Genomic DNA, 122,134 nt, shown 5'->3' with positions numbered 1-122,134 from the left:
TTATGAGCTATGCAGTAGATAAGGACATACTTTTACAATAATGTATATAATTTAGTCCATCAAAAGGTCAAAATTGTCTAAAGTGTCCTTACTGTAAAATTATAGGCTGTTTAATTGATTTTATTTTAATTTTATACAAAACAGAGAAAAGCGGAAAATGAGGCTTAAAGGTCACCTATTATGCAAAAACCACTTGTTCATGTCTTTGATACATCAACATGTGTCCCCTCTGTGAAAAGAGATTCTGAACATTTCAGGAGAAAAGATTCTCACTCTTTTTGTCCTGATCTATTTATATAAAAACCTGTCTGAAAATGAACTGATCAGATTTTGGCCACTTTATGATGTCATAACGATTATTTGGCTTGTGTAACCATTAGCCAATCAGCAACCAAGGTTGTTTCAGATGAAAGACTTCAACAATGAATGATTAATGACCAATGTTTCAGCAGTACCCCGCAGCATCGTGTCTTACAGACTTCTTGCATTCTCGCTAATAAGCACAAACCCATGAGGCATAAAATGAAACAAACTGCAAAGCAAGATCAACATGGATATTCAAGCTTCCAGGAGTTATTTCATAACGAAGTGGTTCAATTTACTTTCTTGGTGAACTAATTTTCTCTCCGTCTGCGTTACCTTGAGTTAGTGATTAACCATTTTCCCAGAACGACTTTCAACCATCCACAAGAGAGGGCATTCATCATATGTTCATTTATTTTTTTATTTCATATCTCCCACAACCTCCGGTCTCGTGTGACCTGGAAATCGATTGAGGTCTTCCAAGATTAAATTAATTTCTCTTCTCTTAATGCAGCTTGGAGGAGCGGGGAGGAGATTGTGGACACAAGCAGGGCGAGTAATATGTTTGAATCAATATCAAGATATTATGAGAGTGAGATGCACTGTAAATCTATAGTTTACTGCAATGATACAATTGAAATGTTTAAATTGTAATAGCATTCATCATAATTTGTGTTTGTGTATAATTCATTTCTATTACATTTTCATTTCTATAAATAATTAATTTAAAAAAGGAGAAAATAGCATAATATGATATCTATTTATACAAAAACATCGGAGAACCCAAGTTCCGACCTGGTACCGCATGTCACCCACTCTGTCCAAGGCCGGATTAACCATATGGGCAACCTAGGCAAGTGCCCAGGGGCCCTTGAGCAAAGAGGCCCCTCAGTGACAGGATGAAAAAAAAGAAAAATTATTATTATTATTATTTTTTTTTTCGGGCACAACCTCACTCATCATACTTTGTTTTAAATGACACTCACTCTTCGCCATAAATAACACAGCTTTTCTATAGGGTCAAATTGATATATTTTCTAAACCGTCTCTGTACTGTAGGTCTCACTCAAGCCCCCAGGAAGTGCGCCGGACTCTGATGAGAATATTCGTTGTGGCCAAACGGCAGTACTACACCTCCATTAGGTTGCTAGGCCCTGAAACACTTTTTCCCATTGACTTACATTGGGAAAGAGTGGTCTGAAAATCGTTGGATAATTTTACCCAAAACTACCCCGTATGAACGTTTGTATAAACATTCGGTCCTCAAGTGACTGAGAGTTATTTTCCTCAGCATTATGAAAGCGCATCTAACCCACGGGACCGCGCTGCCGGCACGTTCATGTTACGTGTTCAGTACTACATGCGTTTTACCTTTACCCATGGATGCACAATAAGAACGGACCCATATCGCCTTACTGCCAGTGAGCCCACGGAGCTGTAATAATGGGTATATTGCACATGTTTGCTGTAATTCAATTTAAAAAAGTTACACATTTTACAAAATACACATCCTGTAACAGTTTGGAGGATTTAGCAACCTGGTATATTACACAGTTTTAGCGGCATATATATATATATATATATACAAACACATCGTTGGTATTTAACAAAAAGGGGTGTTATAGTTTGTGTTGTAGTGTGTGATATTGGTATTTATGGAAACATTTTACACCTTTCCTTCAAGTATTATACGTTTTTGTTACTTGTGGGGTACTTAACATGAATAGTCACAGTTACTATCCTTTTACTCCATCACATTTCAAAGAGAAATAGGCTATTGCTATTTTAACTCCACCACAGTCAGTAATCCATCATCAGCTTTACTTTTTAGATAAGATTTAACTCACAACTGATCATAACAGGCTTCAAAATACATACATTTTTATATATTACCAAGTGGCTTCATGTACAACCCACACAAGTATCATGTTAAATTAAGCTCTGTTGCTTGGATATCACTCGATCGTGTTATCAGCGTAATATAAAAGTACATAGCGATTGATGTGTAACTTAGCATAATTACTAGCTAGCCGCTAGCTGCTAACTGCCGCGGCCGCCTCGTTAATATCAAATCCATCATCACAAATCCAGTACCATGCTGTCATGAACGTGCGGTGCTGTTACGTGTACGCAAATTAACGTGCTTAATGTGAACAAGCCTTTTGGGGGGCGTGGTTAAAGTTGCGCATGCTCTATGAGCGCACATACGGGTACTTCTCAGACATGACGGGTAATCTGTGACGTTTCGCTCTCTCAAAAGTTGGCCCATTTTATCTTCATGCGCCAATGAACAGCTCTCATAGGAACCACACCATTTTACTACATATTTTAGTTTTGTAACTCTCAATGTTTGTAACTAATAACTAATTTGTACTTGTACAGCCAGCCAGTCATATTTTGGCATTAAGTGGGGTGCTGTTCTGAGGTTTTGAGTGATATTACCTCGGTATTCCTGAGCCATACACTCTCTTGGGATCTTATCCATTGTATCTTTGTCTTGTGATTTTTTTACTAAAAGGGCAAAAGGCTAGACCTACTTTGGTTGAACTATGTGGCTGCGTCCCTGCTTTTGACAAATACAGTAGGTGTGCGATTTGACATGCCAGATTGACTGAAAATTCTAAATATTGGTCATGTTGGTATGATTGGATAGGCGTGGTGTTACTTGTTGGGGTTGGGGGGGGGGGGGGGCATGAGCGCTCAGTGCCCAGGGTCCCCTGGAGCTACTAATCCGGCCTTGCCTCTGTCTCACACTTTCAACAATTATATCTCCAATAAAAGCAAAACATATTTATAATATTAATTAACAGAGGTGGAAGAAGTATTGATATTGTAGATACAGGTCTTTAAGTAGCAATATCACAGTTCAAGTAAAAGTACTGCATTAAAAATGTTTCTTGAGTAAAAGTACTTAAAGGGGACCTTTCATGCAAAATGCACTTTTTTATGTCTTTTATACATAAATATGTGTCCCCGGTGCGTCTGGGAACTCACGCAGCGTCAGAAAATAAAACCCTTTCTCTTTTCCTCTGTACCTAAATCTTTTAAAAATGGGGGTAAAACGAGCGGATACAGATTTGCTGCCGATATGAAGTCAAATCTGTGGCGGACCCACAGCACTATCAGAAACAATGCCTGACGTGTTTTGGACGTAATCTCGTCTTTGTTTACATTAGCAAGCCTCGCTAATACTCAGAGCTAACCTGTACTGTGTAGAGCACATGTGTTTAAAAAGTAGGAAATAAAAAAAGGTACTCACCTTTTGATAACCCCGCAAGAGAAAAAGCATTTGAGCTCCATACTGTTTCAGAAATAATCCTTGATGTGGTTTGGAACATGATAGCGTTTTATCACAGCAGAATTTAACTTTATCTCCGGTAGAATTCTGATCAGGGATTAGCTCCACCTCCTCTTTTTTTTTTTCAAGCTAAGGACCCAAAATCCGCGTTTCTCTAACAGGGCCGCAAAAGAGGGGTATGAGCAGTATGAGGCATGGCTACAATGGGTGAACTGTTTGGTATTTTAAGCAAAAAAACTTCACAGACATGTTTTGTATAGGTATGGCCCTACAATATATTTTTCCAATATAGCATAATAGCTCCACTTTAAGTATCCCCATTAAAATGACCAAAGGTAAAAAAAAACAAAGATATTTTGCACAATGTTGTATTTCAGAATAATTTGCAGTTCATTTCAATATGAATTCATCATTCTGCCCTGAGATTCATCCTTGTTACACTCATGAGTTCACTCGAGGCGACTGATTCTTAATGGCAAAGTAACTTGATGAACACCTTTCTTTTCATCCATAAATCCTTTCCTGGAAATCTAGCATGTGTTATAATATCTGTGATGGACTGAACCACAGGACCATCCCAAATTCCCTCCACTAGACGTCCTACTGTATGTCTCAAGTCTGCATGTTTATTCTCAAATGGAAAAAGCTTTTTGGTTTGTGCACCAAACTACACAGGGAGAAATCAAGAAGATGATCTAAAGCCCCTTCACCTCCATATGCAAGTGTCCTCTTACGATTTGTTTAGCAAATGAAGGATCATTTAGTGGTTAAAATAAAGGTTTGAATGAACATTATTATCGTTGATGCATTTAGTGGTCCATTAAATGTTCAGATGGTAAAGGTGGGGTAGATTTCAGTATCTTAATTGTTGTGGTGTAGAAGTAAAAAAAAGCAATAAAATACTAAAAGTATCTCTAAAACTACATAACTTAAGTAAATGCCCTTACTTAATTTAGTCCTCCGTGCTAATGAATATTTAACATCAATAACTGGTCCATGTGTGCAGCTCATGTTCAGTGCACTTGTCAGGGGAGAGTGAATTATTCACAAGTTTCAGAGGATAAGACGTTGTTTACTCCTTTCACACGAATGGTGTCCTTTCCCTTAAAGGTTACACACACACACACACACACACACACACACACACACACACACACACACACACACACACACACACACACACACACACACACACACACACACACACACACACACACACACACACACACACACACACACACACACACACACACACACACACACACACACACACACACACACACACACACACACACACACACACACACAATAGATCCTGTGCAAACACCTTTTTTTTCACCTCTGAAAGCTCACTGGCATGTTTCCCCATCATCTGCAGATTCAAAGGCCGCTCACAGTCTCCATACAGTCTCAACACCACCGCTGGTGTCTGTTGGCCAAAACTGATCATCTCTGCCTCTCAGGAAGATGAAGAATAACCACTTTCTTTTCCACCTGGATCGAGTTGATCCCAGTATCAGTATGCATGCACCTTTTCTGCATTGAAGTAGTTTGTAATTGCGTGCTGATTACTAATTGGGTGTCAGGGAGATCTGTAAATAACAAATACAAAAAAACTAATTTGCATTCGAGCAAAGGCACAAACAAACAAAGGCAAACAGACATGGCCACCTATTGAGCTAATCAACGACACTAAGTTGAACTGAACTAATTTAATCATCACCAGAGTTAAAACCACTTTCAATTTATCTTTCAATACCTCCCACTGTATAAACCAATCAATGCAAATTCTGAAGCAAAAACATGTTTAACATCAGGCGAGGACCATCATGTTGCCAGTCGAAACTTCAAACTCGCATCATTATACACAGAGAGAAACAGCATGGCACAAACAAAGCTCTGCAAGGGTAGTCTTTTCTCAAAATAACTAAACTGTAATGGGAATGGAAGTGAGGAGGAATAGTAAGGCAGAGCAGAACGGTGCCTTCTCCACCTGTGTCGATGAGGATCCTGTAAAATGCCGAGATAGTTTACGCATGAAAATTGTTATGTTTTTTTAGTGTGTAGGTTTCTTTTTAAACATAGGCTACTTCGCAGTTTGTCTTTCATTTAATAAATGTAATAAAATGGCAAAAGGAGTAGGTTTAACGTTTTTTCACACACAGCTACAATGTTCGGAAGCAGGGAAAACTACCCCTTTATCCGGGTAAATAATTGTACTAGTTTTCTAATAAGACACATCCTGCAGTCCTTACTGTATCTGTTGTACAAACAACGTTTCTATGAGAGGCACAACGTTGAGCAACACTTAAACAACGCTCAGTTTTTCATAATCTAAGAGTTTCCAACAACACCGCAATCAAATATGAGGAACAAATGAACTTTTGGATAAAGGCTAAATAAAAGTTATCCCAAGACAAAACTCTGTAATAAAGGGGGAAAAGACCCCCCAAAAAAGCCAGACTATTTCCATAATTTACAATTCAGATCAGTACTCAACTGATATGTGTTACTATAAGATTACTCATGTAAAATGAATGAATCTTAATTGTAAATGAAACGAAGATGCAGCCGCAATTGGTTTATGATTGGAATGTGGTCCCAGTGAACCTGAAGTAATGCGTTGCAGCTGTAATAAATGTATCTATAAATAATATGCAATAGATATTTGGAGCATGCTATGACATATGAATAATTCATTGACTAATGGATACATGCTATTTATAGGTGTTCGTATACAGCGCCTCATATGTTCATACGCTGATTAAAGTGCTGCCTGCTTTTCTAATCCAAAAAATATAATTAGGAACACTTTGCCTCCTGCCTTCAATAATTGTGTTTACCCAATAGTTTGTAATCACAGTGAAAGCATTCAATGTTCTCATGTTTCTCAATACAGTAAGATCCAAACGTTTTTAATTAGTAAAAGTATGGGAGGACACATACAACCATTATAAGATCTGAAGGATTGTCAGAGTTTAAAAATGGTTCATACTAATTATGCTAGGTTAACCCTTTCATGCATGAATTATGAAAACCTTATACCACCTTATATCAGAAGCTGTTCATTATCTCACAGTTGCCAACAAATATTAAATTGATTCAACAATAATAACGAAATGAAAAGAATTGACACACATTTTATAATTAAATAAACATGCTTTTCAAGATCTTTTGCAACCACATCTTATTGCGTCGACTTTTTGATTCAATTACAGTTAAAAGTTTGAGATTATTGGCACATTATGGTTTAACTTCACCAATTAAATTAAAACAGTTATTTTAAAGCAAATTCACTTATAAACCAAAGGTAACATTCACCGCGTCAATAAAAAGCACATTCAACTACTTTTGTGTATTTATACAGTAATATTTCATTTGTTGTTGTTATGTTTGATAAGCAGGACGTATATTTAAATCTAAAAGCTTCGTTGTGAATGAAGTAGCAGTGAGTATGTGCGCCCCCTAGAGGCCATGAGCTCATGCATGTTCACAGGGATAGTTGCCCAAGTGGCAGAGCGACAACAATTTTAGTAATACACAAAGGAGAAATCGCTGAATTGTATGTGATGTATTAGATTTGTCTGTAGGAAACAAATTTCCTCTGGGTATCAAAGTCAGTTAAAAAAAAAGCTATAGCACCCGCGTGAAATGATGATATAGAGAGATGCAAAAAAAATGCACGCACTGACACGCCTGACAAATATAAAGTAAACACAGAGGCAGGGCCCACGGCTCCATTATTCATCCTATTACTCTGTTTCCCCCAGCTGTCTGCTTGCTGCGGATAATAAGGAAGCCAAGCAATTTTCTCACGGCGTTATTAGTGCTTCCTGAATTCAAAGTACATTCTGCTTTTCAGTCTAACCTTTACAACCTATAAAAGGGCTCTAACTTAGAGCATTGATGAGCTGGATACACTTTATAAACAGGACCTTGCCAATGAGACTATGCTCAAAGTCAAAGTTAAATTATTTCCGGGAAATGTGCAGAAGGATTCAAGATTACTAACCTTTTCAGGGTTCTTTTCCCATTAATCATCGAAACGCTTCACATTTCCCTGCTTATTACACAGCTATAAACCAACAAGTTAACTCACAATATTGATTTCAAATTGATTGAATTGACTCTGCTAAGACAAAATAGTCCAATCCTGCAACGTAATTTAAATGATGGCAGCACTGATTAAGGTTTTCTTCATAGTAACTGTCCAAGGCTGTATACATTTGTTTTCCATTAACCAGTCTTTAAACGCTCCAAGAGCCCATATGGTGTTCCCATTAGTGTTTCCTTCCTCTCTGTGTACGTTTGCTGATTTCTCTGTCGTCTAGCTCTGTTTGTCTTTTAACCTTTTTCCTTTTGTCTGCACTATTTAACTTGTTTTTGTTCTCTTTTGTTATTTTTAACTGGGGACAGTTCAGCTGCAATGATGTATTAGAGCAGGGGTGTCAAACTCAAATACAAAGTGGGCCAAAATTCAAAAATCGGTACTAGTCGAGGGCCAGACGGGTTCAATGTTTATTGAAGGAACTTATTAAACATATTAAACCTGGAACTAACAAAGCTTAAATTATTGCCTATAAAGACAACATTAAACATTAAATAATCAGTTGCATTAATTTCTTATGGCTCTATCTGCAGCTTTTCCAGAGTCATTTGTTATGATTACATTTTTCCAACAGCTTCAAAAAAACGATTTCCCTCAAAGAGAAAACCAAACATGCCCTGTTGTCGCAAGAAAGAAAGTGCAGAAGGAAACATCCATTGAAATTCAGCTTGCTGCTCTTTGATGCTAGTTCAAGCCAGATACTTGGCATCTCATCTTGGATGCAAGTTCATCGATGTTTGGGCTCAGGCTCTGAGCTGAGGAACCCTCAGGATTGAGTGAAGGTGTGTGTGCAATATACCGGCGGGCCAGATCTAATAGCAATTAAAAATTATCCTACGGGCCGAAATGAAATCCACCAAGGGCCTGCTTTGGCCCCCGGGCCTTGAGTTTGACACATGTGTGTTAGAGTATCAAATGGAAAGCTAACAGGTGACGTCAAAGAGACCTGACTTCTTTCTGCGGGTTGATATTACTGCACATCATCCCTTGTTCAGAGCGTCCTTAGTGACAGACTGCTATCAAGAAAGAACAGACTCCTGAACTTCCAAACTGACCAATCAGAATTGAGTATTCAACCAAGCCGTGTTATAATCTTGTATAACTTCCATGTGCTATGCTCTGTGTACAATGGACTCAAAGAAAAGTGATTTGACAAAAAGGTTATCACGTGCATAGCCGATGCTCTATTGATCGAGTAGAACTCCATTATTTGTTCCATGTGAGTGTGCTGTTAAGTGGGAGGTGATGAGCCTGTGGGAAGCAGCAGGGTTTCTGGATGATACTTTGTCCTGCCAACGCCATCTGCACTGTTGGAACAGCTCTCCCTTTTTAAGCAGTCGCTACATCTGTTGGCGAATTCTCTCACACTGTTTACACAAATCAAATCATGTGTGTGTGTGTGTTCCTCTTCTATTTCTGTAATGACAGTTTTCAAATTAACACTATTAAGGTTAGGACATCTGTGGGACATATGAGGAGAATATGACGGGTTCTCACTTTGAGGAAAAGACTTGGATTCATGGTTGAACTTAGATTTATGATTAGGGCTGAGGCTAGGCTTGTAGTGCTGAGCCAAATTTAAATAAATTAAGTATTGCTTAATGAACCAAGGACACCAGCAGTTGCATGTGCTGATGTTGCACATGTTGAACTGCCTGCAGTGCTTAAATTAGACCTTCAAAGGCCAGTTTACAACATCTTCTGCATGTAGCTATGAATTATTTGTAAAGATATTTCACTGAATTAAAAAATAATCCTTCTCATCTATTAGAAAGACTTCTCATCTGTTGTTAAGGTAATTGAAATTTCATTAATTTCACTTAAACAATTTGATCTCCTGATTTTACATCCATTATTTAGGGGTTTTCTATATATATTTAATGTAATTCTTCAGTTGCATTTCATCAGCAGTCTACACATATGCCTCAGCTGTAGATTTCTGATTTATAGTTGGATATACTGTAGGTATAAGGCACCACCTCAAGCCTAGATAAACATTTTGGCCACAAGCTCCACACAAATATTTCCTAAGTTAGCTGTATCAACATCCTTTTATCTACCGGTACTTCCTAGTACAAATCAACGGCGGGTACGCAAGTTATTTTCAAACTGTTGTTACATCCTAGTAACTTTTACTTTGCAAGTCTCTATACTGAATAACATACGACTGTGCTCCAATGGTTGTGTTTACATCCTTACATTCACCGGGATAGAGCGGCAATAGAAGCAATTATAATGTTTGCAATGGAGAAAGCTTTAAAAGACAAGGGGAGGGAAAAGATTACCAAGCTTATTTTCTACTTCCTTTTTGTTGTCTTCACTCAAACTATCTAAACCTGCATCTGAAACATAAAGGAGAAAACACAATCCATAGCTGGTGTACCCCAACGTGTTGTTACATTTCTGAAGTGTCACATGTAGGCTCTAAAGCTACGCTATAACACCTGAATGCAATATGAATCCACCTTAACTGCTGAAGATGTAGAAGTGTTACAAATGTGTGCCAGTAGTAGTACTGCAGCCAATATAACAGCAGTGGAGTTCTACTTGTGATTTAATTTGCATTAAGTGCTTACAATCTGCACGCCTGTTCCCGCCACCAAGCGCGTTTGGTTCACGGTGTAGAGAAAAAAAAGAGTCCTGTTTGTGAAAATGAACACATTGCATACTCTAGACTTCAAGGCTGAAGTTTATTTTTCTCTCCTCTCGAAGTAAAAAGGCTTATCTAGGGAGATAAACCATTTAGCAGATGAGCTCACAGCTAGAACTGGTACGCCGTGGTTTGGTGGTCCTGAGCCATATCAGGACACCATTTGGTCCATGGTTCACCCTGCTGGGTAATAATACTATTCACTCTGCTGCTCCCGTGCCCTCGCCATCTGGGGATTTAATGAGCCCAGAACGTCCTTGTAGATGCCAACCAATCGCAGAGCTCGCACCCAGTCCTCCTGGTTAGTCCAACTCCAAGGGAGCAGAGGAACGTGTACAGCGAGATGTATAGTGTTGGGACAATACTGAATGTACTCTTCCAATATCAGAGTAGCACATTATAACAAAGGCCCTACGTAGCTGTGTACATAACAGGATTTATGATTACCTAGAAGAGCGTCAGGACTGTTTTAGGCATATGATAGCTATGTGATTAACATGATGATTCAGCCTCTATGCCATAGAGCAGTGGTTCCCAACCTGGAACCACTTTCTTTACATATAATTGTAAAGCAATACATGATTGTCACTAAAAGCCTTGTCTATACATTACAATAAAATATAAAATATTATTGATGAATTAATTTGAATACAAATTCAAGTTAGTAGCTATTATAGGCATAAAAAGAAAGAAATATATAATTCTTTCTTTAAAAGAAATGTTTCTTCTGCCCGTAAAGTGTCCAAACCAGGCTTGTCTGGATAAGCGCATTTCTAAAACATAGTCATTGTCCATACCGGTTTCAGTTGGATTATTTGTCACAGTTGCTCCGATCAGATCGGTCTCCTCCATTTTGTAGATTGTTTACGACTTTTGAATCCACATAAACACATCGGCAAAATCCGGCTTACTTTGAGCATGTAATAATAATAATAATAAATGGGATTTATATAACGCTTTTCTAGACCCAAAGACGCTTTACATTATGAGTCAGGTCGACAAACAAAACAAGAACAAAAACACAAACAAAAACAAAAAACAAAACAAAAACAGAAAAGCAGTCAGGAGGATGTTGGTTCAGAGGGGGGAGGGGCGGGTTTAAGGATAAGCAGAGTTGAAGAGGTGAAGCTCCGGAGTTTGGCCTTGGGGATTGAGAGCAAACCGGCTGAGGTGGATCTGAGGGACCAGGGTGGTTGGTAGAGGATGAGGAGGTCAGTGAGGTAGGGGGGGGCCAGATGGTGGAGGGCTTTATAGGTGAGGACCAGGAGTTTGTAGTGAATGCGGTGTGAGACGGGAAGCCAGGGGATTTCTTTGAGGACCGGGGTGATGTGTTTTAAACAGTTTAATCCCTTTGTGAATTGTTTCCACTTGCGCTGTCCTTTAATTTCTTCATACAGCGGGAATCCAAATGAATGAATTACCGCTGTTGCGCCCCCCCCCACCTTGTGTGTGTGTTTGTGGGGGGGGGGGGGGGGTGCAACTTCCAACAGGAGTCATTTGTGGGGGGCTCTTGGGAAAAAAGGTTGGGAACCCCTGCCATAGAGGCTGAATCATCATGTTAATCACATAGCTAGGAGATAGCAGAGAAAATCAGCGACGTAAAACGCCGTGTGGGTCATAAGAAGGCACGTAAACGGTTACGTCATGACGCAAACGATGACGCAATAATTCACCTTTGAACCTAATTCACCTGTGAACCTGCATCTGTAACAATGAGTGGACCAAAGAAAAGAAAAGTCGACAATGTTAATGAGGAGTGGACAGTTAAATATTTTTTCACCGAAGTGCGATATAAGGCTGAATGTCTTATTTGCCAAGAAACCGTTAGTTTTCAAAAAATACAATATCACCCGCCACTTTTCCACCATCTTCTACTGGCCTGGCCCGTCTGTCAAATTTTAAAACTCACAGTGGCCTCCCAGCCAAAATGTTTGCCCACCCCTGCTCTATGGAGATAGACATATGACAAGCATGATCATTTCTGACGTGGGTCTTAGCTAATCTAAACTAAACATTGTATACTGCTTTGAGCCGGTATCCCTCCATCTTGTGACTGTGTGAACCCTCTCTTGTATATAAGCATGTGAAGGACACTGTTCTGGCACCTATAGTTGTCCCATATGCTCTGTATGTGATGACTACTTCCATTCTTGCAAGGATAATAAATACATGTATCCTGATATTGAAGCTCAAGCCGGTGACGAGTGATATTTTAGACATAGAGAAGCCCTGCATGAGCCGACTACTACTGAAGCATTACACTCTCAGTCAAACCTATACACACTCTGCATGCTCTCCATGTATCTGTACATCATCAATCTGATAGTTACCACCGCATAATTGCTTCAAAATTGAGGAAGAAGTCCAATGCTACAGAGAGCGCTCCAACATAACTGAGGAGCTTAGCAGCGTTGCACTATCTTAGTTAAACATCTGCAATTAGCAAGCCACACTGTTCCACTTTTCATTAACCTCTAAAACATCTCAGGCGTCTACTTCCAAACTCTCAGTAATGACGTGGAAGTTTGTTTTCCTCTAAAGTTTGATTTCCACAAAGACTCCATGCAAGGGTTGAGGCGGGGGGGGGGGGGTGGGGGTGGGAGGGGTGAACTACTTTGTCTTGAGGCAAAAACCAAAAATCAATACTGTGTGTAGCTCATGTTGTGCCCTGCTTTGAGTGGTGTCGTCTTCACATAGCAGCGGTCCCATCTGCAGAGCGCACTGATGGTGGTGAAATCCTCCCTGTGATGGGGGGACTTAAAAGAGACACAGCTCTCCCAAAAGGTCTGAGAGGGACTCTGTCAGAGCCCTCTTGTGATATTCTTAAGGCTTGGAGAACCAAAAAGGATTTCAAGTTGTATTTATTTAGCATTCTAAAAATACATTAAAGGGGATGTCTTCTGTTATTTTGTGTGGTTCTTATGTCATTCCAAGATATATTTTTTTACAAATGTTTCGATCTCTTTGGCAAAAACATAGGTTGATTGTCAAAACAAGAAATTGTTTGATGTTTTATTGTTATGTTATTATTCACTTGGGAGATATTTTTGTATTATTTAATTACACATCCTTTCAGCATCTGGGCATCCGGGTGAAGTGGCTCAGGAGGGTTAATAACCAGAATAAAATGATGCAAGTATAACTTTGATATTGCATTATTATTGCGATTGGTGAACTGAAATGACTGAGCTCTTGTGTTCAACATATTTTCAGGCGATAAACATGTTTTCTCCTCGCGGGTACAATGCTGATCAAATTAAATAAAAACAAGAAAAATGTTGGTGCCAATACAAAGGAACTAAATCCCCTATCCAATTTTAAACAGAGGGGAGCTTTGACATGTTTTTAATCAAATTATAGACCATCTGGTGCTGCCTTCTAATTTATTTATGCTGATGCTAGAATACATTTGATCCAACATTGGTTTTATCGGATATCAACACATTTTAATGACCGATTTTTTAAAGTCCATCCAAAACATAATTACAGGACTCAGTGGAACGGGGAAGGAACACAACACACTCTTGTGTAAAGAACAGGAGAGCCAATACAGAAAACCCTCATCTTAACTGGCTCCAAGTGTCCATATCTAAGAAGACACAATAAGGCAACTATCTTTTATGCATTCAGACACTATTTGAGGTGTGTGGCGCAGTGGATAGAGCCTTGGTGTTGGGATCACAGGTTCAAACCCCACTATAGTCAGCATGTCGTTGTGTCCCTGAGACACTTCACCCCAAAATGCTCCTGTGGGGATTGTCCACAGTATTGAGTATGTATGTCCCTTTGGATAAAAGAGTCTAACATGTAATAATGTAATATCTCTATACGGTTGATGCAACTCGCTCTTTGTATTGTTTTTTGTATTTGTTCTGCTTCTTTTAGCCATGGAGAAACTGGGCACACGTATGCAGTAAATAATCAAAGACCTTTTTGCGAATGTGCGAAACAATAGCATAGCCAAACCGGAACTAATTAGCCATTTTCTCCAGGCTTTGTCTTTACTGACACCACACAGATAAAAGTGACTTTGGAGTCGTGTATTTGACCATGCAGACATTGTCAACATAATTTAATGACTTCCTCATTGGCTACGCAAAGGGCTTGCTTATTGATGTCTCTATTTTATATGCCTTTGATTTGGTTTTTCGCTTTGTGAGACTTTGGCACTTATGCCCCGCAGTTGGAAATAGCTAATGAGGATTTTTGTTTGTGCCTGCTGCTTTTTTTTTTACCTTCTTTTACCACCACATCACTGGCAGACATTCTTGTTCGCCTCCTCTTTCTCAGCTCACATAATGTGCCCTTCAGGAGACCCTAAAATTGTGCCACACAAGCTGCACAGAGGTGATCTTCTCTGTCTGCGCCTCTTCCAGCTGAGACTGTAATTAACTTGCACTGATTGAGCCATCAAGCCCACTCGACGTGTGCTCCCGCTCATTTAAATCCCACTGACGAAGCAACGTGAAATTCAAGGCGTGCTGCTGTTTGCTTGATGATGGTTTACTTCTTCCTTTCTTTCAAGTCCTACTGTGTTTTTATTTCATACGATTGTGCGTAAATTCCACCGAAAGTGACTGAGAAAGACTACATTAGGATTAAACAAAGGCTGACACAAACACTCAAACTAACATGGTTTAATCCAGAGGGCTTTAACAGCAGTAATTCAGAGTTCTCTCTCAAAGCCTCATAGGCCCGGGCTCAGTGTTAGACACACCACTCAGTCAACATGGCTGTCCCCATTTGGCCAAATTATTAGAGATCAAAAAAGATTCTTCAAAAGCCTTGTGACTTAGTTTTACAACTCCAGCCAGCGGGTTTGTCTTAGGGTCAGACGGGGATTGTTAGAAGTGTTTTCTAGGCCAATTATGCAAATAAAAAAAGCTGTATTTATTGCTCTGTAGGGGCTCACTGATCGTATCAATTTGATTCAGAAAGTTTATATTTAGTTGATGGAGTTTCACAGGGGTTTCAGATCTTGACAGTTTTTATTTAAAGCAGTCACACTGGCTTAACTCTTTAACGCAGCGTCCACACGGCAGCGTGCGTTGAAGCTTGCCGGTGGGCGTGTCTGAAACTCGACCAACAACCAATCACATGAATCTCCCGCCCTGGACACACAAGCACGCAGTTTGATTGGCTAGAGCTTGTACTGGCATATGATTTGATTGGCTGACGCTTCCGCCGAAGCTTCAAAAGTTGAACATTGCTCAACTTTTGAAGCGAGCAACGCGAGCAAAGCAAAGGAACAGAACCACAATGCAGTTCGGCAAAGCGTGACGTCAAGTGAATGGGAAGAAGCGTTGAAGCTTCAACGCAAGGCGCCGTGTGGACGGGCCTTAAGAGAGGCATGCATTTCTTTTTAACGGGAGATTATCAGCACTGTCTGAGATGTCCACTTTGTTTTATTTAAAAAATAGAAATCACATATGCAATCATTCACAGAAGGAACTAGCATAACTGGACTTTAATAAAAATGTCTCATGTGGCTGATATCAACATTATGACCTGATACTAAAGAAACACATTTCTTCAATTCACTAAACACACAGCCATCAGGACAACTCTTCTACAGTTGAAGAATGTGGGAAAAGAACTATGAATGACTTGGTATTCAAGAGGACACATAGTGTAAGAAACAGATACAATCCTGACTCACTACTGTCTGTGTCCCTTAGCTGTTCTTCGAAGTTTATGTCAGACATGTTTTTATCCAAGTCAACATTTCCTTTCACTGTGCAGCACTGCTATGCTGAAGTTAAATGTAAATGCACAGACTGCATATCTGACACAGAGCACACATTGAAGGTACAGATATTGTTCCGTGTGCTCATGAGACTCATGACAGGAGAAGCTTAAGATTCTGGGCATTGTTTTGGAAACAGCCCGGAATGAAATTAGGAGAGACAGCAGTGAAATGAATCCTGGTTGGTCTCTCGCTTCAGCTAATCGGATAACAACAAAAGGCAGCAGAGCATAGGGGCATCTGTCAGCGGGAAGTTACGTTCTGAAACTGCGGGAGAGGAGCAAAGAAAGGGAGCGGGTTCACAGCAAATATATTTGATTGGGGATGAGAGAGTGCCAGAGTTTCCTTGGAGGACCGTGCATCTAATTGCTTTTGTTATGGATGCACCAGCAGGTGTCAGCAAAGCAAATGCTAACTAGGACACACGCCAAAAAGCCTCTTACATGAATGATTCACCCTGACTAAGATAATACGTTAGGCAAAACTGGAGAATGTGAAGAAAGAGTCAGAGTGCAAGCTACTGATGAAGCAGAAGGAGCTCTATCATCTCCCTCCCAGCTCCACGCACAGACCCCGAGAGGAACAAGCTTACCACTTATCACAATCCGAGACGATAATGTCTTTTGCATTTTCCTCAAGTTATATGATCTGATGATTTGGTGTATTGTGTATCTGAAAAACAAAACGAATGACACATTTGACCGCGTCGGCAGGACTAACTGCCTCTCAGATATCTAACAGCAGGGGATCTGAATCTGATTTTGATATCGCATCATACAGAGATGACAGACACAGCCAGCAGTTTGAACGTGACATTGACTCAGCCTCATGGTCTGAACTACTGGAAAATAAACATGTCAATCATTGTATATAGAATTCAACTGTCTGCAACTCGATTTAGTAAGGGCTCTTGATGAGGTTTACAGTCATCATGACATTTTAAACGTTTAGCTGTTTAGATGTCGGTATTTTTCAAGTTAAAATGTCTTCATATTTTCCTCATCATAAAAAGGGAACATTGATAAAAGTCATTAAAGGGTTACATTTATTTGACAACTCCATCAGCTGATAGTCATCTGAGATGAGGGAAAGCTAGACAACAGATACTTCACTGACATTCTCTGGTTTTCCAACACAAGGCTCACTTTGAACATAATGTTTTTACACAGTCTGAACCATCACTGAGAACTGAAACATGAATCTGTTGACTGTTTGGTGACTCTGTGAAAAAGCAGAACGTATCCATTTACGTATGATTTGAATAGGGTGTGATCCGGCATGCTCAAAGACATTCATGCCGTTTTAATCAAAAATAACTGTTTATAGATTGTGTGACCATGAATGAGTGATACTAAGGTACATCGTATCCAGTAGAGCACAACACACAGATAACTAAGTAGCTATGAATTCACGTTTTTGTCTCACGGCCCGTCTACACTACAGGCATCGAAAAATGCTTTCAACGCTTCGCCCATTCACTTGAATGGGGTGAAGTAGAAGATTTTTAATCTTCGCCGAACTGCATTGTGGGGAGCATGGCATGGCTTTGCAAGCATCACGAGCATCTATCGGCATCAGAAGTTGAACAATGTTCAACTTTTGAGGCTCGATGCTTGGCATCAGCCAATCAAATCCAGTTTATGCAAATCCCGCCAGTGCAAGCGCAGCCAATCAAACCGCGTGCAAGCTGGGAGAGCCAGACCGCAGTTCATTTCCTCATATTCCAAAAGAGATATTACGGTAGCAAATCACCCGGTTCTTTACGACCAGAACTATTTACCGGGATGCAAACCGGAGGAACCAGAAATGGAGGGAGGTGGCAGAGACAGTGGGTGAAACTGGTAGGTTTTTCGCCTGTTTGGAGAGTTTATATCCAGTTTATTTCGTTTTAACATTGCTATTGCTTTGTAGGTCGGGGGCGGGAGATTCATGTGATTGGTTGTTGGTCGCGTTGCTTGCAAAAAATCGCCAAGCTTCAGACACGCCCAGCTTCAAGATTTTTTTATAGCTGTAGTGTAGACGGGCCGTGACGTGTTTGGCATTTAGCTAGAAAGCTGCTTTGACCGATACTCAAAGTGACTAATGAAGTGTAGTAAGTGTTACAAAATTGGCTTTAAAAGAGGCTTGTTCCGCCAAAATAAAAAATAAACGTTCAGTTAATTGGACAATATGGAAATATTACAAGTTCTGTATATGTTAACAGAAATCTAGTCAAAAAACTGTGATTTTCACGGCTATATACTGAATGAGTTACTTCAGTATTCCAGAATGACGGCTCTGTAATACCGCCTGACAAAAATTCTCCTTTGACAAGTTAACACCCGATGGTTCCTTCTGCCATCAATGTTGTAGAGCCTAATGGACTAATTCAAAGAAGCTCCTGTTGATGCACAAAGTGGTAATTATGGATAGTTTGGCACGAAGATGGAGTCTGGCGGACGTGACGGATGGATTGGCAGCCGTCTCCAGTGTAGTGTCAAATCTATTTGCATCCCAATATGCCCTGAGTGCTGCTTTTAGCCAACAGCTGTCTGTCTCGTGTCGGCGAGATGCTAAAATCTCTATTTCACTGCCACTTTTTCTGTCTTTTTCACAGTCTCGCTCCCAAAATGAAAGAAGATGAGAGTATGACTGACACAAGTAGCAAAGCATGTACACATAAAAGCAATAAAATACTGAAGGAGTAAAGATTTTGGCTCTCACTTGATCAATTTATGCCCCAACTTGTTGCTTACATCTCTATCTTGCTCAGTTTTGATGCCTTCATTTCCGGCAAATGTCGTTTTCTTTCTTCTTCATGGCCAACAGATTGCTAAGAGCATTTCAAATCATTGTCAGCGCTGACCTTTCCTTTGAAAATTGGGCCGCAGGCAGGACATATATTGTTAGAGTGTGTGGGTGTGCATGTGTTTCAGCGAGTATTTATGTGTGCATAGGAGCAAGATCCATCTCCACAAATTAAAAATAACATTGTTATCAGAAGGCCACGGTCATTACCCTTCATTTCTCCAGAAGAAAAAAAACAAGCGAGTTTACAAAAATCTATTTGCAAAAGGTCACACCAGACAGTCCAACACTTTCATTTTCATTTTGTACCGCCCTTCGATCTCTCTCTTTCTCTCTCTCTCTCTGTCTCAGTCTCTGTCTCTCTCTCTCTGTGTCTCTCTCTCTCGGTCTTCCTCCTGAGCATTTCTCATCAGACGAACAGAGCCTGTCTTTGCTCTCTAAAGCAGCCGTAGCGAGCAGCTATCAGCCTGTCACATCTTATCTGAGTTTTCGCCTTCGCACCAGGGAGAAGAGACGGAGCTCCAGAGGAATCATAGCTCTGTGTATTCTCAACCATTAAATAATAATAATAATAATAATAAAACAAGTTCTGTCCTGACAACCTGTTTCCACCCTTTCCAAGTATTTCCAATATATTTTGGTCGCTGAAGTAGACGCATTTGTCACAGGGCCGTAGAGTATTTCTGGGTCCCATGAGGAGAGAAAGCTGTATCTGGCTGAGTTTGGATCCAGACACTCAAATGCCTTCAGATGGCAGCCCTCAATCAGTCAGCTCACACTGAAATGCCAGTTGTAATTGTTTGTTTTACAAAACAGCTGCGGATAACACTGACAGAGATCGCAAAAATCCCCTTGGAATTATGTTCAATGTCGCATATTTCGATGAAGCTATTTGTCAGACGTAGCCTTCTAAATTGGTACATTCAAACCAAAATGCATATTTTACGAGTACTGGGCGAAAATGTCCATAAACAACGTCTGATTTTCTATTTTCACTGTTTGAGTGCTGAAGCGACTGTGCAGTGCCTTTTCAAACTTAATACATGAGGAGAAGGTAAAACGTAATTGTAAAACCATCAGAACCTGTTTGCCCCCCAATTTGGTGAATCACGTGAGGACAATGACATAAAATGTGTTTTATTCATGATGCTCTGCATGTTTTGCTTCTGACAAAATATCCATAAAAAAAAAAAGTCCTCTGTGGAAGCCGTGGTGCTGTAAAAAAAACGACCAATCATCTGAGCCGGCCCGGCTAAAATAACTGGATGGCCTACCTGCCTGTCAGCCTTCCATCTGTGCTCAAACTTATCTCGTGCCCTCATTGGTCATGTGCGCGTCCGTGTGTGTTGGAGGAGGGGCTTTGTAAGGAAGTGGCAGATTTGTTCCGGCTGTGTATTTTCAAATTCTAGCGCACTCGAGCTGGTTTCTCCAAAATGACCTACCCCACCTTTAAGTGTTTGATAATGAATCTAAACATAGATGTCTGTGGCAGTCAATGCGTTATTTTCCAACCTCAAAACCCTCAAATAATGATACCCTCTCCCTGTAACGCAGATGTGATTGCTTTGCAGAGATTAGAGAGTGAGTTCTGCTTTTAAACAGGAGCAGGAGAAGTGACAAAGATCACAGTGACATGTCTTTGAGATTCAGAAATGGGAAGAGACATTCCTGCTAACTTCTGAGGCTAGAAGGATATTTAGCAACCGAAAAGGGGTTTGAAGGCTGTGTGAAGAGTGGCAGATAACCTCGAGTAAGGCATTTCATATTTTGTATTGACTTTGAGCCCTGGTGGAAGATGAAGTCCAAATTGACATAGAAATGTTTAGCATTTAGCAGAAACACCGAGTGACTTATCGTACTATGTGCAAAATCAGGGCTTTTCAGAGCAACTTTGAACACACATGTAATGCCGAGGTCACCCAGGAAAGCAAGACATGAATATTCAAGTAATAGATCAAAAATATTGAAGTATGATAAACTCAATTATCCAAAACCTTGGCAGTAAAAAGGAACTACAAAATAAACATACTTTTAAAAGCCGATAATCAGCATGAAAAGCTCCGTCCTTCACCGTTTCCAGAAGGTTAATGAAATAGCGTCGTATTTAGAGTCTTCTAATCAGAATTGTGAAGTGGGGGAAATGGAGACAGATACTGTAAATCTGTGAGTCTCATTTATTTCTCTCAATCTCTCACTCTCTTACAGTAATTAGCTAATTAAGAATTATCTTTCGACTAAAATGTGTGATGAACAGCAAAAATAACATCCTTTATCTTACCCAGTTGCTCTGGATGGGCAGTCTACCTCTTTCACCTTTATCTGTCGGTCTTCAAAGCTTGTTTTATTTTGAGGTATTTTTGCCTTTATTAGACAGATGATGGGCGTGGGGGTTTGACATGCACCTCAAATTCCTCCTAGCATTCTCCTTTCTGTCTGTCTGCTTGCATTTTCGCTGAGCATCATATTTGATATCAAACGCTCTAAATGAACTCTTTCCTAATTAATGAGACCCTCAATGGAAACATCAAACCTTCATAATTAAGACATTTATTTATGATTGAAAATTAAACATCTCTGTGGCCTCAAAATGTTGAGTTGGCGTCAAACGGAGAGAGAAAGAAACTGATTAAATGTTTACAACCATCCTGCCTGCTACTAGTTTCCTCTATGAGAGTGATAAGAGCTTGATTATCCTAGATTCATTAATGGGGGGGAATTAAAAATGTGTAGCACTCAGGAGAGCGCTTACCTGCAGATTATACCTTTCTATAACTTGTTGCAGGATAATTTGTCCTGCCTTCGCTTGATTTATTTAAGTTTCACAAAAAAGGTCAGAATTTAATGTTAGATACTTGAGTTACTTGCATTCAAGGGCAAATCTAAAATTCTATGTTGAGTTTTTATATTTCTTCAGGAAACAGATCATTTACTATGAACATTTCTCAGATTTCCGGATCTGAAAATAAAACCCAAGGACACCCTTTACAGGTTTGCCTCCCACAGATCGCTGCTGGAGGTCATGGATATATGTCTTTCTTCTCTTCAAAGTGAACTGCTGGTGACTCCTCTGCTAATGTGTGCTCGGAGTCTCTCTTCTCACAAGTGAATTCATCAAATCTTTCTAGAAGGGCAAAACAGAGTGTAGGGGTGAGAGGGGGGAGGGGGAGGCGTATAGCCTACATACAGAGGAAAACCTGTGTGTGTGTGTGTGTGTGTGTGTGTGTGTGTGTGTGTGTGTGTGTGTGTGTGTGTGTGTGTGTGTGTGTGTGTGTGTGTGTGTGTGTCAGAATAGGCCTAAAGTGTTTTCTAGATGATAAAATCAAAATGTACAGTAAAAGATTGTGTTTTTCTGCTGAACCAATGAGAATCCGTGGATGTTCAGTGAATAAAACATTTAATTTTTTTATATTATTTGTAGAATTCATGAATATGTCCTCAGCACTCCCATGGCTGCACTGATCATGTGAGACCAAATAAGGCTTTTAACTCATATATAAATAAAGTGGCCATACCGCATTAATTCATAATCAGCCAGGGATCTCAAACAAGCCAGATAACAAAAAACAGCTAGCTTAATAAGCTAATGTTCACTTGTATTAATTATTTCTTTACCACTATTACAGATTCACCATTGCTTATTTCCATGCATTTGCTTTAGTGTATCCCCATTGTAACACACTGAGCTATACTTCTGATAACACTGGTGCTATGTACTCATGAAGCACACTTGTTTTAGCAAGATCGTTGCTATGTGCAAAACATTCATATTTGCATAGCTGTATTAACACTAACATGAACAGAACTGCGTGTCTGACCCTATGTGCATCTCAGTCTCTCTCTTTATTCCAATTTAAACAAGAGGCCAATGTCACTGGTTCAGAAAGAAACACTTTAATTTAACCATCTTCTCTCCCCAGCCAATCGGAACCTTTTGTTCTACTATTTATCTTTCTTTTCATTTCATTTCATTTCAGCGTTGACTGATTTTGAAGGGTGGCGTTATGTGCTGTGGCTTAAAGTCTGCCATGCTGTCAGAATGGGTAAGCAGCTTTCTAAATGTGAGCGAAACCCACGGGAGTATAGCCACACACAAAATGTCACTTCCATGCAGAATAATCCTAGTGCTGAACGGCTTAGTGAGTGTAGTTTAATTGAGGGTAGGATGCTCTGCAAATAAGGACATGGAAGCTTTCTTTGAAACAACAAAAAGTTGAAATGAGGACTCACAGGGCTGTTGTTGGGGGGAGGGGAGGGGGGCAAACCACAGTCTGAAAACCTGGGAGAAGTTGTTTGGTAAACTCTAACAAACTACCCACAATCATAAAGCTGACGTTGTGGAAAAAAGGACTTTGTCGTACAACTCAACCTTAGTGTCGTACCATTTGTTTCGGTCACAGTGGTAAACCTAGCTTGGAGATGGAAAATAGAAAAGGAAGGCACTGTAACAGTAAATTCATTGCATGCGAGTAACTTCCCATTGAATTCACTTCTTCCCTATTTAAAAATGTATGATGGTAAAAAATGTTAGATGGACTGAAATATTGTTTACATTCTAGGCATGTCACGTCATGCTGTTATTCACACTGATCTGCAATGAGATAGCAAGGTCTTGAGCACAGATCATGTTGATGGTTTCCTGCAACTGTAGGAATGTTTGCTTAGCGTGTCTTAACCTTGTACAGATTCAGTCGTCACAATGGTAAACTACGCTTTTACTAAGGGGTAAGAATGTTGGTTTTTTTCCATTCTAAATAAATTCTTGATTCAATAAACGGAAAAGAGGGCACAATTATCCCTCAGACTTAGAATCATACTCTTAATGCTGAGTGCTAGACTATTCTCTCGAGCTTTTAGTTCAATGATCTGAAATGAAAAATATAACATTTTAGCTGATCTTCATGAAGGCCAATGTCTGATCAAACAAAAAAAGAAAATATGTGGGAGTATGAAGCATTTTTTCTATTTGAAAAAAGGAGACTAACCATTTAAAGCTTTTCAGTCTTCTATTGCTTGATTTATGAGACAAATGCACGATATACTAATCCCTAACACTGTATGATTGTAATGGCATTATTGACTCTACAAGTTGAACTCTAACAGCGCCTCTAAGTAGGCTCAAGTCCCGCCTCCCCTTCAACAAGGCAGCACAAGACATTCTCAATTCCACCTCTGAGGACCTCTCCGGAGATGCATGGTTGGCGGCTGCTTGGAGGCAGGAGTGGGAGCTATCCGGGCCGTCCCGCATCCATCGCTACATCTGGGACCCAGGAGATGGCGCCATAGGAGGAGACGACCTACCACGCCGGCAATGGACCACACTAAACCGTCTACGAACTGGGGTCGGTCGCTTCAAAACATCAATGAAGAAGTGGGGCCTGGCAGACAGTGCTGCATGCGAGTGCGGTGACCCTGAACAGACTGCCGAACATATAATAACCACCTGCCCTTTATATAGAGCACCCTCGGAAGCCAGCCTCTTCGACGTAGGACCAGTGATTCGGGCATGGCTACACAACACCTCTGACGTTACACGAAAGAAGAAGTAAGGAGGTAAAAAGATTATTTTATTATATAAAACACTAGAGTCAATTGTTTTGCATATTTTGTAATATTTCCCAGGGTTTGTTCAGAATCATTTATAGATTTGCCGTATTCTTATTGGAATAGGTCACTGGATACAGCAGATAAATATCCAGCAACACAACAACCGAAAACATTGACTCTTGAGAAAGAGAAAAAGCTGACGGTGTGAGTCACGAAGTCCTCTCTGAAAGTGCAATAATGCGGACTTGTGTTTTCAAGGAAACCTCATTCCTTTTGGAGGGCACATTTATGACACCTTTATAATTCAATTCCCAAGGTGAGGCGTAGATCTGTAAAACATTACACAGGCTATAAGCTAGAAGCAGATTTGTTCCTTCAAATTGTCAAATGTTTTGATTTGTGGATCCTTAGAGATAGCCAGAGGGGACTTCCATTCATTTAAGCATTATTCTGTTGAGAAGTATTCTGTCTTTTGTCCACGGATGAAACGTCCAATATGTCTGCTTCTCTGGGAAGAATGATGGATAGTGGATGTCAACCACAGGATAACGCATGAGGTCTACGGTAAACTCTCCCACTAGCCTAGTCTGTTACCTCATCCAGAGCTCTGCAAGGTGGCTGGCTGCTGCACATCCACATCACTCACTATTGTTGAGTTACAAATTACACAGTTGGCATTTCAAATCCCTACAGCTGAGTTCATTGGACACTGGCTGCCTGAAAAATCAATGATTTATGTGGGGCTTTAACTGATTAAAAGTTGGCTCTAGCACGGACACATAGATCTTTGTTTATATTCAACTGATCCAGAGCGATTTAACAAGGAGTAAACAAGTGTTGGTCTCATTTTAATTGGAAATAGTGCCATAAACATAACTTCAAGTTGACAAGACACACGCAAAGACTGATATTGGAATCTATTAAGCCAGTGAGAAGTATTATTCAAGAAAAGTTTCACCACAATAACAATTCAGCCACTGTCACAATTCTCCTTGACTGATTTTAAAGAATACATTAATTGAAATGAGTCACTTAGACTATCATCATGCCAATGTAAGCACACAGTTCAACTACAGGGCCTTCTGTAGTGTGTCAACGTTGAAAAGACTGATACTCTGACAGCTGTGTAAAGATTTACTTTTAAACACATGATGATAACATTATATTGACCACCCAATAGTCTCTTTTACTGAATAATGCTTGAAGGCATCAACATGAAACTAACAGATACCTCAATCCAATCATGTTAGTTCCTTTATTTAGCTGCCATCTGGTTACTGGATCTCTGATTTCAAGTGAGATTTGTTTTTGACAGTGTATGCGTTATCTAGGGTAAAGGGTGCGTCCCCTGGATCCCCGGCTAAGATCTATATATTCCAAATATATGTTCGATAATTCACAAGACGGTTACTGTAGAGAGAGGACCACCCCCACTTGGTCAGTATTGTTTCTTCTACAATTCCTAGTGTGTAGTTTTTGTTACTAACAGTTATCCTCAAGTTGCTTCAGACCTGCTATTCCTCTCCTATCCACTAGCTGCCACTGGTGAGTTTCTCCTGCTTGTAGTCACCTGTTAAAGAGGGTAACGAACAGCTGTTGCCTCAGTGTTGCAGCTTTAATTTGGCTTGTTTATATAACCATCAACCTGCCTTTTGATAACTCTTTCTGGCTTGCTTTGCCATTTGAATGAAAGTCTTCAATAGAACAAACGGGCCTATTGTTCACCTTTGATAATGGAAGATGACACGATTGTTGCGCTGGCAAGAAATCAAACACAGGACTTGAGCAAGTCCTCTGAGAACTCTGAACTGATGCAATAAAGCCGTCTTGTTATTGAATGGACAGGAGGTATTAATCGATCCTCAAGAGGCTCAGTTATTCGCCATGCACTGGGCAGAGTGCTCCTTCAGCTTCTCCTTTCATCTATGTCATCTTGTTACAACAAAATATTGAGCGATTTTGGCAGGCCAAGCACAGCAAGTCAGGGTCTCGTCAAGTCATTGTTTTTTGGCAGCACATAGTGACACAACACTTGTCTATGCTCTGAACTCATCGCGACCTCCTTGAGACCAGTTTAACAACATTTTGCAGTGACTGATAAACACCGATGTACCAATGCTGTTGCATGAATGTGTTCTTTCCACCTTACTAACGTGATAAGATCCATGTCTCATCTGGGAGTGAATTTTGTTATTTTGTTCTCAATCTGTAGATCGCAGTTAAACCCGAGTGATCTCCAGAAGACAAACGGGGACAGTGGAGCCGCAAAAGGATATTTCTGCTATCCAAAACAAATTGAAACACTTCATCAAATGTTTGGCCTTTTTTCTTGTGATATGGGCATATTAGGTCTTCGAACTACAGTAAGAAGCTAGAGAATTGCCCATCCAAACATAATAATAATAATAATAATAATAATAATAATAGCTTGGATTTATATAGCGCCTTTCATGAGCCCCAAGGTCGCTTTACAAAGAAGAACAGGGGCAAAACAAATTTAAACATCTTCTCAAAATCGAAGGGTGTATAGAGCCTCCTTCCATGTTAGATTGATCATTGAGGAAATAAAATAAAAATAAAAATATTTTGTGGACTGCTCCCAACTTGTAGATATCCTGGTCTACAACTGGTGATGAGGTGACAGCAGACTTGTGTTGGTTTTATGCGGACACAAGCCAAAATGGTTTGGAGCCAAAGGTTTCGGTATATATAAACTTGACTTCCATCAGCAATTATTTACTAATCAAACTAATTTAAATGTTCAATGTTTTTTTTGTTTATTTCCTAACCTTTAATTACAGAGCCAGTGTGGAAAAGTCTCACTACAGGGTACGGTGATCAGGTGTGTGAGGATGTGTGGTTGCATTTATTATAGGAACAATTCATCTGAAACACACATCAACAGTCCCATGTTGGAGTCGTATGACCTTTCACTTTCATCATTGCATTCCCTCCTCATCCGAGTCAGTTTCCCCTTCTGACTCGCTGTCCTCACAAACACCTCCGCCCCCAGCTACACTTATAATGATCTGGTGCTAATTGATGGGTTTGGATAATGCCATGGCATAAGGCCAGGCATGCACAACACAAATCACATTACTGATCAGACCAAGGTTTTAGCCTCCAGACAGATTGTAAATGAGTTTCACTTTTTTTTTTAATCATTCTTCATTAATGAATGAAAGGGCATATCTCACAACACCGTTATGTTGTCATTAGTGAGTGCGTTGTTTAGAATAACCACATGGTTTGCCCTATACTTGTTCAGATACAAACCTTCTTGCCTCATTATAAATGGCACCTCACCTCTGTGTTACGGTTCATTGAATTCGTTTTCGATTTCACCTGAAATGTCTCAAATGATCCATGAACGCTGAAGACGCTGTATGTATTAAAATGGACATGTGCAAAAGCAATAATAATGCATTTAATTAGATTTGTGTTATAGGTAATGGTTCTGTTATGCTGCGCTTTTATTAATAGCATATCAATAGATCTATGTTGTCAAGAATTCACCTTGATTCAAATCCTCTCTTGTCTTTATTGAAGTGATCTGTTTACTTGTCTGTGTAGGGCAGCAGGTGTGTTTTCAGCCGTTATCTTTAGAACCATATGTGTATCTTGTTCTCATTCTGCCTGTCTATAAACTAAGCAGCTCGTCTGTTTGTTCTCTCTGTTTGCCTACTTGTCTGTTTGTGACCCATCAGCCGCTCGGTGATATCTTTCTTTAAACACTGCGTGAAACACACCTTTTCTTTGTTGCTACAACGAAGACTCATCTGTCAGGATTTCATGAACATTATATCTATTGACTTGAGGGACAGTTGATGGAGAGTGATGGTTGTTAGTGGAGGAGGTAGCAGGGGTAGACAGGACTCATGTCAGGATGGAGAGGCTTTGTGATTACCATCCTACCCTCCAACCAATCAGTGTGAAGAGCAAGTCCCAGATTCAAACTCAAACTAAATTGGACTCTGCTGCAATGTAACATTTCTGTACTCAAAGCCCTTTGACACCGATTGACAAAGGTTGCAAAGGATTTTCTACGATCAACGGCTGGACAATATACTGACATTATTTCAATATTGTGGCAAGAGACAAGATATCATCTTGCATTTTGGATATTGTAATAAAGAAGTGTCTTTTCCTGGTTTTAAGGACTGCATTACGCTAAAGATATGTAATTATTACAATACAAGAATGTTATAGATCTAACTGGATAGCTATTCATACCATTTGCGATAACCAACTCAGCATTATATCCTCATTATTAATAATATTTCAACAACAATTGTTTTGTGTAATCATGTTGGAAAAGCGCCAATAGTCAACCACACAATACAGTTAATTATTCATATATCATGGTATTTGATCAGAGGTATCAAGATATTTGGTGTTCTCCTTAAAGCCCTAACTGCCAGATTTTAATTTGATCCTTTTCCTCTTGATACAAATGGGGGTTTTTAGGGGTACTGTACTTGTGAGTACAGAACAATAGGGTGATATGCATGATGAGTTGTAAAAAACCCAACAGGAATCGCAAAAATGGGAAAGATTGACTTTGCAAATGTTTCTGCTGCACCAGATTTCAGATATGAGTTCTGGTTTCTCCTGAACCTGAGACGTGACGCTGCCCAGTGGAACCCGTGTTTACTGAATGAGATCAAAGGTGTCTCTCAGCCTTTGTGACTCGAACAGGCTGGCGAGGTGAGAGATGCAAGATACATCTGATTTGCTGCGACAGCGGAAAGGATGATTCATTGATGATGTTCTTGAAGTGCAAGAGCCCACAGAAGTACCCATCACATCTCCTCAGGTTGTGTCCAACCACATCAAAGCCTTTCCTCCTCTCAGGGATGTCACCAGCTCATTTGGTGACAGAGAGAAAATAAAGGATCTCTAACAATAAAATTCAGTGTAGAAACAAGGTGCCATACTGGAGATAGTCTCAAACGGTGCAGCAAAGCAGAGATTAAATACATTTCTGTGTGTTTTTGCTCGCAACCCAAGTTAACTTGTTTGGGTTTCATGTGCTGGTTTGGCAGGTTTTGGGTTGGTGCCATTTTAATAATCAAGACTGCCTTTAGAGGGAGTCATACTTACAGTAATAATTACTCAATGAATGCCTATCTGGATATTCATGAATTTGAAATCAAATCGACTTATTCCACAACAAATGTGTGAAATTCAGAAAACACACAATCATTGGCTAGTTAAAAGAAACCATAAAGCAGACTATTAAAGTATCAATTTCTTTCTCACAAGTTTAGCCATTTGAAGACCAAGCATACTCGCATACTCAACATCCCATGGCAAAAAGAGTTCAACATGTTCCATTTAAAGCCAATGTGATCTCTAAGCTTTATAGGCGAGGCAAGGTCTTTATTATTTTTCAGCCAGGTGGCATGTTTTAATGTCGCTGTGTACATACTAGTGTAGTCAAACAACATTCTAATTAAAATCAACCTTCATAGCAAATCACTGACAGGATGTTGTTTCTTATGATAAGGTGTCGCTGACCATGACCCACTTAGAACAGAGATAGACAGATTGTGTACACAAGGATCAGTGCATCCAATATTAGGGAAAGACAGAGATCAATAAGGACTTAAATGAGATCAGTGTCTTTGCTTTGGTGGAACAAATCAATCAGTGCTTTACATGTTATTATTGCAGAGGCAATTTGAGAGCAGACTGCCTTTGAGAGACATATTTAACCAGAACATCGTCCACATTTACGCTTCTGCAAGACGGTAAAAACACTTTGGTTGAACTGTCAAACTGAGAAGTTAAACTGAGAAATCGTTGCGAAACAAGCCTGTGGGGATAATCCCAATCAAGTCATAATTTTCCTATCTTATCTCACACAGCCTTTTTTTTAATACCAATCCAAGGCAACTGTAATGCAGATACCATTTTCTGAATAAACATTGCACAATTGGGCGGCAGGTTTCTCAAACAAAACAAATGGGACAGGTGAAAACTCACCAGACAGGTTATTGTCGGTGAAAATAAGACTTTGAACTACTTCAAGGCTACAGAGGCACAGCATATTTTAATAGCATTATTTCATTTACTCATGGGATAGTCACAGAGTTCTGGGCTAAACCAATTGAACATTAAATGTAGTCATTAACATTTGAGGGATTTGCTTCAAATTCCAAAACTATGTGCAATAAGTGAGCTGGTAGGTCTAATTCACTTTACGGTGTGTGTGTGTGTGTGTGTGTGTGTGTGTGTGTGTGTGTGTGTGTGTGTGTGTGTGTGTGTGTGTGTGTGTGTGTGTGTGTGTGTGTGTGTGTGTGTGTGTGTGTGTGTGTGTGTGTGTGTGTGTGTGTGTGCGTGTGCGTGTGCGTGTGTAAAACGATGTCTAAAATAGATTGTTGTTTTATAAATGTGTTTTGTGACTGGCCAAGTATAATAGATTCCCCATCATTACGAAGAGTTTACTGAATGAATCACCTTATCACGACGTCAATGCAACCAATGCATTTTTCTTACAGCTGTGAAGTCTTCCAACATGACTCAGTTGTAAATAAAAAAACGTTGCACAATAGGTGTACAGCGCAACAGCTCTGGGTGTATGCTACTGTATTTAGAAAATTAAATAAAACAGTCATCATTGTTCAAATTCTTTCTAGGCCAGGACACAATGTCTTAGATGAGAATCATCAGGAAGTCATTCTTTCAGGCGTCCAATGAAGTCACTTGACTCAATAGATATACCGGAAAATGTGTTCATTGCCTCAAACCTGTATAACCAATACTGTTCTGTCTCCTATTATTAGTGTGTATTCTTTGCAATGTTGTGGTTGTACAAACAATTATGTTTTGTTTTTGTTACTTTAAATCTGTTGGCTTCTTTCTGCTTCGATGATAATATTAGGTATCAAAAGTACAGTACAATCTTTACAGTAAAATATTAACTTCATATTCTAGAGCTGTGTTTCACTTATGCTCCAGTGGAACATTGCACATTTGTTTCGACATAAAGCGATGAGTTTAAAACTAGTAAATCTGCTGATTCTGAATATGGAAAATAGTATGTAATGCTACCCTCTCAGATTTAAATTGGAAAGGCACCAACAAATCCACCTCAATCATTATTCGAACTGTTACTACAGTACAGCAGGCAAGCATGCACCTGCAAGCTATACTTTATTTTGTGATTCTAACTGAAATGAGATTATCCTTAACTCCAACAAAACACAGAAACAAGGTTGAGCTAGTAAAAAAGAAATGGAAGAATACCAGCTTCTAGCTTTCACCAAACTTTGGGTGTTTCTCAATGTCGAGGACGCTTGCTTGGTAACACATGTCTTCCGAGTCACTTGCTTCAGAAGCGAGGCAAGAATCCTTCCTAGCCTCGGAAAGCCAAGAATTGTGGAACAGGCTAGCAGGTGTGCGTCATATATGCGAGTCCCCGCCTTAAATGGAGCGCGATTTCCGCCAAAGATTTGGAAATTGGTCCGTGCGCAAAGCATTGTGGTGATTTTAAGACCGCGGAGTCTAGACATGTGCAGCCTCGAAATTTCTCACTACGAAGTACGCCGGCCTCGGTAGAATTCCAAGTATGCCGGACATTGGAACAGTCCATCGGTGGCACTCGATGACGTAGTATGCTTGAAATAGTGGCTCTGGAGCAGCCTTCCTCGACATTGAGAAACACCCCCTGTTTGACTCCGCAACTGATACCCATCAGGCTTTCTGTTTGTTTGTTTGTTTGTGTGTACAAAAGCCAATTAATAATAACTGAACAAACTGAAATGAAGTCTGCATATGAGGTTCACATCAGGGCAAAACAAAGCATTTCCCCCCAGTGCGTTTTTAATTATTACTCTCTTGCAACAGGAACATTATTTAATGGCCTATTCATACATTTATTATTTTAGCTGTTAGTTTGCTCCTCACTAAAACGTTGTGATAACATTAGCCGATATCAGGTTGTTTATGATTTATGTACACAATGGTTTTTCAACCATATATACACACGTTAGCCCCCAATGTGTGTATAAGCATGTTCTTTCACTTTCTTTATTTTGCAGTTGAGTCATTTCCTGTAATCTCTAGACACTACGAATAACCTGAAAGACGAGAGAGAGAGAGAGAGAGAGAGAGAGAGAGAGAGAGAGAGAGAGAGAGAGAGAGAGAGAGAGAGAGACACTCAAGGTGGAGGGGGGAGGAGGAGGAGGAGGAGGAGGAGGAGGAGGAGGAGGAGGAGGAGGAGGAGGAGAGAAGAAAAAGGGAAGTATAGAGAGAGAATAAAAGTAGGCGGAACATAAAGTATGCAGAAGAACAGGAACAAAGCAATAACATATTCCAAAGTACACCTGCAGCGCACACCTGAGTAAAGCCACTCCTTTCCCAGAGAGTATCAGAGATGGTTGTGAGGCGGAGGCCAGATAAACAAAGCAAACTCCTTCACAGCTTTAAGATTCTACAGCCCTTCTGACAGCCACTCTGGTTTTGTTTTGAGGGATTTTGGAGAGTTTTATTTTGGATTTAGTCTCTTTTTTTGTCGTGTGGAATTTATGTTACTTTTGCTAAGACTCGCAACTTAGCGGCGGGAGTTTCAGAGTAGGACTTTGTTTGTTTTTTTCCCGTGGCCCAGATACCAAATGAAGATGTGGTCTCTGAATGTCATCTTCCTGCTTCTGTTCTGCTATGGTGAGTACAGTATAGCACTTACAAATGTATTTTTTGATTGAGCAAATTGTCATTACAAAGTAGTTCTTCTGGGAAAAATAAGCTATACCAACAATACAATCACGCCTATGATAAGGGGACTTTTTAAATAATAAATGCTATTTCATTTTAGAAGCAGTCTAGCGTAATATTGACAATGTAATTTTGCAGCTTATAAAAATGCAAATTTTAAATTGACTCCTCTGTATGTCATTCTCAACTTGTCTCTCTTATAATAAACTACATGGGCTATAACATTAAGATGTAACAAGCCCTGGTTTGGTAAATCACACGCGCCTTGTATATGAATTTTCATCATGGAAATGTGGTCCTTGTATGAATAACTCAAGCTTTAAAATACAGGCTGGGTTCCTGCATCCCTTTCCTGTATGGCAACACGAAAGAGTATCAAATAACAGCGTTTTTCAGTTTCAGCCACAAGCAGAAACAAAGTCCATCTTTCATAATCTCCCTGTGGTCCCGGATATTTCTAGTGTATGTGTGCTGTATCGCTTTACTCTAAAAGGTCCTAACAAAGAACCTCAGATATTGGGAGACAGAAATGGCTGAGGATGCTGTTTTTTTTTGTAACTGTATGTGCTGGGAACATTTGAGCTTGTTACAGAATAGTGTCGGTCCCCTCAGGATTTGTATTTATAAAAATTATGAATATTTTTGAAATTGAAAACCAGACTTAATGAGAACAAGCTTGGAACCAACATCCGCCATAAAATACTTTTCTCATGTGCAATATTTTTTCCCAACAGCTTCTCTTTTAAATTGCGATGGAAGAGTGCATTTTGTCTCCAAGAACTTTTACAACATACTGCACTGGGACCCTGTCTTCCCCGGGGAAAAGGTCCTCTATAGCGTGCAGTACTGGAGGTAAGACCTGGGATGAAGGATGAGATTGTACTCCTATACTTCCCATTGCCCTCCATGTGACTCTGTGAAGAGATCAATAAAGAGTGGGGGGTCAGGGCAGGAAACTGTGATGCAGGGGTAATCACTCTGTTAGCCCTTAGTTATAGTGGCAATGTCAAGGTACTGTCAAATGAGCATGTTGTAGACAATGGTGCTCACTTCATTTGAGGTTATATATTTACACATGGGACAAGTCATTGTTGGTTCTGGTCTTTCCATGGGAATTGAACTATTTTAAATCTAGGAATTGTATCCATGTAAAATCAAGTAAAAAGGTGCATTTCTTTGCTTTCTTTTCCAGAATTGTTACCTGCTATGTCTTCTAGAAATGGTGTATTGGCTTAATGAATGTGTTGCTGAAAAACTGAAGCGCACTATGCTGCTAGGTTTTAACTTCAGTAGCAATAGATTAGACGTAATGCTAAAGAAGAGCAATATGTGTCTTTCTTTCCTTTTTAGACTCAGCTTCTACAACTGTGAGTGTGATTGCATGTAATTACACATGACGCAGTCTCCCAGAAAAATGTCAAACGCCACACCTATCGTATTATTTTCTTTTGTCCCTTCCACGGTCACGGAATGCTTTAGCTGGACTTTAAGCATCAACCCAGCTGCACAGGAAAATGCTGCTCACTCAATATCATTTCCTGGTTGCTAAAAAATGCTGTACTTTTTTCCGTGTGTTACATAATCATATGGTTGATTAAATGACACACAGCACATTTAAGTTATTTGTTCTCGGTTTGATACCAGTTAACCTAAAGTGTTACACTGCCCTGCTCATTCAGTTTTTAAATCATATTTTACTCCACTTATTTTACAGTGATAAAGACAATCAGCCATTCCAGATAAAGAAGGAGTGTCAGAACATTACTGATCGGTTCTGTGACCTGACTGCGGAGACCCCATCAGTCTATGACGTTCAATACCGGGCTAAGGTGTTCTCCAATGGTAGCGTACGAGGCAGCCATAAGTTTAAACCGATAGCAGAAAGTAAGAATCTCCACGCTCGATCATGCATTTCTTGCTTTTGTCAAAGCCAGATGTATTCTACTGCAACCGAAATGTATTTATCTTTCTTTGCCTCCACAGCTATTCTTGGTCCACCAATCTTGTTTAAACACACAACCGTGTCATCCTTGCACGTTAACGTCACCCTGCCCTTGGGGCCAAATGGAAACTCAGTCGAGGACATAATCATCAAAAGCAAAAAAGGACCTGAAGAAGTTCAAATCCATTATACCTTAGACATCATCAAGCCAAAGTGGGCTGCACAGGTAGGTCTCCATTCATAAAATAAACTGTTCAGAAATTCCTTCAGCCATCATATAATCATACAAGCCATCACATATAAGATAATTACAGGCCGATTGTATGTTACATATTAGTAGAAATGCTATCTAACATACATTCACAAACATACCAATTAATGATTTTTGTATGAGACAATCCTAATCATCTATAGACTTACAGTAAGATCATTTAAAGTATTTGGTCTTCAAGCTGTGATGTAGAATGACTTTTATCCATCCCCAAGGTTTACCTGTTGTTTTAAAGCTTTGGTACGCAATTCATTTTAGAAGCATTTATGTCATATGTGTTAAAATGTTAACATCGCAACAACAATCAATAAATCAAATCCCTTATCTGTGGCAGTCGCAGGCCAGGAGTAAACCCCTCCTATCATTTCATTCTGCCCGTATGAATCGATTGGATCGCATACCGCCCGTCTACATGCATAACTGCGCGCACTAAAGAGATATTTAGACACGGTCACTGCGCTCCTGTGCAAATATCTCTGATGGCACGAAGCTGTATTCAACGTACATAGCTTAAAGTAGTTTGTTCTTCTTGTTACAGTTACATTAACATCTGTATGTCCTTGTGTCACCAGGTTCATGTCACCACAACTGGCCGGTTTGTGATCGACTTGAGGAACAACCAAACAGAGTACTGCGGCAACGTGTTCTACACGCCGTCCACTGAAGGACGGTTGAAGAGTGAAAATGCTACGTTCTGTGTCACACTGCCAGGTGAGGAAGAGGAATCTAACTTGTATTCCTTTTACACCCTCTTGCGAGAAGTACAAAGTATACTGATAACAATATTAATATAACTTCATGCGGATGATTTGTTTGCTGCTGCTTATGTTTCATTGTATCCACTAAATGCTCTTTTTGTATACATTGAAAAGCAACTGCCAGTTTCTAATACAATTTTTTTTAATTAATAACTTGATTTACGTTTCTGAAAACCTGACTTATGCCGATTAAATGCTATCATAGTTAAAAAAAGAAAAAAGCAGCAGTATACCAGTGAACATTTTCCTGGGAAACTATCAAGGAGCTAGTTGCTGTGGAGAAAACTCAAGAAAATGTTTGAGTGATAGTTGAAAATGTTGCATTTTCTATGTTTGACTTGAAGTACTCTGTGCTCTTCTCCTCAAGTGATTATAGCCACTCAGAAACAAGTGTTTAGGATTGTATCAAGACAGGTTGTTATAAACCATTCTCATTTTATAAACCAGTCCCTGCTTTCTTCACCAAGCCTTCAAGAACATGGTCAAATAGGAACATTTTTTTTTTGGGTGGTGACCTCTCCCTATGCTGCTGCCGTACTATTTTTAAATCTTCACTGAAGACACACTTCTTCTCTCTGGCCTCTTAGTCAGAGCCGAGCATGACACCTGACATTTCTCTGTGTTTTGTCATTATATTTCTGATGTCAATTCTTGTCTTTTCTATTTTGTTTTTCTTATGTTATTGTAGTGTGCTTGTATTGCATGTGCAGCACTTTGGCTCGACCAAAAACCGTTTTTAAGTGTGCTTTATTTGATTGAATTTGATACTGATTAGATTCGATTACACTCATTTTCCTGACCTTAGTTTCCGTTATTGTTTATTATTCTACTGGTAAAACTGACAATAACAAATGGTGACAGCTTCAGGCAAGATTATACACATATATTACACAGGTGCTGCGGGGATTTCCACTTCTATATGTTGCTGTGAAGATTTCTGTTTGGATAAGATCCTGTTCACCAACATAAGTACTTTGGAGAAGTTCATATATATATACACTGGTTAATCAACAATCCTGTCACACAGGCATGCTACAGTGCTACTCCCCGATAACGTGCCTAAGCTTGTGTGTCACAATGGGAAACTTTTTAACTTGTCGCTTGAGGGTTCAAATTTTACGTGTGTGATTTCCTGGACTGGTTTTAAAGCAATTCTCTTTTTCCTCAGATGATCCTCTGATTCTTTTGCCATGGCTTCTTGTGAGTGCTGCTCTACTGACGACCATCATCATTGTGTCAGTTGTGTACATGTGCAACTACGTGAAGGCTGGAAAGGAAAAGAGCAAGCTATTGGTAAGATGTTTATTTCCTAATGTTTTCTTTGAAGTTCCAACAAGGAAATGTTGCCTTACTGGGAAATCAAGCCCTCTGGCACTTTGATTACTGTACACGTGTTCAAGGTTCGTGTGTGACACAGCAAAGAGAAAGTAATTAAAGATATTGAATATCTGTGGATGTTGTTTTAGCAATGTTAAATAGGTTTTCAATGACTCATGGGGCTTTCAGTGTTGTCATATGAAGTGTGGATAAAGTGTTGTCTGGAGATAAAAGGCATTTATTTGTTTTAAGAATTCCCTCCATCTTGTTTTGCTTTTTTTTACCAATGATGGTAAATGTTTTAATTCATATGAAAATGTATCTTTAAAAAAAAGAAGCCAATTCTGATTGGCAGAAATTGGACTTTTCTGTATCAGTAAATTCAAATCAAATGGAAATAGGTTTATTTAGCAACACAAATCCAGAACCCTTTGAACTGAATTTTTCTCTCTGTATTTTCTTAAAAAACAGGTATCCACCTTCAGCCCTCCACACAGAGTTCTGCCGTCTCCAGATAGGAATATCGTTATTTCCAAACCGGAGATCTACGTTCAAAGTGAACCAACGGTTTACTCAACAGTTCGAGTGGAGACAAATAGGCCTGTACTTGGGCCTGGAGGTTATTCCCCCCAGGACATCCCCTGGCAAGACAGCGATTGCAATTCTGTGGAGACAAGTGCAGACAGTGTGACCTCAAAACACGAGAACACCGGCGGCCAATCGTCAGAGAGCTACGGTGCAGTAGCTGTCCATGTCCCTGCTGCCCAGAATGAAGACTTTCAGCAGGCTACTAACGACAAAAGAGAACCCAGTAACGTACAATTATCTTCCAGTGGAGAAAGCTGGAATAAAGAGACAGTGAGTCCAAACCTGACCTCACTTGGACTACCAACGTTATCAGATCAGGAACCATGTGATAACAATCCAACCAGACCCCTGCTGTTGCAAACAGAGCGGGACACAAATGGACAACTTGTGTTGCCTTCACTCATGTTTCAGTTACAGAGCGGCACAGATGACTTTTTATCACCTCTTAACTCTGAGAGAAAACCTCTTTTATCTGACCTCATAGACTCCAAGACGGAGCAGCCATCATTGGCCAGATTGCAGAGCTTTGACAGCTCAAAGTGGTCGGACTCAGGGTTTGATGATGGGAGTGTACACACCCCAACCCAGCTCTACTGCAACACTCACTTCCCCCCCTCTCAACCAGTTGCTTCTTATTTCCCACAGGGATGTGAGAACACATCTAAAGATACCATGTTTGAAACAGGTTACAAAGAAAGCTGGATGCCTGCGATCCCTCTTGGAATTGCATCAAAAGACAGTTGTGAATACAGAAAGACTAACTATCCTTGGACCAGGACGGGTCTCAAAAAGGAGGAGGAAGATATGGGAGAAGACGAGGTATCCAGGCCAATTTTTCTGGGAGGTTGGGGCTTACAAGTTCAGGAATAACCTCCTTGTTTTAGCCTAAAACCTGCTTTGTTTATGGGAGCACGAGAGACAACAACTGAACACTGTGTGGCTAATGACGGATAGACAGATGTTTAAACTCTCCTTAAACAAAGTCCAAATGTAGCCCAAACTAAGACACATTCAAAAACAACACCTCTTAATAAAGTACATTTCATATCATAAAAGTAATATATTATATTTTGCTGTGAATCTGATTTTATTTATTTTTTCACAATTGTAAAAAGACAGACTGTATGAATTGTTTTCATTTGAAGACATGATTGTATATACATTGTAAAGTTGACTTTGTACAATTCAAAACCACTTTTTAACAGAATTTCAGTTTATATGAGTATGTTTCACAATAACCTTTACATTTGTATTCTATTCCAAAGTTGTGTAAAGACAGCTTCATTCTGTTTTGTTTGCATAATGAAAGAAAAAACACACGATTACACCCGTCATGTTTGTATGGTAAGTGGTATGAAAAGCTGTTTAAATTACCTTCATAGAATTCAACTGAGTCGGACCACTTCAATCAGGTTTTAAGTGCATGGTTTTTATAACAGCTGCAATGACACAGTCAGCGTGTGCATTTGTGTGCTATCACTATGGTGACACATTAGTGCAACATTGACCAAAGTCTAAAATACACAAACCCAATCTGGCCACTTTTAAATTACAATGTGGAGAGTCAACCTTAAAGATTTGCTATGACAATAAACCTGATTGCTTTGTGGCCGACAAAAAGTACAAGGTATTGTCAACTTTTGCGCCATGTAAAATGAGACTTAATGACTGAATTTCCACTAGAAATGACTGTTTTCTTATTTTTACAACACTAACATATGTCAGTATTATCAGTGTTTCATCCTTACATAAAAAAAAGGAATATTTCCGATTTTTCTAACTCACAACGTTCACAACCTCATTTTGTTCTCCCCATTGTTTGCTGTCCTTTCAGAGAAAGAAAATACAGCGTGTAAAAATACATTAGAAGGTGGGGTCATGGTGCAACCTGATCCACGCTGATAACAGCCTGAGCACAATCTTTTATACTCAGCTGTAAAGTAATAACGTAAGGTGTGTTCAAAAGTACAATGTGAGTCACATGCAGAGGACACATTGTACTAAGAATGTACATGAATGAATGTAAGTAAGTTACAACTTTGCTTTATTCTGTATTTGTGTGTTGGAAAGTTTAAATGATATTATGGAAATTCTGAAAAATAAATATTGGAGAACTTTTTATTCACATGTTGACATTTACCATCCTGAGTCACTAACTTGTGTCCCTTGGTTTACAGGTAAGTGAGTTATGCCAGTAAAAAATCCAATCCAAAATTCATCTTAACACTGTCTGACGTAGTGTGTTTTTAAATCAAGGAAGAAAGAAACGTTTCTTCATCCTTTTTATTTCTTTACGTGTTTCTGCCTGCTTGTATACACTGCACAAATATGATGAAGTGAACCAATAAGCCACAATGCACCCATATACAGTAGACAGTCATTTAACAGCAAACTGAGTTTAGGTGGTTTATCTGGAAAACGTTATCCATGGATTATTGGTTAAGAAAGAACATTAAAATCATTGGAACAAAAAATGATCTTATACGGTTTGAAATAAACCGAAATACAGAGCAACTTTTGTATCCTGGATAGGGAATTAGTCATTTTTCTTCACAAGAAACGAGAAGAGGAAGTGATCCTCCCATTTAACTGTCCAACTCTGAAAGGGAAAGATGCATCTATCTGCATCCATTGGACATTTTCCAAAGGTTAACATTAGCCTCAGGTGGATATCTGTTTGATACCCATTGTGTGCCTGGTATGTAACTGATACTCTAACGGACACACAGGTAACAGGGAAGAAGAAACAGAAATGTCTCATTTTGAAGTATCTAGGGGACCTAACCCAAATAGACTGGAAGCTACATACACAATATCCAACAAGGAATATTTATAAGCAAATATTATTTTCTCACCATTAATAAAGGTCTCACAATCATCGTATTTTTCATATTGTTTATTACAGTTGTCCTGTGACCATCCCAATGGTTGGATTTGGTATTGGCAGACAAATATGGACTCAGGGTCAAAACTATATCCAGACATTTTGTTTTATATTGAATGTTTTCGATCGGAAACTAGAAGAAAACTCAGGTGCATCAATCACAAATCTAATTTAATGAGGCAAAAACAACAGATCCATAAATCATAACAACCAACTACACATACACTTTGCTAAATACTAACACGCAAACACTTTGTGAAATGAGGGCAAAATTGAATCAATACACCTGAGAAACAGTATGAATAAGAAACCTTACATTATGGAGATGTCAAAAGCTTAGATTTATAGCAGGCTGCCTCGTACTGTAGAAATTATTTGAATCAATAGCCATTACACAATCATAACACAGGTGCACAAAACCTACACTGCATGAATGCAAAGAAGTTGTATTGTCTGATGATTTAACCTTCGTAGGTTATGGATAAAACACTAATTATAATTCTAGTCCACATAGTCTGCTGCCTGGTCAAAGACAAAGTAGACCACCTTTAGTTCCTTATCTTCTACCGGCCCACCGACACAGCGAATAGGTTATGTTAAATCGGCTAGAAGTGGATGAAGTTTGGGGCTGCCATCTCTTTTCCTATTTTGTTTTCCCCAAACAGAAAAACACATAAACTGGTTTGGTGCACATTTTATTTCATAGCCCGAAGACCCTCTCAAAAGCACAAGCATGTCAATGAACACAATGCTTCTGTTCTGCTATTTGAGATCAACTCAGCTATGCTGCCTTTGACATATGAGGGTGCACTTTGCTTGTAGTGAGAGTAGCACTGAGAGAGGAGTAGAGGGGAAAAAAAGGTATCGTAAAGGGCGATTTAACATAAGCAGAGAGCTGGAACTGGTAACGCACCAGCAAAGTTCAAAGCAAGAAACACAGTGATGAGTGTGTGAAATGGCTATTGTGAGTGGGAGTAAGATAGACAAAGACAGTGGGTTTGATCCAGTCATGGAAAATATGGGACAACTACCTCCAAGAGAAGTAAACAGGATATAAAGGATTCTGACTCTTGGCCAATCATTCTGACAACACTGTGTGTTTTTGCTTGGTGGATTTACGGTCTCTGGTGTGTCTGTGAAAGACATGGCACAGGGCCTGTTGTCCAACTTTTCATCGTGCTCGTGCCTCTATTTTCCCATCTATGTGTTTTAAGAGACAGTCTTTACTCGGCTTGCAGCTTCGACAGGTTATTTTCTGTCTCTCTGCCAGAAGGCTGTCTATCTCCTCTTTCAACTCTCCAAGTCCCAAGAAGATCGTAAAAGAGATTGCAGGGCAAACTCAAGTCCACAGGCATGATCAAACTTTAAATGAGAATAGGTTGGACACACCAAATGCTATATCAAACACAGATGAGATTGTGTGTGCCATCCCTGGATCAATTTAAATAATGATGGCCACGTAAGTAATTTCTAGTACTCAGTGCAAATGGGTTTAAAAGTTGAAAGGGTCCAAATAGACTTACACGTACTTTGGTTATTTCTTTCCTCAGAATAAAACACTGTAATAATGTGTCCTTGAAACATAATAAATGCACCATGTCCTTCAGAAGGCTACATGCAGCTAATTTATTACATTCTCTATCTACGTTTATGGCAGTTTCATTATGGAAAGATAGAGCAAAGAAAAACCTTCTATAAAGTAATTATACCCCTTTAGAACATGTTTGAAGATGCGGAGAGAACTTCCCAAGGATAAGTTAGGGTATCTTTGTCTTAAAGCTATCATCCAACACTTCAGTTTTCACCCTATCTTGGTATTAGCCATCTTTTTCTACATTTATCTTTTCTGATAAGGTGCATAGAGTTAACTGGGTTCATTGAAATGTCTGCATGCCTCGCTGCTAATGAATGTGTACTTTGATCTCAAAGTCTGACAATGCACCATGAGGTTCTCTAAGACGCTCAAACGGCTCCGTGTGTACGCCCTATACAGTACGCCATATCCCCACCTCTCCTGCTCACCCCCCTGGAAGTGAGCAGGAGAGGGGGAGAAAAAGAGAGGCTCCATGTATTATTATTATATTATTATATAGAGTCGTTATTAATTAGTTTTAAAGCTCAATAAATAACAAAGAAGACCTTTAACTGGCACTTTTCAAATTTTGTCCGGAAGATTTAAACTTTAACGGACATGTTGACCGGCGGAAAAAAATTCTAACGGTAACTTGACCGCACAGTTCCCTCATCCCTGGAAGAGGGGGAGAGGTGGGTGTTTTTCATCTGCTGGTGGGCTACCGGAGAGATTTACAGCAGGAGCACACGCTTGCCTCGGGGGGAGAGCAAAGAGAAACAGCCAGAGCCCTGCCTCTCCCCACCTCTGCTGCTAAACCCACCGCGGAGAATAAACAGAAGGTCAACCATGCTCGGTACGACTTCTTCGCTGCTTTTGGTGTATTTTGTGGCGGAAGTACAGCGCCACTTACAGGCCCGGCAAATGTAAAACCAGCAGGTCGAGCGGTCTCGTGTGAATGGACATGTTAATTGAGCTGAATGCGTGTAGACGTAAGACTTTTTTGATATCGAATTCGGTTCCTTATTCGTTTGCGTTCCCGTGTAAATGGGGCCTAAGACCTTTCCCCATTTTCCCATAAGATAATTGACAATCTGTTTCTACAATTCCACAGAAGAGGGGTTTGCAAGAATATTAGGCAATGCCACTAGCAAGCGTAGCTAGTGTAGCAAGGCCTTGAAACACTCTGTTCTGTCTAAATGCACTGGTGGATGTAACGTTTGAAAAAGAATGCACGAAAATGTTTTATCTGCACGTTCAGAAAAAATTTTTATACACCATTTGGTATATTTGTCCTTCTTTCTCAATACTAATTCCATAACCAGGGCCAGATCCAACCAAAAACATCTGACATTGACTGCTGCAAAACCAAATTAACCTCCAATTTGTAATGCTCATATTCAGGGTCAGACTGAGGAGGACTCCAATGAACATTGCAGCAAAGATATTAAGGTTATGGCACAGTGGACTAGTGCGTTGGTGTTGGGATCAGGGGGTCACAGGTTCAAACCCCACTGCAGTCAGCATGTCGTTGTGTCCCTGAGACACTTCACCCCAAATTGCTCCTGTGGGGATTGCCCACAGTATTGATTATGTAAGTCGCTTTGGATAAAAGCTTCTAACAAGTAACATGTAATGTAATGAGAAGCAAATGTAAAAGTCCTGTAGGTGGAGTGACACAGCTTGAACAACTGAGTATATCTTTGATTCATGGATGTTTGCCAGTCATGTCGAGTTAATAATAGCCGACTCATAATGTTGCTTCAAAGGGTTTTGCAATCTATACAACAAAAAAGGCAGAAGAAAAAGAATGTCACCAACTAAAATAGGATTGGTCAACTGCGTCTACAACTGGTGGAGACAGCCATGCCTATTTGAAAACAAATATGAGATGTGGGCAACTGTTCAGAGGGGGAATCATACCAAGGTCTATTAAAAGCTTAAATTAGCATGATTTATCTGTTTGTCATACCATTGAAGTGATACTGCAGACAACTTGGCTCTTTGACGTCTGATGACAGGTATTGCAAAGTTTAGGAGCATCCTACAGAAAAACTGTATTGTACTTTTCCCCATTGACGTGGCATTATTGAATCAAACCCAGCAGCCCTCTTCCTTCCATCCCCATTGAAATTGATGAATTGAAGTCTGCATGTAATTGGATGCAATCACGTCTCCCCCTCCCTCTCCCCTCTTGCATTCTAATGAGCTCTTAATGGGTCTTTGATTAGAAAAAATGTACGAAAACAGCTGTCAAGGCTGTCCCGGAAATGATGGATCATCCACGAGACTCTGGTGTCCATTAAGGTCTATTCTGAGCCAAATAACTGGTAGGTGAGAAGATGAGATGAAAGCTTCGTAATATTTAGTTTCCAATGAGACAATCCCCAGTGGAACAATGATCGCTTCTGTCTTGAAACTGACAGATGGCTGAACACTGAACACTGAGTCCTGTCTCAGTTTGCCGATATTATGTAGGAAGTCAAACATTTATTACGCACATAAAGAATGCAACATGTCGGGTGTTTCTCAATTGCGAGTAAAGCTGCTGCCGAGCCACTATTTCAAGCATACTAAGTCATCGAGTGCCACCGAAGGACTGTTCCAATCTCCTACATACTTGGAAATCTACCGAGCCCGGCGTACTTCGTTAGGAGAAATTTCGAGGCTGCACATGCGTAGACTCTGCGGTCTTAAAATCCCCACAATGCTTTGCGCACGGACCAATTTCCCCAAATCTGTGGTGGAAAATGTAAGGCGGGGCCTCTCATATGACACACACCTGCACCCTTGCTCGCCTGTTCCACTCTTTGTTTTCCGAATGCCAGGAAGTATTCTTGCCTCGCTTCTGAAGCAAGACGCTCGGAAGACATGTGCTACCAAGCAAGCATACTCGCGATTGAGAAACACCCATGTACTAGGTTCCTAAAAAGGTACAACAAATTGAAATGTATTAAGAAAATGTATAATGTTACACAAATTATTATCAAAACGAACAAAGAACATCCCTTCATACCCTGGCCTTTGGCTCATGTCATGCCATATTTACCGTGAACATGAGCTGCAAACTGAGAAGGAAAAAGAAATGAACACTAGGGATTGTCTTTGCTATGAGAGTTCAGACAACTCATCATATTACAACTTTTTGTAAATAGACACATTTCCCAGCAAAGACTGCATTATACTAATAGATGTCAGCAGTTGAAGGCGATACAGATCTAAATTACATTACGGGTAATACAATCAGCTCCATACAAAGTTGCTTTAAAGGCCTTTTGTGGTTGGTTTTTAAAAGCCATAAATAAAATATTTGAGATGTGGGCTCTCAAACAAGGTTTATGTCAATCCCTTAGAGCTTTTCCACCATCCTCCACTTCCTTTTTGTAGCTTCCTGTAAAGTGACGTGAACAAGGCATCAAATACAACCAGCATAAGACAGTGTTCTCTCCACAGCGACCCATACATTAAGGATAAGATATCACAGAGTGAGCTGCAGATAAAATGCAAGAACATCCAACAGGGAATACATGTTTGCCACACAGTCCCTCTGACTCTGTGCTTTTATTCATAATTTATGTAAGTAAAAGCACGGAGCATAAATTGTGAATAAGCATTAAAGATGAATAAAAACATGTTTAGTCTTTGTGTTTGCTGCAAATATTCCTTGTTGGCTTGCCATACATGTTTCACCTGTTACATGTACAATTTAATTAATGATGTTATGCTTTAGGTGCTCTAGGAAAGTGCAACTAAAACAATTTGCATAAGTGGTTTAAATAAATCCGGCCCATTTGCACTGGTTGAGTTTTTAGGCATGGCAGTACTTCAGAGACTTCTCAGTGAAAGTGTTAAAGATGTCCCATCGTCGCAGAGCTTTAATAAAACACACCGGCGTCTCCACTTAACACAGAAATAGAAGGCAACACTGAAATGAGATGTTCCTGATGGACCCGGAAGCCGAGGAGCCTTATAAAAGATAAGCAACTAATAAAAGGGTCGCCCTCAGCTGCTTTGTCCCTGTTGTTATTCTTAGTCTGACAGTCACTGGCGATGTATGATGAGAAGAGAAGGCCTGGCAGCCGTAGCTTGTATTGTTTACTGATGTTTCAGAGGCAGGTGTAGCCTCGAAAAGCTTAAAAATAACTCTCCCATCCCTCCATACAATGCTATGTGAAGCCCCCGTCAGTCACACATATACAAACAAACCCATACAACCATGACAACATTATAATTGTGTGGGCTTCCTTCAAAGTATTAGTATTGTATAAGAATAAGAAAGAAACAAACTTTATACATCATACAGCCAGATCAGGTGTTTATAATAACTCCACAAAGTTTTGTTTGCAGAGCAAGTTAAAGAAAACTTTCTGCGGATATCTTCAACTTCAGTTCTAACAAAACTCAGAGTGTGCTGTTTAAAAAGACAGATCAGTGGACAAGTTCCAGGAACTGTTCAAAGATCACAGTAAAGGAGATGCAAGAAAGAAGAGAATACAAAAAGAAAGGGGGCAAAAGTGCAATTTAAAGTTCAAGTCAAATCAAGAACAACAACAACTAAGGGTAACCTCAACGGTGCACCGAGAAACACCTTCAGCGCAGGCACTGTAATTAAGCTGCACAGTACACAATATGCTGTGTAAATATAGCCTTTCATATTATCCTGCCTGCATTTGTTGCTCAGCAATACCCGCTAAGTAGACAGCTAGGGCGGATGGAAATGTCAGTTTGGTTAGAAAGTGACAAATCCATTTTTAACCCATTGATGGTATGAATTGAAAAGACTGAGGATAACCAAAGCAAGAGGATTTTAGTCTCAAAATCAACACAATCGCATGCCAATCCATGCAACAATAATTGACATATTTTATTCTGGACCAGAAGACCAGAGAATCCTCCCATAAATGAAGTTGAAAAAAATAAGAAGTCAAATCGAAAATGTGTTTATGCCAAAGAAAATGGCAGACAGATTTGAGCGATACAGGAAAGAAACGATACTGGAGATGAAGGCATAAAGACAGAAGTAGATTTTTGTATTTATTATATAAGGATGGAAGCTGGATACAGTGTTCGAGGCAGGATGCATTTCATTTAAGTTGCTCGGTGGCGCATGAAGCCAACATCTTGGTCCTTCTTCTATGTTTCCATTTCTCTCTTTCCTTCTCCCTCTCTCTCCACAGCCCTCTCTCTCCACCTGCTTGACATTTCCAAGCCTTTCATTTCGTATTCTTTGTACCCAGGTGGGATAGTGCTGCCAGAGCCGAGATAAATATATATATTTCTTTAAGTGACATTTATTGAGCAGACATTCGTAGTTCCCCCACCAGTTGTTCCCCTGAGGCTGTTCCAGCTGTATCTTCCAGCTATTCAGGTCATTCTTTCCAGCCTCTCTTATTGTAAAGGGAGCTGTGGTGTCATCTCCAAACCGCTTGTCCTCGGAGCCGTCTGTAAATCGATCTGGGGGACGCTAATGATCTGTGTTTATGTGCCTGTGGTGGTTTTGTTAGGATTGAATGTGTTGTAAAGTCATGTGTGCAGGGGGGTTAGGGGGGTAGGGGGATTTAGGGGGTGTCATTGGTCTATATTTACCAACTTAAGAATGAGAGAGCATTGTGTTGTCGGCATTCTTGGCACTTTGTGTTCAGGGTCACCCTCAGCGCTTCATCGGGAGAGGCATAGAGACAGGAGAGAGTGAGGTAGACAGACAGTACATCCTCAGAGGTGAGACAGCACGACTGAAGAGAATCTTCAAGGAGAGAGACAGACAGGCAGACAGAAAAGGAAACTGGGATATATCCGTCCTACAGATTTGCACCCAGAGGACTTCACCTGTTTCTTTAAAGAAAGCGTGAGTGGGATTTCCTTTTCTCAGCCTTCATCTCGATCTAGCACAAATGGCACTCAGATGTTTCTGCCTTTCATGGGTTTAGACAGACACATTAAAGTAATGTGCTATAACATTTAAAACCACAACGTTAAATGTAAGGATGAAGCATACACTGTGCCTCCAGTACATCTGCATCATGCTGTTAATTATTCCCTTTTCTTTGTATTGTCAGAAGGCATTTTATTTATTATAGTTTCTTCTGAATCTCCAGCTACCTGTTCTTCTTAATGGTCTCGTCTTTTGATGGCCGTAGTGGATGTAGCTTTTAATTACTCTCTAGGGGTGGCATATAAAGCTCCTATCATGTTCACACGACGCCTTCCTCTTCAGAGTGTATAGAAGTAAATCATTTCCCCCCTCTGTTGATACAGTTTTTTATATTATTATCAGAGACCTGGAAACTCAATTCCCTCCAGAGACTGAAAGCTGAACCATGCGTGTTAAAAAGCACTGCTTTGCTTTTGCTCCCTCCGGGGGCCCGAGATCCAGGCCTACACATGGAGACTGATCAATTTTAATGTGCCAGAGTTCGACCTTCCATTAAAAGTGTTCAAACAAACATCTCTCCTTGCGCTACAGTGAACCACAAGAATAAGCAACAGGGGAATCAGCTGGCACATTAGCCTTTTAGCCTGTGAGCTAGCTCGCTTCTGTTTTTTTAGAGAAGTAATTGAGGGAAATGAGAAGAAATAGCACATTATGCTTGTTTGTAGCAATAACACAGGTGCTAGTGGGAGTGGGTGAATGAAGCTATCATTCAGCAGCGACCTGATTCTGTTTGTTGGGCGTTCTGCGCTCACTTCCCCAGAGCCGCCGTGTGATTAATGACGGCCAGTGAGAGGGCAGCCGCATGGCGGACCTCAGCTGATGAATTATTAGTGGCTCAGCAGTCCGCAAAGGTTTGATTCATGTAACGTGGGAATAAAACACGACTTTTATTCCACAAACCATACTCTACTCCTTTCAAAACGTTTACAGGATTTTTGTAAAGAAAAACCGTCTGGTCATTAAACTTCTCTGTTTACAATAACTTCTCTTTTTACAATAAACCATATAAAAAGATGGGTTGTTTTTAAAGTTGAGATGATAAATCATTGAATTTTAAAAGACTGAAATGGATTGGTATTTTCTACAGTCTCTTGTCATGCACAAGCCTTGAAAGACAAACACAAGGCTCGTGCAGAAAGATTGGACTACATTTTCCATTAGTTTCTGACATTTTACCGGCCAAAACATAAATAAACAAACAAATCTAGGCGATAATCTGCAGAAGAAAATCAATAATGAAAATAACTATAGGTTGCTGCCCTTGTTATTTCCAAAGTTCAGTGTTTTCAACAATAGCTTCATATCTAAAGGCTGCGTCTGAGTATTGAATTTCAGATAATGTCCCTCTCCAAAGTGAATTAAAGAGACATCTTAAATCGAAAAACACTTACGGTAGGTGTGTTTGAGGCTCCAAATGAAAGTCAGGAGGGTGTTGACGTTTGAGGAATGATTCTTTTGAAGCAGGTTGTAATTGCAGCACATATTGATTCAGAAACATTATGTCATGAGCAGCACCGTGCTATGTCGTTGGTTTGCTATTCCCCAGATACTTCAAGAAATCATAAGACTTCCACCTTTTGATAAGGCCAGAATATTGGCTTGGTAAATGGCAGTTTTTCACACCCCTTGGGTATAATTATAATTTCTAATGGATGAAGCTGGAGACCTATTCACAATCCTGCACCACCACAACGTGAATACTCTTTACTCGTCACATACTGTAAATGTACTACAGTGTCTACAGTTTAAAGTGAACATTCATTTAGCTTTGAGGTGGCTACAGCCCCTTTAGTCCAGTTGCCTCCCACACACCTCTGCATCCTCACTCCTAGCCTCCCCTACCTCCACAGGTGCCATTTAGGGGGTTACTATGGAAACCAGGACGGTGATGCAGCGTGAGCGGGAGGAGCAGTCGTCCAAGATGTCTCAGAGCATGCAACTGTCCTCCCAGATCCAGAAGAAGACCTTCACCTCCAGGTACAAACATGCCTGTCATGACTTCAGTAGTGGCAGAGGTTTTCAAATTATTTACTGAAGTGATACAACCAAAATAATCTTCATATCATATTCTCATATATGTATTTTGACTCTCTACTGTGATATCTTTACATGTTTTATTTTCAAAAAGGTATTTATTTTGTCACCCTCCGTCTGAAACCAGAGCCCAGTCTGCTCTGATTTAGCTAGCTGGTTCTGTTGTGATTGGTCAACGACTTAGAGATGTCACGCCGCTCAGCGTATCACGTACTATGTTCTGGAGCACCAGTCAAAAGAAGCAAAGGTTTTAGTGATGTCACTTTGTTAAGGAAGTAAACAAAGGAGTCAAATCGAGGCGCTCAGTCCCTTACCTTTGGGACAAAACCGTTTCAGTATTTTCTGACTAAAAAGCAGAAGTATAATCAGTACTTTTTGGTATGGGCTTGTGGAGTTTCACCTGTAACGTTACAACAATGAAAAACACAAAGTTTATCATGACTCATATTTAGCCCTTAACTCTGAAAGGAAAAACATTCTAATGCAGCATCTTCGTTCAGGAATATTTTAGAAATGAGTTTCTTGAAATGAGGCAAAGTTAGGAGAAATCACTTGATACATATCGTGTAAAATCGCACTTATGGCTCTACAATTCATTAAAAAAAGGCAGATTCATTAACCAAGTAAAAAAATCTCACCCTCAGATTTATTGATGTGAAAAACCACTATGATGTAGGATCAATGGATTAATTGACATGTTGAGAAAGAGATTTGCAAATGAACGTACATTTCAGAAATATCTAAGAACATGTATCAGAAAAATAACTCCACGATTTAGGTTTCTTCCCTAAATGTATACTTTTCTAAATAATAAAGTAAGTACATTGTATTTGTGGTATGTTGCTCAAGGTTGTCCGGATAGATCACAGCTACGTTTTTCTTTGTTGTTGAAGGTTGAACAAAGCAGGCTATTTATTAAAGAGGAACATATGGCAGGCTGCTTATTCTGAGCCCAATGAGACATTGCATCCACTCAAGTGTACCCTGTGGGCCACTGGCGCTAGCTGTTAGCACAACACATTCCCATAAACAGCATTCACAGACATAAACACAGTCTGTCTCTGGTTGGGGATAAATGGACACTTCCTGATTGACTGCCTTGAGCAAACACTTCTAATGTTTATTGATATTTCTTTAATGTTATGTGTCTCTCTGCAAAGGTTAATCTGGTAGTACAGTCTACAACTTGTCTGCATGTTTTAGGAGTGAAGATACATGTACTAATATAGCGTGGAGCAGGCCACTAAAATAAACAACTTTTCGTACAGTTGCAATTGCAGTTCAGTGACTTTGTTTATAGTGGTGTTATTGTAGCATGGATATCAGCTCAAGTTACACATTGGAGTCGTTCCAGTCAACCCGTGAGTTGAAAGACAAAAATAGGAACAGCAGCGAGTTGAACTGCAATAAGGCAAACATTTTGGAAACACAATAAAACAATGAGGTGGCAGAATAATGAAACAAACAGGCAGCAACTCACATTTAATGTCAGAGTAATAAATGAACTGTCTTTGTCCTGGAGGGACTTCCGAGATGTGAGGATCAAAGTGACTTCCTGACCTTCGAAAGAGCAGTTGACAAAACTTTCCCCTTCAATTTGAAACAACTGCAGACTAGTCAGAGTCAAGGTCAAAGTCAACTTTATTGTTAATCTCAAAATATGTTTGTACACACAGAAAGATCGAAATTCCCACAGTCCTGAGGTATGAAATAACACATTAAAATACAAGAACACTCAATAATTACAAAAAAACACACGAAATAACCGTTTACTAGGATATATATACAAAATGTGATTTACATAGTGCAAATGAGAGTACAAAAATGTCCATAGCAGCGTAAAAGTGACTGGTGCTGGATTTGTTTGTGTCTGTTTGTGTGTGTGGGGGGGGGGGTGTTAAAGTCCAGGTCCAGTGGGGGCAGGGTGGAGAGGTGAGATCGAGACTAGACTAGACGTTAAGGTGCTCCAAAAAATTGGAAATTCTCATTTCTATGACAATTGGTCTGCTTATGAGGATTATGTGGTATTATTGAAAGCTCCAGGACAGATACTAAATGAACCTTGGGATTAGTTATATGTATTTTAAGCAATACCACAACCAATTCAGTTATACAATGACAATATCTGTGTCCCTTTTTACCTCTGCATACACTAACTCACATATAGTACACCTTGTTAGCTTGCACTGTGGAAGAAGACATGAAAAGACCATTAAAATAATACATCTCACAGCAGGCCCATCGGGATGATTCCAACTTAATCTAATATGAATCTCTTCTGGACCTGCCCTCCTGCCCTAAGAGTCTCAAGTCAAATATATTTTCAAAGGGCCCCCTGCTGCAGTGAGTTATTATATTTGGCTAACCTGCGGATCTGCTATCTTTACTGGAGAACAAAGGGTATTAGACCAATTTCTCTCATTAGGGATGATGAAAATAGGCAATTATTCCCATCAGACTTCGTTTTAGCTTGGAGAGAAAGCGAAAGAAGGGATTCAATGTGTACTCAGAACATCCATCATCAGGAGGGCGAATTTAAAAGGGACACATTTATCGACAGAAGAAAAGAATCCGGTTGTTTATCAAGAAAAACTGTTTAGCCAGGAGGTTGTTTTGTTGTTCTTTGTACAATCCGTATAGGACTGTTGTTAGCAGAAGGTGTTGACATGTACACAACAACAAGGGCAGAGTATCCAGTTCCTCTCAGATGTTTTCCTCTTTTTTGATTTTCTAGTAATACCAAGTTAATATATTGAGGAAGTCTGTTGTTTATAACACATAAAAACACAACTTCCACTGTCCTTCTCACAGCAGCAGTATCACTATTTGTTTGAATGCATGGCCGAACATGTGTGTATGTTCCTGTTTAAAGGCATGCCATGTCCCAGTGTGTGTGTGTGTGTGTCTGTGGGCTGTACTTGTACGACACTGCCCAGCTGTAGGCTCTGTTGTTTATTATTCAACGCCCAGAGCCACTCAACAACATTAAAGGGAACTTGCATTTAAAAAAAGGGAAAAATAAGAAGGAAAAAGCAGAAGTTGTCCTCTGTATAGCGTGAAATGGGGAAATATCCCTAGCTTACAAACAAAATAAAACGAGAAGTCATTTAAATTTGCATTGCCATTGGCAGGGTGGCTTGTTGAAAGTAATGCCTGAGGCTAGAGGCCGGCAGCAACGGTGGTTGGGGGTTGTGTACACACCTGGGTAAATATACAGTTCTGGCACATCGTCTTTGAAACTTGTATTTCTGTATTCATACTTTTAACTGTACATACTTTGCTTCAACGGGAGGCCATAGCATGCTAGTTAGCAAGTTCAAATATCCTCTCACTGTGTAATTAACCTTTAATAGAGCAACCGTCATTCGAGGATTAAGGCAGAGCAGAAGTGAATGCCTCTCTTGTTACAAAAATGCCTTTCATGGCCTCAAGTGACCTTGTCGCCAACAACAATTGCCCCTCTCCTGCACATAGATGAAGTCAGCTCAGACTGATTGTGGGCGCTTTAAATTGAGAGCTCATGCTGCAGTGTGGGGTCACGCAAGTGTGCCCACGGTAGAGTGTGTGTATATTATGTGATTGTCTGCATGACTATGATGACGTCGTAAAGAAAGAGACAGCAGCTGTCAGTGCTTTTGATTTAGAATCACTCTCCTGCATGTGTCCAGTGACGGCTCTATGTCTGGTTCATCATTTCTAAGTGCATCAACTGGAACACACCCAGCTCTACCACCAGTTGGCACGGACACATTGTGGATTAAATACTGAACATTGCATGCTATAATGCCGCACTAATTAAAATTGCCATTGTACCATGAACGACCTACTGGGTCACGTCCAAAACCCCTTTGGCTCATAAACAGCACATTGTCATCATTTATCTGCGTGGGCACATCAGCAGGCCCTGTTCCCCCTGATTATATAAGCTCTCTGTAGACAATAGCATGTGTGTTTGTATACCAGAGAGTAAAAGGGGAACACTGACAGAGGAGAAGCAGCTGATGATGGTCCAAACATTTATTGCACTTGAGAGAAAACAGGTCACCACTACCCTGCAGTATTTTATCTGCTGCTTTGCTTGGGTGAATACAGAAATGTAAGAAAACATTGCACCATGATGGAAAACAATCTGAAAAGACAACACAGAGAGTTATGCTCAGCAGACGTGTGACACTAGCACTGACTGTGTAACTGACGTCTTCTTGAATCTTATCTGTGTCGAGAAAAGATGGTTGAAATTACAATCCATTCACACCTGAATCTGTAAATTCTGTTGTAATGTTTGAGAAAACGTTGTTTCTACTAAGCAGTAACAAATCTGCTATGCCTCACCATGAACCACGCTGGCTGGCTTTCCCCTGAGCCGCGAAGATTGACACAAGGGCGAGAAACAATATTGACATCGCACTTTAAAGTGGGGTCTGTCTTTTATGGATTCTCACTTCTTTGCAGTTTGATTTTGGTCTGCCAATGTTTACCTTGCTAGTACCTCAAAACAAGAAGAGAGGATACACAATATCCATTAAAGCTGTTTTTCAGTCTGGAGATAAGGTAGCAGTTGCTAATTTTAAACTGAATCCCTGGAGTGCTTGAATAAATGATAGTGTGTGTATATAATGTTTGCCTACATTAACCGGAGCTCTGTGTGATGTACAGCCACCTCTGCTGCTCACACTGAGAATAGGAGAATCGCTGCTGCTTTCTAGTGGCAGAGGAGGATAACAGGCTGATGGATTTGAGATTGGATAATAAAGCAAGACAAAATGAATAGGCATGCTAATGTGAACACTCAGTCTTTCCATCAGCAGAAACAATAACTGTGAAGGATGACAAGAGAGAATATCAATTTTGGAATCTTTCACCTGTGTAATTTGATGATATGCAAGATGTTGAATCCGGCTTCCTTTTATTTTCTCAACAGTGATGAGGACGCCTCCTACTCTGATTTGTATCCCATCATCCCCGCTGACCTGATGTCCGTCAAGGAGCTCCTGGACATGGACCACCTCCCCCGCCACAGGACATGGTGAGAAATATGATCCAGCAGAATATATTGGCTCGTGTTTGTTCTCGTTTAAGACTTGCTCTGATGACATGGATCAAAAGCCTCTACTGTGGTGGATGTAATTACATACATCACAATATTAATATAGAGTTTGATGGAATAGATATTCTGGAAAATCAATTAAGAAATTGTTCATGGGTGAAATAATCAGCCATGAGTCTCTTGAGTATCTCAGTGTATCATTAATCTTAAAAATCTTGCAATACAACTTAGCCTTATACACCATGAGTAGTTAAAGCGACAGACCAACATATGTTATGTATATTTTGTCTCATAGTATCAGCCATCTTTAACAAAAGTAATAGTTTAGTATTTTATAAATACGACTGGGATGCTTTTTATAAACGTCTAATAGCCAAATCAATGCATGAGGCAAATTACGGCAGCTGCAGATTGATTGAAAGTAAATCATAATTCTAAGTTGCAGCTAAATCTAATGGCCACCATCTGCGTCTCTTATTCTGGGCACATTATTTGTATTCCTCATTTTAGTTTGTAATCTGTTGTGGGCGCACAATGGGCGACAACTGCGGATGAGTCTCATTTTGTTATGCTGAACATAAAAAGGACTTTAAGCATGGCTCCACTTTTCTCAAGAGGACTTCCTTCCTGGATGATGTGGAATATAATTCTGCCTCTCCATCAGTAGTCAACAGCACATCCTCTCTCTCCACTTTACTTGAGAAAGTGGAGTGGGTCAGACTGCTGCTTTGCCCTGCAAGCCATTGACAGCACATGCGTTCCTTTGCCGTCAGAGAATCTTGATAAACAGTTGAACTCAGAAGCAGTTCTTCACTCATCCCCGCCTGTAAAAGGCCAGCTGGGGACGTCTCAGCTGTCTCACGGGGGTCTTGAAGCGGATGAGCCATAACCATTGTGTCCCACTGAAGGAGCTTTTGTATTTTCTTTAATGGAAAAGAGAAAAGAGCCACACATCCAATTAGATAAAAAATGATTATACATGGACAAATAGAATATCTTTGTTTTTGTTTGTGTTGGCCAGAGAATGAATAGGTAGTTTGAAGACATTATGGACTGTAGTTTTACTTTAAAAAAAAATGTTAACAGACCAATTGTATAAAAAAAGTATCAAGAAAGTAGTTCACTAATGACATATATGTAAGATGCAGCCCCAGGATTAAATTGCTAAAACAGTCAACTCTATTGGACTCTCTAAATAATAATAAATAATATAATATTGGAAATATAAATCAGATGTTATTACCCACAGAGGTAACAGGCCAGCTGAAAAAGGAACCAACCCAATCTGCATGTGGCTCGTAGCTGGATTTAATTGGCTGCCAACTACAGAAAGTCTTTAACTTACTGGTGAACCAGAATCTGAGAGGATTTTGTTGACAACTCGTATTAGCCATCTTTAATTTTTTAGGGTTTCTTATGATCATGTTGTGAGGACAGGATTACCGCTCAGTTGTCATGGGGGGGGATTTCATATATCTAAAAATAAGTCCCAGAAAAGTGAGGTTTAGGTCACTGAGAACAGGAAATGAGGGGATTTGTACCTCCTGTGACACGATTTGATTTACCAAAATCCTTTTCCTCGGAGCACCTTGTCCTGTCTGGGTTACGTAGTCCATCTGTGTTGGGACTCAGCAGCACCTTGACATTTGGGGGCATAATGTTAGCCTCTTTCCTGTTCTCTAATCCGTTCGGAAATAGATTCAACTCTCAAAAGAGATTTGACATCTCTGATGTAGACTGTCATCTACGCCAAAAAAAAAGAGATATATTTTTCTTGAAGCCTTAAAACGATGCTTTAGCTGGCAAGAGTAAATACAGGGCCAGACAGAGGTCACAATGTATTAAAGGAGAAGAAGTTGCCAAGGAGGGAGAAGGCAGGAAGTTATTGAGGGAGCAATCGTCTTGAAAGACAAAAACACATCTGACAGTGATGAGCCTCAGCTGTGGCGAAGTGGACCTGCCAAGTCTGCATCTTATTCCATCTTCCATGCTAACACCACAACCCTCCATCTCATCATTCCACTTGTGTCACCTTCAGATATGTCAACTACCTCTTTAACTATAGCAAGGACGATTACCTCTGAAGTGCAATTTCTCCATCAATTCTTCACAAATCTTATCCCACTCAGAGACGAACATTGTGTGGATGGATTTTTTAGACCGGAGGCTGGAGATGTAGTATTGCTCGACATGATTGACTCCTCCCAGGATAAGAGCGGAAAGACGGAAGGAAGAAGCTCCCGCGGATTGGCACACTGGAAAGGCCTGAGTGCTGGAAGATGGCGGAGCAGGACATTTTGTTTTGATTTGTGTGGAAATGAATGCGTTAGATCTTTCTGTGCTGGCAAGTGGGGCTCCTATCGCACGTTACTATACGACTCACATAATGGTTTCTCTTCTATCATCTCCTTGAGGTAAGGGGGTAACGTGTCAATTAAGCAGCTGACTCATGCGTGGCTATTTTGTCTTGGCAGGAGATTTTTTTGCTGTTGTTCGCACCAATACGCAATATTAAAATGTCCATTTGGAGCAATAATTAAACCGTAAAACCCGCTCATACCCACTGACTTGATGTGTTCCAGCAGTTCATTCCCCCAAGGCTTAAAATCTCTGAGCCCACAGAGATTACAAATACTGACAGGCACACACTTTACTAAATGAGCCCATGGCAGAAAAAGTCAAAATCATGTTTCTGAGCCCCCCGAGAGTGTGAGTGTGTGTGGGCTAGCACTTGTCTGCATATGCATCTAAGCATGCATGCACATATTCATTTGCATATATATTAATGCCCTTTGTGCACCGTTGAATTACTGCAAGCATTTGTAGGGCCATTCATGCTCTAGTGGCCCTCGAAGCTCAGAGTGTGTGAATATTTAAGATTCTCTCTCTCCGTTTGTTGTGGCAACGTGTGTGTGAAGTATATGTTCGAATAATTAAGCCCTGGGGAATGTGAACCAAAAGATGCTTTGGGATACGCACCCCTCAGGCAAAGAGAGAGCAAGGAGTATTAAAATGCTGCATTTAAAAAGGCAGACCAAATTCATAATTGTGTGTGTTGAGTGCGCATACACTTCATGCATAAACTGTTGCGTGTGTACACCAGAGAATGTGCGATGCCATGTACATGTGGATATATATTCACAGCTACAACATACAACACACATACACTGTATATTATAGACTACCAGAGGGCCTTCTGCTTTTGTTTGACAGCCTTCCAATTCAGCTCAGAGCACAGCTTCAACAGCAGTAGAGCTGTGTTGCCTAACAATCCCAATATAACTAAGACGTCAATCAAAATCACGCCTTAAACCACAGTCCAGAGTTATGACAAATGCCCTACTTAATATATCACCTTGCTATCATTGCAAAGAATGACTACCTTAGTTTCTACTGCGTGAATAGACTATCATCATGTCACCAACTTGATGAAAGAGAATGTCAAGGATGTGACACATGTGGCGACACAGCAGAAATGTTAACTGTCCACACCTGAGGGAATCCTGGAGAGGCACACATCGCTTTTAGAGTACCAGCCGCACGCCTCTTCACAGTGATGCGAATCAGCAGTGGCAGCAGGGCTTCATATTCCACTCTAACTTTCCAACTTTGAGACGTGTGTGAGGATGGTGCTCATGTGAAATGACACGTAGGCTTAAATGGAGCAGCAAACAACCCCCCTCCTCATCACTGAGCCTTCTAATACAGACTGCCAAATATCATAAAACTAGCATTTGTCTGCAAATGGACTGAGATGGGGAAAAAAGGTTTCCATAACAAAATAAATCAATGTTAAATTGCTGTTTTTGTTTTTCTCAGAGGTCGATCCAGGTTCTTTTAAACCTTGTTGAATAATTTGTCTGAATTGCTGTCTCCACTCTTGTCACCTCGTCGAATGGAGGTCTGAATGATTTGGACAGCCTTATTTTCAACTGAAGCTAATTACTTCACATCAAGATTTGGTGTAACATGTTGTGCACCTGAAAATAAAAATGTCCACCAAACTGAATTTGTAGTTTGAACTTTGTTGTGTTAGCATCAAGTCTGGAACAATCTATGAGTTCTGCTTGCACTGAACAGAAAAGAAATAGCCCTGAGTATATATTGTCCCATGTTCCACCAGGGAATTCCTGAAGGAAACTCTGGCTGCTAATAAGGGGTATCGGAGAGATGAGTGGACCATGTTTGGGAACGAGGCTGAGAAGGTGGAGCTGGATGTGATCAGGAACCAGCGAGTGTTACGCAAACGCGTTGACACCATGGCACTTCGCAAGCAGGTAAAAGTTGAGTGTTGGTCTCAGGAATAACCTGTAACAAGGACTGCTTTGTCAACACAATATTACCTATTCATCATCTTATTAAACCTGCTCAATTAATAAGCATTGTTTGGTTTCACTGCAGTGGAGAAGAGTATTAGCTGAGTTTATTAACATCGGTTCAGTCGGATTCTTGAGTCGGATTTGTCACACGTGATCTAAAATGTGTTGTAAACTAATGAGAAAAAATACGCTTAAATGAACATGGTTCAGGTTTCATTTCCTATTACTAAAGAGGAATATGTATTTAGACTTTGCCTATGAACAAACAAACAGTCTCCATTTCTTTAAGACAGGCTACAGAGTGGAGAGTGGTTAAATCTAGTAGTGACCTAGTTTATTCAACTTTGATGTATCACAGATAAACAATATAATATTTGTTTAGTGGTTGGTTGGTAAATATATACAATTTTCACTTCTTGTTTACGAGTTGGTTTTTCTCCAGCTTCACATTATGCAAAAAGTTACTTTTTATGTTAGTGTTTTTCTCAGTCCATTTTAATAAGTTGCTAGGCATTTGAATGCTGGCTTTGGAAAAGAAAGTTTACTTTAGAGTAGCAGCACATTATGTTTCTCTCTTCTGCAAAATCTTCTATTTATTTGTATCTATCTGGGCTCCAGGCACAAAACAAGGCGTCTGCCCACTTGAGGTACCTGGAGCGTCTGAGTCAGAGGGCCCCAGACTTTGCGGTCCCCCTGAGGGCCCACACAGTGTGGGAGGGCATGACCGTCACCCTGTCCTGTATCGTCCAGGGCTGCCCGCCCCCAAAGGTCACCTGGTAAGAACTTCTGTCTCTGCTTCTGTACTGGACTATATTATGTTGGCCTCTATTGGCCTATGGTGATTTCCTTTTCCAGCAGTTTATATTAAAGGCTACTGCTTGGGTCGTAATGCAAACTGGAGTCATTATCATTTAGTTTCACGCTTGGTTAGATACGGTTAGAGCAGAAAAAAGGCTGAAAGTAATAGCTTTCAGGGAACAACTATAAAAGATGTATAGGACTTCTTAATACTCTGTATTAGATCAGTAAATCAACTAAAAAATAATTACAACTAATTCAATAGATAACCAGTAATTCCTCACTTCTTCATTGTAACCATTTGGTGTTGCTTGATATCATTGCAAATGTAATATATTTGGGTTTTTGACTATCGATGGAAAAGCTTAGGTTAAACACCTGCAAGTTAACAATATAAAGTGTCAAACTCAAAGTCGATGAGTTGCTTGCATAATTCAAAGTCATGACACTACAATTCTGAACCCTGAATATCGCCCTCTGCATTAATATGAAATCACCTGTGTTAATTCAGGCAACGAGCCAAACTGTCGAACTTGATACTCGAGCTGCTGTGAGACTAGTTGATGAATAGACTGAGCGTGCCTGCCAAGTATTCATGAATCTAAGCTGAAATGTAGATAACCTGATGCTTGTGGGCTTAACCATCCCATATGGGACCTATCAAGCCCAATGAGCTGCCCCGCACAAGACAGAATTAGAGATCAAAGGGCCCCTCTGGCTGTTATAGGTTGCAGTCGAATAGTCCAAAAATCAGCTCCTAACGTCTATCCCTATCGTCTATTCCTTGACCTCTGAGTGAAACGTCACGGGGTTAAGGGATAGTGGATAGGAGAATTCAAATGGACTTAGGAGAAGAGACTGCGGTACTTTAGAGAATCCGACTGCACTTTCACTATCCGACGTGTTTAGGATGCGCCAACGGACATCATAAATGTGCGTCTGCTGCTGTGGGGAAACTATGGAACCAACAGTGTTCTATACAACGGACTACAACATGGATGTTTAATAAGAACGAGGGATTCATCTAGAGACTCTGCACCGTGCTCTGATGCTGTTGTTTTATGCTTTATGAACGTGGACAACAGAGAAACATATTCTTCATGACCAAAGTTGGAATTGAAATAAAAAAGGAAAGTGAAACTTTTGCTCGTCACCCTCTCCCTCCGGTCTACATTAATACAAATGATCCCTATACGTATGAAAAGATCTTAAAATCAATACAAATGTATTTATTATAAATGTTAGTCCTTAACATCTATCACTGTGTATATCACCATTCAAACATCTTTTAAAAGTTGAACAACCCCCACACAGCTCAGTGAAATGTTGACTTTATTTGATTATTTCAGTCAAATCTAACGTTCATATTTCTCTTTTTGATTATAATACTGATGAACGTTCAAAACAAAGCACTTTGGTAAGTTACCACATTCGTTTTAAAAAGCATAATAAGCACCGTAACTTTCATGATATAATTTCTCGGTTGTTTCCGTGAACGGCCGAATGTTGTGTGACGGCAAATGCTGCGGCTGCAAAGCATTGTGGGGCAGCATTTTCTCCTTTCCTTTCCTTTCGGTGAGGGAGGTCCAGTGGTTCCTAAGTTAAAGGAGGTTATAGTGGAAGTTTGAAACCTCCTTTCCTATCATCTAGAGAATTCGAACGGCACTTTTCATGGCTGCCACTGACGTACTTCCGGGTAATTTCACTCCGTTAGGAAGGTATAAGCTAAATGGACTATTCGACTTCAGCCATAAACTCAGCAAACTCACATTTGATTAGTGAAAGATGTCCATAACTAATCATTTGGTAAGATCAGAAACAAAAAATCTTAAAGCCCATTGTTAACTACTCCTTTGATATTCAAAAATAATACACTCTCTTAGCTATTTCTAACTTCCTACCTCAGGTTTAAGGATGGTTGGCCACTGAGGATGTCTGACCAACCATGGAACTACAGTCTTCAGCAAAAATTTGGTGTAAACTCACTGGAGATCAGAAGGTAGGTCACTGCCTCAAATCGCTAATTAAGGAGGAAAATGTCTGTCCAGAAAGCTGTAGAATGAGTATGAAGCATGGGTGAGTAAGACGAGGCATGTGTGGCTTGCGTGACCTCTCCAAATAATTAATTTAAGATTAAATGAATAATTCAAGAAACGTATGGGTAAGGTTAGTTAATGGTGCTGTTATGAGATAAAACGTGGCTGTCAAACTGAGAATTGAATGCTGGTGTAAGGCTGCTCCATAACCTGATTTCAAAGAATGAAGATAGTCAATTAGTTTGTGATTTGGTCTTAAGGCACTGCATCCTTTGTTCTTTATGTTGTCTTTGCGGGATTCATTTAACCGCCATCAAAACAGAGTTAAGTATACCACAAGCACAGATTTGTAACACCGCAGATACACTTTTATTGCAGTTTTTGCTGTTACATAAATGTCTAAATCCTTAGGTGCTCTCCTGATGATGCTGGAAAGTATAAAGTGGTGGCCAAGAGTCCCCTGGGGGAAGCGATGACATTTGGAACACTTGTTGTGAACTGTGAGTAGTTTCAGATTTCATATCAGCTCCAACCTGCTGGAAAACCCTTTTGGCTGGTACAAAGATAGGGATACAAGAGTTATCCAGACAGGCTATACAATGGTTATGGGTCACTGATACACTGAGAGGGGATATCAGTTGAATAAATCATCAAAGAAGCTTAAAAATCAAAAGGCGCTTTCACACCAAGCACTTTTCCCAGGAATAGTTCCCGGAACTTTTCCTCCTTTTATTTCCTGGAACTATCTACAGTATTAAAATCGCAGTCACACCTGAATAAGTCCCTGAGGGAGCTGCTGACGTCACTTCTTCTTCTTCTTCTTCTTCTTCTTCTTCTTCTTCTTCTTCTTCTTCTTCTTCTTCTTCGTCTTCTTCTGCTTTGGGTTCACTGAAAGGCCGCAAACAACTTCACGGCGTATACTCCCAACCGGAAGTCCCCGGAGTTGGGGACTGGCTTCTACTGAAGCCTTCCGAGTAACGCAGCGTCCACACGGCAGCTTGCGTTGAAGCTGGACGGTGGGCATGTCTGAAGCTCGACCAACAACCAATCACATCAATCTCCCGCCCCGGAGACACAAGCAAACGGTTTGATTGGCTAGCACTTGTACTGGCATATGATTTGATTGGCTGACGCTTCCATCGAAGCTTGAAAAGTTGGACTTTTCTCAACTTTCGAAGCGAGCAATGGAGGCAAAGCGCCGCGACGGAACAACAATGCAGTTCGGCAAAGCGTGACGTCACCCCATTCAAAGTGAATGGGAAGCTTCAACGCACGAAGCGCCGACAACTCCTCATCACTCCACCGCTCCCATGTTTTCTTTTGTGTTGCCATAAGTTAGTCTCTCTCTGTTTGTGCGCTGGGCTAATGTTAATGGTAATAATGCTAATGCGAGCAAATAAAATGGCGGCTTCACAAAAACTTTTCTTCCAATCAGAAATTGGAACCTTTTTCTCCCCAGGAAAGTCCCTGCTCTCTAGCAGGGACTAAAAAGGGGTGAAAAAGTTTGCAAAAAAAAAGTTCTACTTCCAGATCTTTTTGGTGTGAACGCAAAATCCCAGGAACTATCGGAACTATTCCTGGGAAACGTACTCCGGTGTGAAAGCGCCTATTATAGCTCCCAAGGTAATTAATACAGCAGGATTTACACAATGAAGGTGTTCAATACTTGGTGCACACACACACACCATTGACTGAAAAACATGCACTAGGCAGTATAAGTAACTTTAACAAAGATAAATAAAATGATAATAAGCCCAATAGTGTCTTTGTTGTATAGGTATGATAAACAATCATGCATAATACAGAAAACACAAAATTATTGAATTATGTTGCATTTGCAATATTGTTTTTCTATTCATTAAAGTGTTACCTAATCAGATAAAATGTTGATGAAAAAAAACTGGATTAAATAAACAACTCTAAGGATCTAACTGTAGAATGATATGTAACTTTTGGGCTGACTATCAGTCTTATTCTATAAATAAATAATGGTCATTGTTTAAGAACAAAATAACATGAATAACATAATATAGTGCAACTTGCATGGAAGTATAGATCTATACATAATAGTATCCTATCCACAAATATCAAACCAAACATATTTCAAACATGTTATAGTTGATCTCACTTTACTTAATGTCAAGCGTCACACAACCTTATCATTGCATTAAATATGATTTAAACAAACAGTGACAGGATAAAAGCAGGTCCACAAGGTTTACAGAAAAGCTTAGAGACTGTTGAACATGAAGGAATAACCAAACAGCAAGATGATCAAGAGCTCTCACCAAGCTACAAACCAAATGACGGAACACAGCCCAGCAGCAACACAGATCAGAGAGCAAAACACACGTCCTCTCACAGTGGAGCTGCTCACTCTGTCATCCAAAATGCAACACCACTGAGGATAACATGCTGACCGAAATCAGAGGGATTCTGCTTACTCTGCGCAATGTTACAACCAATGCCAGTTTTAACAAATACATGAAAACAGCTCACTCACCATTAGTTGAAGTCAGCCAGTGTTGGAGTTGAAGCGTCTCAGGATGTCAGGAGTTTTCTGATCTTGCAGGTAAGGTCTCTCACAGGCCATCAGCTGTTTCTGGCGCTCCTGGATGTTGTATCAAAACTGCAGAAACAAATGCAGAATGTGTCTTGAAAGTGGCTTTTATTCCACCCAGACATTGTCCAATACTTCAAGTGAGGACTTAAAAGTTCTGAATAAACAATCCGATGGATGCTGTAAGTATAACATACATATCCATGCTGCAGTCTGGGCGGGCCTATGGAAAGGTAGCAGTACCTTTCCGACATCAACTTTAGTAGCCGCTGATGCGTTAGCTTCATTGGGCAGCATGTCCACTGATTCCATTAATTAGCACTCCACTTGGGCCGGAATGTTCCCATATTTGCGTCAACTTCTGTAAGTGTAGACTTTGACCTTCGAGGAGAAAGGCAGCTATATTGGTATCAGATTTTGGAAGTTAGCTAGCTAGCTAACATGTTTTAACGAGCCGCTATTAGTAAACTAGCCTTAGCATCACGCTTGTGTTCCGAAGCCACGGCCCCTAGTTTGGCAGGTGGTTAAGCTGTTGCTAGGCAACTAAACGCAACCTTCTGTTTTTAAAGATGGCGGACGATCTTAATGTTTTGAAGGGGCTATGAGCTTAATACATCCATGGCTATGAGGCTAAATGATAGTACAAATGAAGGGGAACAAATTAAGTAGCCTAATGGATTTATGATAATGATCAAGTTTAAACCTTTTCTGGTAAAAGACAAAAATAAGGAGAATCCTACAAACATTACATGAGGAGAGTAACATAGGATTACAATCATCATGAGACAATGTCAAAGACCCCTTAATATAAGTCAAGTCTACAACTGATCTGAAATTAACCTCCATTATTGATTTTAATGCTTTAGTCTAAACTTCGTTGAGCCCTGTTTCTCTGATTTGATGGTAACAATTCTTATTAAATGTTAAGGACTTGGTTGTGGTCTCTATCTGTGAGCATATTTTCATTTGTGGTGGAAAAACACTTGCCATGTAGTAGGCTACTATAACACAAGAAAGAAATGTTACGTTTTTCCTTCTGCAGACATATTGAATATAGTCTTTTCAAGATAGCAGATGGCCTCGTTCCACCAAAGTATGTGTATGAAATACCTGCTTGATTTTTATATTGTGCATAACAATAAAAGCTTTATGTGAGTCAGATGGTGATGACAATAGCATTTATATATGATGCAATGCATTACTTCACACCCACCAGATGCCTTATATTTAATACTGCCTATAATAAGTGAAAATGAAAGGAGATGTGTCAGAATCTGTCTCTTTCTTCTCCTCAGCTAAACAGTTTACAAATTATGTTTTATGGAAACAAAATGTGGGCGCGTCTCTTCATTGTGATTTGTGCAAACATAAAATGGTGTTATTTTATTAGCCTTCAACAACTGCAGCTGCTGAGGCATTGACTGCATGCCAAGGCCTCATTATAAAGCCCATCAGATCAATTGGAAAAATATATTAATATTGTAAGTATATATTCGGTCGATATATAACAAGAAACTGACAGGTTTATTTTTATATTGTACAATATACTGCTCATTACACAGCTTGGCAACATCTGTCTAACCTCATAATCAAAGGTTATTATCAGGAATGTTTGATGCTATTGGTTGAAGTTTGAAATGTGAAACAGCTGATATTTTGTTATTAGATTTTTAATATTTGAAATTGCATTATTATATTGTTTCTGCCTTGGAAAACCAATATTTGTCAGGCTATAATATTAGCATTTCAGGGTGCTGACACCGCCAGGGCCACATTTTAACCACATATCCATATCTCCAGCCTGAGCCTCCTAATACATTCAATCTTGTCATTGCTCAAGTCAGATTTTCTTTTTCTTTTTTGGGGGGGGGGAATAACTTTTAATTCAAATACTATTTTCACTTTTAACCCATCCTCATTACTCTTGTTTTTCTATATGCATTTCCTATTTGGATGAAAATCAACACCATACCATAATGATGAGAAAAACAGATATCATTGCACAACTCTTGCATTATGAATTATAATGAGGACAGTGGGTGTAGTGGTGACATACTGTATAGGAAAACATCTACATCATTAGAGTTGGGAAATATACACAATAATGATTTTTCCTCAAACCTTTTTAAATGACCCAACCTGTCTTAAAAGGGCTCAGCGCCTGGCATGCAGTGAAGTTCCCTAATGTTGTAGATCAATTCGATTGTGAAAGCTTTAATGATGCTCTTCAAATCTTCTCCTTCTCATCTATATTTCACTTTCTTACTTCAGGTTGTTAAAAATAGGTTAAAGGGAATATTCGATGTGACTTGCATGAATGTGCCATTGCCAGGTTAGGTTTGTCATGCTGTGTCTCTCTCTTTCACTTTATAAACGTCTCTGTTTCTGTCACAATCTCTGACCCTGGCTGCCTTTCTCCAACCCGTCCTGCTCTGCCGCTCTGCCGACCTGCGATTCAGCATATCAAGGAGCAGTGGCTGGTTCAGAGAGTTCCAAGACCCCCAGTAAGTTTCAAGCCAGTACCTAATGAAAAGTGTCCCCTTTCATTTTCTCTGCCACCCTTTGAAGTTGTTCCCTCCACAAGAAACGAGGATGGGTGGGTGGGAGGGTGCTGGGTGAGCTTTGAAGACTGTGACACGACACTCTGCTCTGCTGTCCGTGCTGCACCTCATAAAGAAAGATATGGATGCTTTGAAAGGGCGCAGCGAGTTGACTGTGTTTGTTTGTTGTGGGAGTTTTTCTTTTGTTTTGATGTGGGTGGGTGTGTATGCTATGAAAGTATAGTTGCGGAAAAAGTTGCTTCCAATTGAACACAAATTACATTCATGTATATTTCATGTCAGGCACAGCAGGGGATTTATTATGTTTTGCTCCAAGCTGTGGAGCATCTTATATTCGGCCTAGATTAGTCTCCACCATGTGTGGGGATCATAACATTTTCAGCCACATATGCTCGGATCAGGCTAGCTGCTCCTGACTGCTCATACTGTTATTCGGCCTAAAATAGAGAGTTTATTACCAGAAAAACAAAAGCATTGGTCACTTGTTCACAAGCCTAAATAAACTCTCTTCCTATAAAGGACCTCTTGTGGCAATGTGAGTTATGACTGTTTTCTATCAGATTAAAAAGTAGAAAAGCATGATAATATGTTGTGAAATCTCTTAGGGAGGAAGTCAAGGTCATTTCATTGGTGACTATGATGTCTTTCATTCTTCTTTTATTGCAATAATTTCCTTCTCTTAAAAAGTTTGTTTCAACCCGAATTACCATATTTACTTGACCATAATAAAATGATTGATAGAAGTTGTAAAAAATATAGTGCAAACATTTGACACAAAATATAGTCCATTTTACTTTAAAATAGGGCTGTCAAACGATTACATTTTTTTTAAATCAGATTAATCACAGCTTAAAAATTCATTAATCATGATTAATCACCATTCGAACAGATCATATTTTCCTACAACAATCAGTCAATAAACAAAAGCGCCACTGTGGTAAATGTATCGTTATCACCATTGTGCTGAAGGAAGGTTTGAATCATGGGAAACAAAGATGCAAGCAGCGCCTTTTTGATGAAGCTACACACATCCCTCTGATAGCCTTCTAAGCAGAACAAGATCATCATAAGAAACCTGTCACAGTCTCTCAGATGTTTCCCTGACATTGAAACAAGACCTCATGGCACACCTTTCTCTCACTTCCAGATTGTATTGCTTCAGTGCTTTGACAAGTGATAGGAGAATGGCAGCTGAAGGAATAACTTGTCAGGAATTGTTCTCTTTCAGAAAAAAAGTCTCAGCTTCTTTTTCTGCTGTCTTCTTCCAGGGGATGGATCCCTGGCTGTCCTTGGTTTCTTTGCACTTAAATAAAGCTGTGGGTCTTTGACTTTTATGGCTGTGCAAGTCAGCATCAGATGATCCTCTTTGTTGAGTTCTCTCAATGCCCCTATAGTGAGAGAAAAGTAGGAAGGTGGAACTTGCAGAGTAAAGGAAAAACTGCATAAACTGGTATACGTAGCAGAGCTTTTTTGACAGAGCTTTGGAGATGATGGAATGAGCTCTCATTTCTTATCTTCAGAAATCAGCAGTCTTCCTACCTGCTGCACATCCTCTGCTTCCTGACTCCTCCACTCTTTATCCCTCAATTTTCTTTCCTTTGTAGTGGCCCTAAGGAAGTCTGTGCATCAACACAAAATGATTACTGTGTGGAATATATGTGTTTTTGTTGCTGCAATAAGGCTCTAACCCGAGTGGGGCCACTTTTCGATATCAATATTTATCTCTGCCAAACACCAGTGAGGAAAGCGAGTGTGTGTATAATGATGAAAAGTGCTCCTTATCATTTTTCTTTCATAGCCCTCATTTTTACTCTTCTTCTATCTTACTGATTTGTCTGCCAGTTTTACAGCTTTTCACCTCTCTTCCACCCCTATATAATAGTGAAATATGAGAATGCAGCCCAGTTCGGCAGCACCTTCCCCCCAACATGGGTGAGAGAGGGTGAGAGCTTCACGCTGCAATGCGCCTTCACCTCGGCTCTGCTGCCCTCCCTGCAGGATGCCACATGGTTTAGAGATGGTGAGTATAAAGATGAGCCAGATGTTGGACTATATAAATGCATGCCTAAGGTCTTCAGTTCATTGTTTGTCATTCCTTAGGCATACAGCTGCATCCGTCGAACACCGTAGACATTAAAACAGCTGATGACAACGCCTCCATCACTTTTAAGGCTGCACACAAGGAACTTGAAGGTGTTTACACCATCCAACTGAGGACCTGTGATGAAATCCAGGAACACAGTGCTTTCGTCTATATCGTAGGTGAGGACCAGCTTTATATAGTAACTGCTTTTTTCTTTGGTCCTTTAATAATGATGTAGCTTTGGTGTCAAGTTACTGTGTTTGACAATAAAGGGGTAAGGATCGTGACAGTAAAGGTGCAACCTTGAAGCCCTAAAATAAAAAAACTCTACACAATCTCTCTGAATAGCTTTTTGCAGCTATAATGAAAACTGTGGCATGGCTAAAAGTCGCGGAGAAGGCTAGTAAGTTAAAGTAGAACTGGTTCGGTAAACATTAAACAACATTTGTCCAACATTCAGGGAAATATGCTTATCCTCTTTCTGGAAAAGAGTTGAATAAGAAGACCGATACTCTCAATACTTTGACGTAGCTTTGCACCAAAACTGGAAACAATGGGGAAAAGATAGCGCTCTATAAAATGTGTATGTCTCCCAGCCTTTTTAAAGGTAATTTAATAGCGTTATGACAAACAATGTTATATCTGACATGTTGTTGATTTTGAAATACATGCTTAAAAAAAAAGTGTAAAACACACACATTGGGTTAAGTTGTCTTGTCATCACAGACAGCCCAAAAAGTTAAGCAACTCCTTTTTAAGATGCTTTTTATATTTGCTCTGGGCAGACTTGTAAATCGCTGTCACACCAGATTACATCAGAAACCATTCATACTGTGTTTCTAAACAGCCTGCAAAGCTGCTTTTCCAATGGTCTCATTCTGAAAATGCTGACAGAAGCTTTTGAGTGACCTCCAGACCCTTGTGTACAAAAAGAACTGTTTTTGTAGGATGGAGTCGTCATTTGTTGTTCCAAGCTGGATAAATTGTGTTTTGACTGAAACCAACTCAAAACACCATTTGTACTAAACAGAAATTGGTGCTACTTTCATTTCCTGTCAGAAAATGTTCATAGGGGGGAAATTGCTCAATCAATCAAGCTGTTCCTCTGAAAAGGGCTTGTTCACTTTGTTCAATGAAACTATATATTCTTTACAGACTGCTATTTTCTCTCCAACATTGTTTCCCGCATGCAAACGACCCCCACTTGACTCATCAAACATTTGAAATGTGTCTGGGCAGCTCTGCAAGGCAGCTTGGCATCTTTCAATATAATTCCAGTGCTTACTCTTGTATGTATTGTACCTTAACCACCGCAGTCAGAGTATAATGTGCATTGAATTATTCATGAACTTGTTGAACTCAGTCACATACATCAAAGATGAACATATTCTCTTCCAACCATACAGATGTATGCAAACACTTTAATGCAAGGTGAATATTCCTCCAAAGCTGCTTTAAAATGGTCTATCCCTCTCTTAAGGATGTTTTTTTTACCAGAACTAGGGTTACTAATTAGGGAATCAGCAATCGCTCCTGCTTGTGGGTTTTCTCCTTCATTCATCTGTCATATTTGCATTACAAAAAGGGCAGTACAGGAGAGAAACAACAAATGAGAAATAAAGAGGAAAGGAGGGCAATGCAAATGTAAAACAAGAAATAGATGTGCTTGATGTTGTCTTGAGTCTTTTGTTAAAAAGAATATTTGCAGCCTCAAGGACATTTTTCTTCAATCCGCTTAGCAGAATTTCCTCATTTATTTTTCTGCCTTCTCTCCGTCTCTTCACAGCCGCTGGTTGTGATTGCCTAAAATATATTGAGTAACGTATGTTGATATACATCCTGCGGCCTTAGCCATCACTTCTCAAATAATGTATGGAAGCCATGAGCTAGAATACCTTATATATAAATATTTCTAAAATGACATTTTCCTCTCATCATCTGCTGTTGTTGTTGCATCTTCTGCTTCCATTTTCCCTTCAAGATTCTCATGACTCTTTGCCAAACTTTTCTCTTTGTCCCCTTGGACTCATATTCATCTTCTTTCCGCAATATATCTACAGTCTCTTCCTCAGTTTTTCTCCTCTTACCGTCTGTCCTCCTCGTGCAGATGCATCAGCGGCGGTGCTGGGAGGCCCCGCCTCTCCTCTGGCCGTCAAGGTGTCTGATGTCAACAAGGACTACGTCTTCCTGACCTGGCAGCCCCCCAGTGCTGATGGAGCCTCATCTGTGGAGGGTTACTATGTGGAGAGGTGAGGATGGACTGGAAACTCTGAATTTGTCTGGGAAAGTTTTTTGGACTTCAATCTGATTATCGAGCTAGTTGCGAAGTTTTCCAATTACGTATGTTATTCACCTTTTGTGGTCTCCAAGGGTGAATACTGACTTTAAATCTGAACCACTTACAGCTTCTGTAACATCTGGAGAATGACAAGGGTTTGGATCAGTAGAGACATTGAAAAAAAGGAGAGTTAAAAATATAATAATCATCATTAGCAACTCATGATAAGTTTAAACGCAAAGATATTTACTATGCTTACACAAGACAAAACAGATGGAAAATTGGATTGAGGTATTAGTCTCTATTCGATTTATTTAGCTGGTGGATGGATGTATTGGTGCCTCGTTAGAAACAAAGAGGTCCTTTGGTAAATTGAGAGAATAGATGAAAAGTTTTCCTACTGGATTATATTTTCCATTCCCATCTTTTGGATTGAACACACATTGATTTTTTTCTCCATTTAAGAAAGTCTTATTTTAGATTGAATCAGCCATTTCCTGTATTGCAAGTCAACAATTCGACTATACGGTAACACTATCTTTGCTTTGCGTGCTGCCGGTGAGGAAATTAGAGAGGGGCAGATGAAGATGGCGGAAGTGGAGGCCGGTTTGTATTTGTTTGGCACAGTTCACATGAGATGGATAATGTACAAAGTAATTATCTGCCTTCGACACTATGTCAACAGCAGAGTCAAAGACTCCTGCGGGAGAACAGATGCTGCACTTATCACCAACAACAATCAATCAGGATAGTCCTGTACACGCCTGTACTGATGTGTGTGTAAGTGTGTGTCTTTGAGTGTGTCTGTTTGTTGATGAAGAGAAACTAATGTTATTTACTGTGTGCATTTTCACGTTTCTGTTCAATTGAACTCATATTTTTGTGTTTTGTGGTTGGGCACTTTTTCAGTATACAAAATACAATTCTTGAATGTTTTTGGTTGAGCCGAGGAAAATGTAAGATACCTCCCAGTTCCCTAGCAACCACGCTATGGTTAGAAAATGGCACTATTTTCAGTCTTTGTTTATTGCAAGTGGCCACAATTTGTCGTTGGCTCTGTATCTGAGCCCTTATTTTACTTTTAAAATCATTTTTATTTTGCTTTGAGGACCATTATTTTTCAAGTGATGTTCTTTGGTCACAACGAGGGTCTAAGTGAGAAGGTTTTGACTCAGATATGTTGTTGTTAATTTGTTGTTGCAAAACATAATTGTCTTCATAATTGTTTTTTATAATGTTACACCTTTCAGACTGCACCCAAAGTTGTTCATACATTTAGTTACAGTATTTGTTTAGTTCTCACTCAAATGTCTTTCTTACTATATTTTTCTCTCCCTTACGTCTTTCAGATGTGTTGTCGGGGAAGGGGAGTGGGTGCGCTGCAATGTAAATATTCAGAAAATGTGCTACTACCCTGTGTCCGGGCTAAAGGAAGGAACTCTGTACCAGTTCAGAGTTCGTGCTGTGAACCAGGCTGGAGCAGGACGCCCCTCCAAGGCCACCGAGCCCGTCCTCACTGCAGACCCGCTGCAACACACCAGGACCACAGGTAACACACTGAGTTGAACACACCAACCACAGGATTTTGTGATTGTAAATATGGGATTTGAGCATCCATCTAAAAGCTGAACCACTCTTAAGTCAATATGCTGATCAGGAAATCTCCACAAATGTATTCGACAGCATCTAGTAGCCACGTACGCTTTTCAATCAGAAAAGCTATTAAAATCAGAGGCGTGCTTATCCTGTGACCTACACTGTGTACTTTAAAAGTCACAAGGAAAAAGTGAGTGAAATAAACAGGAAATATCCCAACTGTAACGTGACATTAAAAGGCACCTCTTTTTTTGCCTCATTTCTACCTGTTCATATTCACATGCAAGGTACAGTGGCAGTCTATTTTATTAATGCTCATACTCAATGATTTATTCGTGGCACATCTGAGAAGATGAATGAACATGTGGTGCAGCATGGCCTGCTGTTAATCCCCACGATTTGATTCTACACATGAGTCCATGAAGCGCTGATGATGCAGAATAACAATCGCCAAAACTCTCCAATCAATGAGTTACCTGTCAGTCCACATGACTTCATGCTTTCTGAACTGAATCACATGTAAGGTGGTCCTTGACAAACACTCTGAAATGTTTTTCCATTCTAAACATCGTACATTAATTGGGTCGAGATCTGGTGACCGTGAAGGTCAAAGCACACTTCACATGTCTTTCATCTCGTCAAACTATCCAATGACCCCTGGTGACCTGTTTTGAAGCATGTACATTCATTATTCCCCCCCGCCCCACTCATTTATTCAAGGTTTGTAATATGTCACCCCGTTGCATCTGCCACTACAAAGAGCATCAGCGATGTGTGAGTGACTCACCCTGCTGTTAGTTCACCTCATCTGCCTCTGTTGCAGTGGTTACACCTGCAGAGCTATTGGCACTATCAGAGGAAAACAGATGTGTGTAGATGTGGGTCTCCTTTCATAAAGCCTGAAGGTTCCTGCAGCAATTGATTCTTAATTGCGTCCTGGAATGGGACATTTAGTTTTTTTTAAAGATTACTTTCAAGGTATTTAGGTTTTAAATACTTTATGAAGTCAGGGGATGAGAACGATCAAAAGAAGGGCTGTGTGTGTGTGTGTGTGTGTGTGTGTGTGTGTGTGTGTGTGTGTGTGTGTGTGTGTGTGTGTGTGTGTGTGTGTGTGTGTGTGTGTGTGTGTGTGTGTGTGTGTGTGTGTGTGTGTGTGTGTGTGTGTGTGTGTGTGTGTGTGTGTGTGTGTGTGTGTGTGTGTGTGTGTGTGTGTGTGTGTGTGTGTGTGTGTGTGTGTGTGTGTGTGTGTGTGTGTGTGTGTGTGTGTGTGTGTGTGTGTGTGTGTGTGGAGAGACAGATGTGCTCTGGTCAGATGCTGCGGATCATTAAGCGCGATGAAGGACAGGCAGAAGGTTGACTTGCCTCCAGCCGCTCTCCACCCTTCCATGTCCCTCTCTCTCTCTCTCCTCTTCTCTGGCTCTCGTACCAATGGCTGCTCCTCCAACAGTACCACTAATAGTATTATCATGGGCTCTCATATCATTTCATTACCCTGATGTGACCATCTTCTTTATTCCCTCTTTCCCCAACCTCTCTCTTTCTGCCACCCTCCATCTCTCAGTGGTCAAAGTGGACAGAGGGAGGACGATCACCGTGACAAAAGATGAATTGGAAGGTGAGAAAGGCATTTATTTGATTTCACCGTGTATAATTGTGTCATAAAAAGATGCCCCCTTTGATCACGCTTTATTCTAAACAGCATCTTTGGACTCCACGCCTGAAAGATGCCTCTTGTTCGTGACTTAATGCATTTTTATATGATATCATTAACAACAGGCTAGATGGACTGTTTGGTTGAGCATTGCTTCCATACACAGAAGAGAATTATCAGTTCTTGGTTGTGTTCTGTGAATGCACACAATGGCTCAAGGTGGTGCGAAGGCTGTGAAGAGGGACTGGTAACCTTGGTAGTGTAACTCACAGACAGAGATAAAGGGAGAGGAGGAGGAGGAGGAGGAGGAGGGAGATGTTTGAACAGACTGACAGAAAGTAAATGTCACAAAGTCACTTCTACTGTAAATAGAGCGTGTGTGCATTAGGTTACATTCTATCAAACTTGTGGTATTTGTCCATCAAACTTCCATGGTTATTGCGATACACATAACTTCACACACACTTATAATACTAATATATCCCTTTTTTTTATTAGGTTACTCTTGCCGTATACAAATACAAATAAAAGATATTTACATTCACAGCATATCTGAAACTGAAATTACAATTGTTTCATTATTTTGGTTCTGTATTCAATCACACAATTATGAGGTTACAGTACCAACTTTAAACTTTGATTTGAGAAGAAAAAGATCATAAACAATGTCCTCTCCTTGACCCTAAATCTCTTCTGGGTTTGGTTTCTGTAGCTGCATATGTTTATGATCATCGTCCTTCTGTATTCAAATCAAAACAGTGTAAACGTAAACAACTGCCCTCCCCTTAACATGAAACTTCAGCACTTTAACTTCATAGTCACGGTTTCATGTCAACGGCCTGATGCAAAGCTACTCCATTGAACACACACACACACACACACACACACACACACACACACACGCACACACACACACACACACACACACACACACACACACACACACACACACACACACACACACACACACACACACACACACACACACAGCGTATACCAGATCAGCATCTCTCATTTGCTCTCTGATCCACACTGCAGCTCTTCAGGGGAATCTAACAAAGAGACTAGACTCACAGAGAGACAGTCAGACACATTTGGAACGCTTTTAGCCAAATTTGAACACTTCTATTGTCCTTGAGTCACTTGGAGAGACATTAAAAGTGTGCTGACTCAACACTTTTCTATCCATGTTATCCATTATAGTTGTGTATAAGGGATGGAGGTGAAATTTGGGGCAGCAAGGTAAATCACTCTCATTGTGTGGCTGACTCAAATCCATCAGACAAAGCATTATATTTCCTCAGGCAAAGCATGTTTTGGACGTTCTCACTGAGCTTGTTATAACTTTTTTCCTCCTCCTCCTCCCCTCTTTGCTCTGCAGGTGAGGTCAAAGCTCCGTTCCCTCCAACGAACGTCCACGCCTGCGAGGTGAGCGACACCTACGTGGTGTTGAGCTGGAGCGAACCTGAACCCAGAGGCAGGGAACCTCTCACCTTCTACGTGGAGCGGGTCAGTCTTCTTTACACACACGCACGCACGCACACACACACACACACACACACACACACACACACACACACACACACACACACACACACACACACACACACACACACACACACACACACACACACACACACACATACACACCTCAGATCCTTGTGCTTTCTTGCAGAACTCCATGACGTTTCTCTTTGCCAACTTGTGCAGCAATAGTTCTTTTGACGTTTTTTCCTCAGTTATTAAAGTGATGCAATATTGAGGGGAAGGGATGATGGGAATCAATGATATGAAGTTTTGATAGATCACAAAAGCTCCTTCACTTTCTCTTCAGGTCTAAAAAAGCCTGAAAAGTTCTTAAAATAAAACTCAAAGGCAAGGTAATGCATTATTCATGTTGTAGGAAATCATATTAGATGAATGATTGAACAACGTTCAAAGACAGTTTTATACCAGTTACTGCTAAAAAGTAATGCTTGGTTATCCCAGGCATGTTTTAGGTCCCTCCATGTTCATCCTTATTCCATATTTAAATTCACTGAGACCAATGGCTGCCTTGAAAGAGGGAAATGTGTTTTTTCTTTAAGCCTGTGTCATTGATATTTTCATGCAAAAAAAGCGATGTGATGTTTTTCGTGCAAAAGAGGTTGCTTTTAGTGATAAACCAACACATTTTTGACCGCCTTTTTGTTGTTCCCTTCAGCCTTGCAACGTGTTTTAGCGTCTTTGAGCTCATTGTTTTGTTTTTTACCTGCTTTCTGTGCTGTCAGTTTGCCAGAAACCATCTAAAAATGAATGCTAATGTTACTCCGAATATGCTGGATGAAAGGAAAAGACAACCCAGCTGCCCCTTATAGACGCAATGAGGAGGAAAATGACCTCACTGTGGAGCTTTTTCATTAGTATAGAAATCAAGAAAACACACACCGCACACACACACATCTACAAGTAAGTATTCACTAAGCTAATGCAATCAGACACAGACATGCTCTCTCTTACACGGAAACACTTGTACGAGAATAAATGTATTCAAACACTAAGCACCATTGTAATTAGTAATACCTACACACCCGCCGAACACAAGGATCCATTTTCTTGCATCATCGGTTCCTCTCGTCGCTCGCTGGGTCTGGGCAGTCCGGTGCTGGAGCCAGAGCCAAATGAACTGCAGGCTCCTGACCACAGCACTAATTAAAGAGGCAGGAGGAGGACTCGCACACACACACACACACACACACACACACACACACACACACACACACACACACACACACACACACACACACACACACACACACACACATGCATGCATGCACACACACACACACACACACACACACACACACACACACGCACACACGCATGCATGCACACACACACACACACACACACACACACACACACACACACACACACACACACACACACACACACACTTCAACTAATGTGATGTCAGTTTAAGTGGGAATTTGCGGACTCATTAAAAGTGAGCAGACCTTGATGTTGATCTCGCATTGAGGTTTGGGATGTCTTGTCTTGAAGAGATTTTACTTTCTAACTGCTGATATACCAACCGGATATAAGGCCTAATTGTCTGGTTTGGTTTAAAGCATATAAAAGTACAAATTAAAAAGCTTATTTTAGTTTTAAGTTATGGTGCAGTATTTAAATGATGCATTAAAAGCAATGTCTATAAAAGAAAACTCGACTTCAATTTCATTTTTACTTCCAATATATCAAAGTGTCTGACCGTTTCCTCCTTTTTTTTTACAACAATAAAGGCTTTCGGCTCTCCAATATCAACCCAGACACTCAACCGCTTCCAACTCCAATAATCAAAAAACTGCCACAGGAAATATATTTTTATTGGATTTTTATAAGTAGGGTAATAAAACTGTCAAATCTGTCAATGGCATCTGAAATTACTGAAGTCTGCTGCTTCACTTCCGCCTATGTAATGAAGGAAACATTCAAATATCCCTTTCGCCCTTGAGCAAGCACTTTATAGTCAGTGATTTCTTCAACGTACGCTTTCCTTTGTTGGGTTTGCCTTCTCAAACCGGGCGTTGGAGAAGTTAATGTAATGTAAGAAATGTAAATGCAGATTATGAAATACAGAAAGTTAGCACCATATAGCATCATTATCAAAAAGGATTCATTTACAAAGATGAAGAAAATATCTCAAGATGAGTCATTGGTTGTCCACAGTTTATTTTAGTAATGAATAATATAGTAGTCATTAGAATACATTTTAATTAGCCATGTGTTTTTCCTTTTACGGTTGTGGTTTTCTATGATTTTTCAATTAATTGTTTCATACATCTTAGCCTATACCTTGAAAAGCGAACTATAGATACCATACAAATGTATTAAAGGTAGGGTAGGTAAGAATGGAGAAACCAGCTCGAGTGCGCTGGAATTTGAAAGTACGCAGCTGAAAAAAATCTGCCCCTTCCCTTCAGAGCCCCTCCTCCAACACACACGAACGCGCACATGACCAATGAGGGCACGAGATAAGTTTGTGCACGAGATGGAAGGCTGACAGGCAGATAGGCCATCCAGTTACTTTAGCCGGGCCGGCTCAGATGATTGGTCGTGCTTTTTACAGCGCCACGGCTTCCACAGATGACGTTTTTAAGTATTTATTGTCAAAGCATTTAATGTATTCATTGCTATCGGGATGTTAAGAGCATTCCATGGAATATAACAACAAGTGTTTCTGAAGTGAATTACCTACCCTACCTTTAATGTCCATCTGTCTTTTTCGCTATATCTTATAGCTATAGCTAAACATTTTCATATGTTTTTGCCTCCTGAATCTGGAAATGTATTCATATTCTCTGCACGTTAAGTGGCCTGCTCCCAAACTATACAATCTGCAGTCGACTAAAGACAAGTGTAATCGTACAAAATCAGAATGAATGATGGGACTTTTAAAGAGTATTTGGCAGTCTTGGCAGGTACAATCCTCCAGCCTATTTAAAAGGAGCCTGAATAATGAGAATGTCCTTGAGATATATGTAGATAGGGCTTTTGAATCTTGTGGGATTTTGTTGGGTTTCATGTTGGAATTGGATCAGTCCCTGGCAGGGAAAAGCAGCTGGGAGATGGCCAGTCTGGAGATGGAGGTCAACTCTCCGCGGTTCCCCGTGCTCGACCTGATCAAGGGTCAGCAGTACCTCTTCAGAGTGCGCTCCATCAACAGGCATGGTGTCAGCGACCCCTCGGAGCCCAGCGCACCCATCTCCTTGGGAAAACAAGAAGGTGAGAAATGTGCTCGTGCTTTAACTCTGCAGCTTGTAGAGGTCGATGGCATCTTGTAGGAGTACTCGACTGAATGAACTGCACTGTTAGTGTACAGTTTTATTATTATTATTATTATGCTGCTGTGTTTATTGTATTTTGTAACTCTGGCACAACAATTTCCTTCGGGATAAATAAAGTCTTAACTTATCTTATCTTACTGTAGTGGTGCACAAATAGATGATCATGACAGCTTGTGTTCACCCCGGGCTTTTTGAGATTGGTTTACTTCCTGTCAGATCATTTGTCTGGTTGTGTTAGGTGCTACATTTGCAGTTATTCATTAGGAATGACAAATAATAATGAGAAGTGTAGATACAGGGAGGGGACTACGGTGAGTTTTGGAGCCTGTCACTCAATTGAGCATGGAACAAGTTTTAGTACTGATAGTGTGGTAGTTTACTAATGCAACAATACTATTTTACAATACTATGTGACTGATGCAGAGGTATATTCTCTAGAAAATCTGTTTAACATTATATTATTATTATTATTATTATTATTATTATTATTATTATTATTTAACAGCCATGTAATGTGCCAACTTGAGTTGATTGAATAAGGTCTTTTAATAACCTTTTCATTTGGATGATTAATGTAATAATTTCTGAGGATTTGCTTATAAATCAATATCTGTTAAGTCACTATCTATCGCCGAATGAGGAAACACAATGGTTGTTGGTCAAAGACAATGAAAGGACAGACAAAGTGTTCTGTACTTTGTTTAATGTGCTGAAAGTGCCATGTCTGCAAAAAAACAAATGAAAAGATTTTGAAAAAAAAGTACAATGAAAGCGAGATCCTTGAGAGTGTAACTACATTTTACCTGATGTCCTGTCCTCTGACCCGCTCAGCGGTGCCGGCTGCTCCTCACTCTGTGATGCCCGTCAGAGACACGGACACCTCGGTGCTGCTGCAGTGGAAGGAGCCCGAAGAGAAAGACGACGTTCTGGGTTACTACCTGTACTGCAGCGAGAAAGGCAAACAGGACTGGAAGACTATCAACAACAAGCCTGTGACCAAAAACAGGTAACGGGCACATATGTAAAACATTGTTTCAGAAAGTGTGGTTGTAATATTTCTGATTGTCCACAGGAACATCCAGCAAGGTAATAACATTAAGTTTGTTGTAACGACAGCTGAAAACATATCTTTTTAGATTCGCTTTTAATTAGCGACATCCCCCTTTAATATATGTTTGTATTGTTTTAAAGTTTTTAATATTTTATTGATTTATTATTTTTGTCTTGTGACACTTTTTAATGAGTGGGTTATCGATGACCTTGCGGACTATTATTCTATTTATTTTGATTATTTCTCTTGCCTACTTTACCTCCTTGTATTTCTTTAAACCTTATGTTTAATCGAGAACATTTGCTGCATGTGTGCAAATCAGGTTTGAAGCTTTTAACTGTATTGAGTTCATGTTTTCTTGTTTTGTGTGCCATATTGTGAAAGCACTTAGAGCTGCACACTGTGTAGGAAAATGGCTGTACGAATAAAGCTTAAGTATTATTACTATAAGTGGTGGTGACGCCTGTTTACTCTGCCTGAACTTCTTCCCCTCAGATTTACAGTCCACGGCCTCAAGAACCGACAGGAATATGTGTTCAGGGTGAAGTCTGTGAGCCGGGCGGGAAACAGCAGCTACTCAGATGAGTCCCCCCCCATCCTCGTCAAAGCAGCCATATGTAAGTAAACCTTAAACGTCTCTAAACAAACGCCAAATGTATTTCTTTAAGAGTTGTAAAAGTCACATTAAAGTGAAATATGTCAGTGTTGAATCTATGAGTCAATGCTCTTTCTTGAAGGTTTTAAAAATACGCTTTATTCAGAATCTGTTATGATCGCGGAAAAGGTAGGACCCAAATGCAAACTACAAAAAGAGGTAAAAAGGTCTAGAAAACAAAAGCGAGCTTTATTTTAAAAGCTGATGGCAAATAACATGGCATAAAACACAAAGGTAGCACAAACAAGATACAATACCACAAAACTGACCATGACTGACATGGAGGGAGACAGGAAAAACAATGAACCGACAAGGCACACAGGGGAAGACAAGACTAAATACAGGCCGTTTCTCAATCTCGAGGATTCTGGCTTCCAAGCCAATTAACAAAGGATGCTACGTCATCGAGTGCCGCCGAAGGACTGTTCCAATCTCCAGTATACTTGGAATTCCACCGAGGCCACGTCCTTGGTTTGGGGGAAATTTCGAGGCTGCACATGGGTAGACTCTGCGTCCTTAAAATCCCCACAATGCTTTGCGCACGGACCAATTTCAAAAACCCTTGCGGAGAATTGCTGAACCGACACAGCGCACATTAAAATGTAAGTATAGTGGCGTAGAACATGTGTTGGTAAATATGTTACTTTGTTGCATTTGTTATCACCAAAAATGTGTTTCGTGAAAGTAAAGCAAGTTCATAATTAGATAGACATCGTGAGGTATTTATGTTCGGTACAGTTTATGTTGAAACCGTTAGAGAGAGTGGCACACTTGTTAGCCTGTTCCATTCTTCTTCGTTTTCCAAAGCCGTGGCTTGGAAGTGTACTTGCTTCGTTTCTGAAGGAAGTGACTTGGAAGTACGCGACTACCAAGCCAGCATCCTCGCGATTGAGAAACGGCCACAGAGAGGGGTAATCACAGGACAAGAAACAGCTGGGTAAGGGAGGCAGAAACACAAGGGCAACAGGTGAACACAATGAGACAATCAGACACTGGAGGAAAACAAGAGACAGGGAGAACAGAACAGCAAAACAAAACCCATTACCAGACAGACAAAACTAAAACCGTGACATAACACCAAGATCGTGACAGAATCAGAATACCTTGATTTGTCCCACAGGTATTCTGATTCTGAATAAAGCATATTTTATTTATTATTATTTTATCCTCAAAAATACTCAACGCCATACAGAAAAGAATACAGATAGAAACATGTTTTGTTCAACTTTATAAAAGAGACGACTCAACTGTGCATTGTAGCTTAGATTTAAGCCAAAAGCACATATGTTCTTGACTTGTGAGGTCAAATCATTTAACATTTTTGCATCAAAGGCCTTGGCCAACATCTAAATTGTATGCCTCCTGAGCGAGTACATTCTCAAGCATTTTCTAAACAGGCATATTTATCTGTGTAGTTTTCTTTCATAGCCTTTCAGGAGACTTTTCTGAGAATGTATTGTCTGAAGTTTGAAAGCGTGTAAGCTTTACAAAATACTTTCACCTTTTACCCTCGACATGTTTGCAGCTTTTCAGGTCAAATAGAATATCAATGTGTGTGTGGGCATGGGCAGCTTTGTTGTACCACTGCTACATTCTTGAAATGTTACTCTTTCACGTGTCAGTCTTCATATGTTTTGTTATGTGGCCTTCACCAGATGACTGTAGGCTGTATGGACTTCTTTTATTGTGGTGGTTTCATATTTTAGCTTTGTGGAGCCGTTTCTGACGAAGAGATTCTGACCCCTCTGACTTCCTGTGGTTTAGTCTCAGATAATGTTCTCTCTGCAGCCCGTAAAGCTCTGTAATGATGACTCATTTCACTCACTACTCACTCACCAGAATACTCTCACATCACCTCTGCCACTCAGCCATTACCTGAGGGATAAATGGCTGCAGCACAACTCTTTGTGAGGCATTCATATTTCATCAAGTAGAATGAGTTTAATATTTCTTTCATTCTCATTCGGGGAGGCTCAATATGGGCCTAGAGTTATCAATTTGCAACTCTACTCGGCCAGGGAGTTATTGGCATGTTTCAGTCTATTTAGCAAGAAAACTGCCGGCTGAGTTTTGTTCTCTTCCATCACCTATCATTTCTTTTTTTTGGTTCTGTTTTTGTTTCTGCTTACTGCAGCGGTTCCCTCTGCTCCCTCTGCCATCGCCCTGCTGCTGTGCACCGGGTCAGAGATGGTGTTGGGATGGAGGGCCCCTGCGCGTCACGGGGGAGACCCTGTGCTCGAATACTACCTGGATCAGAGGGAGAAGGGCGGGAAAACGTGGAGAGAAGTCAACGTGAAGCCGGCCAAAAAGAGGCAGTTTAAGGTCAGAAATGCTCCAGAAGGGTGCAATTACGGTGTAGTGTGGGACTAGCAGCATGTCTGACTGCCACTCCACCACTTTGGTTCAGAGGGGAATATCTCAAAAACTGTGAGGTGGATTTCTATCATTTCTTTTACAGAAATGCATGGTGCCCAGAGGATGAACCCTAATGACTTTACTGATCCTGTCACTTTTCCTTTTAGCAACACAAACAGGTTGGGAATGAGTATTCAGATCATTTACTCAAAAACGAGTATACAAACTCTGTTACAAGGTCCCACATTCAAAAGGATACTCAAATAAGAGTGTTTAAGTATTGCAATCAAATGATAAGTATACAACCAAAAGTAAAATGACTTATTATGCAGACTATCAACATTCAGGATAATAGATAATAGGCCTATTGCAATATTGTACTATAATCTATCATTTCACAGATTATGGCAGGATTAGTGTTTTGATTGCTTTGTAGCTCAATCCATAACAGTACAATATCATAAATAATTTGTTGATAATTAACAATATGACTATGTAAAGTTACTCATAACTCAAATCATCAAATAAAGTGGAGTTCATATTGTTACATACAACTGAACCACCTAAAAAAAGTACAAGTAGATCATAATCAAACAAAAGTACAGTACTTAATGTAGTTATAACTTTACACCACTGCAAAAAAAAAACGTTTTCCTGTGAAACACCTTCAGCCCAACACAATGCACAAACATGTATGAAAACAAATTATTATTAATCAACTTTTTTGATGAGAAAAATAACCATTAAAAATCCCCTTTAGAGAATTCACTCCTCAGCTTGCCGCCAAAAAGGGCTTAAACGTTTTAATATAATTAATCACGCTGCTATAAGTTACCTCTTCATTTGGAAGTGGCCTAAAAAAACAATGGAACAATTGGCTGAAGCTCCCTCATCCACATTGGCTGTGTCACTAGGCAACAGGCAGTGTCCATGGAGACCTGGAAGAAAGTAAAATCTTGAACCTGTCTCCAGGAGATTACAGGTGCTCTGTAATTAGACATTGTGCAAATGTGTTACATGTGAGTGGTTGTTTTTTTTTAGCTCCTGGGGACAAACAAAGACAAAGCCAATTAGAAATAAAATGACTGTCGTACACAATGTGAAGTTCAGAGACTTGAGGATCGGAGACCCTTCTTCTCCCAGAAGGAAACCTCTGATGGGAACTAGTAGCCCCCCCTTTTGTGGAAAATGAATCATTTCAACAACTTCAAATCGTCAAAGAGCAGTCTACACCTCTCACATTAGCTGTTTTGTGCCTTTTAAATTAGGTTGCTCACCTCCTGGATTTAACATTTGATAAGTATTTAATATTATCGATGTTTCTACAGGTTGCAGTTGTGCAGAACATTTTCATTTTGTCATGAAAGCTTTCACAAATGTATCGGATGTCTATGATACTGGTTCCCTACAACAACACCACAAACAAATACACTATACACTGATATCAATAATGCAAAAGCACCAAAACAACCCTTTTAAAAATAGCTATTTACAAGTGAAGGCCCCCTAAAAGCATTATCAAAGATCCAATTGACTGATATAATAAAATACATCATGTTTTTATTTTGTTAATGCATCAAACTACTTAATACATTTAGAGGTGTAATGTAACTGGTAACCACATAGACGGATTAAACATGAAAAAGGGCCCACCAATCCAAAAATGTTGCGGACAACTGTTTATTTTATAAGCTTCACACGTTTGAATGTTAAATCCTGACCTCCAATGTAACTGTTAACTAAAGCTCTCAGATTAAAGTAGAAATTACCATATTTTCCTCTAAACATATTGGTTAAATTGTGCAGTAGTAGTGTAAATGTTAGTTACTTTCCATCACTGCCAACATTGAATACAAAGGTTACCAGTAATGCTTTAATGTGATGTCATAATGTCAGTCAGGTCATGATTTCATTTCATGCCCGCTCATGTAACTTTATGAAATCAAAAAATATGTTGCACATTAATCAAATGCAGCCTGTTCGCCATCTAGTGGAGGACGACGGTACTTCCCTAATTATTTTGGCAGACAACCTTTGCATTTGTCTTGCAGGACTTACTGTAAATTGATCAGATAAGATGGTTGTCGTTCTATCTAAATGTGGCTAGGGGGAGATCTATAGATAATGAAAGGTGGGGGGGAAATTGTTTTTTAGATAGCGTCTGCTATAACAGTGAAATAAGCTGCCTCTGGTTGAGTCAATTAGTGGCGGGGAGAGAGCCTGCAGCAGAACAGGTTCACAACTGTTCACCGCGGCGATAAGGGCCTTAAAGTCTAAGTGGCTGTGAATAGGAAGATCGATGGACAGATCAATACGGCTGAATCCCTTCTCTTCCCAAGCCAAAGTGTCTCTGGGGCTCAACAAAAAATGCTGTGACAGCAGCAGAGCTAACACATTGTTAAATGCCTGCTTCAGTATGGAGAGGTGTCACTGTACAAACAGGGAACTTTTTACTTTTACAAAGTGCTAACTGAGCTCTGTTTTCCTCAAAACATCCACAATGCCAGAATGCATTATTTTTCTTTTATGCGTAGGGATGAGTTTTTATGCTGCATATACCTTTTTGAACAATGCTATAAAAAAGCGAGATGTTTACTGTCAATAAGAACAATTAGAAATCACTTATAATATATGTAGTGTATAATAATAAAGACAAATTAGACAAACCATCCAGACATACTGTATACCCCAGGATTTTAACTAAACAAACTTGAAAAACATAAAAATTATTATGAAAATATCAGGGTTTGGTCAAATCATTGAAGGACGTAGGACTAGAGATGCGGGCATGGCTACACAACACCGAGTTAGACCTCTGACGTTACACGAAAAGAAGAAGAAATCATTGAAGGGAAAATTGAGATTTCATTGTTTTTACTTCATTGTAAATAGAAATGAAACTACAGACTTTGGCTTAAGTTAGATGTGAGATGTAGCACATTTAGGTTTGTCTGATCACTACCCACATTTCCCCAGAGTGAATCATGCCTGATTTATATTCTCAGGTTTGTAACCTGACGAGTGGAGACTTCTACCAGTTCCGTGTGTTTGCTGCCAACATGGCCGGCGTGGGGAAGCCGTCCGAGAGCAGCGAAGCTTTCCTCTGTGAGAAGTGGACCATGCCAGAGCCAGGTGAGGAGAAAATGTCACTTTATGTTAGTTCATACAATAAGTAGAACATGTTTAACTTAAGAAATGACTGAATAGATATCTGATCTGCACTGTAGGGCCGCAGAGTACGAACAACATTTTAAAGTTTTAAAACACATACTCTGCTATGAATAATAATTCGTATTGTAATATCATGAAATGAGTTTTTAAACAAAATAGCATTATAGTTCCAGAATATATAAATGGACATATATGGACCCCTTATACACCATTTAAATAAATCCTTGGTTTTTGAGAAAGCAAATATTTAGAATTGTACAAGTTGAATTACTGCCCACAAGAGAACTCCTGCTTCACTGACAAATCCATTCTCAGCGCAGGTGCATTGGAAGGTTTTAGTTTTCCACATCACTCTCGTGCTGGGTGCATACTTGACCAAGATGTGCTTCCATTTGCTTGTTAATGCTTGTTTTAAGCAAAAGTCTTAGCTCAGAGAAACATTCCTCCTTTAGTAAATAGTTATAAAAACATATGTCTGTCCGCAGAGTGAAGGTCAAACACCCAAGTGAAGCAACCATAAGATCTTCTGAGTAAGGGGGACTTTAACTTTAGAAATCAATAGTTTCCAGATAACTGATTAATTCGGAACATTGGGTATTTAAGAGTTTCCCATTACCATGCTGACCTGCAGATTTTTCTAAAGGCTGTGTGTTCACAAAATAAAGGTTTATTGACTTCAGCTTGGAAAGTGAGACAAGACGATCCATCAACTGGACGAGCCATTAGCACTCACTAACTGTTATTTTTTATTTAAAATCACACCCTTAAAAGTGCATATGGTCAACTCCCAACAAAAACAGGCCATTTGCATATTATGCCATTCAAGTGCAAAATGGAGACAGAGGTCAGCATTCAAGTGCAATCAGTAGCTGAAACAGAAGCTAAAGTGAGTTTGAGGTACTGGAATTCATTATTTGTTGAGTATGTTTTGTCCTTTAATATTGCTTTGACTGAAGAGCCCTTGAGCAAGACCCTGATCTCACTATCTGATGCTCTGAGAGGTGGTGAACAAAAACAAACATGAGCAGTAAATTAATGATTTAACCTTTAGTTAGTTTGGATGAAATTAGATGGATTGAATTGTCCATATTAATGTTAAAATATGAAATAGAAATGTGTAAAGCCTGTGTTGTATTCTTAATGCTATAAAACAACGTTTAATCATGTTGAGTTTTCTTGATAGAAAATTATATATATTGTTTTATTTACATCTTTACTGCCTTTTCATTGATAAATGTTGTAATTAAGTCTCTTTATAGGAGAATATTACCGCCATATTAAGATAGAGATCACATGAAGAAGGTATTTCAAGGTATCTGAAGAAGTATTTTAAAAACTGGAGAGTTTAGGTGCGTTTTCAGGTATTCATTCCCTAAGAATCTCATATAGCAAAACAAATCTATAAAGGAGAAGGTTGGTAAAAACTGAAGAAGACGTGAATGGAAAAAGACACATTTTTAGCAAGCCGTCATTATTTTGACTAACAGACAGAAAACAATGTGTATATAGATTGAGAGTTGCAAAATAGACCTGTAACAATACGTTTTCCTTCCCCATTGGAAATTGCATTGCATTATTATTAACACACATTCTGTATAGTATACACACACACACACACACACACACACACACACACACACACACACACACACACACACACATACACACACACACACACACACACACACACACACACACACACACACACACACACACACACACACACACACACTAGGGCTGCTCAATTATGGCAAAAATCATAATCTCGATTATTTGGGTCAATAATTTATATCACGATTATTAAAAACGATTATCCATTTACTTTGAAACATCCATTTATTGAAAAGAAAAATTGGAACAGTATGTTTTTAACAGTTGATTACCCTGAACTTTAAGAATAATTCAACTGAAAAAACAATAAAATAAATAGTTATAATTATGTTGTTTTCATAATCGTTGCAAGCCAAAATTGTAATTGTGATTCAAATACGATTAATTGAGCAGCCCTAACACACACACACACACACACACACACACACTCACTCACTCACTCACTCACTCACTCACTCACTCACTCACTCACTCACTCACTCACTCACTCACTCACTCACTCACACACACTCTCACTCACTCACAGACTCACCTGCAGTGTGGTGTTTCAGGTTCCGGCCCCGCTCCTATCAGCCTCTTGTGATATTAATATAGAAAATGGAGGCTCTCTCATACATGCCACTTTTGAAGCGCAGCTCGTTAATCTCTGCAAATGGGCTTTCCTCTGTGCCATTAATAATTTAAAAGTGACCGAAAATCATTAAGAAAATTAACTACCAAGTGCCGGCAGGGAGTCTGTGGGGGTAGATTAAGAAATGTGACTGTACTCGTTTGGACTTTACTATTAGTTCTGATCTGTTTTGTTATGACTTTCCAAGAAGAAGTGTTCAGTTAGTTTCTGATATGGTCACTCAGGGAATATACTATTGTTTTATAGCTGACACACTCTGCACGTTAGGATCTCCTGCAAAAATCCCTGACCCTGTTACACTTATGACTATATTTTATTGATTATTTTATATTGGTTTAGACAAAATCAGATTAGATACAGTAAGGTTAGATAACATTTGATGTACTTTAGCAATCTGAATTTGGTAAAATTATTTTGTTTAAACTACAGCAGTATAACTATGCATTGCATGAGTTAAAAAATAAACAGTAAATATATACATCCACAGTAGAAATATATATCTATAGACAGTCTTTAGAATACCCAAAATAAAATATAGAATTCACCATAATAGACTAACCTACTACTTATTACTGATTCAAACGAGCCGTCTAACGCTCATTTTCAGGTTTTTTATTTATATTATGTGCCTTTACTGTTAACATGCTTTAATGTTCAAAAAGTGATGTAATGGGTTGGAGCACTAGCCAATAGAAGCGCGAGTGTTATATAGTGATGTCACTATGTAACGGGAGTAAATAAAGGATTACAGTGGAGGCGTTTCAGACGGGGGGATTGTGTGGGAGAGAAACAGCCTCTCGACGGAACACAGGGATTTTAGCCTTAGCAGACCATTAAGTACAGGAAAGGTAAAAACCCAGAAAGTATAATAGGCCCCCTTTAAGGATACTTTACAATATGCAAAGTAGTTGCAATGGTTTGAAGTTCAATTGAAATGGAATGGGGTAGAGTGTGAGTACAATTTGTAAAAAAAGATTATTGAAAGGAAACGCAGTGGTATAAAACAAACGACGAAAACTATGAAGCTATGTCTTCTCTGGTAGCCTCCTGAGCTGAGGTGTTTTTCGAGGGTTTTTGCTGTGGATTATTTCTGCTCCTGCTCCTTGTCCAGGTTGCCCCTATGACGCGGAGGTCAGGGAGGTGAGGGCCGGATCTCTGGTGCTGCTGTGGGCCGCCCCGCTGTACCAAGGTCAGGGTCCCGTCACTGGATACTTCCTGGAAATCAGCGAGGGCGACCAATCAGACAACTGGACTACTCTGAACGAAAAGCCGATCTCTGACACACATTACAAGGTGAGTGAAGCTCGAGGAAAGAGGGATTTAGCCCACATTGCTGTTTCCTTCCAATTACATTTATTTTACAAGAATGTAGACCACTACCGACACATAAAGTAAGAACTTCCTCAGGTGAAGCTGTACAAATAGTTTTTACAAGCTTTATGTCAAGATAACAACTTTTTAAATCAGGATGTGTGTATTATCTGATCTAGGAATGTAAAGATTTCCTGTATTGACGATAACTCTAGTGTATAAATGAAATATTGATTTTATGTTATTTAAATACACATAGGATCATTTCATGAAAAATAATTCAGCCTCTCTTGAATCATCTCTGTTCCTTACTGTTGTCTCCTTCCCTAACAACTCACACACACATTTGTATAATCCATTACACAAAGTTAAAGATGATTTTGACTGACAGAATTACAATTAATTTCTTGAAGAATCGTAATAATATTGTTATGTATTTTTCTGACATAAAAAGGTTGTATTGTTAATCATAAATTGTGACAGCCCTCATTCCTCATCTAACTCTGATCTAAGTGTATTTAATAATTGTATGAGCATTTGTATTATTGTTATAACTCTAAAACTAAAAATCCAGCCTGCTCCAGTATTTCATTCCTTTCTGTATTTGTGGGTCCAAATGCTGAAATAGCCAAGATACTTTATGACAATAGTGTGTAAATATTTGATGTGTTTCTCATGACTTCCAGGTCTCAGGTCTTCAGGAGGGTCACACCTACCGTCTCCGTGTGGCGGCTGTCAATCAGGCTGGAGTCGGTCCCGCCTCCCTGCCCACCGAGCCGGTCACAGCTCACACCACAGGTCAGCCATCATGCCTCCAGAAAAACTAATATTATAATATATATTTGAAAGAAATCCCCCTGCTAGGATTGTTGGAGGCTCTGAACCTTGGATATGATAATAGGAAGAGCAGCCACTCTCCAGTCTGTGGAGGAGTTATTTATTACGACAAGCTATAAGGGACCTCTAGTATCCTCAATATACACATACAGCATGATAAGTGCCTTTTAAAGGATTAGGTTAACTCATATTAGCCTCCTAGCAGGGGGTTTAGTGGGAAGAGAGATACTCAGTCATTCTCATTTCTGTCTGTTAAATATGAAACTGGATGATGAGACAGTTAGCTTAGCTTAGCATAAAGATTGGAAACAAAGGGAAACTGAATCTGTCCAAAGACTTCTGGCTCCAGCTTCATATGCTGTGGCGACTGGTCATTAGGGCACAGCCCCACCTAGTGTCAGCAGAAAGTATTTCAAATAATAATTCCAAAAAAATGCAAATAAATGCAAAAGAAATACATCTTAAAATATATTTTAAGATCATGTTTAATCATCTGATTCATCTGTACATTGCTGTTTTAGTCTGTGTTCTTCTAATTAGTGTCTACAGTGTGCCTATTGAGCCGTTTTGAGTGACGTTTGTCAAGCCCATGGTCAAGCCCCGATCGAGCCCCTCTCTCTCACTGTCAAAGTTAACCTGTACTGTAAAAACGACACTGCGCATGCTCAGAATATTTTTCTATTCAATGTGTGCGGCAAAAAAATAATCACCATAGGGGCACTGTGCTGGCATACCTACCAAACGTCATCTCATAATTCAGAGAGCTGATTGGCTGTAAGTACGTGTGCTGCGAAAATAGTATATAGTTGTTTGTAAAGAGACGAGAGAGAGCAGCGTATAGCGATTAAAATCAGTAAAACGGAAAGAAAATGAATGAAGTTGAACTACTTCAGCTTTGGTAAGTTCATTTTATGTCATCTTTTGTTGATCTTCTGTGTTTTGCCTATAGGCTATTGCTCTGCTGGATCGATTGATATTGTGACCTTGAAGCTTATATATACACATCTAAGTTGTTCGTACCCCACCACTTTTGTACATATAACAACGCCACTGTTTATATGTATCGGACAAACGTAGAGTAATTTGAATCTAATCACGTAACTCTTTGCAAGGAAGCAAATTTCCCAAAATGTCAAACTATAAACTTCCTATGTCCATCCGAACATTGAGAAAATTGGTTTTAACCAGAGGAGCTGTAGCAAAGAGACATTTACATCATAGATAATTGTAAACAAAATGCAACCATTGGAATCTTTTTATCAAAAATATATTCAAAATATGAATCAGGTTTTGTTCACAATGCAGCCCACCCTTTCATCCGTTAGGTGCACAAAACATCGAGATTGGAGTGGACGACGATGGTTTCATATTTCTGGGCTACGAGGCTGAGGGGACGGACGAGGAGAGCAAGTTTCTGTGGAACAAAAACTACACCGAGCCCATTGATGCCCAAAGAGCTCAGGCAGAAAACACGAAGTGCGGGTAAGGCAGACGTGCAGCATGGACTGTACGTCTTTGCTCGTTTCAATCCAAAACACCTTTGGCAGTAGGCAAGAACAATAGAGGATGTTTAGAAGAGCTCATTCAAGTTGTCAGAAATGATTTTTACCCTGCAACAAGGAATACCTTGACTTTTTCAGATTTTGTAGATATTTGTAAACAGAGTTGGGATAATGTTTTGCATGTCACAAGTACAGTATGTCTCAAGTCTTTGCATCAAGTCCCAAGACAAGACTAAAAAGTCACAAGTCCTAAACATTGAGTAAAGAGTCCTAAAACACCATCGAAAATGTGTCTGTCGTTTTCAAGTCTTTGGTGTTAAAGTCCAAGTGAAGTTGCAATAAAGTAATATTTGTTTAAAGTCATCAAATATGTAACTTTAGTCTGAAAACTGTCCACACCTTAGGTTTTTAAATTCAAAATGGACCAGATCAATTGAATTTGCTCTGTAAAGCACTTTTTTTAAACTGTGTGACCCCAACTAAAGGCCTGTCTCTTTTAAGTTTCCCATTTCTTAGTTTTAGGGAAGCACGCCTGCCTACTGCCTTGCTTATTGACTTATTGTTAATCAATACCTCAACATTTTAGCTGGATGAAAGACATAAGGATAACTCTATTGGGACAGAAAGACAGCTGTTATCACATACCAGCACCTAAGTCACATGGTGCTGAGGACTGACACATAAACAAGAATCCCAAGCTCCTCCATAGACCCCTGAGTCTGTTCTCCAATGTGTCCCTCAGGTCTGTCCTCACCTTCTCAGACCCCTCTGAGGAGGATCTGGGTCTCTACACCGTGGAGACCAGCGACAACCCAGACCTGTCGTCCAGCTACGACTTCACGGCTGAAGGTAAACTATTGGAGAGTAGAAGGTTAAACCGTCTTGTCTAATTCTCGACTTTTCCTCAGGCACATCGACAACAACAGTTCAGCCTCAGTTGTGGCAGCATGAAGAGCTTTGGACTTTTAATTTTAAGGGTTATCAAGTTTTTCCCTCAAGCAAATAATTATGCCTCTCACAGCCACTTCCACAAGGTCACTGGTTTAACAAAGCGTAGCGATCCCAATCAACGTTCAGCTCCCGTCAACATTTAATTAACCTTCAGCTGCTGTTTTATTCTCTGCAGACCTTGAGAGACTCAAAGAACTCAGCTGGCAAGTCAGAAATCCACGTACGTACCAAAGACATTGCACTGTTTCACAGAGAATGATGATCCGCTGATGTGTAAAATACATATATTTAATTTTAAAGGTAGATCTTAAGCTGGTATCCGAGTCATTTTCTTCATTAAACTTGATACATGTAAAGGTTGACATGTAAATGGAGCTAATTCGAACACATGGTGTACATTCAAAGCTAGAGCACGTCCTGTGATGTTTTGTGTTTGCTGACAGTGATAGATCTGAAGTCGGGGTGGCAGGTGGAGGTTTCTGAGAAAGGTGAAGTTCGTCTCTGGCTTCAGACTGAGAGCCTGAGTGACGAGGCTGAGCTGCGTCTCATCTTCAACGACAAAGAAATCAGCAGCTCTCCGGTAGGAAACGCTGTGTCGGTGTTCCTGAGCATGAATCTAACCTCGTCAGGGCTAGGATTTGATATCCACAGTTCTTTAAAACCAATCGTACTTTAAAGTATTTTGGGATAAAGACACAGTTATGCTTATATTCTAGTGTTTCTTTACTTCAATGAGAAAATGGCAGAATCCTTTACCAGTAGTTTTTTGGATCAAGATATGATTGATGTTTAAAACGATTGTACAAGATGTATGTGAGGCCCATCCTGCCTCGCTAAACCATAACTTAAGCAAATCATGTCACCACTGCAAAAGGGTTAAAGTTTGCGAGAGATACTTAAAGGTGGGGTATGTAATTTTGGAGAAACCAGCTCGAGTGCGTTAGAATTTGAAAATACACAGCCGGAAAAAATCTGCCTCTTCCTTCAGACTTCCTCACAGAGCCCCTCCTCCAACACACACGAACGCGCACATGACCAATGAGGGCACCAGATAAGTTTGTGCACTGATGGAAGGCTGACAGGCAGGTAGGCCATCCAGTTATTTTAGCCGGCTCAAATGATTGGTCGTGCTTTTTACAGCGCTACGGCTTCCACAGATAACATTTTTTAATGTATTTATTGTCAAAGCATTTAATATATTCATTGCTATCGGGGTGTTAAGAGCATTCCATGGAATATAACAAAACGTGTTTCTGAAATAAATGACATACCCCACCTTTAAGTTAGGTTAAAGAGATTTACGTGGCGTTAAACACTGGTTCTTACATTTCCCATGACTGTGAGTTGTTAGCAGTTCTAGAAACTTGAAATGTTCTGGTAATCTTCTCAGATGGTTGTATTAACATAAATCTTTCAGGCTCAAAGAGTTCCAACTCTCCAACATATGTAAAAACAAAAACAAAGATGTCCCCAAAAAAGAAACACAGAGATATATTTGGTGTCATATAACTCATTTGTTCCTTTTTACTTAATGATTAAGCATCTTACAACCCCTCAAGTTTCTTTGGTTGTGATCTTTTGGACTAAACTACCTTTTATAAATGACAGCTATTTGAATCTCAGTGCTTCCTCCACCGTAATAAAATGAAATTCAGTCTGAAAACCTTCCCTTTTTGAAGGTTTAAATATGTAATTGAATATCCAGTCAGCTATTTAATGTGCAGCTCTAAAGTCTGTCTATTTAGTGTTGAAAGCATTTCAATCACAGATGTTCTGCAACTTTACCAAGGTACATTAAATTAGTGTGCACCTGCATGCAGCTGCGATTATGACAAGTCACTATGAATCAAAAACAGCAATTAGTGTTGTGATAAACTTCCAGGAAGGCAGCTAATGGAGGCTGCCAACGAGGATGAAGAGCAGGTGTGCACGGCAGCACAAAGGTCTGGAGACTGAGCTAATAAACAAAGTCTGTGAGCCTTGAGGAGCATCTGAGCTTAATGTGGAAAGGAGCAACATCTGGTACAAGTGTCCATTTTGGTTAGATGCCCAAAATGTAAAGGTGGACAGCTTTCTTATTTCGGTAGTAAACTTTAAGGTAAGGTACGTTTATTTATATAGCACATTTCAGACGCAGAGGGTATTCAAAGTGCTTTACATGATTATTTCACAATAAATAAACATAATGGAATAACAGTTTCATAAAAACAATGCATTAATGAGATATCAAATAGTTTAAAAACGACATTGTAAATACGGTAAGTGCTAAAACAAGTAAAAAAGCTTCTGGGTGTAAAAAGTAGTGTTTTTAGTCTCGACTTAAAAGAACTCAGCGTGGGTGAAGACCTCAGGTTTTCTGGAAGTTTATTCCATTTGTGGGGAGCATAAAAACTGAAAGCAGCTTCAGCGTGTTTGGTTCTGAGCCGGGGAACAATGAGTAAGCCCGCCCCCGATGATCTCAGAGCTCTGGGGGGCTCGTAACAGGGCAACATGTCAGACATATATTGGGGTCCCAAACCATTTAATGCTTTATAAGTTAACAATATCATTTTAAAATCGATTCTGTAAGCTACTGTTAGCCAGAGACCTGAGTACTGGGGTGATGTGTTCTACTCTTTTCAACTGTATTCCATGATCTAATATTATATTATATTGATTCTCTAACACTGTAGCAACTGTAGAAATATAAGGAATGATCTGTGAAATGACATATTGATAAAACACAAACTCTTTTATTGTATTTCTTTTGGTTCTTTTTCAAGTCGATCTGTTTGTATACTTGCTCTAATATGTGTTTCACATATTTCAACAATGACTTCGAAATTCATTTGCTTTCATAAACATCTTCATAAAAGCCTTAGCTATTTGCAAACAAAACAAAAAGCTATTTCACAAACACTCTCACCCAATGACGAAATAATGGAGTGCTGCAGCAAGGGCGGATATGGAGACAGTGATTTCACCTGCCAATTTAAAGGGCGGTCTAAACCGAGATGACTGAAAATAAAACAATATAATCATCAAGGAACATAAAGTGATGTGAACAGAGCTCTCCAGCATCTGCATGCGCTATGACACAAAGTAAAAAAAATCTCCAATGCTTTCAAGGTTATTGAACCGTGCACTGGTGTGTCCACAGAGAGTGTGTGTGTGTGTGTGTGTGTGTGTGTGTGTGTGTGTGTGTGTGTGTGTGTGTGTGTGTGTGTGTGTGTGTGTGTGTGTGTGTGTGTGTGTGTGTGTGTGTGTGTGTGTGTGTGTGTGTGTGTGTGTGTGTGTGTGTGTGTGTGTGTGTGTGTGTGTGTGTGTGTGTGTGTGTGACTGACTGTTTTATATCCAGAGGCTTCCATTTGGTTTTTATTTATTCCATTATTTCTCCATATCAGAGCTCCATCTGAACAGTACTGATTATGTTATTTCTAAATGAGCACAGCTGAGGTTTGCAAATTCAACAAGCCATTTAGCTGATTAGGGGCCTCCGCTCGCCGTACATCACAAATCCCATCCGAGGCTTATCAACATTCAGGACACGCACTTCTCTTGATGAATATAAAAGTCGTACAAATATGCTTAAAAGCTGCTTCCTGTTTGTTTGTTTGTGTGTCTGTGTGTGTTAGGAATCTTAAAGATCACCTATTGTGCAAAAAACACTTTTTCATGTCTTTTATACATCAACACGTGTCCCCTCTGTGTAAAGAGATTCTGGAAGTTTCAGGAAGAAAGATTCTCTCTCTTTTTGTCCTGATCCATTTATATAAAAACCTGTCTGAAAATGAGCTGATCAGATTTTGGCCACTTTATGATGTCATAACGATTATTGTTGTAGGCTTATGTAACCATTAGCCAATCACCAACAAAGCCAATCACTCCACCCCCACCTTACCTGACTCTCCTCGAGCCAAACACTTCAGAGACATGTTTTGTATATATCTGACATGTATAATATGTTGATGAAAAACAGTATAATAGGGGACCTTTAATATTTGATCCACTCTGTGAACTTCTTCTCTCTTCCGTAGCACCGTAAGATCACCTTCGACAGGGCCAACGGTCTGGTGGAGGTTCTGTTCGACCAGCTCTCTGCGGAGGACGAGGGCTCGTACACGGCGCAGCTGAAGGACGGCCGCGCCAAGAACCAGTTCACTTTGGTCTTTGTGGATGAAAGTGAGTCCGGCGCCAACAAGCGTCATATTGGTTTTTGTTTAATACCAGAATCATCTGGAAGAGTTTCATTTAAATAAATGTCTGTTAAATCACCATCAGTCACTAAACAAAGTAACACAATGGTGAGTAACTCTCATGATTTTGACGATAGCCTTGATGTTTAGAAAATAAATGTATTGATTTCATGTTAATGATACACATATGATAATGTAGATAATCCACTGGATAATAAATGTTCACTTTTCTAAAGTTATGGATACAGACTCTGCCTACCCTCCCTTTTTTTAGTGCAATCAATTTGCCAAAATAGAGACCAAATACACAAAAAGCTAAGATAATATGAATTTGAATGATTTCATTATTATATGTTGAGGTTATTTTGGAAATAAGAGCCTTTTTGGAGCAACCGGTTATCATTGGTTCTCCCCATGTGAATCTACTTGTTTGTAATGCTGTCTGATATTGTTTGTGTCTCTGTCAGAGTTTCGTGAGACGCTGGCCCTGGTTCAGAAAAACCGGCGTGACCATAAGAGAAAGTCTGGTAAGAACCCTCCAAACTTCAGTAACACACTGCTGTGTGATAAATAGAATCACCTCTACTAGTTGCAATGGCTTTTTGATCTAAAATATAAAGAGACATCTGTTGCAAATAGAAAGACAGGACGCTTTCTGTAACACTGAACTCTGTGTTTTCATGACCTGAGCTCTGAGATGTGATAAGGAGAGATTTACCACTCTTTTGTGTATATAGGCCAATGTCCCAGTGCCCGCTTGTGCAAACACTCAAATATTCAAAGTCCACATAAAAGACAGTTTGTCTCTCACCTGCAGATTAACATGATGCAAAACATATTTTATAGAGGGACGTGTTTATTTATTTCATGGTAATATAAATGTTCCCTCTCTTATTGCAGGCAGCTTCTCCCTGTCAGTACTCTTGTGTACCACACAGCCATAATTGATGTTTTATGATGCAAGTGTGATTCATCGGTTGCTCTGAATAAATGATGGTCTGTCGGCCACTGCTTCTAGATGGTTGATCATGTCTTCTGTATTCCCAAGGACCGTATTTCGAGGAAGACTTGTCGTGGAGCGTAAATGAGGATTGTGAACTGGTTATAAAGTGCAAGGTACTTTTTTCAAGAATAAAAGTGCTAATTTCCGTATGCAAAGTAACCTAACATCATATTAAGAGCCTGGAACAGTTGATACATCATTCAGAGGCAAGTTAATGTTCTACTTGTAATAATAGATACATGAATAGTTCGGGGACTTCATGAAGTTGTTTCTGCACCAGTAAACAAACAAGATATAACATATTAACTAGTGGACTTTAGACAAACAGGTTTTTATTACCTTTGATCAGAGCGAGGCTAGCAGTTTCCCCCTGTTTCCAGTCGTTATGCTAAGCTAGGCTAATGGCTTGTGGATTCAAGCTACATTTTGCATGGTCAGAATAACAAGTATTTTCATCAAGTTTTTGCACAGAAAAGCAAACAAGCACATTTCCCAAATATTAAACCTTTCCTTTTAAATTATGTTATACAATATATGTTAAACCAGTAATAACAGCAACTATTATAACACTGGTTTGCATTCGTAATGTAGATTTTATACGTACATTACAATCACTTTTTTATTCAGGTATGTGTTTTCCTCCATACACAGGTGACCAATACACACAAGGACACCTCAGTGAAGTGGTTTAAAGAAGGCGTGGCGGTGACGCAAGTCGTGTACGACCAGTCATCAGGAGTCAGCACTCTCACCATCCCACAGGTACCTAAAATGATTCTGCTTTGTCTTCAGACGGGAATAGGTGGGAAGTTTAGAGCTCAGGGAAATGTGAGTCAACATTAATAATTTGTAGCTGGTGCAGTGAGAGGAATAAGATTAACACACCGTTGATGTTTACACTTTTTTGTCTTATTCGCTATTATTTAGTGTGTATTCGGTTAAATATAAATATGAATTGAAGGTTTTCTCCAGAGGTATCAATATTTCATTTGAGAAGCTATGAATATTTTTTATTTTAAAAACAATGCCTGGTCATTCCTCAGGTCACAGAGAAAGAGGCAGGTTCCTACAGAGCGGTGGTGACAGATGGGAGAGGAGAGGATGTCAGCACCTTAGAGTTACTGGATGACGGTGAGACGTGACCTTGTCCCCAGAAAATTGAATTTATTCCTGTGTGGCACAAACGGTCCATTCATTATGAAAGTGAGGCCATTAAAGTCCCTCTTTTACTTCATTATGTGTCCTTAGTATTCAGCTACCTACCTCTAATCGCACATTTAGTATTTATTGACTTCCAAAAGCAATATCAAACACAGTTTAACCGCTTAATTGGTCTTTTTATTTACAGAGTATGACAAGCTTCTCCAGCAGCTGAGCAAACAGTGCGGTGAGTTATTCCCAGGTGGAAGCCACACCTTTGTGAAATGTGCCGGAGACTTGGTGTTTTTACAGCAGGTGTTCTGTGTTGGCATGGGGATAATACGACAGAAAGCCATGTTAATTACCTGTGGTGCGTTTGTGCTGTTCCTGAATATTAATTCATTCAAATGAAAAAATTATAATTTCTTTATCAATAAATCAGCCGTATTACCTTGAATGGTTGAAGGAAACGTTTTTATTTGTATTTTGCTCGCATGCGTCCAAGTCATCCAGTTTTTGCTCACTGCTTTTCTCGATATTTAAGAAAATGTTGCTTTCTGAAACACTTGCTTAAAGGTGGGGTAGGTAATTCACTTCAGAAACACTTGTTGTTATATTCCATGGAATGCTCTTAACATCCCGATAGCAATGAATACATTAAATGCTTTGACAATAAATACATACAAAAATGTCATCTGTGGAAGCCGTGGTACTGTAAAAAGCACGACCAATCATTTGAGCCGGCCCGGCTAAAATAACTGGATGGCCTACCTGCCTGTCAGCCTTCCATCTGTGCACAAACTTATCTGGTGCCCTCATTGGTCATGTGCGCGTCCGTGTGTTGGAGGAGGGGCTCTGTAAGGAAGTCTGAAGGAAGGGGCAGATTTTTTTCGGTTGTGTACTTTCAAATTCTAGCGCACTCGAGCTGGTTTCTCCATTCTTACCTACCCTACCTTTAATAGTCTCATGCTTGCGCAGGTGTGTTACTAATCCATGATAATGTTTTAAATAGAAAGCAAAAATGTCTGTTTGGGAAGTAGTAAAAATATGACTTGGATTATTCACTTCTTCAAGAATCCAATGTGAGAAATTGACAGAGTGGGTAATTGATATGCAAATGGTAATTGTTGGGTGACATATTTCTTTAAATTACCAAGGAAACTGAAATGTATGCGAAGTAACTCTGCCTTGTCTCTCCGTCTCTGCAGCATTGTCTGCCAGCCCTCTGAAGATTCAGAGCACTGCTTTAGGTTTCAAGCTCTACTGCTCACTCAAATACTATATAAGCTACATGAAGACCAGCTGGCACCTCAAGTGAGTCCACATGCAGAGCACCTCTCTGACCTGACACCCCATGTGCACCTGCTACCGAGGAGGAAGTTTCCAAACTAAATTTCTGACAAACTTTAAGTAAGACCGGAATAGCAATGTTGAGAATCATTATGTGCAGGAACACCAGCACCTGCACGGGGAATCAAATGGAGAAAAAAAGCTTATTTTTGCTTTCAGTATCATGCAGTGTAGGCACGTTGTTTACTGGAAGGCACAGAATTGCAATGCTCTAACCCTAAAGACAGGAAATGCACACAATATTGAGGAGCTCTATGTCTAACCAGCGTGTGTGCCAACAACACAAACACAGTTTCAGATCAGATCCACACACACTGGCTTGACTGCCGCACTTACACACACACTCAAATATCAAATAGAGGTATATAAATGTACCCTGACATTTCTCTTCATGATGGCAACGTCTGGAGCACCTTTACTGAAGTTCAGCCTCGAAAATCCTTATCAAAGTTCAACTGCTGACAGCTTTAAAAGTTCAGGATCTACAAAATAATCTGTGAATAAGAAGTGGATCATTATGTCTGCCTGCAAATGTTGTTATGTGGCAGCTTGGGGCTCATCTGGACATTTAAACACCTGCTTCATCCTACCCATCTGTTATAATCATAAACACAGTGCATCATTCTGGCAGCTAGTGTTAATTGCGTCAGCTATTTTTGTATTTAGTTTTAGTCTTAGTCCTGTGTTAAATTTCCTTTTTAGTTTTAGTCATATTTACTCACCTTCATCCTGTTTTTATTTAGTCAAGTTTTAGTCGACTAAAAGTCTGAGCATTTTAGTCTTATTTTAGTCAAAGAAAACAAATTATTTTAGTCTACTTTTTGTTAATGAAAACGGTTGAGTCTTTTTTAGTCATCAGATTATATAGAACATGTCAGTCAAACTAGTAGCCAAAACCAATAATTTGTCATTTTAGTATATATAAATAAATAAGATTGTACCTTATCCTTATTTGATGAAAAACACAGGTTGAATGATTGAGAAAGCAGCTTTGCAGAGAGTATCTGCTCAGGTTTGTGGTGTTTTTTTTACCAGCTGTGTTATGGCCACATTGCTTCCCTTCTGATGAAACAATGCATTTGCTTTTTTTCTCCACCTCATTGTAGCGAAAATGGGCCCAAATATCAAATTGTTTCTTTCTCCCAAGCAGTGGTGGCTGCTTTAGACATTTTCGTTGTCAGTCATTTTGACGGACAGGATTGTAACATTTCCGTCATAATCCATTATTACCCGTCGAGTGCACAATTTATCACTCACTCGCGCTGAAGGATCTTTAGGAACATAAAAGTGTGTATTAGCTGCTCTGACAAACATTTCATCAAAGAGAAAGATCACATCAGTAGTAGTGCAATTATTCCACGAAGCTACTGTGTTTCTTTTGCCAGGCTTATACCCCCACCTGCTGGTAGATTTCAAGATCTGCACGGAGTGAAACAATTGAAGAAAATCTGCCTATTATCATGCATGACACATTTTCTTTTATCCTTCATAAAATGAGTTTGCAACGAATCCATGTCCCCACATCTAATGTTCAATTTCAATTCATATTCTTTCTGAGTGTATGCAGCTGCATCCGTCTACTCTACTCTTACTAAACTATGATGTTGCAGGAAGAATTAATGCCACCGAATAAAGAGAAGGAGTATGTTGATAACGAAACATGTATTTGCTTTCTTCCATATAGAGAGAAGAAGATTGACAAGGATGCCAGGACAAAGCCTGGCAGCAGCGTGCAGGAAGTCTGGATTGAAATCTTTAACCCGACAGAGAATGATAAAGGGAAATACACGTTGGAGATGTTTGACGGCAAAGAGACACACAAACGATATCTTGACCTATCTGGACAAAGTGGGTGGAGTCTAAAGCACACATACTGTATGGAGACGATTTCAGAGAAGATGTTGATTCTTATTTATTCCAACAGTGTTTGCTGATGCCTTGCTGGAGCACCAGAGGTTGAAGTAAGTGCAGTAGTGGGTGCATCTAGCATGGTTTGCTGTGACACTAACAGAGAGCAGTGAGAGGTAACACACTATTAGTTGGAAACACTGAAAGAATCTAAGCACAAACTGTTATTTCCCCGCACTGTGCCTTGTCGTATTGACCCGTCTCCTTGTTTTCATCCTTCAGGCAAGCGGCCGTGGCTGAGAAAAGTGAGTCCCAGGTTATGTGTTAACGCTGAGATCCTTTTTCCACAATAAAGGTGAAAAGACTGTACAGTGGATATCAGCGGGGAGTTATTGTTGTTTGTTTGGTTTCAGATCGGGCCAAAGTGACAAAGGGTCTCCCTGATGTGGTGGCCATCATGGAGGGCAAGGTAAGATACACTTATTACTTTTTTACGCTGCTATGGACAGTCTTGCACTAATGTACATTTATCAAAGATATTGAAGTGACTTATTATATTGATTGTTGAGCTTGTCTTAATGTGTGCATATGTATGAATGTGTCTGTTGATTGTGTATATATAGGTACATACATATTTGTATATATATATTTGTTTTTGTATTCAGGATTGTGGGAAACTGTATTTCGATATCTCTGTCTGTACACACAAACTGAAAGATTGACAATAAAGTTGACTTAGATATTAGTGATATTATTGTATGAAGAGTTCGTGGTTGATTTCTTTTGACTGCTCCTTGTCCTATCTTCAGACTTTGTGTCTCACGTGCTTCATCGACGGTTGTCCGGACCCAGAGATCATCTGGCTTCGTAACGACAAGGAGATTGTGGACCAGGCCCAGTTCACCATCACAAAGGAGCCCAAGTGCAGCACCATCACCATCCACAACGTCACCATGGCAGATTCTGGGAAATACAGCATCTTTGTGCGCAACAACTTTGGCTCTGAAACGGTTGATGTTACTGTGAGCATTTACAAGCATGGGGAGAAGCCTCCAGATCACGCTGTGGAGATGGGTTTTGAACGCAAAAAGAAGTGAGGGATTGAGTTTGAGATCTGCATACAACGAACAGATATATACAGGTGGATGGATAGATAGATTATTACATGGAATGATGATTGTTTTTTGTGTTTAAGGAAACTTTATTGAGCATTAAGGAACTTTGTTGTGGTTTTGAAAAAATCTCCTAGTCTTCGAACTCCAAATACCTTCTTTATATGAGTTTGATGTTCGTAGCAGTGCTTTTTTCCCTGGCAAATGTTCAATGTAAGCTTCACTTGGTCAATGGGGGGAAATCAATCACCTTCAGCATGAAGCCTACCAATGTTATATTATAATCCTTAAAGCCTTATGTGTGTGTTGTCTTGACTTTAGACTTTGATATCTCTGCAGTGGCAGAGTTTCACCATCCAGCTGCATTTGATACATCTTTCCCCTTTTTGCTTTTGCAATTTGAACTGCACTGACAGACCTAAAGAAATGCCTAACGATGTTTATTTAAATCAAGAACATAGGATCCTGGTAACATAAAGATGACACTTTCTTTGTATTATTTAAACTGGAGACACTGTGTGCCATAAAAAGATATACTTTGTGATGGATATTGCAAAATTCTGTTAGTCAAACTCATTTGGTTGAAGTCATGGGTGTTGGATATACAGATTTTTTCTATTTTAAAGTAACTCTGTGCAACTTATGTAAAAAGAAAATGCACTATGTACCTTTAACAACTGAAAAGCTGAATTCATACTCAGTAAAATGCACAATTAATCATTTTGATACACTCCGAGGATATCCTGCTACAGACTCACTTGGTCTGGTATGCTCATACAGTAGTAACTTATGTTAGGATGTCAGCTAACATTAGTTAATTTGTTAATTAGCAACCCCTATATATTGCTTTATAACTGCTGTCAGAGAGCCAGTTTGCAGACTTTGACTTTACCTGTGCTCCTAGTACAGTACATTTTATAATTCACCAGTATTGGAAATGTGCTTGCTTCCTAAGCACATGTCAAAATGAAAACTGCAACTCTCTGAAGCTAATCAAGCTTTTGGTGAATCATATGCAGGATTTGTTTGTGTGTGTTGTGAATAAAGCTTATTCAAGTGACTTTTGCCTGTGTAGTATTTTTATAAACATATATATATATATATATTTGGTCCTTTTATTCTTAAAGTAAACGTTTAGTCCAATTTATTATAAAGAAAATGTAGAGTGCAGCTTTCTGTGTGTATGATTTTGCAAGCAGAGATTATTTATTGAACTTTAAAAGCAAACAGTCCGTAGTGTCATTAACCCTCATACTGGGGCTCAGTCAGGTAGACTCATGTTAGGGTTCAACGACACTCTAAGGACAGGTCGCATACAAGTTCATTTAGTGTATTACATTTATATTTTTTCCAATGTTAACACCACATGCTAACATCTTCAAAATCCATTCTTTGGGAACTTCACATGAATTAATGTAATAAGACAAAACTGCGAAGTATGGTGCACATGGGAAAATCTGTGCATATTTCTTATAAAGGAAGCTTTTTAACACACGTGACAAAACTGACCATCTAACTATATATCTTTGGTAAAAGCTGAGTTTGGTCCAAACAGGAGTACGTGAACTCCGGGTTGTTCAAACAGCAGTGATTACTACAGAGGAGGTTGTTACTCATTAGACAGGGCAGAGCGTTCTGTATAAGAAGGTGGATGACTCCAGTCACATCCTCCACATTGTGTTAAGATTCACACAGTTGTCTTCAGCCTCCAGCCCAGTAGGATCTTCTAGAAAACATGGACTTCAATGGAACATGGCAGGTGTACGCCCAGGAGAACTACGAGGCGTTCCTCAGGGCCTTGGGTGAGAAAATAAAAAATCAAGAAGGGTTTTTTAAGTATAACAACATATTTATAAGGGGTAAACGAGACAGAGTGCCTATTTAAATGTTGTTACAACTTCCACATGCTTAATTGAACCACACAGAACACACATTCTGATTCTGATTCCAAAGACTCATCAGTTCTTCCTTTTAGGTTGTGCAGGATTTAACAAAACACATCTTTTCCTTTGCTTTCCAGATCTCTCAGAAGATGTTATCAAGATGGCCAAGGACATCAAGCCGGTCACTGAGATCAAACAAACTGGTAATGACTTTGTTGTCACCTCCAAGACCCCTGGGAAGTCTGTGACCAACTCCTTTACCATCGGCAAGGAGGCTGATATCAACACCATGGACGGCAGGAAGCTCAAGGTTTGTAGTTCTTGTTTTCTTTTTCATTTCTAAGGTCCTTATGTATATGATTTCTTATTTGGGACAGCATGTTTGTGTTTACAGCAGAAATATCAGTGTATATGTATCTTAAAGTGTGCTGTGAGTAAGTGTACAAGTGTATTCTTTGGGGAGGTTTGTGATATGTATTGTCTCCTCCTGTGACCCACAGTGCACTGTCAAGATGGAGGGAGGCAAAATGGTCTGCAACATGGGCAAGTCCTTGCACATCTCTGAGCTCCAAGGAGGAGAGTTGATTGAGGTATGCCTATATTACCAGATTGCTGCTTCACCTTAAATATCATAAGCTTCAATAATGTAATGAATTTCTTAGCCTCTAACTAAATATGTTAATTCTCCCTTATCCAATTTCAGACTCTGACCATGGGCTCAACAACTCTCATCAGGAAGAGCAAAAAAATGTAAACCTTGCAGTGAAGAAACACATGTCTATTTAAATAAAATTGTTGCTTAATAATTGTGGTTTGCATCGTCTTGTTTGAGAAAATGTCTCTCTTTGAAAAGGCTTATCCCAACATTCAGTGTTGTAAAGTTACTAAGTAGATTTTGAGGTAGTTGTACTTTACTTGGGCCTTTCTTTTGCTACTTTGTCATTCTTCTCCACTGCAATTCAGAGGTTAATCGTGTAATGTTACTCCACTGCATTTATTAAATACCTTTAATTACTTTGCAGATTTGGATTAATGATGTGAAATATAATCAACACTTAAATAAGGCTTTGGTTACACCTGGAGTAATATTCACTATAGCTACACTGCAGTATACAAAGTTATTAAAACATGCTCCACCTTTACCAACTTTGATAAAACTTGAATGCAAATCACATGATACGTATATATTATTCTGGAATGAGCCACTCTACATAATTAGTACTTTTAGATTCTGTACTCCGAGGAGATTTTGATACCAATGCTTTTCTTTTTTATTCAAGCTAAAATGTTGATAGCTTGACTTTTACAAGCAATGTTCTATAATAATCTATTCTTAAACACAGGTAGGGGAGAAGGGGGTAAGTTGAGCCAGTGGGTAAATTGAACCACCCCCTGTAACCAGGCAACACCTTGTAGTTGTTATCAAGTGACCAGAAATTGTGCAACTCCACCCATTTCTCATTGCCTGTGAAAGAGAGATACTCATTGTGGTCTGTTAAGTAAACATTTTTACTTTGCCTGTCAAAGTACATTTTCTAGATGTCAGCTATATCGGCTGTCATGTCAAAAAAAAAGTATCCAGGTTTAAACACATATATTGTATATGTTGATGTGTTGGCAGCGTATTAAACCATGTGAATCATTAAGCTAAAGATGACATTTTTCTAAAATGGTGGCTCTGGGGTAAAGTGAACCAGGGGCCTTGGGGTAAGTTGAGCCAGTTTTTCAATGGAGAAATACATGAAAGTAGGCCAAGTTGATAATAAGAGCTCATTGTAGGCTACATTTAAAGTTAAATTTACCGTGTTTGATTGGTAAGATGTATGAAATTGTATCACCATTTGTATGATTACTTTTCCTTTTAACATGTTAAAAAAAAAATCAATCAATTCAATCGAAATGTATATTAAAAATATTTGAAAAACTAAGCTTGTATTTGGTTTGTTATTTATTGTTTATAGTTACCTTTAAGATTTGTTGTAGGTATGCCCAGGTTTGAACATTGGTTCAATTTACCCCCTGACCTGGATCAACTTACCCCTACACTGGGGCAAATTGAGCCACAAGACTTTTTCTTTTAAAGAAGTAATATTTTCTCTGCCCTTGATCAAATATTAATTATTATCATTGCCATTGATAGGAGACATCCTGAATTATAGGTGTGTGTTTTCATTTTTAGTATGTGTCATTTTTTTCCTTGCTTAGGACAGTATAACTAAAAAAAGGGCTCAACTTACCCCACTCTCCCCTACTATTTGCATGAGTACTTTTTTTTGTACTTATAGTATATTTTGATGCCAAAACTTATTCTACTTATACTTTGATTGCAGAACTTTTATTCGTAACAGAGTATTCCTACACTCAGGTATTTCTACGTTTACAGTACTTGATCTGAGTACTTTTTTCCACCTCAACATCCTGGATTGGGTGCGCATGTGCCTTCGTGGCTTTACGCATGCGTAGTACGAAGGGAACGCTTTGACCACGTAGTTAGTGTAGCCTGCAGTAAAGCATACGGATTTGTGAATAAAAAGCTGTAGTAAACTAATTCCCGGCTGCCAAATTAAAGCAACGGACCTTTACAAACATGGCGAGGTACCTGAGACCGCCTAACACTTCTCTCTTCGTCAGAAACATCGCCGATGACTCCAGGTATGTTGTTATTTTTTCAGCCTACGGTATGCACGCATGGACCAGCAGCTAACGTAATGCTGGTTACTGTGGAAACATGACCAAAAATGGCAATCTGACGTTAGGGGGACAAAAATGGACAAAAAATGTGTTTTTTCTGGATTTTGCTAACACATGCTAATACATGCTAATATGAAAGACTGTGTTGTTGGAAGTGACGTAAATGGCACTCCCCCTAAGAAGGACGTAGGCCTAGCTATTTATACTATGGACATGCATTAATAATGTAGCGTGACTACACACCGTGTCTGTGCTGTGAAGCACGTTACGTGTATGTTAAACAGCGGGTCTATTTTTATTTCACCCACCAGCTTTAACCTCTTTTAAAATGTACGCCCCCATTCCTGTCAGCAGGGAGAGCAGAAGCAGAAAATAGACCTGAGACAGACCAATAACATGTCCATCTTAGGTTACTGAGCATTTTAAATGTGGAATATGTAACAAAGAGAAGGGGTAATACTACATGATGCCTTTGTTGTTTGTTTTTTTGTTTTCTGAGTTTTTCCCTTAACAATGTTTACAACCTGTTAGTTTGAATAAAAACTGCAAACACTGTCACACTTATAATGTTGTGTATAAATGTGACAGTGTCTACATTAAGTGGTGTAGGGCTTAAACAAATGTTATTTTTAATTATAAATGTATCTGCCTATTGTTTTTGTCATGATGGACTAATCTTTTGGTCTGTAAAATGTCCAAAAATAAATAAATGACTTGTTTGGTCATTGCAAAGACATTTTATATGTTTTTTTTATTAAAGTAGAAATGGTCATGTTTGAGTGGCTGGAAAAAGCATGTTTTTGCATGAAAAGTGTACTTTAACTTTTTATCTATCTTTTTCCTCAGTCAGTTTGACTTATTGATTCGTCTGCTAATTTTAAGCAATGGTCATTTTCTAACCCCTGTGACTTTGCCCCCTCTTTTAATAAATCATTTGTGCTATTTTCTAGCTTTTACGGCCGCTATGGATTTGTGAATTTGGCCAGCTTGGTTATTACACAATTTAAACAATGGAAACTCCTTCTAAGTGGGCGGGTGACTTGATATGTCTGCAAATAGGTTTTGTCATATGCTCTGCTGGCACCAGCTCTTGTGTTTACCATACACGCTGCTCTCCAACGGAATACATATGACAGCCAGCAGAATAAATGTGCTTATTTCATGACCCTTCTTAGGCCAGAGGATATACGACGTGAGTTTGGTCGTTATGGGCCTATTGTAGATGTCTACATTCCACTTGACTTCTATACACGCCGGGGAAGAGGATTTGCTTACATTCAATATCCTTTATTCTTTTCATTGTGGAAATTGTGCTTTTCTAACAGAAGGGTTGTCAAATATAATAGCTGACTTTTAGGGTTACAGTTGGTTCAAGAACACCTGACCTGACTGTGTTATTTTGTATGTGATTTGTACCTGTTTCTAATCATTGTTGCATTCAGATTTAATCTAATTGCTAACCAATATTTCTTCTGTTGTTGCCTTAGAATGATAAAGATACAGTTCTGGAGATCCCGCACCAAAGAAAGTTGAAAGTCGGTTTTAGCGTAGATTCAAGCCAAAGACACCCAGGCGACAAGCAATAGTGGAATTGGGAAAATAAAGAGAGCAAAAGCATGAAGACAAAGAGGAGAAAAGAGAGCACCCAGGCTTCCATTTGTCTTCCAAAGCGAGGAAAAGAAAAGTGTTTATTGGGCAAAGACAAGCAGGAAACCTCAAGTTCTTCTGCCAAGAAAATAAAGATCAAGCTGAAGGTCAAAGGTCAAGCAGGTTAAAAGGTAACAAGCCAAAGTTTTTGTATCCTACCGAATCTGATCATCAATATTTGTCTTGTCTTCACAATTTGAGATCACAAATTGATTGAGTTTGATGTTGTTTATATGCACACTGAAGACAATACAATGTTTCTCATGAACTGATTTTGCACTGCACTGATGTAAATAAACTGTGTTCCAGCCCTTATTGTAAATTGTTGTGCATGTGTGCAGCTTTCTCTGTCCCAACTCTCCACATTTCAAAATGAAAGCCCTTAACAATACAGCTACATTTGAAGATGTCCGGGATGCAGAGGACGCTCTTCACAACCTGGACCATAAATGGGTTTGTGGGCGTCAGATCGAGATCCAGTTCGCCCAGGGGGACAGAAAGAGTACGACTAATGTGCATTCATATCTAAGCAGCATACATTAAGCTTTTGTGATGACATATTGTATTAGCATTGTTTGGAAAATGTCTGGTTTATAATCACCTAATGTTCTGGTGCACGTCTTTTCATCCAGCCCCTAACCAGATGAAGACCAAGGAAGACCATTCCCCTCGTAGCGACGATGATCAAGACAGACGTCGCAGGCGGTCCCGGAGCCGCAGCAATGAGCGGCGCAGGTCCCGGAGCCCCTCGCATGAGCGCAGACCTCGGAGGTCTGAGAGCCCGAGAGAGTGAGTTGACAACTTTGCTTTATTGAACCTAGAGTAACTTAGTCACTTAACTAAAAAGGTCAAACATAGTTGAATGTTTGTGATTTCAGTTGTTTAGTTTGATCATTTAGTCAACCCTTGATCCTACCAAATGTAAGAGTCAACTCTGTCCTACAATGTGTTTCGTGATTAGGACCGGGCATCAGACCACAATACTTAAAAGACAAACTGATTTATATGTAGCATCGAGCATCAAATAAAAGAAAGATCTGAACTTTTTAAAAAGCTAAGCTTAGGCTCTGGTTTGATATTTTTCTTTACTCCCCAACACACTAACTAACTAATAAATTGAATATTTAAAACGTGACTCAACATTATTTAGCCCCTTGTATATTACAAGGACCCATTTAATCAATTTTTTTATCAATGAAGAAAATGAAATGTTTTCTCTCTTTAGATCTCGTTCTTACAGTCGACACAGACGGAGCAGAAGCCGTGAAAATGACAGGTAATTGATCATCTTTCAGTCTGTTAAAAGTGTACGAATTTGGCCTGCACCTTTGTTATTATTCAAATGTGCTGTTAATCCCACTAGGCACAGAGGTCCCCCTCGTGAGCACCACCGGACACACCATGAAGCAGGCCCACGCAGCCGCTCTGCGTCCCGCTCCCCTCCCCCCCCCAGACCTATGGCCAAAGGTAAGAAGAGCCAGTCGAGGTCCCACAGCCCAGCGGAGGACTTCCACCCCCCCTCCAGCTCCCACAAACAGCCTGTGGGCCGCTCTCCATCCCGCTCCCTCTCTCGCTCCGTGTCCCGCTCCCGCTCTCGCTCCAGATCCTGGGCCGGACGTAAGTCTGGAGGCCACTGACAGTCTGTCCCCCCAGAGCCCTGATCATCTGTGTCCGAGGACGTTCTGTTCTGCTACGATAACGAGAGTGTCCGTTTGTTTTTGTTTCATCACATTTCGGTCTGTTGCCAAAGGTGGGACGCAGAGTATAAGGAGTTGAGATATTTTTTTAGTGAAAAGCTTTTTGTCTTTAAATAATTTCTTGGAAACCCCAGCAGGTTGTTTTTTTTTGGACTTGTAATGTGGGATGCTATAGGTTAATAAAGATGTTACAGTTTGGCGTTGCCAATAATATTTTTGTATTTTGGGTTACCCAATGTTTATGTTCATCCATGTAGTAATATGCCTGTCTCCATGTGGCGTATTAGAATAAACAAAGATACAACTTCAGAGACCCAGCTTACCAGTATTTACCAAATATGTTGTTCCCGCTATTATACAGCAGGAAAGCTGTATACTGTAGTAGCTGTAATGAGTGTTGCAATGGATGCTACCTTGTGCTATTACCTAGAACTTAGTTTGAACAAGATGTACCGTCAGTTGAATTTGTCAAGTGTTCCTTATACGGCTATCCTAGTTTTACTTGGTATAATTTGTCAATAAACAATGTCGATGAAGAATCTGTTTTTTTTTTTTTAAGGAACTCTTTAAGAATTTAAAGCAGGGGTGTCCAAACTACGGCCCGGGGGGGAAATGCGGCCCGCCGGCCATTTTGAATCGGCCCTCAGACTAAAAAAGTATAATGAAATATGGCCCACAAAGGAAACTTGTGCTTAAATATAAATAAGTTAATTTTCCAATAATTTGGGTCAATTAAAAGTGGAAATTTGATTTTTTTTTTAATCTAAGTTGATAAGCCAAATAACATTAGCTGCTTGAAATATACCCTTCCTATTATAAGCAATCTGAGGCTCCCGTTTTAAAGAATGAGCTGCTAACAAAATGAATGAAACCTTATGGAGAGCTGTGATGTAGGCTGTTATATTAAAGCATATTCAAGAAGCATAATCTACCTACATTTGATGGATTTTGCTGACTTAACTTATGAGGCAGTATACCTCTAGTGAGTGGCCCAGCCCTTCGTATTTTTTCTGTATGTGGCCCTCGTTGAAAAAAGTTTGGACACCCCCGATTTAAAGTAGAGAGGGTTCCTTGAGCAAAGGTCTATTGTACAACACACCCTAGACAGTGAAAGTGTTCACTCCAAAGAAAATATTCAAACACAGACAGAGGTAGGGGGGAAGGGAAAGGGATTTATTTCTTCTTTTTTTTTGGTAAAATTTCTTTTCAATTCATAGAGTGCATTTGTTTGCTTTTTTCAAACACTAATTCATACAAATTTTAAACGGGGCATTTTTCTTTTCCATATTCAGTGACATTTCAAAGGGGGACAAATTAACAGCCAATTCAATATTTTCAAATTTAGAATGAGGAGACTGCCATGCACAACTCAATCAGGGCAAGAAATTAAACATTTACATGAACAACCAATATAAGTACAACTTAAATCATTATGGGGCCAGGTTCAGTTGTCAGCTGGCGGAAGAGCAGCGGAGAACTGAAGATGGTTCAGATGAAAACATTTTGGTCATCGTGTGGCAATGCCACCTAATGCAAGTATTCAGTTTCAGCATGGATTTCAACTTAGGCACAAACAGGTCAACTCGAGATTAAAAGCATCACGCTTACATATTGTAAGCACATTCAGAACTCGAGTTCATACACAGGCAAGTCTCCTCAAGGATCAAATTTACATTTTGCAGTTTTACTTTTTGCACAAAGCATAGTTCACCCTACACTGTTTAATACAAAACAATAAAAAACATGTGCAAGATCTCTGGAAAGATAACAGTGCAGGGGTACTGAGAAATGCTATATGCAGTTTTTTTAACAAAAATATTCTTCAGTATTGAAGTCAAGACATTGAAGTCAAGACACGTCCTTAGCATGTCTTATACATTCAGTGTTATTACTAAAAATACTTTTTGTCAAACAGGCCTCAAATTTGGCCTGCAAATGTACATATGCTACAAGTACTTTTTACATATCATTATTTACATGGCTCTTAAACACATTAACAAGCTCTCATACTTTGTTTTGTTTTCTTTAGACTGGCCATAAACAGCTCCAATTCTGCAAGGGGAAAGTAAAGAGAGCCTCATTGAGGGTTGAATCACAAAAATAGAGAATCCATCGGGAGATAGTCAATTACGCCTCCATCTTTTCAATAGCATCTTTGTCTGTAACTTATTAAAAACTAGTCTGATTGCAGTGCAAGAGGGTAAACATGACTCAGAGGCAAGAGGCAGAGTGGCTGTTGATAATGGACTGGTCATCCACTGAGACCTATTTTGTAAACATAAACACCAGCCTCCTGCCTCACAGAGTCCCTGCAGACACTTCACTTCAGAAACCTTCCTCAGTTCTGCCTCAGCTTGCTTTCTAATGCATGCAGCCAACAGGACCATTTGACATGACTTGAGAAAGTGAAACTCAACAGTCCCACAATTAAGCCTGGCCCTCTTCCGCATGTTGGAGCTGCAGCACTGTCCTGAAAAGGTAGAGACTGAGGAGCAACCACATGAATGATTGGAACAGATTAACAGTAGAAGTGACCACAGGGAGTCTTACCCATTCACCACTCGGGCTTGAAAGGTTAAAGTGGCAATGGCAACCATGCCGACCACATGTCAGGAGGATGTCCCCCAAAAAGGGGAGAGAAAAGAAATACAGCGAAAACATTGCTTTGGTTACACACAGTTCTTCATACATCTTCCAACCACAACAATAAAGGACTTGTACAAAATAATGCTATGATAGAGTGTTCTGGCCTTAGACAAGATCAGCTCCTGTAGTGCATGTGCGCACAGCGCAATAAAAAAGGTACAGGAGCCGATAGTCCAAGGCCCGTGTGCCATGGTCTCTTTTATCTTTCAGTTTGAGGTTATACCTTTGACCTGTACTAGACAGTGCATTACCTCCAGTAAGATAGCTTTTTTTCCCTGCAGAATTGCAGTCAAGTGCCTTTTCCATCCCAAACAAGGATTGCGATACATTAAAGAAAAGAAGGTGGACCCTAATCAAGAAATGCTACAAATGTGAGTTTGCTTTAGCACCGGAAGTTTAAGACAGGACCCCTAAAGGCTGATCAAAAAACGTTGTAAATGAAAAAGCATGTCTGTCCACAGAAATGGACTGTAAAAGTGATGGGAATTTACCTGACCGATATAACACTTGTTTAGAAGGGGAAACACACTGAATCTGCTTGATAGCCAACATTAAAAAGAACAAAACAAAACAGAAATAAGGGATATCCAGTTCGTCATTAGTCACAGAAACTGACTCCACTAAAGGCATTACCGACCAGCAAGGCTCCAAGGCTGCAATATCTGGAAATATTAGTTTTAAAATTTTTGTGTTGAAAAAAGATTCGCAGTAAACATTACTGCAAATGCAATTTAACACTGGTGTCAATCTAAAAACAGCTAAAAGTATTACAGCACTGAGGTGTTCCTGGTGGGTGGGAGCCCTAAAAAGAGTCCCAGTTCATATATTGGCTTTTCAATCGAGTCTGGGCACCCCTCCTCAGGCCTGCACCTTGAGGAGACTTTTGAGCTGGAAGGCCATCATCTCCCTGTTGTCACAGGATCCCATTGGGAAGGACACCCAGTGGCTGGGGGGTTTGGGCAATACACTGGGCAGGGGTGGCTCGCTGAACTTAGGCCCAGCGTAGCTTGGACTTCCCTGTGTGGCCAGGAGCGTGTTGAGGTGAGACACTGCACCCTCCCAGTTCTGATCATAGTTGGCGGGAAAGCGAACAGAAGCGTTCTTCTCGGCAGACGCGGCCTGCCGCGCCTCTGGAGACCTGTGGTAGGCTAAGCCTTTGTCACTCCGGCGGTGTCCATGATGGTGAAGACCCCCTGCCCCTCCGGCAGATGCTGCTGCTCCGCTCTGGTCACGGCTTCTCTGCTTAGCCCGGCCAAGTTGATGGTTCTTCTTGGGCAGAGCGCGCTCGGGGTGGGAAACTGGAATGTTGTATCTCTCTCCGCCTCCCATATTGCTGCACTATGTGTCACCTATGATAAGAAAATAGTATTAGTTGACATCACTGGCAACTTGGGAATGGTTTGCACTAAATATTATATTCAAATGCAAAATAGTCCAATCCACCCACCCACAGCACATCTCAATGAAAACAAGCACAGACGGTACGTGCAGTAACACTAGACAGCCTGTTCGTCGTCGCCCCTCCCCCACACACCCACAGCCCAGATCAAAACAACCCCAGCTCACCTCTTTGTTGTCAGAAAGTTGGTGAAGCAAAGCTCTCTCTTCAACCGTTCACCTCCAACCGGGCCCCAGGTCCTCGAAGTAGGTCTCTGTCTACTTCTCGCTGTACGTCTGTGTCCAGCAAGGTCTGAAGTTTTCATGTGCCAATGAGCGTTGTTTTCCTGTCGAACCGAGCTGAACATCAATTCACCTCGGCACACAATGTTTCTCCAAGAAGCCGTAACCTTTAGGAGAAAATGTCAGTTAGATGCTAAATACACTTTGTGTTTTGCTCATGTTTTGAAAAGGAGAAGACGTTCATTTTAAGAGTGCGTCATTAAATCAAGCACTGCAAAAGACAATTAACAACAAAATACAGGTTACCTACGTTTCTTTAGAACATTGTCATTATAACTAAAATATTCTAAAAACTGTCCCAAGTATCACAACAAACCGTTAGATATACAAACTGCGACACGTTTGTTTGTGTGCCTCTAGCCTTGGGACGCTTTGTCCTGCCAGCCGTCTTTGTGTCGGAGATTTTTCGGGTAAAAAAATATGTTTTGTTTTCAAATATCTCGATAAAAGTAACTCAAATGTAGTAGTAGTAACATGGGTTAAGTTAATAACGTATTTCCAGTATCTGTCACACAGCTTTGGCACCAAATCAAAACAAAGAGACTGTGAGCTCAATATGGCGACGAGGCACAAAAACAGCTTCTCTTACCGACTTCCTCAGGCTTTGGTGGTAATGAAGCCCTTCGTCCGAGAAAATGTGCGACCAGCCTTTGGAAACCCCTCGACGGACAATGTGTAAGAAGCACAGCAAGCTATGTTTCCTACAAATCCCGTCTCCCTCGAAACTTAGGTGGTGTTCAAAGTGGCTGTAGGTCACCTCTTCTCTCCCGACTCCGTCTGTATTGCAACAAAATGGAATCTTCTGCAGATATATGTAGCTCGTTCTCAACCGATATCTGACCAATCACACGTCGAGTTCCAACCGAACGACCAATCACAGAAGAGACAACGAGACGCATTCACGCCTGTTGCCAGACGGGTGACGTCAATCGGTGATCGTCCTCTCCTTTCCTTTGTTGGAGCTCGGGTATTTCCTGCGAGAGAAGTGAGAAAATAATAGAGAACAACTGCCTGAAAACACCAAAACAGTTCCGCTTTTACGCTATCATAGATAGGAAATGTCTATAGGCTGTCATACAACATCATATGAAGTGACTTTCTGTCGTTCAGTCTTGTGTTTTGTCGAGCTTTCGTTGAAATAAGAAGGTAAACAACCTCCAGGGTTTATATTTTATGAATTAGCGTAGGCAAATTTCCATATCTGTTACAGTAAAACGGATTAATTGTTCCACCGTTTCCGCTAGCGTTGGTTAAACTTGTTGTGCTGCTTTAGAAACAGCTGCAACAGGCTGTAAAGAGCTGCCCATCCCCCATGTCTCTGCCCTCTTCCTATAAACAAAAAACCCCATAGGCTACACCATATGAAAACAATCCATTTAGCCCTCCTTTCAATGTTCCAACTATGAGAAGAGTTGTTACATTATTTTAGATTCCTACCCATTTTCATTTCTTGGTGTTAAAAACAATTTGTTGTGACAATAGATACTGGCTACAGTAGGCTATGATGTCATTGCCATTTGTGATTTAACCAAGTGTGAGCTTGGATACAAAAGCCCAATTTAATGTTTAAATATTACCATAAAACAATAATATCAAATAAACTTCATAGCGTCATAAATCTGTGGCATCATGTGGGCAAGTCATTGGGGGTTATTAGGTGGGAACATTCCTCCCCTTGATGTTTTCTTGAATCAACCCTGAGAGGCACAACACCTCAAAAGGTTTTACAATGGACTCCAGTATCCTGGAGAGCAAATGTGTGTGGGAGTTACTATAGAAAAAGATCAGAAACTTAGAGCAGGGCATACACACAAGGCCTGTACCCCACATTACATTTTAAGTTACAATCAATTTGAGCATTATCTGTTCTCAAATCAGTGTAAAGCTTTCAATTGGGCCTCTTTATTAAGCGACTATAGTTACTTTGTTTTTCAAACAAATTGAAATGTTATTGTGTTCTTGTTACAGTCACTTACACAATCTTGCCTTTTTTGAAACATACAGTCCGGGGACATTGGTGCTATGCCCGTAAAGTTGGTTTAATGGTAGTCTGCAGGTCAAAGTCTAGATAATTAAAAAAAACAACGGTCGTGAAAGATTGACCCGTTTATAAATCCATGGTCCTTGTACCTTGTTTAAAACGTCATAAGAGTTGTGCAACACATTCAGCGTCAGCAAGCCCTCACAGCTGCAGGCAGAAGGACACTCCCCAAAGCACAGCAACCTTTGAAAGGGGGATGTTCGCGTCAAGAGTCAGCTATGTATGGAAACCATGGTCAAAAGGCTTCTGTAGGTAATACAGAACAGACACTAGGAGGGGGACATGTCTCCATATTTGACTGGTTGCAAAGGCCCTTTTCTTTTCTGACGAAATGGCTTAAAAAAAATATGTACAAAGGACAGACATAAAACCTATATTGAAAATAACAGTTGTGTTTACAGTGCCATTTCTTTCCACACAGCATATACGTGTAGACAATAACAGCAGTGAATGTGTAAATGTGAATAGTCTGACATGCGTTGCGAAACACACGAAGTGAAGTGGGTGATCAGAGAGTAGAAACTGTTTCACACCAATCAGCCAAAGTTGGCACATATCAGAGATCTTCTGTGGCAAACCAATCCAAAACGTGGTTTCTCTTTTCTTGACAAGTTTATTTGTGTATTTTCTGTTTCCCATCAGAGGCACAGTGACATACAAAAAGAAGTATGAATTACCTGGAATGTACACGCCCATAACTGAACAACTGACTACAGTTAAAGACACACATCCCTGTCTTTAACAACTTAGAAACAAGAAAAAACATGTCAGATTAACCCCATATATTCAGACCCAGTGCTGGTACCTTATTCCCTACACCTATGAAACTATAGCTGCTGAAAAAGGAAATATACTTACATTAAAAAAAATAAAAAAATCACACAATGGCGTATAATGAAGTTATTATTGCATTGTTCAAATGTGTCCCTAATACTTTATTTCAAGCAGGATAGTGGAGAATCAAGCTTTAGTTGTATGTTCACTCAAGTGCTCAGATGTCTGGTCTTCACGTGTCTTTAAATCTGAAATGTCTTAAAACAATACTCCTATACTGTACGGCAATGTTCAAACCACCAATACACTTCCTGCCCTGCAGGGCAAGAAGAAGAACTCAGCTGTTTGTGGTTAATCTTTGGACAACAGTGGGCCATATACAACCGAGGACACTGAGGTCAAGCTGTTTGTATTTTGTCTGGGATTTTGAGTTGTTCTACAGTTACAATCTTGAGGGTGTTATTTAAAATGCTAATATATCTAACGACATACTCTTGCTTTGTGAAAGCAGTTACCTTTAATTGTTATATGGTAAATGTTAACTTTCGGAAGTGTTCTGTTTGATACTTACATTTTTTGTTTGATAGGTTACAGTTTTCAACCCCTTTTTAATTTTCCAAATGCATTGTTCAATTTCCAAACTAAATCAAACAATTATGCATTATTTCATAATTTACAGTGAAGTAATTAGATTTCTGTTTGATTTGTAAATTTGTTCTTGTGTTTTTCACATCATTAATCTGATGCAGCTCTGTCTGGTCTGGCAATCTGGAAATGAGAAGAGAGGAAATGTGATTAATGGATTTAACCGGAACCATTCTGAAACAGCAAAAACCGAGCTTTGATGTTTGTGTTAAGGGGAAAAAAGGGATTTTGCCTGATGTTATCCAACAGATAATTGAACATTTCAAGGTTTTTATTTTGTCCTAACCCTAACTCTATGCTGCACCAGGGCACGCAGTGAGGCAATCTTATTGTAGCTCTGCTTTCTGTTCCTAATCACATTTCCTGTGTTCGTGCTCTGCTGGATGTCTCAGGTCACAGGAGGAGAGGACACCATGAAACAGATACCACTGTAATTATAACAAGACCATCATTACGTACTTGAATAATATCTTAAATGATATCACGAAACATATCTTTCTGACCTATTTTCTTATCTTGTAATTTATTATAGTCCCAGTTTCTGCCTAATTTAACATACTCTAATAAGGGAAAACAGGTTTAATTAATTTAATAACGCCTCAGGTGTGTGACTTTCTGACCTGATTAAATTGTTATTGAACTACTAATATTCCTATTTTCACCAGAGGGACATAAGCCAAACTACGTCACTCATTATGTCCACTCTGATGATTGCTTAGCATCGCCCCCTGTAGTATCACAAGCAGTACTGCACCTCACACTAACTGTGGATTCAGGTATTAGTCAATATAAAAAAGAAAACATCTAAAACCTTGTCGATTTGCAATGAAGTCTGGTTTTCACACCTCAGTACTTACTGTGGATTAGCTGTTAACAATAATTAAACAGCCGATGCACTCAAATTATATAATCTGTTCTAATGCACACATTTATAATCTTTAAACTATAAGCAACCACAATAAAATATCCTTGTTATCCTTTTGCCAATGCTTTACACACACAGAAGGCAAGCAATTCAAGTATTCTTGTAATCCTTCAAGCATTATGTTAAAAATAGCATAAACCATGATGAAAGAGAGTGTGTGCATGTGTGATGGTAGATACTGTCTGTCAGATGAAGATGAATGGAAAGTCATTAGCAAAATAGGTGGAAAGGAAAACTGGTGCTGCACAAATAGGAATGATTAAACGGCAAGATGTCATTTATGGTAATTTTGAAAACATGTAAAATCAAGTTCATTCTCTACCAATTTGAATAGCGTTTGCCTCGATAATCTTAAACCAGGGAATATTCGTCATGTTATTAAGACATAGGAATGGATTCAAAGACAAGCAATATGTTTTAAAGGTCACTGTATTCATTTTTTCATGAACAAAGTGTGTTTGTTGTTTTTCTCCATTTTTTCCAAGTGCTTTCCTCCCCAGAGTCAATCCTGACCCTTTTCTGCAGGAAAGATGTGGCTAAAGAAGTGTGTGATCACTGCAGTTGTACCATATTACTGAATCAATGTTCTCCGTGTCC

General features: G+C 39.7%; 5 protein-coding genes and 1 long non-coding RNA gene across 10 annotated transcripts; 4 read left to right on the top strand and 2 right to left on the bottom strand.

Annotated features, from left to right (window-relative positions):
* The first annotated feature begins 32,741 nt into the window (after positions 1–32,741).
* Positions 32,742–40,169, top strand: ifnlr1 (interferon lambda receptor 1). The gene is made up of 7 exons (XM_079691281.1): positions 32,742–33,103; positions 33,889–34,006; positions 34,869–35,038; positions 35,138–35,322; positions 35,940–36,078; positions 37,294–37,418; positions 37,914–40,169. Exons 1-7 carry the CDS (start codon positions 33,055–33,057, stop codon positions 38,898–38,900), a joined length of 1,773 nt encoding a protein of 590 aa, XP_079547407.1. The 5' UTR covers positions 32,742–33,054; the 3' UTR covers positions 38,901–40,169.
* A 7,988-nt stretch (positions 40,170–48,157) lies between these two features.
* myom3 (myomesin 3) lies at positions 48,158–105,968 on the top strand. Of its 2 annotated transcripts, XM_079691279.1 has the most exons (37): positions 48,158–48,329; positions 50,267–50,393; positions 55,372–55,476; positions 59,621–59,774; positions 60,435–60,592; positions 62,521–62,613; positions 63,062–63,150; positions 67,670–67,714; positions 69,654–69,791; positions 69,872–70,033; positions 71,962–72,103; positions 73,482–73,681; positions 75,290–75,343; positions 76,761–76,888; positions 79,960–80,143; positions 81,037–81,211; positions 81,752–81,873; positions 84,046–84,233; positions 87,272–87,398; positions 90,791–90,972; positions 91,677–91,788; positions 93,153–93,309; positions 94,072–94,178; positions 94,456–94,500; positions 94,724–94,860; positions 98,297–98,441; positions 98,923–98,982; positions 99,504–99,571; positions 100,110–100,220; positions 100,502–100,589; positions 100,807–100,845; positions 101,807–101,912; positions 103,633–103,796; positions 103,873–103,909; positions 104,079–104,101; positions 104,210–104,265; positions 104,606–105,968. In XM_079691279.1, exons 2-37 carry the CDS (start codon positions 50,287–50,289, stop codon positions 104,891–104,893), a joined length of 4,296 nt encoding a protein of 1,431 aa, XP_079547405.1. In that variant the 5' UTR covers positions 48,158–48,329; positions 50,267–50,286; the 3' UTR covers positions 104,894–105,968. The 2 variants fall into 2 exon arrangements, with proteins under 2 accessions (XP_079547405.1, XP_079547406.1); XM_079691280.1 differs by lacking the exons at positions 48,158–48,329; positions 50,267–50,393; positions 55,372–55,476; ... (2 more) ...; positions 62,521–62,613; positions 63,062–63,150 and adding an exon at positions 63,237–65,222.
* On the bottom strand, positions 62,620–66,044 carry LOC307045563. Its single transcript, XR_013809951.1, has 3 exons — positions 65,408–66,044; positions 65,154–65,279; positions 62,620–63,203 (listed from the first exon to the last, which is right to left on the bottom strand). It is a non-coding gene; the product is annotated as an uncharacterized lncRNA (long non-coding RNA).
* A 585-nt stretch (positions 105,969–106,553) lies between the features above and the next one.
* On the top strand, positions 106,554–107,597 carry fabp10a (fatty acid binding protein 10a, liver basic). The gene is made up of 4 exons (XM_079691294.1): positions 106,554–106,710; positions 106,929–107,101; positions 107,292–107,381; positions 107,495–107,597. The coding sequence occupies exons 1-4, from the start codon at positions 106,644–106,646 to the stop codon at positions 107,543–107,545; spliced, it is 381 nt and encodes a 126-aa protein (XP_079547420.1). The 5' UTR covers positions 106,554–106,643; the 3' UTR covers positions 107,546–107,597.
* A 1,637-nt stretch (positions 107,598–109,234) lies between these two features.
* On the top strand, positions 109,235–113,365 carry srsf10a (serine and arginine rich splicing factor 10a). 4 transcript variants are annotated; one of them, XM_079691287.1, is made up of 6 exons: positions 109,235–109,443; positions 110,658–110,764; positions 111,530–111,631; positions 111,762–111,918; positions 112,355–112,405; positions 112,493–113,365. In XM_079691287.1, exons 1-6 carry the CDS (start codon positions 109,379–109,381, stop codon positions 112,764–112,766), a joined length of 756 nt encoding a protein of 251 aa, XP_079547413.1. In that variant the 5' UTR covers positions 109,235–109,378; the 3' UTR covers positions 112,767–113,365. The 4 variants fall into 4 exon arrangements, with proteins under 4 accessions (XP_079547413.1, XP_079547416.1, XP_079547414.1 ...); XM_079691290.1 differs by lacking the exon at positions 110,658–110,764 and adding an exon at positions 110,970–111,260 and having other exon boundaries at positions 109,285–109,443; positions 111,471–111,631; XM_079691289.1 differs by having other exon boundaries at positions 109,307–109,443; positions 110,658–110,674; positions 110,970–111,631.
* A 613-nt stretch (positions 113,366–113,978) lies between these two features.
* On the bottom strand, positions 113,979–117,944 carry pnrc2 (proline-rich nuclear receptor coactivator 2). The gene is made up of 3 exons (XM_079691293.1): positions 117,742–117,944; positions 117,039–117,259; positions 113,979–116,821 (listed from the first exon to the last, which is right to left on the bottom strand). The coding sequence occupies exon 3, from the start codon at positions 116,799–116,801 to the stop codon at positions 116,331–116,333; it is 471 nt and encodes a 156-aa protein (XP_079547419.1). The 5' UTR covers positions 116,802–116,821; positions 117,039–117,259; positions 117,742–117,944; the 3' UTR covers positions 113,979–116,330.
* Between the last annotated feature and the right edge of the window lie 4,190 nt (positions 117,945–122,134).

The sequence above is a fragment of the Notothenia rossii genome (genome assembly GCF_949606895.1).
Source record: "Notothenia rossii genome assembly, chromosome: 7".
Taxonomy (NCBI): domain Eukaryota; kingdom Metazoa; phylum Chordata; class Actinopteri; order Perciformes; family Nototheniidae; genus Notothenia; species Notothenia rossii.
Note: the sequence above shows the minus strand (reverse complement) of the source record. Positions and strands in the feature narration are given on the sequence as shown.

What these genes read in the sequence shown, in the direction of transcription:
- ifnlr1 (XM_079691281.1), top strand. Translation starts at nt 33,055, where the DNA reads ATGAAGATGTGGTCTCTGAATGTCATCTTCCTGCTTCTGTTCTGCTAT. An exon ending in AGCCAAAGTGGGCTGCACAG is followed by an intron (nt 35,323 to 35,939) that starts GTAGGTCTCCAT and finishes TTGTGTCACCAG; the next exon opens with GTTCATGTCACCACAACTGG. An exon ending in AGGAAAAGAGCAAGCTATTG is followed by an intron (nt 37,419 to 37,913) that starts GTAAGATGTTTA and finishes CTTAAAAAACAG; the next exon opens with GTATCCACCTTCAGCCCTCC.
- myom3 (XM_079691279.1), top strand. Translation starts at nt 50,287, where the DNA reads ATGGAAACCAGGACGGTGATGCAGCGTGAGCGGGAGGAGCAGTCGTCC. An exon ending in AAGAAGACCTTCACCTCCAG is followed by an intron (nt 50,394 to 55,371) that starts GTACAAACATGC and finishes TTTTCTCAACAG; the next exon opens with TGATGAGGACGCCTCCTACT. An exon ending in AGAGAGTTCCAAGACCCCCA is followed by an intron (nt 67,715 to 69,653) that starts GTAAGTTTCAAG and finishes CCTATATAATAG; the next exon opens with TGAAATATGAGAATGCAGCC.
- fabp10a (XM_079691294.1), top strand. Translation starts at nt 106,644, where the DNA reads ATGGACTTCAATGGAACATGGCAGGTGTACGCCCAGGAGAACTACGAG. An exon ending in GGCGTTCCTCAGGGCCTTGG is followed by an intron (nt 106,711 to 106,928) that starts GTGAGAAAATAA and finishes TTTGCTTTCCAG; the next exon opens with ATCTCTCAGAAGATGTTATC. An exon ending in AAGGAGGAGAGTTGATTGAG is followed by an intron (nt 107,382 to 107,494) that starts GTATGCCTATAT and finishes ATCCAATTTCAG; the next exon opens with ACTCTGACCATGGGCTCAAC.
- srsf10a (XM_079691287.1), top strand. Translation starts at nt 109,379, where the DNA reads ATGGCGAGGTACCTGAGACCGCCTAACACTTCTCTCTTCGTCAGAAAC. An exon ending in AGGATTTGCTTACATTCAAT is followed by an intron (nt 110,765 to 111,529) that starts ATCCTTTATTCT and finishes ATACAGCTACAT; the next exon opens with TTGAAGATGTCCGGGATGCA. An exon ending in AGAAGCCGTGAAAATGACAG is followed by an intron (nt 112,406 to 112,492) that starts GTAATTGATCAT and finishes TAATCCCACTAG; the next exon opens with GCACAGAGGTCCCCCTCGTG.
- pnrc2 (XM_079691293.1), bottom strand. Translation starts at nt 116,801, where the DNA reads ATGGGAGGCGGAGAGAGATACAACATTCCAGTTTCCCACCCCGAGCGC.